At 34.0% G+C, this 121,896-nt stretch overlaps 6 protein-coding genes across 22 annotated transcripts; 5 read left to right on the forward strand and 1 right to left on the reverse strand.

Annotated features, from left to right (window-relative positions):
• Positions 1-7,805: 7,805 nt before the first annotated feature.
• On the forward strand, positions 7,806-11,125 carry LOC108327109 (MDIS1-interacting receptor like kinase 2). Its single transcript, XM_017560835.2, has 2 exons — positions 7,806-10,466; positions 10,556-11,125. Exons 1-2 carry the CDS (start codon positions 7,967-7,969, stop codon positions 10,903-10,905), a joined length of 2,850 nt encoding a protein of 949 aa, XP_017416324.1. The 5' UTR covers positions 7,806-7,966; the 3' UTR covers positions 10,906-11,125.
• A 15,633-nt stretch (positions 11,126-26,758) lies between these two features.
• Positions 26,759-41,867, forward strand: LOC108329209 (retrovirus-related Pol polyprotein from transposon TNT 1-94). 5 transcript variants are annotated; one of them, XM_052873564.1, is made up of 8 exons: positions 26,759-26,945; positions 27,073-27,197; positions 27,541-27,885; positions 28,464-28,658; positions 32,550-32,639; positions 33,879-33,937; positions 41,311-41,461; positions 41,578-41,867. In XM_052873564.1, exons 3-8 carry the CDS (start codon positions 27,571-27,573, stop codon positions 41,659-41,661), a joined length of 894 nt encoding a protein of 297 aa, XP_052729524.1. In that variant the 5' UTR covers positions 26,759-26,945; positions 27,073-27,197; positions 27,541-27,570; the 3' UTR covers positions 41,662-41,867. The 5 variants fall into 5 exon arrangements, with proteins under 5 accessions (XP_052729524.1, XP_017418805.1, XP_017418803.1 ...); XM_017563314.2 differs by lacking the exon at positions 27,073-27,197 and having other exon boundaries at positions 26,760-26,945; XM_017563316.2 differs by lacking the exons at positions 27,073-27,197; positions 32,550-32,639.
• A 22,093-nt stretch (positions 41,868-63,960) lies between these two features.
• Positions 63,961-70,901, forward strand: LOC108328261 (SUPPRESSOR OF GAMMA RESPONSE 1). 2 transcript variants are annotated; one of them, XM_017562095.2, is made up of 6 exons: positions 63,961-64,240; positions 66,858-66,990; positions 67,270-67,456; positions 69,376-69,872; positions 70,180-70,434; positions 70,520-70,901. In XM_017562095.2, exons 1-6 carry the CDS (start codon positions 64,233-64,235, stop codon positions 70,571-70,573), a joined length of 1,134 nt encoding a protein of 377 aa, XP_017417584.1. In that variant the 5' UTR covers positions 63,961-64,232; the 3' UTR covers positions 70,574-70,901. The 2 variants fall into 2 exon arrangements, with proteins under 2 accessions (XP_017417584.1, XP_017417583.1); XM_017562094.2 differs by having other exon boundaries at positions 63,963-64,240; positions 70,138-70,434.
• Positions 70,902-81,050: 10,149 nt separating this feature from the next.
• LOC108327065 (mitochondrial inner membrane protease ATP23) lies at positions 81,051-85,922 on the forward strand. Of its 4 annotated transcripts, none has more exons than XM_017560761.2 (5): positions 81,051-81,287; positions 81,433-81,557; positions 82,627-82,764; positions 82,853-82,939; positions 85,590-85,922. In XM_017560761.2, exons 1-5 carry the CDS (start codon positions 81,200-81,202, stop codon positions 85,719-85,721), a joined length of 570 nt encoding a protein of 189 aa, XP_017416250.1. In that variant the 5' UTR covers positions 81,051-81,199; the 3' UTR covers positions 85,722-85,922. The 4 variants fall into 4 exon arrangements, with proteins under 4 accessions (XP_017416250.1, XP_052729525.1, XP_052729526.1 ...); XM_052873565.1 differs by having other exon boundaries at positions 85,601-85,922; XM_052873566.1 differs by having other exon boundaries at positions 81,433-81,549; positions 82,721-82,764.
• An 8,105-nt stretch (positions 85,923-94,027) lies between these two features.
• On the reverse strand, positions 94,028-110,589 carry LOC108329109 (SAGA-associated factor 29 homolog B). Of its 8 annotated transcripts, none has more exons than XM_052872921.1 (10): positions 110,288-110,577; positions 106,204-106,297; positions 105,960-106,036; positions 105,451-105,498; positions 104,847-104,956; positions 99,161-99,261; positions 95,318-95,371; positions 94,983-95,136; positions 94,797-94,810; positions 94,028-94,316 (listed from the first exon to the last, which is right to left on the reverse strand). In XM_052872921.1, exons 1-10 carry the CDS (start codon positions 110,403-110,405, stop codon positions 94,214-94,216), a joined length of 873 nt encoding a protein of 290 aa, XP_052728881.1. In that variant the 5' UTR covers positions 110,406-110,577; the 3' UTR covers positions 94,028-94,213. The 8 variants fall into 8 exon arrangements, 7 of the variants coding, with proteins under 7 accessions (XP_052728881.1, XP_052728882.1, XP_052728883.1 ...); XM_052872922.1 differs by having other exon boundaries at positions 104,847-104,953; positions 110,288-110,576; XM_052872923.1 differs by having other exon boundaries at positions 99,161-99,246; positions 110,288-110,571.
• An 8,106-nt stretch (positions 110,590-118,695) lies between these two features.
• Positions 118,696-121,300, forward strand: LOC108328317 (cystinosin homolog). 2 transcript variants are annotated; one of them, XM_017562173.2, is made up of 8 exons: positions 118,696-118,856; positions 118,963-119,095; positions 119,666-119,755; positions 119,841-119,965; positions 120,167-120,209; positions 120,507-120,624; positions 120,879-120,928; positions 121,033-121,300. In XM_017562173.2, the coding sequence occupies exons 1-8, from the start codon at positions 118,738-118,740 to the stop codon at positions 121,162-121,164; spliced, it is 810 nt and encodes a 269-aa protein (XP_017417662.1). In that variant the 5' UTR covers positions 118,696-118,737; the 3' UTR covers positions 121,165-121,300. The 2 variants fall into 2 exon arrangements, with proteins under 2 accessions (XP_017417662.1, XP_017417663.1); XM_017562174.2 differs by lacking the exon at positions 120,879-120,928.
• Positions 121,301-121,896: the final 596 nt, after the last annotated feature.

The raw sequence follows: 121,896 nt of genomic DNA on the forward strand, positions 1-121,896 counted from the left end.
TGAATGGATTAATTTCTCTATTCGTGTAAGTTAGTATTTTACCCTTTCCTCTTGGTCCAATTTGTGTTATCCTTGCACGCAGTCTTTCTTTTGGTTGCATGTGTTGTTTAAGTGATCTGATCATGTTTGTTTTCTTCTTAGGTATAGATAAAATATCTTATCAGTCTGAAGAGGGTTTGGTATTCTTAAAGTAGGTTAAGTTGTCTCACATGTAAGGGAAGCTAGTCTTGATCTGTGTTGTATGATTTTTGTTAAATTTGATGAATTGCATGTTGTTGCTTTATTGAATTTGAGGATGAAATTGACTCTTCTTTATAAATATGGTTTGGTGTATTTGTTGATATGGTTTTGTATGGTTTGGATGATAGTAATATATTTTGAGTGTTGTGATTGTTTTTTGTTGTGAATAAGAGTGAAATCTAAGGAATTGAGCAATTTGGTATAAATTCTATTATATGTAAAATTGTTTTTAAACAAAGGGACTAAAAGGAGTACCAAATTAATCAATTGAGCAGGTCCCAATTACTCGATCACATCATGAAATTTTCTGGTTTGTTGATGCAACATTAAGTGGTAGTAGATTGAAGTTGAGCACTAGCTTTGTGCTACAAGTTTGGGGGCATTTTACCTCTAGGAAAATGAGCACCAGACTATACTACTGAGTGTCAGACTATGCCACTGAGCATCAACTTTTATGAATGCTTTAGTGTTGAGCAACAATAGGGTACTACTTAGTGTGTTATGTTTTCTCTTCAACTGGTTCTTAGTGTTTCGATGATGTACTTGTTAATAGATTTGAACATCGTATGTGTTTGGCGTAATTCCATATGTTTAGTGAGGAGATTCTATGACGACCTTTCTTTAGTGTATGTATTGATGTATGGATTCCGTAAAGGAGTATCATGAACTCTATTAGAAAGTGGATTTTAAAGCCTGACTCATCCCCACAAAACTGGCTTGTAAGGTGAGATTTGCACCTCACTTATATATTATAATTTAGTCTTATCTCTAGTCGATGTGGGACTTCCAACACACCCCCTTCACGCTGAGGTATAGACATCTCGTGCTTGATAGTAGAAATTGGGTGGTCCAATAGCGGTCCGACAACGAGTGGAATAGAAATGCCCAAGAAATAAGAAATACCGCTAGGATAGGCTCTAACCATGGCTCTAATACGATACCATATTAGAAAGTGGGTTTAAGCCTAACTCAACCCCACAAAACCGGCTTGTAAGGTGAGGTTTGCACCTTACTTATATATTATAATTTGGCCTTATCTCTAGTCGATGTGGGACTTCCAACACACCCCCTTCATGTCGAGGTATAGACATCTCGTGCTTGATAGTAGAAATTGGGTGGTCCAATAACGGCCCGATAGCGGGTGGAATAGAAGAATAGAATGCTCACTTAGAACTCGCTAGGATAGGCTCTAACCATGACTCTGATACCATATTAGAAAGTGGGTTTTAAGCCTAACTCATCCCCACAAAACCGGCTTGTAAGGTGAGGTTTGCACCTCACTTATAAACTATGAATTGGCCTTATCTCTAGTCGATGTGGGACTTCCAACACACCCACTTCACGCCGTGGTATAGACATCTCGTACGTGATAGTAGAAATTGGATGGTTCGATAACGGCCCGATAACGGGTGGAATAGAAGAATAGAATGCCCACTTAGAACTCGCTAGGATAGGCTCTAACCATGGCTCTGATACCATGTTAGAAAGTGAGTTTTAAGCCGAACTCATCCCCACAAAACCGGCTTGTAGGGCGAGGTTTTCACCCACTTATAAACTATGAATTAGTCTTATCTCTAGTCGATGTGGGACTTCCAACAAACTCTAATAGTCATTCATGCATATGTATAGTAGAATGTGTTATTTGGTGAAAGTCGTAAGAGGCCATAGTCAATAAGTTTGTTTGCCCAAGTTGCAAACGAAATTACCCTTGTGTATAAGGGTGATAACCCCTTTGGCTATGACTCTACGGAGCATAGAGACCACCACAAGTGTAGGTTTCTAATGAATTCCAATATTAAGGGCATATATTCGGATAATTGAGTTTAAAATCCTCTATTTCGTCTGCATATATATTCATTGTATTTATATTCATGTTTAGTTTGTATGTATAATATGATTTATTGGTTTCATGATAACTCTTCTGTAGATTAACTTACCCTTCGTCTGTATTTTTGTCCTTTTTTTTCTTTTTTTGCAATGATATTTTTATTAGTGCAAGTAAATAAAGAATCATGAGTTGATATACTTCAAAGGGACATGTGTTTCTGTTCTCTCGTTGTTAGATTATTTTTCCTTCATCCCTATAATCTTAAGAAAGATTCTAAATTTTTCCTATTGTACCATAGTTTCTTTTAAACGATATCTATATATCTCAATATTATTATCATTATTTATGTCTTACCATAACTATAATACCAATTCTCTATATCGTGGATTATCGATTTTGAATATTTTATTAATTTTATAAGAATAAAATGAGATGTTAGACTAATCAGAAAGAATAAATTTTAATATCTTATTTAATTAGAAATTAAACTAAATCAATAATGAACTAAATTGGATATGTTAAATGTAACGTGGTCTAAAACTGTTAACCGGTTACTATAACAACAAAATAATAGAATATATAATTTTTATCCTACCATTAAATATATGTATTTTCTAAGAATTCTATTTTAGTCATTATTAGTAATTATGATTAGTTTAACTACAAAAGTAAAAGTAAATGATTAATATAATTAAAGTAATATAAATTATTAAAAATTAAAATAATTAAATTTTTTATAGACAAATATTAGTTGATAATATTATGTTAATAGAAAAGTTGAAGGAGAGTCTATTCCTTCCTCGTAACTCCTTGACTTGGACATTATTTTATACACCAAAGTTATTGTGTCTATTTTTTAATAAAAAATTATAATTAATATACAAATTAAACATTAAATTGATCTTGAAGAAGATTTTATATATACTTATTATTGTTAATATTAAATTAATCTCTAATTCATAACATAGACTAACATATTAAAAGATATATAATATATTAAAAGATGTTAATTAGAGATATTAATACAATGTTTAAAATGATATTTATTTTAGTTAAAAGAAATTTATATGAAATAAAATTATTCTTAATAAAACACAATGTTAAAGTAAATTATTAATGACTTAGTTATATTATTTAAAATTTATAGATCTTAATTATATTAATTGATAAATCTTATTTTAATGCTCAACTAGGTATAATTAATTCTAACACTCAAAAACATTAAAAAAAATTTAAAGCTAACAAATATGTTTGACATACATTTAGAATAAATTAAGAACGTACTTAATTGTCATAATTTATATGGGAACCAAGATTATTTAATCTAACCACCAATTACATCATTAAGTTTGATTTTGATTCACCTGATGACAACCTCGTCTACACTGTCCAGTATCCCTTTTAAAATAGCTTACCTACCCTTTGTTTTTCCACTTCGAGATTATGGAAAATTGATAGAGCTATCGTTTTCATATCCCTCAAAATCAACTGCATGGCCCACTTCTGAGAAATTGCCATGGCTGTTGGTATTATTGACCATCCATGATAATGTTACTATAATTTGCACCAAAGATGATGCCAACTCAACTATCCTTTTCCCTAAAGCCCAGTCGTCTATGTTGACTTTGAATTTCGCATGTGCATGTCTTGTCTACTTGCTTGCAAGTGTTCATCTTACTGTGTTTTTTCTTCTTAAGATCCTACTAATTTAATTTCTTAAATTCAGTTTTATTTTTGCCTTAGATTTGATCAGAAAAAAAAGCGTTTATACATGTCTTTCTCAAATCATATTGAATATTACAGTAGTTTTAAAATAAATATTTGTTTTTTCAAATTTTAATAAATAGAAACCATATCTTTCAAATTATTAAAAAGCACCAATATTAATCTCTATACTTTTAATAAAACTATACGTAAATTTGTAATATTTCTGAAAGAGTAACCTTTACCTATCTTGTTTTATTTTATAAAATATATATTAGTTAAAATTTAAATAAAAATATGAAAAAGGATTTATTTACAAATATTCATTTTTAAAATTTAATTTTTAATTTATATATTTAATTAAATTTAATCTATGCTATTTTTAAAATAAAAGAAAGGAAGTAATGACACTTTATTAACTATATGAGTAATGTCATTATATTTAAAATATAAGGATGGCAAATATCATTCTATTAAAAATTAGAAAAACTAGAGCTGGTATGATATGTATTTATTTTAAAAATATTGAGTATAATAAGTATAGTTATTTAATTATATGTACTTTTATAATTTGGATGGAGTAATTTATAGAAAAATAATTCATTTATTTAGATAATTTTAAATTCTTCATAATATAATATATTGACTTGTTTGAATAGAGTAAAGTAATTAGAAATAAATTGAAAGTTAAGAAATTTTCAAAATTATTTTAAATGAATAGAATAAAAAATTTATAAAGACATTAAAAAATATAAGTTATTTGAAATTTTACTTTGTTTTCACTCTATTCGGAAAGGTTTGAGTCGAGTTGGCTCAATTAAGTTGTCCTGAGCTTAAGGCTCTACCAAATGTTGAGAAAAGTTAATAAAAGTTAATAAAAGTTAAAGGTAAAAGCAAGTTGATCTCAACTATAGATCAAGACTAGTTGGTTCATATATTGGATGAGCTAATCTTGGACAAAGATCGACATGAGTCGGTCGGACTTAGTGTTAAGTTGAGCTAATCTCAAGTTGTAGGTCAAGTCGATTTTTTCTAGGTCAAAAGGTCGAGACGAGACTCTCTGAAAATCAATACAAGTCCTTTTTAGCCTAGGATCGAGACGATTCATTTCAAACCCAAAGTCGAGTTAAATCATTTAAACCTAGAATTCAATCCAGTCGTTGATTAGATTGGGTCGACCTAAGTCAAACGCTAAAATAAATGCAAGAAGAGTTAATTTGAGTTGATTTGACTTAAATCTCGTTTAACAAAAGATGAAATTGTTTTTACAATTATAAAATAAAAATATCTTAAAGAACTTTGACAAAAAAAATAATATAAATGAATATTTATTACAAAAGATAACCACTATTAATATTTTTTAATACTTTGTAAAAGAAATTAAAATTCACTATATTTGAATTTATTTATCCAAACAATAAATCTGAAAATAAAATTAAAATAAAATCAATTAAAATTTAATGTATTTTGTGACATCCCAAAAATATAGCACATAACTATATACAGGTGTTCACATTTAATAATATGATAGAACAATTACTATAATACGAACATCAAACTTACAGTTATTATAAAATACCCATTAAATTTTTCGTTTAACTTTGCAAGAGCTTCCTATACTACTACCGAACGTTCAACATATAACCGAACGATTATATTTACAGAACAAAAGTGGTGAACGTTCGGTTCACCAAAACTATATATACTATACGACCGAATGGTCATCAACTATTCAGCAGGAGTCTCACCACCCAGTTCATGCTCCAGCGTAAGCTCTTTCCCTTCTGCTCACATCCAACAAGGATGATCATTGCAATAGAAAACCGAACGGTAACATGGATAAAACAGAAAACAAGGGTAAGCTACTATAATTCAATTAAGAATGTATTCACACATGTAATAAACTACAAGCCCTTACAGAACAAACGCTATAACATACAGGAGCCAATATAGATATCACACATAACTGAAATATAATAATACTATACAACCGACACTTGACTTGACCATCCAGATTGTATGAATACGTAGCTTGAGGCCGTTCGTGCACTCGGGTGGTGGAGTAACTGGAAAACCATCAGCTGCCACCCGAGGTTAGTCCGTTATAACTCACCCAAGAACCTATGGGCTAGAACCTCCCGCCATTCTCACACAATGACTTACCCATCTCTACTTGAGAACTGGTAATCATCAGAATATCAGGATGAACTCCGTGAATTTCACTATCTGTATTCATACTTTACCACCACAATAACCTTTCGCTGAGACATTCCTTCCCGGAATTCTCTTCCACATTACTTAAAAACATACACATATACTTGAATACCCATAATGTTTCTCATTCATAATGAATCTTTACTATAATAAACAACCAGCACCAATCCATAACATCAGCATAACAAGATCACACAACATTTCATATAAAAAGACCGAACGCTCACATAATACTACTCTTAAATACAACTTGACAAGAAAGATCAATACAACAGACAAAATAACTGATCGTTCATGTAATCGTGAGGACTTTGACATGAACCAAACCCATTTTTAAGAATACACACTCTAATTAAATCAAATTCTTAACTTAAGGCTGAACTATATTTAACTCTTCTCGCCACTAGAACGAACGATATTCCACTATCCGACAAAACCGAACGCTTAAAGCTTATACTGAACACTTATAACTACTGACACTTGGTGTAAGACCGAACGTTACTTCCTTATTTGACAAAGCCGAACGCCTAGAGCTTATATCGAACACTATGATTACTCCTACAACTATTCAATAAACCTAATACTTTTAAGGAAACCGAACGTTAAGATATTTTAGCTGAAATATAAATAAACTTATACACTATCATAAAGGAACATATCTTAAGCCTATTACTAGTACGAAGTTTACTAATAATAATATATGAACTATCACAAACCCAATTTACCTAATCCAATAAGACTGATTAAAACTGTATATAACCATCAACACTTGATATATTAATCACTTCCTATAAAACGAACGACTACAAACTGGTAAGGCCAAAATGCTAACTCTATTGATAGTTTATTCACTAACCATAACCGAACGGTTGAAACCGAACACCCAACTATTCTACGTAATTTTGCAGAATCCTTATCGACTTATACAGAACCACCAAAATCCAGAAATCATACAAGTCATACGCTCATATACAAATCATCAATCCATTCATTCCATACATACACAAAATCAACACATGCATAATTAAATTTAATAGCTTCCCTTACCTCTTAACAGACCCCTCGCTCACCAGATGGAATTTGCACCACGACCAGACACTCAACCTCCCAGATTTACTGCTTTTAGGAAAACAAACCACCCAAAAGACCAGAACCATGATCAGAACCTTAGAAGAAGAAGAAAATAAACACATGAACAGAAACTTGGTTTGCATGTGCCCCAAACTAACCTTTATTAAAATCAGAAAGACCTACCAGTTCAAACCACTAAACGTTTGGTTGAAAGCAGGATCCTTGCCACCAGCAACCTTACATACACTCTGATGGATGATCAAATGGAAGAAAACGTGAGATTCAATGGAGGAAAAGCTGATAATTTTAGAGAGAAGTTAGAGAGAAGGAAGAAAAACTAGTTCAGAAGATTTGGAGGAGAAGATCGCATGCAGAGAGTGGAACCAACTTTTGAAATTTTAGCTTATATACTTCCTCAGAAAAACCGATCGTCCACTCTTCTGTCGCCACCTGTCTTTCACTTTCTGAGGTTCGTTCTCCTCTTGCAGACACCTGTTTTCCATTACGATAGAAAATTTAATGGTTCTGATGACATATATTTAAATATCTTGAGAATTGAAAAATATCTATATAAAATTTTTAAGATGAAAAAGAAAACGAATAAACTAAAAAAGATTATATAGAACAATTTAAATATCTTTCAACTTGGGGATAAACATTGTATGGTTTAACAGATAAAGATAGGTGACATTTTAACAGTGAACATATGTCGTATAAAGAAGGGAATATGACGGTAACAGTATAACGTGGATAATACGCTGTAATAACAACGATTGTAGACCAATTCAGCGAAAGAAAAAGTACAATATTTCTTGACTTGGGTTTTTATATATGTCACGCTCATAAGTATTTGCAAAATCCCATCAACTGCATGCAAGTTATTTTCTCTTTGTAATTGAAAATTTCATCATGGTGTTCGTCTTTCCAACGCTTCTGTCCATGAAGCTCAAACCTTTATTGATGCTTCTTGTAATGTTGTTTTGTGCATTTTCACATTATGATGCTGCCAGTTCTTCTGATTCGGAAGCAAATGCTTTGTTGAAGTGGAAAGGCAGCCTTGACAGCCTCAGTCAAGCTTCTCTCTCTTCATGGAATGGCAGTAATCCTTGCAACTGGCTGGGAATAGAATGTGATAATTCCCATTCTGTTTCTCACATAAATCTTACACGTGTTGGATTGAAAGGTACACTTCAAACTTTTAACTTCTCATCACTTCCAAACATTCTCGGTCTGAATATGAGTTTCAACTCCTTGTCTGGAAGTATTCCTCAACAGATTGAAAAGTTGTCCAATCTCAGCACGCTTGATTTGTCTACCAATAAACTCTCCGGTAACATTCCCAAAACCATCTGTAATCTTTCTAAACTAAAGTATCTGAATCTTAGTGTCAATGGTCTCTCTGGTTCTATTCCTAATGAAGTGGGCCATCTTCAGTCTCTTCTCACATTCGATATATTTACCAACAACCTCTCTGGGCCAATCCCTCCTACCTTAGGAACTCTGCCCCTTTTAGAATCCATTCACCTTTTTGAAAATAAACTCTCTGGACCCATTCCTGCCAGTATTGGGAATCTGTCCAGGCTCACCATGTTATCTTTATCTTCAAATCAACTCACCGGATCCATCCCTCCCCATATCGGAAATTTATCAAACGCCAAGGTCATATGTTTTATTGGAAATGAACTTAGTGGCGAGATTCCAGTAGAAATTGAGAAGCTTACTGGTCTCGAATGTTTGCAACTTGCTGATAATAATTTTATAGGCCAAATACCTCAGAACATTTGCCTCGGCGGAAACATGAAATACTTCACAGCTGGTAATAACAATTTCACTGGCCCAATTCCACAGACTTTGAAGAAATGCTACAGCCTTAAAAGACTCAGGCTTCAGCAAAACCATCTTACTGGGGATATAACAAACTTTTTTGATGTCCTTCCAAACTTGAACTACATCGATCTCAGTGAAAATAATTTTCACGGTAGTCTTTCACCTACTTGGGGAAAATTTCGCAGCCTCACAAGCTTCATGATTTCCAGAAACAATTTGTCAGGTGTTATTCCACCAGAACTAGGTGGCGCAACCAAATTACAGGTGCTTGATCTATCCTCAAACCATCTTACAGGAAACATTCCAGAAGATTTATGCAACTTGACCCTCTTGTTTGATCTTTCAATCAACAACAATAATCTTTCTGGAAATGTTCCCTCGAAAATAGAATCACTGGAGGGACTTAAAATTTTGGAGCTCGGGTCAAATGATTTCACAGGCTTAATCCAGAAAAAAATTGGAAATTTGCGCAATTTATTGTACTTGAATCTGAGCCAGAATAAATTTGAGGGAAATATTCCTTCAGAGCTTGGCAATTTGAATTATCTCTCAAGTCTTGATCTCAGTGGAAATTTGTTGAGTGAAAGATTACCACCAACGCTTGGTGGAATAAAAGGCTTAGAAACATTGAATCTATCCCACAATAGTCTTTCAGGTGGTCTCTCTAGCTTACATGATATGATGAGTTTGACATCTTTTGACATATCATACAACCAGTTTGAGGGTCCACTTCCTGACATTCCAGTCTTCCAGAATGCCACCATTGAAGCTCTGAGAAATAATAGCGGCCTGTGTGGCAATGTCACAGGCTTGGAGCCTTGCCCGAAAGTAAGTGGGAAATCTCATAATAACACTAAAAGGAAAGTGCTAATAGCAGTTTTACCCGTTACGGTGGCCATTCTAATGCTTGCACTATTTCTTTTTGGTGTCTCCTATAATTTATGCCGAACTTCAAACGAAGAACAAGAGAAGGCTCTAAGTTCACGATCTGCCAGCATGTTTCCAGCATGGAGTTTCGGAGGCAAAATTATGTTTGAGAATATTATTGAAGCCACCGAATATTTTGATGACAAATATCTCATTGGAGTTGGAGGTCAAGGTCGTGTTTACAAAGCAATATTACCTACAGGTGAAGTTGTTGCTGTGAAGAAACTCCATTCAGTTTCAAACGGAGAAGTCCTCAATCAGAAAGCTTTCACAAGGGAGATCCAGGCTTTGACAGAAATCCGACATCGTAACATTGTAAAGTTTCATGGGTTTTGTTCGCATTCACAATATTCACTTTTGGTGTGCGAATTCCTAGAGAGGGGCGATGTGAAGAAGATTTTGAAAGATGATGAACAAGCAGCTGCATTTGATTGGAATAAAAGGGTGGATGCTGTTAAAGACGTGGCAAATGCTTTATGCTATATGCACCATGATTGCTTACCTCCAATTGTCCATCGTGATATATCAAGCAAAAATGTTCTTTTGGATTCAGAATATGTAGCTCATGTCTCAGACTTCGGAACAGCTAAGCTTCTTGATCATAGTTCAGCCAATTGGACATCATTTGCAGGAACCTTTGGATATGCTGCTCCAGGTTAGTTTCCTTTCTATATTGAGTATATATCATGATATTTTCAGCTTGTGTTTGTTGATGATTTACAAAATATTTTTAATTTTATACAGAACTTGCATACACAATGGAAGTAAACGAGAAATGTGACGTGTATAGTTTTGGGGTCTTGGCATTGGAAATATTATTTGGAAGGCACCCTGGTGATGTTACATCTTTAATGCAATCTTCTTTATCAACTGGTATGATCTCAACGCTTGATCATATGGCATTGATGGATAACTTGGATGAACGTCTACCTGTTCCAACAAATTCTACTTTGAAAGAGGTGGTATCAATTCTCAAGACAGCAATTTCTTGCCTGACTGAAAGTCCACGATCCCGACCAACCATGAAGCTCGTAACCAACGAGCTTGCATTGTCGAGGTCATCTTCAATGTCACACACAGAGCTGAAAGACTGAACATCCTACATATACATGCTTGAGTTGTACTTGTTCCCTTGATTTTGTATTGTATTTTCTTGTTTCTTATTTTATATAATCTCTTTAATGTTATGAAATATAGATCTTGTAATCGTGAAGTTAGCTTGTCTTTGTAATATAGTACTACACCATGAAAAGAATAAAACTTCTAACCTTTGTTTATTTATACTATGATATATAGATTAACAATACGTAACTATTTTATTGACTTATTTGAATTTATTTTTAAAAAAATATTTAAAACAGACCAATAATAATGAGTCTTCCCGTTGTAAAAAAAAACATTTTTTATTTATTTTCCTCTGCTACTTTTTACTTGGAAAGCAAACCTTTCTTTTAATGGCAGAAGGGTGCCATGTGCTAGTATTAAAAATGAATCTGATCTCTTTAAGCTGAGAAAATAACGCCATTTTTCATATTTTTCTACTAAAATAGCAGCCGAACACCAACTTATTAATTACTTAAATAAATAAGAAAATGACGTTTCATCCTCAAGTGGATACCTACACTTCCTTGATCCCCAGCCACTTATTACACTCTATTATTAAGTTTGGATTTTCGTTATAAGTTGGAGTTAAATTTATTTAAAGTTGAAAAATATTTTTTTATTGTAGTTTATAAGTTAATTGAAGTTTAAAGTGAATCTTCATTTTCACTAAGTTCATTTTTTCCCAAAACATTTTAGTATATTAATTTTCCCAAAACATTTTAGTATTTGAGTTGAAACTTAAACATACCAAAAATTATATAAGTTAACATTTATAAAATTTATCATAATATATACTACAAAAAAATATTGAAAATAAATATTTAGTGTATGACAAAAAAAATTGTACAAGATTTTCTTTTCTCACACAAAAGTAGGGAACCGTAATTTGCTTACTTTTCTTCTAATATATTAAAGTCTTCGATTTCTATTTTTTTTTCTTTTAAAAGTGGAATTGTGCATTGTAAGCACAGTTTCAATTGTTTTATTTTTAAATTGAAGTCGAGGTATTTCAAACAAAAATTTAATTGTTTTTTAAAAAGGTAAAACCATGTTTGTCATGCACAATTTTAAAATAATTGAAGTCGTAGTTGCCCGGCATGATATCAGTTCAAAAATAGAACAATTGATATCATACTTGTAATGCACAACTTCAATTGAAAAATAAATTGGAAATTGTGCTATCATGCATGTCTTTAATATTATAGTAAAAACTTTAATCACATTAAAATAATTTTTAATATGAACGATTGACTTCCATTAGTATGATTTCTTTAATATGGAGTCATGAACCCATATGATTTACCTATTTTTTATATGTTGTCTACAACTAGATGATGCTGAAAATAACTCAAGAAAGGTAGTTGGGGAATTGAATAAAGACAATTTCTTCCATTTTAAGTACTCTGAAATATATAGCAAAAAACAAATCAAGAATAAAGAAAAATATTTATATTGATTTTTCAAATTCATGGGTTATACGTTGAGTTATTTCTCAAGTAAACTACTACTTAAGAGGTTCTACTAACCAATCCAATTGATAATTGATTATAACAAATACATTTTGTTGACAAGTCGTGTTAAGGAAAAAAAAAGAACAAGTTTTCCCCTTAATATTTTGTTGGGTAATAGGTTGATGTGGGAGAGAGAAATTGACATCAGAGTCGATGGTTCAGGTCTGATGATCGGGTTCAAACAAGTACGTCTCTCCATGATAAGGTGAAGCCCTGACAGGTGGTCAGTGGAAGATAGTCAGATGAATCATAGGAGATGAAGAATAATAAATACTCAGTGACATGATCATGGGTTTGTAGTGTACTCGGATAAGAAAATACTTTTGTTGTAGGAGAGGTGGAGAACCATAGTCATTTGTTTGATGGGAAGATTGTTAGGATACAAACAAAGTCTCAATATAAAATAAAACAAGAGATGAATATGAATTTATATACACATAAGATAGATACATTCCTTAGTAAGATGCCTTTTTGAGTGGTATTAAAAACAAATCCGTAAGAGCATGATCCAAAACAAACAATATTTTATTAGTGTATGTGTGTTGAACCTCCCTATACAATTTGATCCTACAAAAATACAAAGAAATTTTATACCTATACAATTTATACAAGACTAAGAAGAAGAAAGAAAATCTTAATATTACACTCTTAAAGTGAAGTCTTCCTCAATGACACTTCATCTTCTTCTATGTTTAGCCAACTGCGTTATCAATGGATGGTCTCCATCAAAAAATATTTTATAAAGTCTATACATTCTCGATGATTGCAACCATGCGCTATTGATCATAGCTTTACCGTCTTCTTTCAGCTTGTTCCCAGAGGTGGTATACCAAATTCCTAATATCATTTTTGTGGTAAATTGATTAAGTTATCCCTTCAAGATTAAATCTTTTATATTGTTGGGCTCAATATAGACATGATGGTCATTGTAGCTTATTTTTTAAGCAAGATACTAACCCCATATTTTCTCTCCCAGGATTTGTTCTTATGGTTGATATTAAAACATATTGTCATTTAGATGGTGTGACTTGAGTGAGGTGGTTTAAATGGTCCATCGTCTCTTAGGCATCTTCGTCTAGTGTCTCGCTTTCACCTAATCCATTCATGAACATATGGATCTTGCTCTTTCTTCATTTCACTTAACAATCTACAAATCTACAAAGCCATTTTCATGATTTGATAGTCTCCTAACATTCTGAGAAACATCATCGAACTTGACATTTATGGTTTATAGTCTACATAAATAGATTTGATTTTATAATATTCTCTATGAACTTAACAAAGAAAAGATTTTAAAAGGTGAAGTAATTTGATTTTATTATGTCAGATATTTATTTTTCAAAACCTCGATTGTTAGCTAAGAGCAATAATAAATTATAGCAAGAGTACTAAAAATTATTTTCTATTACATTCTTTCTTCCCAAACTTCCTTTTAGAGTATATAAATCTTCGATTCAGTATGAACACCAAATGCTAAAGAATCAAAAGAGTGTGCTACTTTAGTCCAATAAAATCGAGTGAATATTTGAAATATAGTACCAAGTTGCATGGAATCTTCCAACACCCCTTCGAAATAGCCTTCTTTTTCCTGTCTTTTCCTACAATCACCCACTTCGAATGGTCATTGAAAATGGCCTCTAGACCATTATTTTCATTTTTTGAATCACAGTCCTCCACTGAATAATTGATATTTATCCCTTTGATACTCAGTTTCAAATAAAACTAAGTCTATGATAAGTGCTTGACCCACCGTAGAGCAATTTGTCTCCATTGTTGTTGACCTTTACAGCTCAATATATATGCACTCAATATCAAGTTCAGCAGCTAGTGCTTCCACCATGGAAAAACGTGCTATTCAAATATTTATCCCACTCTACTCCATTATCCTCTGGAGAACGGCGGCGTCTATATTTGACTTCGATGCTTTTCATGTCCAAAGGTCCATAAACTATAACTTAATATTTTGTATTCATAGGAATACATATATTTAATTATTGAACGAATATTTATTTTATCTTTTATAAAAAATATATTTTCGCTTTTAAATTTTAATGTACCGTTTATAGTTGCTACAAATACCAAGTTAATTTTTGGTTGAACTCTCATAAAAGTTTTCTTTCCAAAAGTTAAAATGCCACTTGTACCGTATTATTTCATTTCAAAATAAATAAATTTTAACTGAACTTAATTTTCTTTTTTTTTTAGAAATGTCATGTACTAACTACATCATAGCCATCTATCTGTCCTTCAAACAAACTATTGTTCTTGCAGAGCCCAAGTTGTACCCACAAACCCTTCAATTCCACAAAATTCTTCAATCTTCACTTTCCAAACTACTCATCTTCTTGGTACTCATCCTCCATAAGGTGGATGAGTATTGTATTTACAGAAGAACGTTAACCCTCAAGTCAAATTTAAATGTCAAATGCAAAACTTAGAAAAAAATAAAGTTGCGGAAAGATGTTTTGGACGTGGTCTATGTTTATTATAATAAGAAATTGCATGGTTATTAGCACAAATGGTTAGAACTCCTTGTTTGCATTGGTTGTCATATGCATTCAATTTTTTTGGTACATAAAATGTTTTTATTTATTTCAATACGCTATTTAATGGATCGCGATATTTTAACAACGCCAATTTGATAAAAATTTGACAACATCACGTGTCAAGTTTTAATTGGTCGAATTTGAATGTTTTTTTAATTTAAAATCTGATTTGGAATGGGTTGAAGTTTGGATTCCAAAACTGTCCTCTTCGTTTTCGAACTCTTTCTTCTCTCCTTATCACTGTCTTCTCTCTCCATTTTAGGGATTTGAATTTCATTTCAACTTCTCTCTTCATAGGAGTGTTCTCCCTCCTCTATTTTTAGGGTTTCGTTTTGTTTTGAACATCTCTCTCCTGCTTCCCTGTCACCATTGTTTTCCTTTGAATCTCTGTGGACATTGGGTTTGTTTCTTTGAGTTGTAGATTACGCTTGTCTCCTTCGGTGTGGATTTGTCTCGTTCGGTGTCTCTATGGACATTGAGTTTCTTTTTTTGAGTTAGAGATTACCCTTGTCTCGTTCGGTGTCGATTTGGTGGAAGTTGTTACCTTTTTTGTGCAATGGGTTCGTCCGGTGACAATGGTTCTTCGAACAAGGTATGAACTTTTTCGTGTCTCGGTATTCGTATTTTGGGGAGTGGATTTTGGTCTTGCATCTGTTCGTCATTTTTTTGGTGTGTCTTGCTTTTGGGTTGTCACTTACGTTGGTTATTTGTACCAACAAATATTAATTTTTTTTTGTAGCTGTTTGTTCGTCATCATTGAAAGATCAAGTTAAGGTGTTTCTGGGTTGAGAGGTGAGTTCCTGCACCATTGACACAGGACTGATGGTGTTGTAATCGATTACAGGGAGCTGGTAATCGCTTACCAGTAGAAAAATCTCTTTTTGTACCGAAAGTTGAAGAGTGCTACCCAGACGTGGCTTAAGCACTCCCCAGGAATATTTTGGATTCGTTATGACTGTCTTTTGAAGGTTTTATGGATGGATCATTAATGAAACACTTCAAGTTGGAATACTTCAATATTAAACAAATATAAACGAAATAATGAAGGGTATTGAGTAATGAAAAAGTATAACAATATTAAAAAGCACATACATTAATAAAAAAACGTAATGACATTTCACGAAACAACAAGTTTTGAAATGAAAAGATACATAACAATATACAATGAAATGTAATCTAAGAAGATGGTTGTCGATCAAATTGATTGCGGAAGTTAATAAGTTCTTCCTCTACGAGTTGTGCAAAAAATGTCATGAACTACCTTGGTTCAAACACCTATAGGAGATTTTTCCTCCACAATTGAATGGGCGGAAACTGTGTTTTGATACACTTGACACCATCAATGATGAGCAACATGTGTTTCATCCACAATTGAGTGGGCCAAACTATGTTTTGATGCACTTGATACCATCAATGATGAGCAAGGTGAGTCATCCATGCAAAAAAAAATAGAAAAGATCACTTATAGGGACATAAAAACGACTTTGGGGAGCAGTGTTCATCTACCTGGGGAGTACAGTTGAAGTTTGTGTACAAATTATCCTTTTTCCTCTGGTAATTGATTACAAGACCCCTGTAATTGATTACCAGAGGAAAAAAGGGTAATTTGTACAGAAACTTCAATTGTACTCCCCAGCTAGATAAACATTGCTCCCCATTCTCTATTTTAGTTGAATTTTTCCTTTTTTGAGATGCGTGAGTGAGTTCAATGTTATTCGGTGACCTCCCTACACCAATAATGAGGTTAGGTCATTGATTTCTTCAAAATAAAAATGTCCATTTAGGTGGTTTTCTCCAATTGAGGTGAGGTGCATAACCCATGCTGTCAACTTTGACCTTTGCTGACTATTTTAATCATAACTTTTTCTACAGACCTCCAAATGATGTGATTCTTTTTTTATTAGAAATTAGACTAAAAAATATTTCCAATGACTACTAATTTATAATTTTTGGACATTTGAGTAGGTGCAGTTAATTCCTTAAAGTTAACGTTTTATATATTTCTATCACCTCTGACCTTTGCTGGTTGTTTTGCTCATAACTTTCTCCACCGAACTCCATATGAGTTGATTCTTGTTTTTTTGGAAAGCTCTTTGAGTCTAGATTCCAACAAAACAAGAATCAAGTCATTTGGAGTTCGGTGGAGAAAGTTAAGAACAAAACAAGTAGCAAAGGTCAGAAAAACAGAGTTGGGGAGCAATGTTCATCTACTTGGGGAGTACAGTTGAAGTTTGTGTACAAATTACCCTTTTTCCTCTGGTAATCGATTACAAGACCCTTGTAATCGATTACCAGAGGAAAATGGGTAATTTGTACACAAACTTCAACTGTACTCCCCAACTAGATGAACACTGCTCCCCATTCTCTATTTTTGTTGAATTTTTCCTTTTTTGAGATGGGTGAGCGAGTTCAATGTTATTCGGTGAGCTTCCTGCACCAATAATGAGGTTAGGTCATTGATTTCTTCAAAATAAAAATGTTCATTTAGGTGGTTTTCTCCAATTGAGGTGAGGTGCATAACCCATGCTGTCAACTTTGACCTTTGCTGACTATTTTAATCATAACTTTTTCCACAGACCTCCAAATGATGTGATTCTTTTTTTATTAGAAATTAGACTCAAACATCTTTCCAATGACTACTAATTTATAATTTTTGGACACCTGAGTAGGTGCAGTTAATTCCTTAAAGTTAACGTTTTATATATTTTTACCACCTCTGACCTTTGCTGGTTGTTTTGCTCATAACTTTCTCCACCGAACTCCAAATGAGTTGATTCTTGTTTTGTTGGAATGTAGACTCAAAGATCTTTCAAATGATTACTAACTCATAATTTTTAGACCACTTTAGTAGATGCAGTTAATTTCCCAAAAACAACATTTTTCTAAGCTTCCCATCAATGATTAGCAACATGAGACATCCATGCAAAAACTGGAAGAAAACACCCATAAGGACATAAAAATAACCTTGGGGAGTAGTGTTCATCTAGTTGGGGAGTACAGTTGAAGTGTTTGTACAAATGACCCTTTTTCCTCTAGTAATTGATTACAGGGGTCTTGTAATCAATTACCAGAGGAAAAAGGTTCATTTGTACAGAAACTTCAAGTGTACTCCCGAGTTAGATAAACACTACTTCCCATAGTGGTTATTGCTCTTGTTTGTGACTTTTTGCATTTCTTGTGAATGGGTGACTGAGTTCCATGTGAATGGATGTGCTCCCTACACCAATGAATACATTAGGTCATTGAATATATGGCAAAAATGTGATGGATCTCATCTAGCTTATATGAAAGTGTGCGAATACAAAATACCTTCGTATTAAAAAAGAAAAACACGCTGCAGAGAAAGTCACCAGTGCACCCAACACCCAAAAGCACAACGACGACAGCGAAAAAACCTCTCCTTTCGAGAAAAGATGCCAACGGTGGCCCCATGCGAGACTTCCTCCCACGACTTCAATGACGCACAGAGACAAAGGACTTCCTGCAGAGAATAGGTGAACCCAAGCACCAACGAACAACAGTGAACAAAGATGACTTCGGTGGCGGAGCGAGAGTTTCGAATGGTGGACTGAGACTTTCGAATGGAGAACCCAAGCACCAATGAACAACGGCGAAGAAAGAGGACTTCGGTGGCGCCAGAGTTTTGAATGGATATCCTTGAGAGAGAGAGACAGAGTTTCGTAAGAGATTGAGAGAGAGAATCGATAGAGATGAAGGGCACAGTTTAGTAAGAGATTGAGAGAGAAACTTTCGTAAGAGATGAAGGCACGAACAATTTTCAACAATCTTCTTCTTCCAAAAGTGCCCTCGAAAACAAATATCAAGGTTTTTTAAAAATTCATTTAAAACAACAAATAACAGAACGACATGTGTCGTTGTCAAATTGTTGTTGCTCTTGGTAAATTTATGTTGGCATGTAATATTTTTCCTGAAGGTGAATTTTGATTGTTGAATGGTAGTAGTTTTGTTTTGGTGCAGGCTTTCATGCGCTATTGGTTCTTACTAATCGGTATGCCATTCATTGTTTTCTTGTCTTATGCAATGCTTCCAATAAAATAATGTTGCGAAGCTTTTGTACGATGCATTGATATTTTTGGTGCAGTTTTATGTGTCCTCGTAATTAAATTGTTGTTGCCAAGCTTTTGTTTACGATGCATTTACATTTTTTTTACGATGCAAAATTGTGTAGTTTGTTAAAACAAGACCGTCTAAAGATAAGATTGTCTAACACCTTTATGTTTTGAAGTTTAACAAACAATGATAAATAAGATGAGTATTTGACAAAGTATTCTCATTGTGAAAATAATATTGTTTCATGAAGGACATTTTATGAAAAAAGCGTGATGACATCTGAATAAACAAAGAAAAGTTTCAATAAACACGTTATGGCCAAACGATCCTTTTGACAGTAGACACATTATTACATAACGATTATTTATTATGAATGGGTCACTTCATTAAACAATATTTTAGTAAACGCATCAATATGCTATATGATATTTTTGCTAAATGCGCTCTTATTATATTTTACTAAAGAATGCAATACATGATGTTTTTTGTAAATGTGCTAAAGCTATAAACAATGCTTCAAACACTAGTAAAAAAAAGGGATTAAAAAGCGCAATATACGCTTCGGTTTAAGCGAAACCGAAGCGTATAAAAACGCGGTGACAGATCGTAATAATAGCTTAAGTATATGCTTCGATTGCCCCATGACCGGTGCCTAAAGCATGCTACTAACTTGGTTCTACGTAAAACTGAGGCATAAAACTCTGCCCAAACCTGCTCCACCTGACAGCTGATGGGTCTAATAAGAGCTACTAACTCGGTTGCCCAGCAACCAATGCCTAAAGGGCACTACTAACTCAGTTCTAGGCGAAACCGAGGCATACAACTCTTGCCACCTAGACCTGCCAATTGCTACTAACTTGGTTCTGACGAAAACCGAGGCATGATGTGCTCTTACTTGTGCTCAACATCTTCTTCTTTGTCCCTCGTGCTCTCATTTTTTCATTTCCACAGCCCAACATCTTCTTCTTCCCTCGTGCTCTCACTTCTTCTCTGTCCGTGCTCTCCCATTCTTCCTCTCTATTCTCTCCCATTCTTCCCCTCTCTTGCTGCTGTAGCCTCCGCCGTTGTACCTCCTCCGCTGTTGCCTCCGCCACTACTGCCTCCGCCATCGCCAAGCCGCTCCAGATCGGCGAGCCCTCCGTCGTTGTTGCCTCCGCCGCTCTAGATCCACCGCTCTAGATCGTCATCACCATCGCCAAGCCGCTCCAGATCGCCATCGCCAAGCCGCTCGGGATGGCCAAGGTGCTCCAGATCGGCAAGCCCTTCGTCGTTGTTGCCTCTGCCATTCTTCCCCTATGTATCTTCATCTTCATCCACCACTCCAGATCCACCGCGAGTCGTCGCTACCACCCCTTAATGGAATGTCATCGTCGCCCTAGACCGGTAATCTTCCTCCAGCCGTCGAAGTCCTATGTGATTGGAAACCCTAAGGGAGCTTCTGGTTCGTTGCAGAAGGTGTTCATCTGCAATAAAGATGAAGTTTAATGTTAGGTCTGTTTTGATCTGTTTTGACTCACAATCACAAGCACTTTGGGTTTCTGAAATTGGGTAATGTTAAGTCTGTTTTGATCTCGGATTGGGATTGAGACTGGGATTTTCCGGTTGCGTGAAAAATAATGACTTGCACCACTCCGTTTCTGGTTGCGTAGTGAAACATTTTCTGGTTGCGTACTGAAAAGCAGGTTGCATCTGAAAAAAAAAATAAGGATATTGCCTCGGTTATCTAAGAACTTAGGCATACTCCTGTCTAGTTTTATCTCAGTCCATGACCGAGGCATAAAGTCTGTCCTTTTTACCTCGCTTGCATATGCCTCGGTTGCAAAACCGATGCCAATAATAAAAAATAACCGGTGTCTTTTCTTCTTATTGTACTAGTGAAAAAAATGTGTTGAACAACACTTTCTTAAATGTGTTCTTATACTAAACAAAGATCCCTAAACGATGAGTTGTTAGTAAACACCTTTAAAAGGTTAAAAATACCTTATACTAAACAATGTTTTCATCCAACAATAAAATCTTTATGAACCAATACTTGATATTTTTTCAAAAGTGCTTAAACGATCTACATGCATAGAAAAATTAACAACCAAGTTGTTCTGAACATGCAATGCAAAACATTAAATTCACAATATTTCAAACAACAAAAGTAATAAGATAAAAAACATATCTGTCAGCATACATCTCTACTATACTTTATGCAGATGCCTTTTGCACGTATCCACCTACTCCATATGAACAAGTTAGAAGTGGATGTTAGAAACAAGAAAGACATTCATGGAATGATCTCTCCATCAAAAGTCATGTTGAAGATTTCGTATAAACTACTTTGGTTAAAGTACTGCAAAAACCATGCTTGCTTTAACACATTGACTTCAACCTATGGTTGCTACCTACAAAAAGGCTACGAAGATATGAGGATTGAAGGAAAGCATTGTCTAACGAATCTTTTCCCATGAAGCCTATAAATAAAAGATCCCTTAGAAAGAAGATCAAGAAGGATAACTACACAAATAACAAAAAGATCATCTAAAAGCAAAACTTATACTCGTGCAAGAACAAAAACTTTGAGATACACTCTCAAGCTTTATAGAGTCATAACCTTACATCTGTAAGAAGAGAGAGAAATCCTACAAGGTCTATTATATTGAGTTGTAAAGTAAACACATCCTCTTTGTGAGAGTTATCATCTATTACTTGTAAGCAATCTGATTGATTGTACATTCTAAAGAGAATTCAAACATTTGTTGGTTAACTTAGTTGAATTAAACGTCTGCTAGACAAATGTCTAGGGGAAACCAAGAGTGGGTAAAGTCAGACTAGTCAGCGTAAAAGGTGTTACCAAGATTGACTAGGGTTGCCAAGAGCGGTGTCTAATACTCAATTCTAGTAAGCGTAATAGGTGTTACCAGGATTGACTAGTATAACCAAGAGTAGTGTTAATACTCAGTTCTAGTCAACATAACATGTGTTATTAGGATTGACTAATGTAACCAAGCGTGGTGCTAATACTTAACGGTAATCTTGTTGAGGTTATAGGGGAACAATCTAAGAGGTCCTAGAGGAGAACTCGACATTGCTCAATTAAGTGAAGTAGTAAAAAATAATTGTGTGTTTAATGTTTTAGCTTTACAAAACACCTTATTTATAAATAGTACAGTTGTCTTCGAAGTTAACCATTGATAAATGATCTTGTCATCAAATGTTATTTTTCTTAAGAGTTATTTTTCTTAAACATTGTATTAGTTTTGCTAAACACTTGAAAAATACTCTATCTCTAAACATTGTGGTTTAAACAGTGTCTTATAAAAGCGTCTAACAACCTGGGTAGACCAACTAATCGTCACCAAGGGTGTTACACATCCATCTACGAAAAAATGTTTCCATAATGTAAGATCCGAGAAATAGAGGTCTCAGAAATAAGGCAGTCTTGTGATTTTGGTGTTTTTTGTTTGGTAATTAGTGTTATTGAGTGTACACCTTTGTTAGAACATAATTGTTATGTTATTTTTTGATTTTATTTATATTTTGGCCTAGGGGCAAAATGGTCTTTTACAATTTGTTAATTAGGTGTATAAATTAAAATAGGGGATATAGAAAGGAAAATCATGCTTATTAAATAATATGGAAATTTAATAAAAAATATTATATAAATCTTCTCGAAGATTTAGTTGTTGTTATTTTAAAAAGTTGTTATTTTAAAATGTAACTGAGAGAAAATAGGGGATGTAATCTTTGTTGCTTTAGAAATTAAAAGAGATATTATTATTATAAAAATTATTATTAGATATTTTAAAAGATATTTGGAAATATTGTTAATTAAAAGATATCTTGAGATATTATCATATATAATTAAATATTATTGTTAGATAATAATAATCATATAATGCATTATTTAGGGATTTATCATAATCAATTGGTAAAAATATTTAGATAGAATATATTATCTAAGGACTTATTAGAGTTAATTAAGTTAAAGATAAATGTATCTTATCTATATCTTTTATTTTAGTTGGTTTTTATTACTCATTATGGACTTTTATTATAAATAGAGTACCTTATGTATATTCCACACATAGTTGTAACTATATTACACATCTCTTATAGAAACTCTTACCATTAGGAAAATAGGACAAAATCCTAAAACCTAAAGGTGAGAGAAAAAGAAAGAGAGAGAGACATTCTTGGAGAGAAGAAAAGGATTCAGCTTCAGAAAACTTTAGTGCAAGGGGATATTTGTTGTGATCCTTAGGGTGTAGATAAAGCCCTAGTATTGGTCAAGGTATGGGGAAACCAACCTTTGTTTGTTGTATGCTATACATGCTTGATTTTCTTGCATGGAAATCCTTGTTTGTTGCATGTGTAAATTATTATGGTTATGATTATATGTTGTTATTGTTGGCTAAATGTATGTGTATGTCTGATGATAGGGTTTATGTTATGTTTGTGTTAGGTTTTTCCTATGAAAGTATGTATATTTTATTGGATTATCTCATGATAATATGTATTGATTCTAATGGAGGATAAATGCATGTTGTTTGGGGGTTTTACCATATAAAGATATGTTATAAAGAGTGGTATGATAATCATATGCAATATGTTGGGTTTGTTTGAGTTGTAATCTGCATAATGATGAGTTTTGGATGATTCGAGTGATGCAACATGTGTATTAGGGTCTGTTCATAAGGGTATATGAGGTTTGAATGCATGCATGATGTGTTAGGTATGTTCCCTCGTGGTTTAGGGTTGATGCATGTGTGTTTTAAACACTTAAACTCTATCTAGGATGTGTTTTGATTCGGTAGGAATCAATTATCATTCGTTATAATCGATTATGTACGCATTGATGTTGAGTTTGGTTTATGAATAATCAACTATCTATGATGATAATCGATTATCCTAATATGAAAATTTGATGTGCTAAAGCCACTAGAATAATTAATTATCACTAGTGATAATCGATTATCACAGTATATTTTTATGGAATTGTGAACTTCTTGGAAATAATTAATTATCACTTATGATAATCGATTATCCCAATATATTGTTGTTAAAAATGACAAATTTGATGAAGAATGAATGTATAAAAAGCTTGAGGAGTTGTAGAACGTAGTGACAATCAAATAATGAGATTAATGGTTAGGGCCAATTTTGACTTGTATTTGAGATTGGAGCATGGGTAAGTGTTGGGATGTATCTGAATGTGTGGTTGATGAGCATAAGAGTGAAAGATATGTCTACTTGTTGTATCTAGTAAATCATGATATTATTTATGGAAAAGGGATGGATGTTCTCTTTGGCAAATAGTTGTGGAAAAGAGAATGATGTTTGAGTATTGGACATTCCTTGTGTGAGGATGATGGTATTTTCCTTGTCCTTGTATAGTGGAAAGGCATGTTCCTAAGTTGGATTGCAGGACTAGTTGAGCATATATACAAGGGAGGCAACAAATGGTCTATAGGAGTGGTTACAAACAAGTGAGGTGGGGTACAGAAGTGAGACTGATTCTTTCCACTATGGTGTTTATGATATTGTGGTGCTCATGGTGTGGTTCATGATGGTGTTAGTCATGATGGAGCTACATGTGTTGATGATCGTAATAAAGATGATACTCTAGAGGATGCTATATTAATAGTGATGGTATCATGTGGTGTATTTAGCATAGGTGTTGATGAGCGGATAGACCAAGGGTCTATGTGTGATATGTTAGTGATGACATCAATGGTTAAAGATCAAAAATCCAGGATCAAGGATAGAGAGTCAAGGATCGAGGATCGAGTAATTCATTATGATTGAATTGTTTATGTTATAGGAGGATTAAGAATCATATTGTTATTACTACTATGTTTAGGTGTTTGTTTATGATTCATATAATCAGTGTGTTTATATCTTGTTATTATGACTGTTTTAATGGTAGTTTATCCTATACGTGTGTGTGTTTGTGAAAATGAATTATAGGCGATGATCGTATAATCTATTATATGTGAGCATATGCTATTGTAGATGTTCCAGAAGCATGATAAATGTGAGAGATGATGAGGGAAAGATTTGAGTTTCTTTAAAAGTTCTTTTGGTATAGACTTTTGAGACAATGTAATTCAAAGTTATCTATATTCCTTTGTTGTTTTCATTATTTTTGAATAATGTATTTGAATAAGGCTTTTGAAATTATTAAATTTGATTTGTTTTTGCAAGTTTAAATATTGAGGTTTTTGAAACATATGGTTTTGCGTTATAAGAAATTTTAAAGTATATGATTTTTGCAATAACCCATGACACCCTGAAATTTTGAGCGTTTCACATAATTCAACCCCTCCTCTGTTATAGTGTATTCCTATAATTTCATGGTTTCTTCCAATTAACTTTTGTTGTTGCCATGTGCTTGTATGTGGTGCATTTATATTAATTATTATGATGCTTTTGCCACAGGATTTTATGTATGAAATGTTATTTCCTTTGGTGATAAATGATTATTGTTATGTATCATTTGTTCTTATTCAAACAGCACACTATACATTTATTTGCTTTGCTTTTGTGTGTGTTTGTGTTATGCGAAAGGTTAGATAGGAATGCAAATGTTTTGTAGAAGCTTCAGAGATTTCATAGATCTACGAGAGAGGAAATAGAATTTCTGAGGAGATTTTTCAATGTGTATTTTAAAGAAATTATATTAAGTTTTAATAGAATTATGTTTTATTTCTAAAAAAAAATTTCAAGGCTTTATGTATACTTATACAACTTGTAAAATTTATTTAACCTTCTATTTTGTATGAAATCAATTTAATTAAGAAATTCTCTTCTGAATTTAATAATTAACTTAAAGTTTATTTGTAAGTGAAATCAATTGAAAAAATTTTAGTCCTTGAGACTTGTGACATCCAAATTAGGGATGTTATCTACAACCTCAAAGCTTCTCACGGTACACAACTCCCTCCCGGTTTCTTCACATCTCTCCTCCCAATGTTACACTCTCTCACGTTTCTATACTCTCTAATAATTCTATCCCATTTCTCCAATCCCTCTTTATGTATTTATTAACCAAGAAACAAACCCTAACCCCTAAATATACCTTCTATCTTTAGATCAATTATATATATATATATATATATATATATATATATATATATATATATATATATATATATATATCCACTTTTCTTGTCAGTTTCTGTTATAACCATATCTATCTTATGCCCAAACTCAAATTCCTTCTTTTTTTTTCTCCTTCTCTCTTTTAAAAACCCCATGCACTAATATTCACGATCCAACAATAGAAAAATACCTATTTAACCTCATGTGGGCTCCACTCTTACCAATCACAATAAAACAACAGAAATGTGGACCCATGCACATACACAAACAAACAAAAGACCAAAAATTATTGCCCTAGCAAGTTGAACCAGGGCCATGTAATCATAAACACATATCCTAACCACTAGACTAAAAACTTTTCTTTGAATAATATACACGTAAATACTTATATAAATCGTATAAACCACACACATTATTAAATTATAAATTAATTAATTTATCCACCAACAATTAATTTATTTCATTTTATTATTTTTCATTATTATATTTTATTATTTTTTTGAGTTAAAAAGAAAATTATATTCTGAATTTTGAAATGCACTTTTTATTTTACATTTCATATGGTATAATTCAAAAAACAAATTTTATATTTTGAAACTGAAATATATATTTCGGAATTGAAAATGAAAAGATGGTGAAATTGGAACTTTAAAGTACGGTTCAGGAAAACATTATGGAGGTGGAGGAAGAAAATCCCCCTAAAAGGGCCGCGGTGTTCTCTTAACCTAGGAATTGGGAGATGGGCACCCGCAGCGAAACAAAGATCAAGGGAGGAGAATAGCTTAAACTGGAAAACGAGAGAACACACGAAAGGTAGAAAGGAGTTTCTTTCTTTCTTTTTTTTTTATTTTTTTTTATTTTTTATTATTAATCATCCTTAGGGCATCGAAAAGCTTGATAGATAATTTTGCTTGAACATTAACTTTATCTTTACTGTAAGCATTCTGTCAAAGTCCATACACTACCGCACCAATGGTTGGAAAGAAAAGGGATTGGAAGAGATTCTACGGCTCTGGACAGTGGTCATGCATTACGACATTTGCAGAGAAGAAAAGTTGGAATTAGGTGCTTAGTCATGTATAAGAATGTTGCTGATGTTTTGATACAAGGGGTCTAAATTGAGATGATTTTTATTATTGGTCTTTCGTTTCAAGCACTTAGTATTCAATGGGTATAAGTATATTACGCCTGTTATGATAAAGCTTATTATACATGAATGGGAAAAGGAATAATAATTTGTCTTTTATTATGAATGAGCTCATGTGATGCAGTCCAGTTTAGTATTTTTATTCTCTAATACGTGTTTGGTTTTTTCCCCTCATTTGAGCTGTTGATGTTACAAGGCCCTGGCTAGTATCTGTTTATTTTTATATTTTTATTGATTTCAATTTTTTTGTTGTTCATGTAGTGGACAGTTGCTGTGCTTCACTTTCCTGCCATGTCAATTGATTCAAGTTTCACTGCATCTGAAAAATACGAAAGAGTAGGTCCTGATTACTTTGGGTATTACTCTTCTGAAATTGCAAATCTATTGTCGCAAGACGAGGATGCATTTCCTGTTTCTGACAAAATCTCCGAGTTACATAAAAGTAAATATGAAGAGGGAAGAAAAAAGAGTTTAGTCAATCAGGGTGATAATTCTAGTCCGCTATATACTAATGGTGTTGGAGCTGGGCTTTCAGACTTTAGAAAGGACAGATTAAAATCCCTTCTCAGACAGAGTGTCAATTCTCTTTCATCTGAAGTTGATGAGGTACATTAAGCATCTTGAACCTTCTTTTTATTTCTCGATCTTGGAGCTGTGATGACTCAGTGCTTTAACTACTTTTATAAGTAGAACTCACGGGTTTGACTTTTGTACATTTCAAACAATCTTGATGATATTATATTCCCATTAATCGTGTTTTTTTTTTCTTTATTTCCCATTCGATCATTTATTAAGAGGGGTCTTTTATTAAGATTTTTAATTTATGATCCTTCCTATGAGAATCACATGATATAGATCAATCGGCGATATAGCTCAATTTGTACCAACCTCAGCATGAAAGATTGGGATGCAATTTTTAAAGGACAATGACCATCCAGGCTACCTATTCTCCTTCCTTTGATTCCCTTCACCTCGAAATCCCAAATGACTACATGATATCGATGAAGGATTTAATTTGGGAAATTCTAACTGTGAATATTTGATTATTTCTATTCAATTTATTCTCATGGCTTCCATTTCAAAATTTATGCATGTGGTTTATCTACTTCAATTAGTACGTGATTTACTATGTTGAGGAAATCTAAGGTATTTAGACATGATCTGATTGTTTAAATGAAAAGCAGATGGTAGAGCCAGTTTTTGCGGCATATCATTTGCAATCCAGGATAAAATGTAAATCAGACTCCTTGAATTGTAGAGTGAATGCATATGATGATTTAGTGCAAGGTCCTAGTAAAAGGATAAAGGTGTCCTCATCTTCATCTTCAGACCTGTTACTTCCACAAACTTCTAATGTCAATCTCCAATGCAGTACCAAGGTATAATTTTTATCCAAGGTTTGATTTGATATGGCCTTTTGTTTTCTTTACCCTTTTAAAATCATAAAATCTTTGTTGGATAAATATTTGTGCTTACCATTATTGGGGACTCCTCTCCATTTCCTTTGTGCTTTTCCAATAAGCCTAAAGTTTTTTAATAATAAAAAAGATGTCATATTTATTGAGAACTGACCACTAAGCTTCACCATTTAACCTATTTAGCATGGTTATCTGTTAGGTTTCTTGGAGACAAGAAACCAAATTTCAAATTCAGTTTAAGAAATTATCACACAAATCTTACTACACAATGTATGATCACACTGTAATTAGAAAAAACATAATACAAAAAAATCCAACATTTTCCAAGGGAAGAAAATCCCTTCTACACAAAACAAGCTCTATTCTAAAATGAAAATACGCACTTCTATAGGAGGAACTCTTTCCTCTTTAAACCTCACCTTACAAGCCGGTTTTGTGAGGTTGAGTTAGACTTAAAGTCCACTACTTAACATTTTTCGATTATTGTTAAGTGTTTTGTAACTTCTAATTTGAACCTTTTTTCTAACATACACCTTAAAAGTCTTACCAATACCCTCTGAATTCTGAACAGCCTTGTCCTCAAGGTGAAAATCTAGAAATTGATTGCAAATGGTCCTTATCTTCTCATTCTTCAGGCTCCTCTTCCTCTTCCTCTTCATTCTCCCCCAAAATTAACACTCGAAGGTTCTTATCAGGACATTTATGACTAGGACTGTATGGTCCTCCACATATGCCCTCTTCTCTTTGCTTAATATATTCAGGGTAGGGTAAATTCTGCCATCCCCTTGTTCCATTTTCTCCTGGATGCGAACTACTCACCTTAGACTTTAAGGTTACTCCCCCTCCATCTCTTCGAGCCATGCTAATATGACTAGAACTCCTTGATTCGGTTTGAGTCCCTTTCAATGTTTCTACCTGAGTTACTTCTAGTTGTTGTCCTCTCACCAGACCTTTCATCACTAGAAACTCCTTCCACTTCTCCTTTTTGCAGCTAATTTTTCAAACACCGATGCTCTATCCCTTACTCCAAACCTTTTCATTAATGCTTTCATCAATCCCCCCATGAAGGATTTTTGGTTTTCTTCCTCCAAAATCTGAACCAATGACGGGCTCCACCTTGCATACTAATGAAGGCCAATTTAATTCGCTCCTTGGGTGCAACTTCCTTGACTTTAAAATTTTTTTTCAACTCTAGATATCCACCCAATTGGATTCCCTCCCTCAAACGAAGGAAGTTCCACTTTTTTCATCCACCCTGCTGGTATTCTCTTTGTCCTCCACCCATTCATCATCAATCTCTTCTCTTCTTCCCACTCTATCCCCGTTTACAAAAACCTTGACTTCCTTCAAACCCGTTTTCAATATTCTTAAGTCTGCGCATAACATCCTGTATCATATTATTGAGCCTTTGAAAGTTGCCTCTAGATGCCTCCCTCATTTCCTCAATTACCCTATCTACTGTGCTCACTCTACTCTCCATAACTCTCTTGGTGTTTTTGATCCAGCGGGTCGTTTAACACCCTAAATTTCAAGTGTCATGAAAATGTAGTAATTGACTTGTTTTCTTTTTTTAAAAACCATTAATATGCCAACTTAATTCTTGTAAAATTTTTGTAGTACACATTATAAAATAATACCGAAAAAATGTATGACATGAATTCAATTTCATAATTGGCATTACATTGCCTCAAAAGAATACAATCTTATTAACAAATGAATTAACCAAGATTCACATTTTCTGATCTTCCCCATCCTCTCGTCACTTCTACATAACATCCATAACATTTGCATTATCAAATTTTCCCATATAATAGAAAAACTAGAATTACACATTGATTGAGATCTTTTAGGAAAGATAGATTTAACATGTTTTCTTAGTTGACATGACTCACATTCTAAGGTCTGGAGACCACCAAGTTTAGGACATATCTTTTTTAATTTTGACAAATGAGGATGGTTAAACCGATCATGTAACATTTTAGGACTAAGAGCTGCAACACAGGATATCCGTGGACGAGATTCAAAATGTTATAAACCTTTGGCTTCATATCCTTCTCTAATATGTCTTCCCGAGCCACCCTTCTATAACAAAAGATTTTGAATAAAAAGTTATTGAACAATTTAACATTTTGGTTAACTGGCTTAAGGAAATTAAATGGAAAGGACAATTAGGGAAAAAATGGGCAGATTTCAAATTTAGAGAGGAAGACAGAGAGACTTGACTAACTCCCTTTGAACAAGTTTTTGAGCCATTTGCACAGGTAATGAAATGAGGTTTTTCTTGGTAGGAAAGGGTTGAGAACAAGGAGTTATTACCAGAGATGTGATCAGAAACACTCGAGTCAATTATCCATGAATTTTGACCTTCTATGGATTGAGAAATGTAGGCAACCATGATAGATGGTTCCACTGGTTCATGGGCTTCTTGAGATTTAGGCGTTGAGACACGAAGAAGGCGTGTGGTCAAGGTTTTCATGGAAAGGACCTCATGATTGGTCAGAAGTTGATCTCTGATACGATCAAAGTCGGGATGTAAAGCACATAGAACCATTGCCATATAACATTTGTCAAGCTTCTTCTTGATGTCCTCCGAAGATTCGACTTCCAAGAACATTCTCAGCTCTTCCACAACTGCTTGGGCTTCAATCATGAAGTAAACCATATCATGGTCTGCCATTTTGGGACATGCTAGCTTGTTTGTCATATCATAGAGACACTGAATATTGTTAGCATATGTTTTGAGCTTTCTTCCAAAAAGAGTGACATGTTTTGAAAGCTCTAAGAGATATCAAAAGTTGTGGTTCTATAGATTGCAACAACAAGGCACACAATTGGAAATCTGCTTGTTTCCATTGTTTAGTTTTTTAAGCAGGATTTTGGCTTCCATTTTGCTCAAGGTGGTCATAATGTTCTTGGCCTAGGAATCACATTTCCATGGCAACAAACCAAGATAGATAATTTTTTCCATTTAGCTTGTTGGAAATAATTGAGAGACATTTGGAGAATGAAAGAACACTTTTAGATGCCATTTATGATAAAAAGAGGTGATGGGCACAACAACAAGGAACCAGAAAACCCTAGGGGTTTTCTTCAACACAGAGAGGGGGTTCGACGAGTAGAGGGCATCACATGAACAACATGCGCCTGTTCGTGGCACACAAAGATGATGTGCGTGGCGACGAGTGGAGGAGAACTGGACTCTGGCACCGATGGGGTTGGTCATTGCTGAAGAGATGAACTAGATCCGGTGGTAGCTGAACGAAACTGCGACGGTGGACGGTGAACGGCGATGGATGGTGACGGACAATGACGAAACGACAAGAATAGTGGTTGACAGTGTTGAAGAGCTTCAAATAGTAGTAGATAGTGACTGGACAACCGTGAACAGTGGCAAACGACACCGAACAGACACAAAATAGTTAATGCTGGTGGATAAGGTGGAACAAAAACCATAGTAGGATCGACCCGCTATGATACCAACTTGAGATTAAAATAGATAAAATATATTTCTAGAGGGCTTAAGAGATTCCTCTCACTATCTTCTATTTATAATGAAAATACAAGAGTACATGGAATATTAAGGGATTGCACTAGACACCTAGGTACAAAACTAGGTATGATTAATAAATGATCTAGCATACTGCATGCTGCTTAGGCTTAATGATGATACATAGATGTAATTAATCTAACACGTATATGTAATAGCTTGGGATACATCATATATGATGAACAAAATAGAATTCTTGAAGACATTTCAAGGAACTAGGTCAAGCACAAAGCACACAACACCTAGCAATAAATTCTATTAGAGATCATTTATTCTAACACATCCATCTCTTTTTGAATTTTTAGATTAGTGATGATGTTCAATTCCTACTAAAGAATGATAGTGTGGAGGTTGCGGAGATGGTGAAGAAACATTCCAATGAACTCTCTAAAACAGTAATTTTTCTTGAACTTTTGTCATTCCAAAGTTGCTATCAAGTTGTGTTTGGTAATTTTCCATTCCTGGAAATCACATTTCTTACTAAAAATATGTTTGGGGAATCATATTTCGTAGGAAATATATATTTTGTTAATTATGTTTCTTGGGAAAGTGATAAATATGTTTGATATGTCTAAAATATTCTCAGGAATGAGACGTACTTATAAAAAAATTCCCTTTCCTGAAATCTTGGATTTCCACCCTTTCATGAGGAAGTTTTAGTAAAAAGCTTAATTTAAAAAAAATTAAATATGTTTTTAGTCCACGATTTTTGACACAAAATTGGAAATCCTTTCTATTTGAAACTTTGATACATTTTGGTCTCGTTTTAAAAATGAATAAATATAATTCTTTTAACTCAATTACGTTAAATTTATTTTATGTGTCTAACGTGTTTGGTAATTTTGCATTCCTGGAAATCACATTTCTTACTAAAAATATGTTTTGGGAATCATATTTCGTAGGAAGTATATATTTTGTTATTTATGTTTCTTGGGAAAGTGATAAATATGTTTGATATATGTAAAATATTCTCAGGAATGAGACGTACTTATAAAAAAATTCCCTTTCCTGAAATCTTGGATTTCCACCCTTTCACGAGGAAGTTTTAGTAAAAAGCTTAATTTAAACAGAATTAAATATGTTTTTAGTTCCTGGTCTTTGACACAAAATTGGAAATCCTTTCTATTTGAAACTTTAATACATTTTGGTCTCTCATTTTAAAAATGAATAGATATAATTCTTTTAGTTCAATTACGTTAAATTTTTTTGATGTGTCTAACGCGTTTTATGCTAGCGTTTGTTGTTTATACTGTTTGACATATTTTCTTCAATATCAATTGGGAAACGTGTTTGACATGTAAATTTTTTTTAACATAATTGGGTTAAAATGACTATATCCATTAATTTATAAAGTTTGGAGATCAAAATGTATCAAAGTTTTGAACAGGAACAAATTCTAATTTCGTGTCAAAGTTCACGGACTAAAAACATTTAACCCATTTAAAAAAAGTTCCAACTAATGCTGGATTCTTGTAAAAAAATTTTAAAATTGTCACACGAAAATAGGAATACTTTAACCTAACACCACCTTTATGTTTGTATGATTATGAAAATCAGAGTAACTATGATACTGAAGCATTTGTTGTACATTATATAATATGTTTATCTAATTTTTGTTTAATGTTTACTCTTAGCTAGGGTATATGGAAGAAAAACTTGAGTTCCTTCTGGATACTATAATGCTCAAGTGCAGGTACTTTTTGATTACTGTTATACGAATATTTAGAGGAATAATAACTACTTAGAAGAAAGTAGTGACTATTAGTATTTTGAAATTTGAATGTGTCTCTTAGAAGAAAGAACTTAAATAGCTGAATATATTGTTTTATTCCTTTATAATATCTGTTATCAGAAGATATTATTCTGTTTATTGTACTGATTGCTTTTTCTCAATATAAATAAAGTATTCGTACTGTCTCATAGACATAGTTTAACTCAATATTTATCTCTTCCTTGGAGTTTAACCTAGAATCTAGAGTCCTTTTTAAAATCATGTTGGCTCGATAGTCTCACTCTCTCCGGAGGTGTTCCTTTCCTTTTTTTTTTTGCAAACTTTTCTCCCAGGTTCGCTTTCACTGTTTCAGTGCTGTCTCTGGCATGTTTTCAGGTGACATTCCGGTGACCACCATTTTCTCTAATGAGCATAGGGTTGGAAATGTGCTGCGCCAATCCATTCAACCATCCAAATGCCATTATGAGCCACCCATCAACAACGACTCACCAACCTTTGCCTACATGTCACCCAGGTCATTTCATAGCTTCCTGGGCTGACATTCATACCTTTGTGTTAGAAGTGGACTTTAAGCCTAACTCAACCCCACAAAATCGGCTTGTAGGGGGAGGTTTACACCCACTTATAAACTATGAACTGGCTTTATCTCTAGTCGATGTGGGATTTCCAACACACTCCCTCATGTCGAGGTATAAGCGTGGGATTAATCATATTTAATGGGTGGTCCGATAGCAGCCCGTAGGAGGTGGAACAATATGCCTAGCAAACAACAAATTATCGCTAAGATAGGCTCTAACCATGACTCTGATACCATGTTAGAAGTGGACTTTAAGCCTAACTCAACCCTACAAAACCGGCTTGTAAGGTGAGGTTTGCACCTCACTTATATATTATAATTAGGCCTTATCTCTAGTCGATGTGGGACTTCCAACACACCCCCTTCACGCCGAGGTATAGACATCTTGTGCATGATAGTAGAAATTGGGTGGTCCGATAACGGCCTGATAGCGAGTGGAATAGAAATGTCCAAGAAACAAGAAATATCGCTAGGATAGACTCTAATCACGACTCTGATACCATATTAGAAGGTAGACTTTAAGTCTAACTCAATCCCACTGTTAGATGTTAAGATGCGTGTTTCTGTTATTTGGGCTTAGTCTATTATGTATTAAGGGCATTGGCCCATATCTTACAATATAAATAAACTACCCTATGTGTAGTCTAAACACATAAGGGATATTTTCTCCCAATCTTCTTTATTTCTCATATGGTATCTAGAGCACAGGAATAGTTCCAGTCAACTCCACGGTCTCCGGCACCCATCACTGCTGCTGTTGTCGCGTCACCGCCGCTGCCGTCGCCACCGCCGTCGCCGCTGCCGCCGTCGCCGGAGCTCCAGAATCGACCGGCGACCACACCATCCGAAGCGTCTCGGCCGGGCGACCACCGTCGCACGAAGATCGCCGCGATCAGCACCGCCGTGATCGCCTCCTCGCCCTCTTTCTGGATCTGTGGTCGTTGCGTCAATCGGAGCACTTTGAATTTTTAGGGTTTCTCCCTCTCCATGGCGTCTTCCTCGTCTACAAACACCTCTATTGGTGGCTCATCTTCTGATCCCTCAATATATACTAATTATGTGAATGTACACTTGTCCATTGACAAGTTAGATGGCACAAATTATGCAACCTGGGCGTCCGACATCAAACTTTGGTTGAAGAGTCAGGGGTACTTAGATCATCTTACTCAAAATGTGACTACTGCTCTCATAGATGACACTTCCCGCTGGATGAAAATTGATGCTCAGTTATGCATTGTTATAAAGTCCACCATTCACTCCTCACTGAAACAAATGTTTCGATCCTATGAGACATGTTCAGAAGTATGGGCACAAGAGAAGTTGTTATACACAAATGACACTCAGCGTCTTTATGGTGTTTGTCAGGACCTATTAACTGTTATTGGTCCGCGCAATCCTGGTCCCATGGCAGAATATTTGGGTAAAATTCATGCCTTTCTTCATGACTTTAATGATATATTACCTCCTGCTTCCACTCCTGCTGAAGAATTGGAACAACGATCAAAGTTCTTCATGTTGTTGGCATTATACGGACTCTCTGATGATGTTTCTCATGTCCGTGATCAGATTTTGGGTTCTCCTGTCATACCCAACTTTACTTCTACTTGTTCTGCTCTTTTGCGTATACCGAGCAAACCCGTCACTGAGACATCTCCTCGTACTGATGATTCCTCTGTTATGGCTGCTCAACGTGATGATCGAAGTCGGTCTCGCAAGCCAAGTAAAGGACGTCTAAAATGTGACCATTGTGGCAAGTTAGGCCACAAGATTGATAGATGTTATGCTCTCCATGGACGTCCTCCTCGACCTGTAGCAGTGGCAAATTCTGATCCACCTCCCCGATCACCGTCTTCAGACAATCCTACTTCATCTAATATCGTAGACAAACCTGCAATCTTTAACGAATTTCTCAGATGGTATGAGGATCATCAGCACTCTGGTTCCACTACATCTGCATCTGTTGCACGTACAGGTACACCTTTTGTTGGTCTAACTCTCTCCCTTGGACCTTGGGTCCTTGACTCAGGCGCCACCAATCATATCACTGGTAACAAGTCCTTGTTTTCTTCCTTGTCATGTCCGGCTAATTTACCCTCGGTAACAATGGCTGATGGGTCTAGAGTCTCATCTCATGGTATTGGTACTGTTAATATTTTTCCATCCATATCCATTGATCATGTACTTTATGTCCCTGGGTCTCCCTTCAACTTATTGTCCATTAGTCGTTTAACTCGTACTCTTAATTGTGTTATTTCCTTTACTAAAGATTCTGTTTGGTTGCAGGACCGGAGTTCGAAACACATGATTGGCACAGGATGTGAGTCTCATGGCCTTTATCATCTCCGCCCTTCTCCACATGTTGGCGTAGTCATGGAGTCACCATCCCTTCTTCATGCTCAGTTCGGTCATCCTAGTCTTGCCAAACTACAACAACTTGTCCCGAGGTTGTCCACATTATCAAGTTTGTCGTGTGAGTCTTGTCAGTTAGGGAAGCATACTCGTAGTTCCTTTCCTCGTAGTGTCTCACAACGGGCGTCGTCCCCCTTTTCATTGGTTCATTCTGACATTTGGGGACCTAGTCGTGTTAAGTCCATTTTAGGTTTTCAGTATTTTGTTACCTTTATTGATGACTATTCCAGATGTACTTGGTTGTTTTTAATGAAGAATCGTTCTGAGTTGTTTTCTATTTTTCAATCTTTTTTCAATGAAATAAAAACACAGTTTGGGGTGTCTATTCGAAATTTACGTAGTGATAATGGCCGTGAATACCTTTCTCAACAGTTTAAACAGTTTATGGCTTCTCATGGCATTCTTCACCAAACCTCATGTGCTTATACCCCTCAACAAAATGGGGTGGCTGAGCGTAAGAATAGACACCTTATTGAAACAACTCGTACACTTCTTATTCATGGTCAAGTACCCTCACGTTTTTGGGGTGATGCAGTTCTCACAGCATGTTATCTTATCAACCGCATGCCATCTTCCGTCCTAGATAACAAAATCCCTCATTCTATCTTATTTCCTCAAGACCCTCTGCATCCATTACCTCTTCGAGTTTTTGGGTCTACATGTTTTGTTCATGATTTTAGTCCTGGTCTTGATAAGTTATCTCCTAGGTCTCACAAATGTGTCTTCTTAGGATTTCCACGGTCACAAAAGAGCTATAAGTGTTTTTCCCCTTCCCTCAATCGTCATTTTATCTCTGCTGATGTCACTTTTGATGAGTCTTCTTTTTACTTTTCACATCTATCTTCTAGTTCTGTACCTCTCCCTGTTACTGTTGATATTCCTCTTATCTGTGATCCTCCTGGTGATGCTCCACCCATTTTGTCTTCTCCTTCTTTAGACTCTCATTCACCACAGGATCATCCTTCACCTCCACCCCTTCAGGTTTATAGTCGCTGTAATTGTCTCCCTCATGACTCACTTCCGGTGCCGCCTCATGTGTCTCCTCCGGCTCCAGCAACTGAGTCTGACTTGCCTATTGCCCTACGTAAAGGTATACGCTCTACCCGTAACCCTTCCCCCCATTATACTGTTCTTAATTACCACAGATTATCTCCATCTTTTTATACTTGTCTCTCATCCATTTCTTCTGTGTCAATTCCCAAATCTGTGGATGATGCCTTAACTCATCCTGGTTGGCGTCAAGCTATGATGGATGAATTAAGTGCTTTACAGGAAAGTGGAACTTGGGAGCTTGTCCAATTACCATCTGGAAAGTCTGTTGTTGGTTGCAGGTGGGTGTATGCTATCAAGGTTGGTCCTGATGGCACAATTGATCATTTGAAAGCTCGACTGGTTGCCAAAGGCTACACACAAATTTTTGGTTTGGATTATGGTGATACTTTTTCTCCAGTGGCAAAAATGACCTCTGTTCGCCTTTTCATTGCCATGGCCGCTCTTCGACAATGGCCTCTTTACCAACTTGATGTCAAAAATGCTTTTCTCAATGGTGATTTGCAGGAAGAAATTTATATGGAGCAACCGCCTGGCTTTGTTGCTCAGGGGGAGTCCTCTGGATTGGTATGTCGTCTTCGCAAATCCTTGTATGGCCTAAAACAGTCTCCTCGGGCCTGGTTTGGTAAATTCAGTTGTGTTGTTCAACAATTTGGTATGTCTCGCAGTGAAGCGGATCATTCAGTGTTCTATCGCCACTCGAGTGCTGGATGTATCTATTTAATAGTGTATGTCGATGATATTGTTCTCACAGGAAGCGACTATCTTGGCATCTCTCAGATGAAACAACACCTTTGTCATCATTTTCAAACCAAAGATCTTGGCAAACTCCGGTACTTTTTGGGTATTGAAGTAGCACAATCCAATGATGGTATTGTCATATCTCAGAGGAAGTATGCGTTAGACATCTTGGAGAAAACAGGGTTAATGAACTGTAAATCTTTTGAGACACCTATGGACCCTAACATCAAACTCCTACCAAATCAGGGGGAGCCTTTCTCAGATCCTGAACGGTACAGAAGACTAGTTGGTAAATTAAACTATCTTACTGTTACGCGTCCTGACATTTCCTTCGCAGTTAGTGTGGTGAGTCAATTTCTAAACTCCCCATGTGAAGACCATTGGGATGCAGTTGTTCGTATACTGAAGTATATTAAAAGATCACCTGGAAAAGGTTTGCTATATGGCCCTAACAACGATACAAAGATTGTTTGCTATTCAGATGCTGATTGGGCTGGTTCCCCTTCTGATAGGAGGTCTACTTCTGGATATTGTGTCTCTATTGGTAGCAACTTGATATCTTGGAAAAGTAAGAAGCAAAGTGTTGTGGCAAGGTCGAGTGCAGAAGCAGAATATAGAGCTATGGCATCAGCTACTTGCGAGCTTGTGTGGCTTAAACAATTGCTTAGTGAATTGAAATTTGGAGATGTCACTCACATGATACTTATATGTGATAATCAAGCTGCTCTCCATGTTAGCTCTAATCCTGTCTTCCATGAGAGAACCAAACACATTGAAGTTGATTGTCATTTCATTCGAGAAAAAATCATATCCGGAGATATCAAGACTGAGTTTGTTAACTCAAGCAACCAGTTGGCAGACATATTCACTAAGTCCTTACGAGGACCTAGAATTGATTATCTTTGTAACAAGCTTGGAACATATGATTTATATGCTCCAGCTTGAGGGGGAGTGTTAGATGTTAAGATGTGTGTTTCTGTTATTTGGGCTTAGTCTATTATGTATTAAGGGCATTGGCCCATATCTTACAATATAAATAAACTACCCTATGTGTAGTCTAAACACATAAGGGATATTTTCTCCCAATCTTCTTTATTTCTCATAACTTATATATTATAATTAGGCCTTATCTCTAGTCGATGTGGGACTTCCAACACACCCCCTTCACGCCGAGGTATAGACATCTTGTGCATGATAGTAGAAATTGGGTGGTCCGATAACGGCCTGATAGCGAGTGGAATAGAAATGTCCAAGAAACAAGAAATATCGCTAGGATAGACTCTAACCACGACTCTGATACCATATTAGAAGGTAGACTTTAAGTCTAACTCAATCCCACAAAACTGACTTGTAGGATTAGGTTTGCACCCGTTTATAAACTATGAATTGGTCTTATCTCTAGTCGATGTGGGACTTTCAACACTTTGTTGTATCAAAAAGAGGGTTATTTATATTGAGAAATAAGATATCTCAAGACCTTATTATTATTATTTTTTTTAATCTTAAGTAATAGCCATATCATCACTAACGTTTACCATCTTAGTGTAACCTTTAGGGGTTCTTATTTACCAATAATTGATATCAGGAAAAACAAAAGATATTTTTGAATAGGTTGAAAAGAACAATGGATAGGAGATAAATCTCTCCCGAGGGTTTCCCTTTCCCAAACTATTTCTCCTTTGACAAAGAATCAAGTCTCAATTTACGACGACAACCAATATCCTTACATCCTTCCATTGATTTAACTCTTCACACCCTAGCCAACTAATTAGTATCCAAACTATATAACTAACTCCCTGTTTCACAGAAACTTCATATCAAGTGGCTCATTGTTGTGGGGCTAAAGAGAGTTTTTCCCTCTTTTGATATTTTTTGTCCAAAGAATATTCTCCAAATTGGTATGGGCTTCCTCTTCATCTAATGCTCTATATTAGACTCTTCTTTATCTTTTAGAATTCTCTCCCCCTGAAATGGAACTGACAAAGATTCACTTGGTTTCGTGAAAAGTGACACCCGTAGAGACCAATGTTAGACTTTGAAAATTATAAAACTTGTACCTCTTATACACATTTGTACGCTAAGATCGAACTTACATGGTGAGGACTATAAGAATGAGCAATGCTATATACACAAATCTTCATGACATGGTGAACTTGACATGGGCAGGGTTTCCACCACGTATATACATGATTTTGCCCATGTCAGTTGTTGATATCTCTGACATTTCCCATGCTAATGAATCTATAGAAACAGGGTTTACGACAGATTGAGTCACTCTGATGTAATTGCGAATACTTTGTGATATTCACAATTCTGTAGTTGAATTACTAGATGAAAAATGCTCCCAAAAAAAATACAAAATTTATATTTCTGGTCATTTGTTTTTCATTTTTGTTGTACTCAATCTTTTTGTTTTCGTTCATTACAAAATCAGACATGATTTGGGGATTCAAGTGACCTCCAAAACCTTCTGCCTACTCTGTTAATCCTTTTCTCCTTTGATGTTTAGTTTGAACCAGACATTCTTACACAACTATATTTTCACTCCTATATACAGGTCCATGACCCTTGCTGAGAAACAACAGCTACAGTGTTTAATTCAGAAGCTACCAGCAAGAAATCTTGTTCGTGTAGTGGAGTTACTTCGTCGAAATACGCCAGCAGAAAAACAAAGTTGTGATGAAGTAATTGTTGATCTCGAAACAGAGGTAGTACTCTAATTGGGTGTGTATATGTAAAATTTATTATCTTATCTGCATACTATGTTTCATGAATACAGACTTGATCAGCATTATAAGATGTTCACCCTGTTGATTTGCTGCAGGATAATGCTTCACTCTGGAGACTGTATTACTATGTCGAAGCTGTTGACAAAGCCAAAAGTCTTTCTTGTAGCATAGTGGACTAGTTTTGTAAATGCTTTTGAAAGCCTTAGCCTTATTGATAGTTCCTCATAACTCATTCTGATCTCGTATTTCCAGAGTATACAGATTTTTAAACTCTCTTTCGGCTATATATAGGATTTAGTGCCTTTTACCCTGACCTGACATGTCTAAGCATCGTCCGAGATTGTTATAGCAAAAGGTGGACTGTTTCTTCCTGCACCCAAATAAACCAAAATGCTAAATTACTCATTACAATTATAATTAAAATAATAGAAAGGTAAAAATTATCTCTACACCATTTTTTTAATGTATTTCGGACAGTACCGTCAAAAAGATATTTATGTTGAATTGTATAATCTAGAATATATTAAAAAAGCATTGTATAATCTAGAATATATTAAAAAAAGTTAATGTATACATTGAAGAAGTATTTTCTAGATTTAAAAATATTTTTTAGATAGTTTGGAATACTTTTTGTATGGTATGTGACCGAAGAATTTATTACTCTATCAGTTAAATATAAACTTGATATTGTATACAAATATCCTATGGTGAGTATATGTTCAATGTCGAATACTTTGTGAAGGATAAATTACCTACATGAGAACATTGATGGTCGAATAAAACCGAAGATTAAATGTCATATGAAGATAAGTGTGTTCTTTACTAAAGTCAAGTGTCACCTACTAATACCTATCTTTGTTTTTCAAAGACATTGAAGTAACTTAGTTAAAAATGGTTGTATATTATCATAAGTAAGATGACTACCTCCGTATGAGCTCATGAATACCTTTATAAATATTATTTTAATCGAGTTTTGACTTCACTTTTATAATAATCATACTTTGACTAGAATCTTTGACCCAATGTCTTAACTTAAGTATTGAAATTTTTTTTGCAAGCACCTTATCAATAATGAAGATTTTACTCAACGTTTGGTATCTTTAGAAGAAAAGCTTAATTGTCAAATGTTACTTTAACGGTTGGAAATCAAAAAACACTTTGTTATTCTGAGCAACCATTAAATGACATTAAATACCCAACATTAAAAAACAACAAAAATGATAAGGAAAGACATATCTACTGCATGCACAATCTACTCTATTCTTTGTAGATGGGCTACTTTACACACATCTACGAGCTTTAGATCAAAATATCAAAAGTGAACGTTAGAGACAAAAGAGATATTCACAAAATGTTCTTCACTTGAAGCGATGTCTAAAATAACGTACAACCTACTTCAAGCAAAGTACTGAAAATTCATGCTTGTTTTGACAAGTTGACTTTAATCAACGAATGTTGTACACAAAGAAAGAGAAAACACAAGAATTAAAGCCATGAGCTTAGTCTAACAGACATTTATCCAAAAATCCTTTAAATAGAAGATCTTTCAAATGAAAAATCAAGAGGATAGCATAAAACAAAATATTAATCCTAAGAATCAAAAGAAAAACGCATAAAGAGCTCAAGAAAAAGAAGATATTTGAGCAAGAAAAAGAGAAGAAAAGAGAAAATAAGAAAAGAAATACTCTCGAGCTTCATTGTAAAATTGCTTACTGATTGTAAGAAAGAGGGAAAGAGAAAAGAGAGAAACACCTACGAGTGTTTAGACTGCATTGTATTGTAATCACATCTTCTCTACAAGAGTAATTATCTGAACCATTTGTAAACTGTTAGATATATTATCTTTTATCTTTTAGTTGGTTTGTTATTATTTCTCATTTGTATTTTGGGCTTAGCCCATATTTCTTCTATTATAAATAGAGAACCCTATGTGTGTATTTTACACAAGGGAGATTAATCCAAATATAGTTTTTCACTATATTCAACATGGTATCAGAGCAAGTTCTCTGATTCTCTTTTGGTGATCTCTGCTGTCTGCCGGCGGCCGGCCGCCATGGCCGCCGGCAGCCCCTAAAATCTCAGTAGGCAGTCCATTTTTCTTCTTAAATCTCTGCCACAGTCAGCACCAGTCCAGACCCAGTGTGCCATTGCTGTCGCCGCCACTTTCCGCTGCCGTCACTGCTAACTCCGGTCACCGTCGCCGCCGCTGCCGCCGTCGGCCACTGTCACACAAGGGAGATTAATCCAAATATAGTTTTTCACTATATTCAACATAAACAATCTTTGATTTCAATTCTGAAGGAATCAAAACACTTGGTGAACTTAGTTGAGTTAAGGAAATCTAGGAAAGGTTGCTTAGTACCAGGAGTGGTGTGAATACTCCTCCATGTCTAGGGTAATAGGTGCTTATTTACTGACTGTAGAAACTTAGAGCGGTGCGAATACTCAGTTGTAATCTGGTTGAAGATTATAGTGGAACCCTCTGTGGAGGAACTGGACATAACTTAGTTGGAGTGAACCAGTATAAAAATATCTATGCAATTATTTCTTCTCTTTCCTAAATGCTTCTCTTACAAAACCTACAATTGTGTTTTTATTTCTAAACACAAGAACCTTCCAAGCTAAACGATTATTCTTTGACAAAAGAAGTTATTACAAACTCTGAAGTGCACATTTTGAATAGCAGAACAAAAGCAATTTTCCTTTATAATTATTTATTAGGTCAAGCATCTAAGCGTTTAAAAGAAAATCTCAAAGCTCAACAACGTGACATATCAGAAGGGTTGCGAAAAGATTTTTGTCAATTAACACTATTCAACACCCCCCTCCCTTCTAGTGTTTTTCAGGTAGTTCAGATTAAACTTCACATGGATGGCTTCCTCAACTTTTAAGGTTCTAGAGTTGTAGGCTCTAAACGCTCTTGATGTTTCTGAATAGTCAAGCATGATTCCTTCATCACTTTTGGAGTCAAACTTCCTAAGATTGTCCTTAGTGTTCAAAATGAAGAATTGACATCCAAAGGGATGGAAGTAGGAGATGTTGGGCATTTTGTCTTTCCATAGTTCATAAGGCATTTTGTTAATGATTAGCCTAATGTAAATTATACTATGAAGATAGCATGCAGTATTGACTACTTCTGCCCAAAAATGCTTAAGAGAGTTAAAAGCCTTTAACATTGTTTTGTCCATCTCTTGTAAAGACCCGTTTTTCCTCTCAACGACTCCATTTTGTTGTGGAGTCCTTGAAGTTGAAAAGTTGTGCTTAATGCCAGAGTTTTCATAAATTTTTTTAAAAAGCTTATTTTCAAATTCTCCTCCATGGTCACTTTGGATAAACATGATTTTAAAATTCTTTTCAATTTCTATCTTTTTACAGAGTTTGCAGAAGGCATCAAATGTCTCGTCCTTGTGAGTTAGAAATAGGACCTAAGTCCACCTAGACAAAATGGTCTACTACTACTAGTCCATAGCATTTACTACTCATAGACGTTGTTCTTGTTGGTCCAAATAAATCTATATGAAGCAGCTTTAGAGGTTGTTTCGTAGAAACAATATTTTTACTTTTAAAAGACTCTGACCTATTTGCCTTTCATGCAACAACTATAGAAGATTGTATCATTGAATGATACTTCAGGCAATCCTCTAATGAGATCATGATGTTGTAACTTTGAGATTAATCTCATACTTGCATATCCATAGTTATTGTGTCATGATATTGCCTCATCTTTCATAGATACCAAACATGAAACACTTTAAGATTACAATTCATCTAAGTTTATTTTATACAAGTTACATTTCCTATTAGCTGTAAATACTACTAAACTACTATCATATAATACTTTACATTTTCCTTTTTCAAATACAACATTTTATTCATTGTCACATAATTGATTTATGCTCAATAGATTATGTTTAAGGCCATCTACTGACAAAACATTATCATCGGAAGGGGAGAGGGTTGTACCTATCTTTTCAATTCTAATGATCTTTCCCTTTTGGTTTCCTCAAAAGGTGATTAATCCTCCTTTCTTACTCCTTAGGCTTAGGAAGATACACTTTTCTCCCGTCATGTGTCGTGAGCATCCATTGTCCAGGTACCATGATAGGGTTTTTCTTTCGGTCATTAAGCATATATGTAAGAGGAATTATTTGACTCTTAGGTACTCATTGGGTCATTGTTATTTAGTTGTGTACATATTTTTCTTTCCTAAAAATGATGTATCACTAGTTGAACTAATGAACCTAGTATTCTTGGTTTTAGTATTGAATTTACTAAACCCTAGGCCACATTTATATGAGGGATGCCTACTGTCCTTTAGTAGGAGATATAACCTATTATTCACTTTAAGTGTTTTATTCAAAACTTTGGTGATAGTATCATTTTCATGCCTAAGGAATTCTACGTGTCTAACACTTTCAGCTATGGTTATATCTTCTACAAGTCTTTTATTTTGCAAAAGAGTTTTCTCCTTCTTTTGTTTAGAGGCGGTTAACCCTTTCTAAGATTACTAACATTTTGTTGTAGCAACTTCACATTATCCTTGGATGAATTAACTTCCTCTTTTAAAGCATTGTTTTTTACAAAAAGTTCTCTACTTTGTTTACATAAAAGCCTATGCATGCTAGATAGTTTAGATGAATTTGAAAGTAGTTCATAGTATGTGTGAATAACTGAGTGTATGTATGAGAAATCTACCTTGTCATCAGAGTCGTCTAATGTACTCTCAGTGTTTCCTACCACAAGCCATACTTTTGTGTCTTCATCCTCATCAGATGTGTTCAGGTCCTCCCAAGTTCTCATAACAACTGAACTCACTGACTTAGACCCTTAACCACACCATATTTACATTATTAACATATTAAGAGTGCTAAGATAGACTTTGAAAAACTACCAATACTCGAACCATTCAATTAACGTGAACTAAAGGAACCTGAATCTACCAAGACAAAACTTCCTTGTAATCTAACACACCAAACACGAAACCAACCCCCTTTAAAATAACCCAAACCAAGATCAATGGCAAAAGGAGTCAAAAAGCAGGCCAACATAAAAGGACAATTTCTAATACACAGAAAGACATATTGGAGTCTATCAGAAAAGAGGCATGGTACTAAGTTGTTCACCCCTGCACTCATAGTTCAAGACAAAACCAAAGTCTAAACTCGTAATTCATATTATCACAAACATTACAGGTTCATTTTTCATCCAAAACAGCAAACCACAATCAACAAATATCATATTCTTAACCAAGATCACACCAGGCATGGGAAAATGAACAAACAATTGCCATATGTCCAATATATCCATTCAGAATCAAAAAAATATTCACTTACAAATTTTACATAAAAGAAAACAGTTTGGCATGCTCTCATTCAATAGAAAAATAAAGACCAGATCAACTTCCCCGTACCTTGGCCAATTCTAATAGCTTTGATATGCACAAATTTACACAACACAACCTAACCCTCTTTCAACTCGTATTCTTGCTGCGAATTAGAAATTCCTTTCACGCTTTTAAACTTTCCCAGCCTTTCTCTCTCAGAGTGCTCTCTCTAAATTTCTCTTGTCTGCTCTCTTTTTCTAAAACATGTCTCCTTTCTCTCTGCTGCCACGGTTTTAGGAACAAAGCAACCTTTTAGTCATTCAAACATTGTTCGATTCACCTCTAAACACATACCCAAACAATTATAACTACACAACAACCATCTTTAATTTAGTAAAACTTTAAACAGTTTAGAATGCAACCCAATTGGAGTGATAAATAGTAGAGCCTAGAATTCCAGCAACACTTTACCATTTGAAACCAACATCAGAGTTCATGATAGCAATTATTCACACCACGTAGTCATACCACATCAGCTACTTATAACTCTAACATGATGTATCATTCAAACCATATTAAATTAAATAATAATCACTTTCCAAACACTGCATAAATAGATACACATATCTTCTATATTACCCATTGCATCATTATAATTAAGACTAACTTTATATGTATTCATTACTAACTTTACCCTGCACAACCCAACAACAGAGTAGACTATTTTCTCACACCACACAGGGTATAAAAGAGCACAATAACAAATAATGTACATTGTCAAACAAGCTAGATACCACATAATACACTAGTCAGGTTTTATGTATACATCTTGGTCTATTTCAACCTGTCTTAGTTATTAACCATCTAAAAATACAATCCATCAAGTCTACTTAATTATGTTAATCTAACATAATTACCTAGTTATGAGCTATTATCATTCATACTGATGCATCATCAAAAGCATGTTATCATAGCACTCTCAACAGGTTTAATATATGTACACTCAAACAAAGCAGAAATAATAGACTTGCACAACTTTGTAAAATAACATTCAGTTGTTCAACCCAATGCAATAACACCAATGTAGTCAACCTAAACACGAACATCAAACAAATATAGGCCTTTTTATGGTTGAACCCAATGAATCACATGCCCATTATACCCAAGTTGGATCGGTAATGTTAGCTACCCATACTTGGAATGTGCCTTCACCCTACCATAACTAATTCTAACTAATTTCACAACTAATACATAAGATAAAAATGTAACTTATTTTATTAATAATAGATATTCCACCAACTAACTTATGCATAGAGTGATATTAAATTCTCGAGTCTTACACTCCTTCGCGGTTACACTCAAGTATTAAATCCTCAATCACTCCCTTTCTCACGTCGCAACCCTCACCCTTATTTTATTCCTCTAAGGTTTGAAGAAAACAAATAAAAAAAACATAAGAAAGGAGCGAGAGTGAGATAGGAGCGAAGGGTTTTTCGGTCAGCTGGCAAAAAGAAATAAAACTCTATTTTGGTCTCACCTAGGTTCAAACTCATGTCTCATGTATCACCCCCACACAACAATAGCCATCAAAATAACTCATGTGTTTTGATTATATGATCATTTAATAAATATATAATTCATTCTTTATCACACATAACATATCAAACAAACACACATTACTTGCACCACTTAAGGTTTGCACACGCGACCTTTAACCCTTCACAACAAGCTCTTACCATATTAACCACATAACCTTAATGAAAATAAACATTATTTCATTAACTGAGATATTTCTATAGTTGACTTATAGATAAAAGTTATATTAATTTATCGGGTCTTACAAGCATCGTTGAAGGACCTAGACGCTTCAATCAGACATTGCTTCGTTAAACACTTATTTTATCTTTCCCGTGCTTATCTACATATAAAAAAATGCTTCATCTAGTTCTGACATTTTATTGGCACGCTTGTTTTCGTTAAATTTAACATGAATTGCTTCTTCTACCTTAGAAATTCTAGAGTTATACATCCGAAAGGCAATAGGTCGGGTCGAGCATGGATAGTGCCTACTCGCAAAGTAAAAATCCAACCTGCAACCCGTCCCCTACTTGTGCGAGTACCCGCTTAGAAAATTCTCGCGAGTATTTTAAAAGCCACGAATACCCGCAAAAAAAAATTATACATTTTTAAAATAAAATTACAAAAAATATATATAATATAATATAAATTAAAATTTAATATTAATTAAATTTAACCTAATAAAATATTATTTTATTTTAATTAAATTTAATTAATATATATATAAATTAATTTTTTTATTATTTTTTGCAGGTAACGGGTACCTATGGGTCGGGTAGTATAGTACCCGTACCTAACCTTTTTAGAAGCAGATATTAAAATGCCCACTACTCGTTACTTACGAATAGTAAATATTCGCGTGTAGTAACTATCCGCTACGGATTTTACCCGCTAATATATGTAACCGCATATTTTTTTGACATCCCTAGTTATACACTCTATATTTGAGGTTTCTTAGTAGCCAAACATAATACCCTAATCACTTTTTGAGTCAAATTTACCTAAATCATCTTTAGTATTTAGGATGAAACGTTAACATCCAAAAGGATGAAAGTAAGATATTTTGGACTTTTTGTTGTTCCATAATTCATATGGAGTTTTGCTAACGATTGACCTTAAATAAACTCTATTTTGAAAATAACATGTTATATTAACTACTTCAGCTCAAAAGTGTTTTGGAGTGTTAAAATTATTTAACATTTTTGTGGTAATTTCTTGCATAGATCTATTCTTTCTTTCAATGACCCCATTTTGTTGTGGTGTCCTTGCACTTTAAAATTTCTTATTTATGCCAGAGTTTTCACAAAAATTTTGAAATTGTTCATTTTCAAATTCTCATCCTTGATCACTTTTGATTGATACAATCTTATAGTCCTTCTCATTTTCTATCTTTTTAGAAAGCCTATAAAATGCTTCAGAAGCGTCATCCTTATGGGTCAAGAACTTTACCCAGCTTCTGTAAGATCCTTGAAAATATTTGTAAGTTAAAATGTAAGATCCATAAAAAAAAATATTTATAATTGTAAATTTTAACATTTTATTAGTAATAATAATTTTAATGGATAGAAAAATGTAAATTTTTGGATATAAAGTTATAGTAATTCTAGAGGGAGAGCTTCAAATTTTTGATAACTTATTTAGGATTTTTTTTAAGAAAAGTGAATAGTAAATAGTAAATAGTAAATAGTGAATAGTGAATAGTTAAAAAAAAATATATTAAAATAAATTGTGGAAGAGAACACTCCACGTAGAATTAATCATTCAGAGATAAGAATGATGAATAAAAAATAATTTTTGAATAGTAAAAATGAATAGTAAAAGTGAATAGTAAAAATGAATAGTAAAAAATGAATAGTAAAATTTTTTGGCTATAAATAGCCAAGGGGGGGAGGCTGAAAGTTTGCACAAAAATTCTAGAGAAATTGTGAGAGAAGAGAGTTGGAAGAAATTATAGTTAAAGAGGGGAAATTCTGGAAGTTTCCGGAGAACGGTTTGAGAAGAGGAAACAAAGTCTGGAATAGAGGTAAGGGAAGCTAACTTTGAGTATTTCTTTTTGTATTATCTTGAGTCTTGAATATGCTATAATTTTTCTTTTGTCTGATTTTAAATCTTGAATATGGAGTATTTTGTTTCTGTATGATTTTGAATTTTAAATAAGAGTATGTTTTGTATTAATATCCAAGTGTGATAGTTGTAAAATATGATGTTGATTATGTTATGCCAATTGTATGTTATTAGTGGTTTATTTTTGTATTTTGGAAGGATTAGAAATTGTCTAACCGGCTCTGCCAGATTCAATTTCTTATTTCCCCAAACATTTTATTGTTTTCCTTATTTATTTTTATTGTTTTTTGGAAGGATTAGAAATTGTCTAACCGGCTCTGCCAGATTCAATTTCTTGATTCCCCAAACTTTTTATTTCCTTCCGTATTTATTTTATTACATTTTTGGAAGGATTAGAAGTTGTCTAACCGGCTCTGCCAGATTCAACTTCTTGTTTCCCCAAACTATTTATTTCTTTGCTTATTTATTTTATTGCATTTTTGGAAGGATTAGAAGTTGTCTAACCGGCTCTGCCAGATTCAACTTCTTATTTCCCCAGACATGTATTGTTCTTGTTATTTAATTATATTGTATTGATGGATGGATTAGAAGTTGTCTAACCGGCTCTGCCAGATTCAACTTCTTGTTTCCCCATGAATTTTTATATTAAGATTATTTTTATGATTGTCAAATATTGTATTCTTCTATGACCATTTATAGTAATGTTTTATTATTGTTAATTGTTTATAATTATCTTGTATGAATTCTATTATGGATGTTTATTGTGATGAATTTATTGAATGAGTTTGTTGGTTGAAATTAATCTTGTTGGAAGGTTTGGAATAAGGGTTCTGTAATAGCTTGTATATAGGTATTAAATATATAAACAGTGTTTGAGGTTGTTGTGAGAGGAAGTAAAATTAGGCATTTTAAGATTTAGAGCATAAGAAAACAAGGCAGATAAATTAAATAAATAAATTGTTAATTATTGAAGGCCTCCCTTTGTTGGTAGGATAGAGGAACCTTAAAAACCTGAGTTGGCACATCCCTGATCATAGAGCAGCCCTGGCCTGGTCCAGTCAGTTGTGACTAGTCATATGTGCTGGCGTCGAAGGTGAGTTTGATGCGTTCAGACATCTGGGTCCTCTCCGGTGACCAATTGGGGTAAAGAAAAATCTCTACTAGGATGAAAATAAAATAAAACAAGTTGATTGTAGATGCATAATATTATCATGGTAAAAATTTCATATATATTTTATTTATCATTACATTGAGCCCAGACTTTAATATGTAGTTCCTAAGATATGTTGATATATTTTGGTTGATCCATGATCTTTGTTTGGTGAAAATATGTTGAGTTATACTCGGTATGGTCAAAATGAGTTTATAATATGAAGTATGATATCTGGCAATATGTTTAATTTATTGACACCAAAATAGGTTATTGTCAAATTATGATTAGAGAATGAACATGATTGAGTTATGCGGAGAAGAAGTTATGAATTGTTGATTTGATGAAATGTTGGAGTGGATAAGAGGATATGAAATGTTGATTTGATGAAATGTTGGAGTAGATATAAGAAATCATTGCTTATGAAATGATGTTTCCTACGGGAAGTAGTATGTTCGGTTTATACCATGGGAGCTTGATATGAGCAAAGTAACACCTGAGGTTTATGAAAGCAGGCAACAAGTGGTCTGACCATAAGGCTTTGACATAAATATGTGGTTCATAAGTTTTATAGAAGCAGGCAGAGAGAGGTCTGACCATAAGGCTTCAGAGAGTAATACATAATATACAGGTGAGGCTTAAGGAAGCAGGCAGAGAGCGGTCTGACCATAAGGCTTCGTGAGTAAGCATGGTAAAATTGTAAGGTTTATGAAATTGAGGAAGTTGATTTTGATAATGATGAATTAATGACATCGGGGTAATGATATTTTAGTAATTGTAGAAATACATGTTTGAACTATTCTTATTACAAGTTTAATGATTGATATGATATGGTTGGCTTACCCTTATTTGTTTGTTCTATGATCATATAACTCATGTTATATGTGATTAGATAATGTTGCAGATGCGGTTGAAAAAGCTTAGAGATGAGAGAGATGCGGGGAAAAACTTTCAGGGATTTTTGTAAAAAGAATAAATTTGTATTGGGAAGATTATGTTGTGTAAAACTTATAAGTTGAAATTTCAATGATGAAGACTATATTGTTTAAAGTTTGATTGTTTATATGAGATATCAAATTAATTTAGTCTCTACTATCAGTAATACCCTTTAAAATATTTGGGTGTTACATTATGGTATCAGAGCAATGGTTTTCGAAAGTATTTTGGGACTATGGGGAGTGAAATTATTATTCTTAGTAAAACTATTAATTGTTATGATGAAAATGACTATTGGAGGAAATTGATTATCATATGCTAAATTGTATTGTTATCTTTTTGAAGAAATCATTTAAACTCGACAAAGATGCAGCAACAACAAGTTGATCAAGTACCTCAAAATCATTCTAGCTTGAATGACTTCTTAAGGCATGATCCAACTAAATTTAATGGGGAGGCTACTCCTGATGAGGCTGACTCTTGGCTAAGGCAGAATGAGAAGATTTTTCGGGTAATAACTTGCTCAGAAGAACAAAAATTAACTTATGCATCATTTCTTTTGGTGGGTGAAGCTGAATATTGGTGGGAAAGTATGCAACAGTTGATGACAGTTCGTGGTGAGGCTGTGAATTGGGAGAACTTTAAGATAAGGTTCTTGGAAAAATATTTTCCAAACAGTGCAAAATTTGCAAGGGAGGCGGAGTTTCTGACCTTACAACAAAGGAGGTTATCAGTACAAGAGTACGTAGTAAAATTTAATTATCTCTCGAGGTTTTATACTCAGAATATCACAGAAGAATGGAGATGTCGAAAATTCGAGGGAGGACTAAGGCATGAACTGAAGAAGGTACTTATGCCATTGGAAATACAAGAGTTTCCAGCATTGGTAGAGAAAGCCAGAATGATAGAATTGTTGGAGTTTGATCCAAGTAGAGTTTCCAGACTTGCAAAGGGAGAATCTTCAATGAAATTCAACAAAAAACCTTATGAAAAACCACAATTATCATATCGGGGAACGGTGAAGTGTTTTGAGTGTGGAGGGGCACATTTCAGACGTGACTGCCCTAAACTTATTGGGGAAAAAGTTGAAGGGAAGAGATGTTTCATCTGCAATGATCCAGGACACTTTGCTAATGTTTGTCCAAAGAAAAAGAAGGTGGGAGAACCACAACAACAAGATTCTGCTGAAGTAAAGCCCCGGGCAACAGGAAGAGTATTCGCAATGTCTGCAGAAGAGGCTACTAAGCCAGGTACATTAATCTTACACTCCTGTATGTTGTTAGGAGAATGCGTATATGTTTTGTTTGACTCTGGAGCCACACACTCCTTTATATCCCTAGCATGTTTAGAAAGACTCGGATTACCGATGCTTGATCTAGGGTGTGAATTAGTAGTTTCTACACCAGCATCGGGACCAGTTACGACCAGTTCAGTCTGTGTCGGATGCCCGATCCAAATTGCAGGACGCAAGTTCAAAGTGAACTTGATCTGCTTACCCCTTCAAAATCTAGACATTATTTTGGGAATGGATTGGTTGACTGCCAATCACGTTCTTATTGACTGTGGGAAACAAAAGATAGAGTTTCTAAATTTGAACGATTTAGAACTAAGCTCAACTCGAGTCGCTGCGAAGGATATCAAAGATGGAGCTACCTGCTATGTGGTGTTAGCTCAGGAGAAAAGAGAGAATACTGAAGAACAAATCATCGAAATACCTGTGGTAGAAGAATATGTTGATGTTTTTCCAGAAGAAGTGCCAGGTTTACCACCTAGTCGAGAGATCGATTTCACAATAGATCTAGTGCCCGGAGCTGGCCCGGTTTCTATGGCTCCATACAGAATGGCTCCTGCCGAACTAGCAGAGTTGAAAAAGCAAATCGAAGATCTGTTGGAGAAGAAGTTTATCCGTCCAAGTGTGTCTCCATGGGGAGCTCCTGTATTGCTGGTGAAGAAGAAGGATGGAAGTTCAAGGTTGTGCGTGGATTATCGACAGTTGAACAAGGTTACAATAAAGAACAAATATCCTTTGCCAAGAATCGATGATCTATTAGATCAGTTGAGAGGAGCAGAGGTGTTTTCAAAAATTGATCTCAGATCTGGGTACCATCAGATTCTTGTCAAGACGGAAGATGTACAAAAGACGGCTTTCAGATCTCGCTATGGACACTTTGAGTACGTGGTAATGCCGTTTGGTGTGACGAATGCCCCAGCGATTTTTATGGACTACATGAACAGAATATTTCGGTCATGTTTAGATAAGTTCGTGGTAGTATTTATAGACGATATTCTTATCTATTCAGAGAATAAGGAAAAACATGCAGAACACTTGAGGGTGGCGTTGGAAATTTTAAGAAAACATCAACTGTATGGGAAACTGTCAAAGTGTGAGTTCTGGATAGAGAAAGTACAATCTTTGGGTCATGTGATTTCTGCTCAAGGAATCTCAGTGGATCCAGCAAAAGTGGAAGCTGTGCTAAAGTGGGAGCGGCCGAAAACTGTAACTGAAGTACGAAGTTTTGTAGGATTAGCCGGTTATTACCGACGTTTTGTCGAAGGGTTTTCCAAGATTGTAGGTCCTCTAACTCAGTTAACTCGTAAAGATCAACCATTTCTGTGGACTGACAAGTGCGAAGCCAGTTTTGAAAATATGAAGCAACGACTAACGTCAGCACCAGTATTAATCATTCCAGACTCTAGCAAATCTTTTGAGGTGTACTGCGATGCGTCATATCAAGGATTGGGGTGCGTTCTAATGCAAGGAAGGAGACCTGTAGCTTATGCATCTAGGCAGCTAAAAGCGCATGAGAAGAACTACCCAACGCATGACATCGAACTTGCAGCAGTAGTATTTGCATTAAAGACATGGAGACACTACCTCTATGGGGCAAGTTTCCAAGTTTTTAGTGACCATAAGAGTCTAAAGTATTTGTTCGATCAAAAGGAATTGAACATGCGACAAAGAAGATGGATGGAATATATGAAGGACTATGACTTCGAGCTTTTATATCACCCAGGAAAAGCCAATGTGGTGGCAGATGCATTGAGTAGGAGACAAGCTCAGATAACAACGATGATGGTGAAGGAATTAGAACTGTTAGAAAAGTTACGTGATATGAACTTGGGGTTGCAGTTAAACCCAGATCACATATGGTGTAGTCATTTAGTAATCACTAGTGACTTCTTAGAACAAGTGAAGGTTGAGCAGTCGATGGATCAAGAGTTGCAGCAAAAGATCATGTTGTTGGACACCGATCAAGCTAAGGAGTTCGTTCTAAGTAAAGATGGCATACTTCGATTTAAAAACAGAGTGTGTATCCCTGCAAAGAGTGAATTAAAACATTTAATTTTAGACGAAGGCCATAAAAGTCGTCTTAGCATACATCCAGGTATGACTAAGATGTATAAGGACCTGAAAGAGTCATTTTGGTGGAATGGAATGAAGAGGGATGTGGCCGAGTTTGTAGCAGCCTGCTTGGTGTGTCAAAAGGCAAAAGTGGAGCATCAAAAACCGGGTGGGATGTTACGACAGTTAGACATTCCTCAATGGAAGTGGGACAGTATCTCGATGGACTTTGTAACACATTTACCAAAATCATCAAAAGGTCACGATTCTATCTGGGTTATCGTTGATAGACTAACCAAGAGCGCTCACTTTTTACCTATTAATCAACATATGTCACTAGAAAAGCTGACGGAGTTATACATCGGGGAAGTAGTGAGGTTGCATGGCATACCTACAAGCATTGTGTCAGACAGAGATCCAAGGTTTACTTCAAGGTTTTGACAGACGCTACAGAAGGCTCTGGGAACACAGTTGAAGATGAGTTCGGCTTATCACCCTCAGACTGATGGTCAAACAGAAAGGACTATTCAATCTTTGGAGGATTTGCTGAGAACTTGTGTATTAGATCATCTTGGAAGTTGGAATGAGATACTACCATTAGTAGAATTTACTTACAACAACAGTTATCATTCCAGTATTGGTATGCCACCATATGAAGCTTTATATGGAAGAAGATGTAGAACACCGTTGTGTTGGTTTCAAGATGGGGAAGCACTAACAGTGGGACCCGAGCTATTACAACAAACCACAGAAAAAATAAAATTAGTCCAAGATCGGATGAAAGCAACTCAAAGTAGACAAAAGTCATATGCCGACAAAAGAAGAAGACCGTTAGAATTTGAAGAAGGAGATCATGTATTCTTACGAGTAACGCCAACTACAGGAGTCGGGAGAGCTATCAAGATGAGGAAACTGACACCAAAATTTCTCGGACCGTATCAAATTCTCAAAAAGATTGGACCAGTGGCTTATGAGATAGCACTACCACCTCGATTGACAAATTTGCATAATGTTTTTCATGTATCCCAACTGAGGAAGTATATTCCAGATCCAAAGCATGTGTTAGAAGTTGATGAAATTCAGGTCAAGGAAAATTTAACAATGGAAGTTGGCCCAGTGCGTATACTAGATGTTCAAATGAAAAAGTTAAGAGGGAAGTATATTCGCACAGTAAAGGTACTTTGGAATGAAGACACACAGGAAATGACTTGGGAATTGGAAGAATTTATGATAAAGGAATATCCATATCTCTTTTGTAAGTAATTTTTTTTAGTCTTTGTTTAAATAAATAATTTTCGAGGGCGAAAATAATTGTTGTTGGGGAGATTGTAAGATCCTTGAAAATATTTGTAAGTTAAAATGTAAGATCCATAAAAAAAAATATTTATAATTGTAAATTTTAACATTTTATTAGTAATAATAATTTTAATGGATAGAAAAATGTAAATTTTTGGATATAAAGTTATAGTAATTCTAGAGGGAGAGCTTCAAATTTTTGATAACTTATTTAGGATTTTTTTTTAAGAAAAGTGAATAGTGAATAGTAAATAGTAAATAGTAAATAGTGAATAGTGAATAGTTAAAAAAAAAATATATTAAAATAAATTGTGGAAGAGAACACTCCACGTAGAATTAATCATTCAGAGATAAGAATGATGAATAAAAAATAATTTTTGAATAGTAAAAATGAATAGTAAAAGTGAATAGTAAAAATGAATAGTAAAAATTGAATAGTAAAATTTTTTGGCTATAAATAGCCAAGGGGGGAGGCTGAAAGTTTGCACAAAAATTCTAGAGAAATTGTGAGAGAAGAGAGTTGGAGGAAATTATAGTTAAAGAGGGGAAATTCTGGAAGTTTCCGGAGAACGGTTTGAGAAGAGGAAACTAAGTCTGGAATAGAGGTAAGGGAAGCTAACTTTGAGTATTTCTTTTTGTATTATCTTGAGTCTTGAATATGCTATAATTTTTCTTTTGTCTGATTTTAAATCTTGAATATGAAGTATTTTGTTTCTGTATGATTTTGAATTTTAAATAAGAGTATGTTTTGTATTAATATTCAAGTGTGATAGTTGTAAAATATGATGTTGATTATGTTATGCCAATTGTATGTTATTAGTGGTTTATTTTTGTATTTTGGAAGGATTAGAAATTGTCTAACCGGCTCTACCAGATTCAATTTCTTATTTCCCCAAACATTTTATTGTTTTCCTTATTTATTTTTATTGTTTTTTGGAAGGATTAGAAATTGTCTAACCGGCTCTGCCAGATTCAATTTCTTGATTCCCCAAACTTTTTATTTCCTTCCGTATTTATTTTATTACATTTTTGGAAGGATTAGAAGTTGTCTAACCGGCTCTGCCAGATTCAACTTCTTGTTTCCCCAAACTATTTATTTCTTTGCTTATTTATTTTATTGCATTTTTGGAAGGATTAGAAGTTGTCTAACCGGCTCTGCCAGATTCAACTTCTTATTTCCCAGACATGTATTGTTCTTGTTATTTAATTATATTGTATTGATGGATGGATTAGAAGTTGTCTAACCGGCTCTACCAGATTCAACTTCTTGTTTCCCCATGAATTTTTATATTAAGATTATTTTTATGATTGTCAAATATTGTATTCTTCTATGACCATTTATAGTAATGTTTTATTATTGTTAATTGTTTATAATTATCTTGTATGAATTCTATTATGGATGTTTATTGTGATGAATTTATTGAATGAGTTTGTTGGCTGAAATTAATCTTGTTGGAAGGTTTGGAATAAGGGTTCTGTAATAGCTTGTATATGGGTATTAAATATATAAACAGTGTTTGAGGTTGTTGTGAGAGGAAGTAAAATTAGGCATTTTAAGATTTAGAGCATAAGAAAACAAGGCAGATAAATTAAATAAATAAATTGTTAATTATTGAAGGCCTCCCTTTGTTGGTAGGATAGAGGAACCTTAAAAACCTGAGTTGGCACATCCCTGATCATAGAGCAGCCCTGGCCTGGTCCAGTCAGTTGTGACTAGTCATATGTGCTGGCGTCGAAGGTGAGTTTGATGCGTTCAGACATCTGGGTCCTCTCCGGTGACCAATTGGGGTAAAGAAAAATCTCTACTAGGATGAAAATAAAATAAAACAAGTTGATTGTAGATGCATAATATTATCATGGTAAAAATTTCATATATATTTTATTTATCATTACATTGAGCCCAGACTTTAATATGTAGTTCCTAAGATATGTTGATATATTTTGGTTGATCCATGATCTTTGTTTGGTGAAAATATGTTGAGTTATACTCGGTATGGTCAAAATGAGTTTATAATATGAAGTATGATATCTGGCAATATGTTTAATTTATTGACACCAAAATAGGTTATTGTCAAATTATGATTAGAGAATGAACATGATTGAGTTATGCGGAGAAGAAGTTATGAATTGTTGATTTGATGAAATGTTGGAGTGGATAAGAGGATATGAAATGTTGATTTGATGAAATGTTGGAGTAGATATAAGAAATCATTGCTTATGAAATGATGTTTCCTACGGGAAGTAGTATGTTCGGTTTATACCATGGGAGCTTGATATGAGCAAAGTAACACCTGAGGTTTATGAAAGCAGGCAACAAGTGGTCTGACCATAAGGCTTTGACATAAATATGTGGTTCATAAGTTTTATAGAAGCAGGCAGAGAGAGGTCTGACCATAAGGCTTCAGAGAGTAATACATAGTATACAGGTGAGGCTTAAGGAAGCAGGCAGAGAGCGGTCTGACCATAAGGCTTCGTGAGTAAGCATGGTAAAATTGTAAGGTTTATGAAATTGAGGAAGTTGATTTTGATAATGATGAATTAATGACATCGGGGTAATGATATTTTAGTAATTGTAGAAATACATGTTTGAACTATTCTTATTACAAGTTTAATGATTGATATGATATGGTTGGCTTACCCTTATTTGTTTGTTCTATGATCATATAACTCATGTTATATGTGATTAGATAATGTTGCAGATGCGGTTGAAAAAGCTTAGAGATGAGAGAGATGCGGGGAAAAACTTTCAGGGATTTTTGTAAAAAGAATAAATTTGTATTGGGAAGATTATGTTGTGTAAAACTTATAAGTTGAAATTTCAATGATGAAGACTATATTGTTTAAAGTTTGATTGTTTATATGAGATATCAAATTAATTTAGTCTCTACTATCAGTAATACCCTTTAAAATATTTGGGTGTTACAGCTTCAACTAGTAAAGTCATCAACGACTATTAGTCCGTAATGTTCACCTCTAACAGACATAGTTTTAGTACGACTAAATAAATATATATGTAGCAACTTAAGATGTCTTTCGGTGGAAATAATAATTTTACTCTTAAAATACTCTTTGACCTGTTTGTCTTTTACATAAGTATTACAAAAGACGATGTCTTTGAATGACACTTTAGACAACCCTCTCACGAGGTCATGACGTTGCAGCTTTGAGATTAATCCCATGTTTGCATGTCCATATTTATTGTGCCATGATATTACTTAGTCTTTTATAGATAATAGGCATGAAATGCTTTGATTTTGTAGTTCATTTAGATTTATTTTATACAAGTTACTTTGTCTATGAGTAGTAAGTATCGTTACACATTCATCGTCTAATAATTTACATTAACCTTTTTCAAAAATAACATTATATTTGTTGTCACACAATTGACTTATGCTAAGAAAATTATATTGGAGGCCATCAAATAATGAAACATTTTCAATAGTTGGGGAAATGTTTATACCTATATTTCCAATGTCTATTATTCGGCCTTTTTGGTTTCCACTGAACGTAATTGTTCCTCCCTTCTTGTTCCTCAAGCTTTGGAACATAGATCTTTCTCTCGTCATGTAACGTGAACACCCACTGTCCAAAAACCATGACAAGGGTTTCTTTTCTACTGTCAAGCAGATCTGCAATAGAAATTATTTTGCATTTAGGTACCCATAAAGCATTGGTTCCTTTTTTGTTAGACTTGATTATCTTATTCTTTTCATAAGGAGATTTATCATCAATATATTTAGCTTTAGCAAAATTGATAGTTTTATATTTACGAAAATTGGTTTTACCTGAAAAGCCTAATCATGTTTTGTCAAACGGATGTTTATTGTCCTTGATCAGGAGCTTTAAACACTAGTTTCCTTCAAAAGTTTTGTTTAACACTTTATGTAAAGTATCATTTTCCTTTAGAAGTACTTCGACATGCTTAACGTCCTCAACAATTGTTGAATTCTTGGCAAATCTCTCATTCTTTAGAATGAGATTTTCAACTTCACGTTTTGCCTAAACAAGCTTCCTATTTAGGTCATTATTATTGTTCTTTAATAGTTTGACCTCATCTTCAAACGACATCAATCTATTTTTCAAGGAATAATTTTCTTTTAAAACTTTCTATTTTATTTTCTTATATTTTTAAAAGCCTCAAAGAGTTTAGAAGAATTGGAAAGCAATTCATTATATTCTTGAAGTCTACCTCCTCATTAGAGTCGTCTGATGAGTATTTAGCAACATTTTCCATTAGACAAAGGTTGGCTTCCTCTTTAAGCTCTTCTTTTGAGTTTAATGTGTCTAAATCTTTCCGTGTACTCATGTAAACTTTCTTCTTGTCCTTCTTTTTTAATATTACTTTTTTCTTGGACTTCTCAAGATCTAGACATTCTGACTTGAAATGTCCTAACTTCTTGCACTCGTAGTAGACTATTGGTCATTCCTTTCTTTTGTCCTTTGGATCACTCCTCGAGGTTGATCTAGTATGTCTCCCTCTAAAAGAAGTTTTTCTCTTGTTTTTCCTAATAGAGTGGATTCTCCTTGAGATGAACAATAACTCATTTTCCTCTTCTTCATTGTTAGAGTCTTCTTCCTCGTCAGCCTCTTCTGTGGGATCCTTAGCCTTAAAGGATTTTGTTGGTGTCCTTCTAGTAGGCTTCTAAGCTTTGAGAGGAATGCTATTTTCTTTTCTCAGCATATCATCTTATTGAAGCTCTTACTAATGGACTTTAAGGATTCTAACAAGTTCTTTTAAGCTTATCCCATCAAGATTTTTTGAGGTTCTTAGAGTTGTAACTTGTGGTCACCATTGCTTAGGAAGGCTATGAAGAATTTAATCAATATTATCAAAGTTTTCATAAAATCTCACCTAGTGATCTTAACTCATTTAAAATCGTTTGAAATCTATTGAACTTTGCCTATATGCTTTTATTGTGTAGCATCGAGAAGTGCTCATATTGTCTAGTTAGCAGATTGAACTTATTTCTTTTCACTTCATTTGATCCCTCATCAGTGATGACCAAGGTATCTTATATCTCCTTTTCTCCTTTGAAGGCATGAACTTTCCTATAACCCTCTTTAGAAAGAGCACACATTATAGTGTTTCTAGCTTTGGAGTTTAAAAGGTACAATTGTTTTTGGTCATTAGACCATTTGCTTCTTTCCACAACATCCCATATATCAATGTGGAAGGACTCGAAAAATGCAATCATTATGTGTTTCCAATAATCAAATTTTTCTCTCTTAAATAAAAGAGGGTGGTTGACAACGTACCCTTCATTTTCAATCATGCAAGAAGGATCTTTTCCTCGCGATCTTTTAAGAACTAACCCCTGAGGTTAGCTATGATACCAACTGAAATAAAAGAAAACACTAGAAAGGGGGGTTTGAATAATGTTTTAAAGATTTTTTTCAAATAGTGATTAAGTTACTTAGTAGTGGTTAGACATATGCACAATAGTTTAAACACTTGGTTAAATAAAGCGTTTGAATGGAAAATGTTGTTTGAAAACAAATGCGATAGATTACACTTTTAGTTTTATACTGATTCACTCAATCTAAGTTACACTCAGTTCTCTTTCAATAATCTATTAAGAGGTTTCACTAATACGAGTTTAACCACTCCTGGTTTACAACACTAACCAACTGGTTAGACAAGTTTAACCACTCCTAGTATTAACACTAGACAAATTGTTTATAACATTTAATTCTACTGAGTTAAAGTATACAAGCGTTTTAATTCACTTTTGAATCTAAACACAACAAGTGTTTTTGAGTTCTTACAAGGCAGAAGATTTCTCTTGTAGAAAAGATATATAAATAATACAATGAGCTTTTGAAAACTTGTAAAAGATATTTTCACAAATGAGTTTCAAATAAAATAACTTAGAGAAAGATAATGAGCATATAATATTCTTGATAGCAAAAGCTCTTCTTTCTTCTCTTCAACATTTCTCTTTATATAGAAATCTTTAAAAAAGATTCATTACTCATAACTTTGACTTTCTTCTAGGTATGTAGTACTTATGATAGAGTCAGAAGCAATGTTGCTTCCTTGTAGAGCAACTATGTTATGTACGGATGAGACAGACAAAAGACATATATGAAACGTTCTTTGAATATCTTCGTGTCTCTAAACTTTCTTCCAATTCAGAGTAAGCTTTTGAATAAAGTTGATAATTTGCAAAAAGAAAGATAATACAACACAATAAATAAAAAGTACTTGAATATACATGCATTCATATCATTATGCTGACTTAGGCATTTAATGCGTTAGACGATTTAAGTATTTAAGTGTGATTCCTAGTATAATGATTTGTGCAAGTTTGTTTTGAGTAACTTGTACAGTCATTTGGTTATGTAGCATCTAAAGAAACTTGTGTTCAAACGCTTTATCTTTTTGTCAGACGTTATAACGATTAGAAGTTCTCTTAGGAGCTCTATAACGTTTAACGTGTTTTATATATACATTAGATGTTCTTGTGATATCGCACATTCTCATATCATTTAGTCATTTTTAAAAGTAGCTTTTAAAGCTTTTAACAGGTTTAGATGTTATGTTAAACTTGGAAAACAATGTTTGCTTCGAAAACATTATTTCATTTTAATTGTTTTATAAATAATTTTGTATTTTAAGATAATATAGTATAATTATTTAGTTGAGTTTGGTTAATTTTTTCCACCTTTATATCCGACTAAAAAATGACGACGATTAATTAAAAAAAAATTAGAGGATACTTAATAGCTTTACCATCTTTAGCTTTAGCTTGATGAGCAAGATTCATACGTTCATAGTAGCGCTTACTCGGTTTTCGAAGCTACACCTTATACTTCACACCGTTGGGCAACACTGGGGCCCGCCCCTCCAAACCACAGGCTCGTTAAGAAAACACCCTTGACGAGACATAGGTTCGGACACCCAGCCTCTTCCATACCAATTCCAACATACGCCTTAGTGGAATTTCCCGCTCACTTACGCAGTTGCTTTCGCCTTGCCGACTGAGAACAGCAAAAAAATTGTTCAAGTCGAATACGCCGAAGGTGCCTATTGGATGTGGTTTTTTTCTTCTTCGATACAATGGCTAGGTGAGTTCAGAATAAGTGATTCTTAACACTGCCAGCAAATATTTCGTTTTTGAAGTTGGAGGGATACGTTTTGTTTCAAAAAGCTGTTTCCTTTCTTTTTTTTTCTTGAGTTTTGAGGAAAAGGGATTTTGTGCAGTACAGGGTATGCCAAAGTTTATTTTATTATTATTATTATTATTTTGTGTGTCTTCTGGGGTTGATGATGGCCAACGATGAATATGGATGCCTTTTTTCCATGTTTTGAAATTATTGTTTGAGGGTATTGTGATATTCCCATTTTTGTTGAGGGTTTGTGGCTTCTGTGTGACAATGGGGCGGTGTCTTGCATTCTTGCAATGTGCGAACGGGAAAAGTTAGGAAGTGCTGCACAGTGAATTTGATGTTCTTTTGGGAGTTTGAAATACACCCATTAATAGTAGTGAATGTTTCAATGAAGCAGTCTGGAGGATCAGACTTGCTGGAGGCTTCATAGTTACTTATGTCAGTGAAACTATAGGGGTAGACTGTAAGAAAAGTTGTGACGAATATGGACAATGAGTGAAATTGGTTTGCATCACAGGATATTTATCATCCTTGAAAGAAACTACATTTTGAGCTTTGAAGTTGTTTTTATTGTTTTTGGGCATCCGATCCTCAAATAAGCCTCTTGTTAAAACAGTTTTTTCTAGAGGGAATATGAAGAGTGAAATCTACATTAAGTTCAATTGAATGTTATGTCTGTCATGCATCAGGGAGCAGGATTTCTTTCCGATTGGGTGATAAGGTATAAACAATCCTTGGTTGCGGATTGGGTGGGAAAAAATATTTCTTCTGCTTATGATTTTATTTAATGTCGTTGTACTACATAACACTACTCATCTGCACCTTGCCCTTGCATGCCTATTTTCTTGCATGATTTTATTTGTTTACCCATGGTTGGTATTCAGAATATGAAATTGACATTCTTAAATAACAGGGTGTTTTGTCTTTGAATGATGGAAAGAATCGGGTTCACTTTTGATAATATAAATAACCTTGAAATTCAAGTTTCATCCACCTTTGCACGAATTATGTGAGTCCTTTCAGTTATGAAATGTTGATTTCGTAATAGTTTACCTCTTCATACCTGCTACGCTTCCTCAACACATAACCTTTTGTTTGCAAATCGAAACTTTTTATGTGAAAAAACTTATTTACTTCCGTGTATTTTCTTAGTGTTTTTGTGTCAATTAGACACTACAATTTATAGGTCTGTATAGTGGTCAGGCTTACCACATTTAAAGCACTCAACTTTGAGTTGCCTTATCGACCTCCTCTCCATTTTCCTCGTCCACCACGACCATGAGTGTTCCAAGCTTCTTCTTTCATGACAAGCTTTTCTTGAAGTGCTTGATCAAATGGCTTCCACTTCTTTTTCCTACTCCATTGCTTATGTACTTCAAGCGACCTGACAAACTCTTCAACCGAGAGCATTGACAAGTCCTTGGACTCCTCAATGATGTAAACAATATTCTTAAAGTCATCTGTCAATGACCTCAGAATCTTCTCCACAACTCAGTTAGTAGGCAACATCTCTCCGTTTTTACCGAGTTAGTTCACCTTGGCTTCAACCTGAGTTATATACATGGCTAATACTTTAGCCTCCTTCTCTTTTGAGCCAAACCTGCTTCACACCATCATTTTCCTTATATGCCTTCTCCAGAATGTCCCACACTTCTTTTGAAGATTTAACATTGTTATCTTCTCTAAGCCGGACTTATTGACAACTTGGTACACGCCTTCTCCATAATGTCCCACACTTCTTTTGAAGATTTAACATTTGTTATCTTCTCTAAGCTGGACTTATCGACAACTTGGTACATGCCTTCTCCATAATGTCCCACCCTTCTTTTGAAGATTTAACATTTGTTATCTTCTCTAAGTCGGACTTATCGACAACTTGGTACAGGAAGTACAGAGCAGCCTTGTCCTTCACATGCGCTCCTTTCAACGTGTTTATCTAGGCATTCGAGCAATATGTGGTGTTGACTGGTTCTTTGCAACCATCTTCAACCACCACCCAATTTTCTTGGGAGCCAAGGAGAACCTTCATCTTTGGACTCCAATTATCATAGTTGACTGCCTTTGTCAACTTGGGCAAAGACATATTGTTTGCAAGGTTGGCCATCGCACTCAAACTCTACCCTAGCTCTCTAACTCTTTTCTACTCAGGCATTCAAGCTAATTGGCTCTTGATATCAATTTGTTAGCAAATCGGAACTCTTTATGTGAAAATTCTTATTCACTTCCTTTTATTTTCTTATTTATTGTGTCACCTAGACACTACAATTTATAGGCCTTACATTTTGCTTCTTTACCAAGCCACAATATCTCCAAAATATAACCCAAATCATAACCTATTAAACTACTGATACTTTCTCTCCTAAAACATCCAAATATTACTACTCATAAAATCTCTACTAAATATTTCCTTATTGAAGTTTACCCGAACACCTTTTAGGGCTTACTGATTGATTTTTGTTTTCTAACAGCCATTTTTTAACTGTATCCAGTTAATGTATTAAAATTTCTTCATCTATTGTTGTTTGTTGGTTATGGAGTGATGACACAAAATACTTTTGTTAATTTTTTTCTGCAGGAGTTGGCTTATTGACTTTGGAGGATTTGCAAAGAAAGTGAAGAACACTACTCTATCTTCAGCTGATCAAATCAAGGATTGTGGGGCATATCGAGAATGTCCTAACTGTCATTATCGTATTGATAACAGTGATGTATGTGTGTTGGAATTCAGAATTATATTCATAGCTTACTCAAATTCAAACATGCACTATAAATAGATTATTAGAAGCAACCTTTGCTCTTCATGTTACTGCTGAGTTCAGTATGTTGATACTCTACATTATGTTTTTGTTTCATGGTACACAAATGTGAAATGTGCTTGTGAAAAAGTTTGCATACTTTACTTCTGTACCTGGATTAATTATTGAAAAAGTTTAGCACGAGTTTGAATGATAGCAGATGTTTTATTACGAATATTTCTCTGCATACAGGTTTCTAGTGAGTGGCCTGGCTTTCCTCTTGGTGTAAAGTTTGATCCTTCTGATGTAGAACTCTTGGAACATTTAGCAGGAAAATGTGGTGTTGGAAACACACAGCCAGATATGTTTATCAAGGAGTTCATCTCAACTCTGGAAGGAGACCAAGGTATTTGCTACACTCATCCAGAAAATCTTCCAGGTAATAATTCTCTGACCCTTCTCCTTTCAATTCAAATATATAAACTTTGCACTCTTTCCGTCATACTTGATTGATAAATGAACTTGTAAAATAAAGTCATCTGCCATACCAGAAAAATACGTGGAGGGAAGACTGATAAAATACTTTCTTACATTTGTAAGTGACAAGGGATGCCCCTTGTGTAATGGAGTATAGATAATATGATTGAATGACCCGTTAATGTTATTAGAATTATTTCTGCACCCTAGAATTCAATTCAATTTTTTAAAAATTTATTTTTGAAAAGGTTAAATAAAGCATAATATAATCCATAATGTTGAAAGTTTAAGTTTATCAAATCTCAATTTACCCCTTTAGATATTATCCTAATCAAGATTCAAACCATGCTAATTGATAGATATGTTTAATACTTTAGTGATAGGGTTGAAGGGAGGCAACATTCTTTGATTGCCAAAATATTAGTTGCTGCTAATTATGATTATCTTTAGGTTTAATATCACTTTTGGTTCTTATTTTCGTTGACTTCGTTTAATGTAGGACTTATTTTTTTTGAGTGTTAAATGTGGTTTAATTTTCTTAATTTATGTTTAATTTAGTCTTTTTTTTTATGATGTCGTCTAAATCGTCTAAATTTATGTTTAATTTTTATTTTTTTTAATTTTAAAAATGTTGGACACATGTCAAGTCAACAATGTGATACGTGACCATGTTAGTGTCATGTGTTAAGTTAGTGTGTCAGGTGTCAAGTTAGTATTAATGTCATGTGTTAATGTCACGTGTTAGTGTCTTATATTCAATTCAGTTTTCATTTTGTTAATTTTGTTAAATTCAGTTTCAATTTTAAATTTCAGAAGAATTTTTTTTCCTTATTTTTAAAATTAAAAGGAAAATTGTTTATTACTTTTAAAATTAGAAGGAATTTTTTTCATTACTTTTAAAATTAGAAGGGAATTTTTTCATTATTTTTAAATTAGAATAAAAATTCTTCATTATTTTTAAAATTAGAAGGAAAATTTTCATTATTTTAAAAATTAGAATGAAAATTCTTCATTATTTTTGAAATTAGAAGAAAAAATCTTTATTATTTTCAAAATTTAAGCAAAAATTCTTCATTATTTTTAAAATTAGAAGGAAAATACTTGATTATTTTTAAATTTGGAGATTTCTTCATTATTTTTTAAAATTATAAAGAAAATTCTAATTTATTTTTAAAATTAGAAAGAAATTTTTTATTATTTTTAAAATTATTTTTCATTATTTTTAACCAACTCTAACTCTAGTTTTTACATGTAGAAAATATCAAACATATCAAACATAATACGGTTAGAGTTAGTTTTTACATGTAGAAAATATCAAACATAATACAGTTAGTGTTGATTTAAAAATGATGAAAGAAATATTTAATAAAAATGTGAATTTTAATAAAAAATAAATTTGATCTCAATTTAAAGATGAACAAATTTGGAATGGAATTGAATAAAATTAACAAAAATTGAAATTAAATTAACCAAAATTTTATAAGACACTAACACGTGACATTGATACCGACATGTGACACTGATACTAACTTGACACGTGATATTGACATTGTCACATGACACAAGGTTGACTAGACACATGTTGAACTTTTTTTAAATTTAGAAAAAAATTAATAAAGCTTAAAAAGATAATAAAAAAACCCACTAAGTGAGATATGACATGAACGGTTTATCTTCAGTTAATTGTTCAAATGGTTTCATGAAAAAAGATCAAATTGAATATAAATTACAAATTAAAACCACATTAAAGACTCGAAAAAAATGAATTTCACATCAAACAAAGTCGACAGGATCAAATATAATATTAAACCTTATCTTTATTATAATTTAATGCCTAAAGGTTTGGGCTATTGTCAAATTTGGTCTCTTTCGTTTCTTCAGGTGCTAAAAAAGATGGTAGTTATTTCCATATCTTTCACAAGACAATCAATGCTTATGCAACTAGTCAAAGAAAGCGTAGAAAGATTCATCATCCACAGGGTTTGAGTGAAGAACATTGGCATTGGCACAAGACAGGTAGGACGAAAGCTATAATGCAAAATGGAATGTGCAAAGGCTTTAAGAAAATCATGGTTCTTCATGTAAGATCTAAGAGTGGGTCCAAACCCTTCAAATCCAACTGGGTAATGCATCAGTATCATCTAGGGACGGAAAAAAATGAAAAGGAAGGTGAGTATGTGGTTTCTAAATTTTTTTATCAACAGCAAAAGCAAACTGAGAAAAATGAGGACAATCCAATGGTTGAAGATCTTGACAATATAGTGTCAAGAACAAGTCCCAGGACTCCAAAACCAAATCCTCCCCATCCACCTCGTGCAGGAAACTCTGTTGATTGTGATGATTGTATCGATGAAACTGTACCTCTGCCTTTTGTCCAGGTGAGTAACTATATTTGATGCATATTAGTTAAATATGATTATTAGTTTCACTATATGGTTAATTATCTTTTAGAAAGATCAAACGGAAAATAGCAATCAACCATAATATTACCAGTGAGATAGCCAGCATAAATCAGTGTCTTGATTTTCTCTGTAGTGTGTTCTAATTCTAGTAGTAATGAGTACATAACTTACGCAACATTTTTACTATTTTTTTACCATCTACCTTTGGCTTACTAAAATTTACTTTTTTTTTACGAACTAGACAATTCTTGGAGAATCACATGCCCCTATATCTGATGTTCAGGACCTAGACAATTCTGCATGCTTACCTGGCGAATTACAAGCTGAGAAACACACTGAATATGATGGCTTGGACGACATATTATTGTGCAAGGAAATCTTAGATTCTTCTGATCTGTTAAATGATTATGGATTGGACTCCAGCAATCTCTGTGACTTAGAATTCTATGATAATCAAATAGCTAGAAATGATAACGAATCTTGTGGAATATCTGTCCTGGATACGCTGGAATTAGACACTCCGGACTTTGATCATTCTGTAAGCATCTTATTCCCCTTGTTGACTCCACTTTTTATTTAGAGTTATGCAACTTTATAACATACTCTCGTTTTCATTGTGTCAGAATTTGAACTTCTGTTCTCAGTACAGTATCCTTGAGTGGATGGGCAGATTATGAAGTTCTTTTTGATACTAAATCCAGAAGTTGTTTCTTTCATCTCTTTCGGATGCCTTAATATAGGGCATCAAGCTTAGGTTTTCGTCATGTGAAGAAGCTTTTGTCCTTGTGAGCTGAAACGGTACTGCCTTTGGTTACCGAACTCAACCTTTTTGTCAAATCATGTAGTTGAGCTCAATCTAAGCTAGAGCTGGACTTGTGGCCTTCACGTGGGGGTTATTTGTGATCTTGTTTTGAGGCATATTTGTTTCGTCTATGGCCTATTTTATACTATTGCTTTGACTCTTTATGTTAGCCATGGAAGCGATGAATACATCTTTTTCGGCTAGATCCGAAATGTTGTATTCGACTCTGAATATATTTAGTAGATGTGGTGATGATAGCGGTTCTATTGGAATATTGTGAACATATAATCAATACCTACATTAATTTCCTGTATATGAACAAATATGCTCTGTAGTAAAGATAGAACTGCTTAAACTTATTTATGGACACATGGTGATGTGCGCATGATGGTAGTAAACTAGAAGACTTGTGCTAGAAAATACTAACTCTTGCAAATAAGTTAGTCGTTTTCTTAATTAACAGGGAGAAATATATTTAAAATACAGTCTGAGTGCAAGGGAAGTGATTTATTTGAATTAGTAAAGTTTTTCGTAAATAAATGATTGTTTTTATTGAATTTTAATTTATTTTTGCTGAAATTTGAGATGCTATTTAATGTTTTCAAATTTCCAAGAGAAGCAAATAATGGAATGTAAGCAAGAATAATAAAGTGAGAGGCTTAAGGGATAACAAAAACAGATTTATCCTAGTTTACTATTAGTAAAAAAATTATGTCTAATTCAATCATTTTGCATTGCATCTCCATTGATTTTCCCAAAAACAACTTGTTTGGTGCTAATATATGTTTCTCCTGACTGAGGCACATGAGGTCAATTACATGAGTGACTTTATCACTATCAAACATTAATGACCTATAATTGGTACATCACGACGAATATAGATATCATGCTAGACCATACTGCTCTTTAAATTCTTTAGGTTCTTAGGTACTAATTGCTCATGGTGAATGCCCATTCTGCATATTAAATATGGCTTTTGACTTGCTTCGGTGTTGATTGCTGATAAACTTCATTATATGCACCGAAAATTGATCCGTCAGAGTTGTTTTGTGCATTAAATACCCTCATTCTTATTCATTGTTGAAATGGTGCAATGGTGATATACATACATATATATATATATATACATATATATATATATATATACATACATATATATATATATATATATATATATATATATACATACATATATATATACATACATATATATACATATATATATATATGCATGTCTTTAAATTGGAAGTTTATGAAATGCAGGAAAATATTAGAAATGAAAGTTTGAATAATGTTTGGATTATGATATATTAACAACTTTTTTACAAGACATGTGTCGTCATTTTATTGGTTTGCTTGAATTTAATTTTAAAAAAGTAATTGAAACGGACCAATCACAAGTTACAATCTATGCGTTGTCAAAAAAAGTTGTTAAATTTTTTTTTCATAATGTTTTTTTTTTTGCAAATAATGATTAAGTTACTCGGTAATGGTTAGACAATCTACACAATAGTTTAAATACTTAGTTAAAAAGAGTGTTTGAATGGAAAACAAATGTTATAAATCATACTTTAGTTTTATATTAGTTCACTTAACCTGAGTTACATCAAATTCTTCCTTAACAACCTGTTAAGAAGTTTCACTAATCTTATACAAAAATTAGAACGAGTACAAATCATTCTTGGAATACAAGTTTATCAATCACTTATAGTTTCAACCCTAGTCAGTTTGACTAGAACAAGTTTAACGACTCTTGGTATCCACACTAGAGAATCTGTGTATAACATTTAACTCCACTGATTTAAACAATATAAATGTTTGAATTCACTTTTGAATATAACACAACATGTGCTTTTAATTTCTTATAAGACAAAAGAAAACTCTCTTGAAAAGGATATATGAATAATACAATGAACTTCTAAAAATTTGTAAAAGATCTTTCCATGGATAGTTTTAAAGAAATTAGCATAGAGAAAGATAGTGAGCATGTGGATCTTGATGGCTAAAATTCTTTTTCTTCTCTTTAGCACTTCCCTTTAAATAGGCATCTCCGAAAAAGATATGTTACTCATAGTTGTGAATTTCTTTTAAGTATGTAGACTTCATGATAGAGTCAGAAGTTATGTTGCTTTCTTACATAGCAATTGTGTTATGTACAAATGAGACAAGCAAAATGCATGTATAAAACATTCTTTGGATATCATTATGTCTCTATGCTCTCCTGATTCTGAGAAGGCTTTTGAATAAAGTTGATAATCTGCATAGAAAAAGACAACACAATATACAAAAAGTACTTGAATATACATGCATTTAAATCATTAGACAACCTAGCCATTTCATGTGTTAGATGACTTATGCGCTTAGGCATGATGCTTGGTATAATCCTTTGATGTTAGTCTGTTTTGAGTAACTTTTAAAAGATGTTTAGTTTTAGCAAAACTTGTATTTAAACACTTTGTCTTTTTGTTTAAACGTTATGATGATTAGACGCTCTGGTAGGAGGTCTACTGCGTTTAACGTTTTTTATGTATACCTTAGATGTCTTGTGATATTAGACGTTCTCATATCATTTAGTCATTTTTAAAGGTAATGTTTAACACATTTGATAGTTATCATAGATGATTTAACATTATTTCGTTTAGAAGTTATGTTAAACTTTAAAACAAGGTTTGCTTAAACGATCTTACCATCTCAAGGCAAGGAAATGTCGTAGGTAAAGAGATTGGTGAAGATTTGAGAATTGAAGAAATGAGTAAGGAAATTGAAATAGAAAAAGAGAGAGAAAGGGAGAAAGAGTGTGAGACTTACTGTGAAAAACTTATAGCAAAAAAATAAGAAGAGTGCTGCAAATCTTGAAGAATTGAGAGAAAAACAAAATGTAGAAAAAGATGAAGAGAGTGTACCTAGTCGAAAAGAAAAACTAGGGAGTGAAAAAGAAAGAGAGAAAAAGAGAGAAAAAAGAAAAAGGGAGAAAAGAATAAGAAGAAACCTGTTTGAAGATGATTGTCCTCTTGTCACTCACCTACCATATTCTCACAAACCAATAAGGAAGGACAAAGAAAGAGAATTTACAAAGTTTTTGGATATGATCAAGAAACAATAAATCAATACACCATTTACTGAAGTCATGGAGTAGGGAGGTTTCACACCACATACACATAAAAATCCACACTGGTAAGATATTGTCCGCTTTGGACCTAGCCCTCACGGATTTGCTTTTGGTATCACTCCAAAAGGCCTCTTAACAATGGAGGTATCTTATGTGTATATAAACTCATGTCCATCTCTTATTTTATCCGATGTGAGACTTTGTTTGTACCCAACATCCTCTCCTCAAACAAAGGACTACCTCCACCTCCCCTACAGCGGAAGTCTTTTCTTATCCTCGAGTACACCATGGTCATCACTTCTCATTCACAATCCATGGTCAAACACTGAGCATCTCTTGCTCTCCACCTCTCATGATTCACTTTCAGGCTATCTGCCACTGGCCACCTACTAGGGCTTCACCTGATCATGGAGGGACGTACTCGACTGAGCCCGGTCACAAGACCTGAACCATGGGCTCTGATACCATTTGTAGGGAGGTTCAACACACACATACATATACATATAGATCTATCTCTTATTTTATTCGATGTGGGACTTTGTTTGTACCCAACATTGGATAAAATAAGACTATTGGGAAAAACGTGACCCACACAAATAATAATACTCTTCATTCTCTGAGGTTACTTTTCATTGAAACTTGACAACCTTTAAATAGGTGCAAATAGGGCCTTGGGCCAAGTACAAATAATAAAAACTAACAATAGAATATCAACTAACTTAAAATAAAATCTACCTAATCTATCTCTATCTTATATCAATAAAATAAAATAACACTCTCCTAAATAAATGGAAAATCAAAACTACCTATATCTATTTTATCTTTATCAAAAATCTAATCAAATATTACTAAACCCAAGACTAATAAAATAAGATTTTAATGAATCCCTAAAATTTAAGTTTATCCCAACAAACTCCCCCATAAACTTAAATTCTTCCTTCCTTCATTCGACTTTTCATGTGCATCATCCCACTCCGGGTTTGCATCTTCTCTCAAAGATTTTTAGCTCTAGTTCATACAACCGGTTCTTCTTTGCTTTTACCTTGGTTGTTAGATGACCATGTTTATCCTTTAAATACAATACCTGGTCCTTCATAAAAACTGAATTACCTTTTTCAATTATCTTACTCATGCTTAAAATATTGCTCTTGAGCTTCGGAACATAGTAAACATCCCTAATCTCTCCAACTCGTCCATTCTTCTGCATATGTTGGATTGTTCCACGCCCTATCACGGCCACCTTGGAGTCATCTCTGAAAGACATAAATTTGGCCTCCACCTTGGTGAGTTTATGAAAAAAGTTCTCGTTTCCACAGATATGATTGCTTACCCAGTATCTAGATACCATACCGAGTTGGTAGAAATCTCATAGCCTTCATCTCTCCTTCATCTTCTTCTTCCCTATTTTTATCTGGTTCATGAACGCTATATGCTTTCTCTTCCTTTTCAAGAGTCGCCTTCTTCAGCTCCTTAAGCTCAACCCTCTGTTCATCTAGAAGCCTCCCTATCCGTTGAATCTCTTCATCTTTTTGTTTGAGTTCTTTCTCCTGGTTTTCCTTCTCCACAATTGTTGCATCATTTACCAATATCACTTCATCCATTATTGGGATTGGGCCCTCCATGTCCACTGCATCCGAGCTCTTTACCAGCAATAGTTCTTCTGCATCTTCAGTAATGAAATTAGTCTCCCCCTTTATCTCGGTCTTGCAATACTTTGCAATATGACCAAACTTGCCACAGTTGTAACACTTTGTTGACCTACACTCATTTGCATAGTGACCATACTTGCCACACTTAAAACACTCCACTCTTGACCGATCTCCTCGGCCTTTCCCTTGTCCTCGATCACACCAATTCTGCTGACCGGTTTGCTCTTCATCATTCTCAAAATTACCTCGGCCACGTCCACCTCGTCCTCGGCCTCCTCGTCCTCTGCCTCTAAGACCTCGGCTCTAAGTAATCCGAGTTTTATTCGAGTCAAATTGTACCTATAATGCTTGGTCGTCGGGTTCAACCTGATTATCCCAACTCCTTCTCCTTTGTTCGTGGGCTTCTAATGACCCAGCAAGTTCATCCACTGTGAGAACCGACAAGTCCTTCGATTCTTCGATGACACACACGATACTTTCGAAATCTTTTGTAAGAGATCTCAAAATTTTTCCCACAACCCGGCTAGATGACATTTGTTCTCCATTCTTACCGAGTTGGTTGGCCACCTTCTCCACCCGAGTTATGTACTCGGTTATATGATCTTTGGGCTTCATCTTCAACTGTTCAAACTCTTCTCTAAGAGCTTGTATTCGGACTTGTCTAACGCGGTTGTGACCTTTATACGCAACCTCCAATATCTCCCAGACTTCTTTTGTTGATTTGGCATTCGCTATATTTTCGAATCCCGACTCATCTACTGTATTGTAGATAAAATACATTGTTGACCCATCTCTTGCATGAGTTTTCTTCAACGCTGTCATTTGTGCCACCGTCTGATGTTCATCCTCATCAGGTTCAATATACCCATCTTCCACCATATCCCAAATGTCTTGGGATCTCAATAACGCCTTCACCTATAGGCACCAATTATCATAATTGGTTTTTCTCGTCAATTGTGGCATACTCATACCATTAACAACCTTTGTCATATCTCTCAAAAAATCAAGCACTCACTTTTTCTCTCACGATGTTTGACTATTTCCTCTCTCTTTTTCTCTCTCTCAGTACTCAGAGCATAAAGCTTTGATACCATTGTTGGAAAAAATGTGACCCACACAAATAATAATACTCTTCAGTTATCTGGGATTACTTTTCATTGAAACTTGACAACCTTTAAATAGGTGCAAATAGGACCTTGAGCCAAGTACAAATAATAAAAACTAACAATAGAATATCAACTAACTTAAAATAAAATCTACCTAATCTATCTTTATCTTATATCAATAAAATAAAATAATACTCTCCTAAATAAATGGAAAATCAAAACTATCTATATCTATTTTATCTTTATCAAAATCAAATCAAATATTACTAAACCCAAGACTAATAAAATAAGATTTTAATGAATTTCTAAAATTTAAGTTTATCCCATCAATGCTTAGCTATGCAAAGTTCATGAAAGACTTATTAACCAAAAAGAGACAAATCTTACAAGATAAAATTTTGGAACTAAAGACTGGATGTAGTGTAATTATTCAGAATTATTTTCGTAGAATCCTGTTGATCCAGGTAGCTTCACATTACTTGTAACTGTAAGATAACTGACAAGTGGAAAAGCTTTATTAGACCTTGGAGCAAGTATCAACCTTATGCCATTGTCAATGATAAAAAAGGATTGGTGATGTGGAGATTCTACTTTTACAAAGATGACACTCTAATTAGCTAATAGATCAATTAAACATTCTTGTGGAATTGGAGAAGACTTGCTGGGATAGACTTTGTGATAATGGACGTTAAGAAAGATATAGAAGTATCATTGATTCTTGGTAGACCATCCATGAAAACTACTAAAGTCATAATAGACATGGGCAATGACAATCTAAAGGTTCAAATACAAGACAAAAAATAAAACATTGATGTATTTAAGACTTAAAATATCTAGTTGAAAGAAAAGATTGTTTTAGAATAGATGTATTGAATAAGATCTGCATGGATAAGCTGTTTATCGAGCAGATCCTCTACAAAAAACTAATATTATGTATTTTCAAAATTTACAATATAATGTGCATAAATGAACTTTTTCTCCGTAATAAAATATAATTAAACACATATCTAATTTAATCCATAAATATTTTATATATATATATTCTATAAAATAATATAATAAATATATTACAATTTTTGTAAGAGCCTGAAAATGAAATGTTATTGGGCCCTACAGCCTGACCCAAGAAGCTAAGGGCACTAGGACCTCAGAAGAGGCCTCATTTTCCAGCTCTGAGTTCTTTTTCCAGTTTCCCTTTTCTCTCTCTAAACTCATCTCCATTTTTCTCCTTCTTGCTCTGCCTTTTCTCTACCCTTACACTCATTTGAACTGTTGAAATTTCAAATAGGTGGTGTTCTTTCGCTCACGGAGTTGAGAGCTTCCCTTCTATCCGATTAGATTTTCATTTGGACGGGTAAGTCAGTTTCTCCACTTTTCTTGAACTTAGGGCATGCAACATTACTGGTTGCATGATGCTCCTTTTGATTCTATGTCTATTCTAGCTCTAAGAGTTGTTTCCATCACCATTTAGGTGGTTATAGGACACTGTTTGGGTTTTCGCTGTGAAGACACAGTTAAGGCACTCTAGTTAACTACACTGCTCAACTTCAAGGTAAGGGGAGCTAATTATTTTTTTGTATGAATTTATTTTATAAAAATATATGCATATGAATGTTGAACTGGTGTGCTCTTGTGAAATTGTTTTATGACTTTTATTGTATTGGGTGTTATAACTGAAATTGTGAAATTGTGCATGTTGTGATGTGATGAATTTAATCTGTTTTGAATGAGTTTGTTGGTTGAAATTGATCTTGTTGGAAGGTCTGGAGTAAGGGTTCTCTAATAGCATGTATATGAGTATTAAATAGATGTATAGGTAATGTTTGAGGTTGTTGTGAGAGGAAGTGAAAATATTAAAATTAGGCATTTCAGATTTAGAGCATAAGAGAACATGGTAGATAATTTAAATAAATTAATTGTTAATTGTTGAGAGCCTTTCTTTGTTGATAGGATAGAGGAACCTTAAAAACCTGAGTTGGCACATCCCTGATCATAGAACAGCCCTGGCCTGGTCCAGTCAGTTGTGACTAGTCATATGTGCTGGCGTCGAAGGTGAGTTTGATGCGTTCAGACATCTGGGTCCTCTTCGGTGACCAATTGGAATAAAGAAAGATCTCTACTAGGATGAAAATAAAATAAAACAAGTTGATTGTAGATGCATAAAGTTATCATGTGTTAATTTCTAGTCAATTATAATTTTAGGAAATCAGTTACTGTGTGTTTAGAATTTAAAGTAAGGATTATGTATATATAAATATATATATATATATATATATATATGATACATAAGTGAAGGTTATAAATATATATTTTTATATTATATTAAACTAATATATATTTATAACCTTCACTTAATATAATATAAAAATATATATTTATAACCTTCACTTATGTATCATATATATATATATATATATATATATATATATATATATATATATATATAAATAATAAAGTAAGGATAGTTGTTTTTTATATTGAAACGTGAGTGTTAATCAATAATTATATTACTTGTAGGTATGTATAAATTGATGCATTTTATGAGCTGTTATGGGTTAGTTTGAGCTGTTTGGTTCTTGGTATTGATTAACTTAGATTTAATTGTTGAGATTGTGTATATGTTGATTGTGGCAGAAAGTATATGATTACAAAGTGATGAAAGTATGATCCAAGTTATAAATCAAGTTCCATGTGTGTAGGATCTTTTGGTGAGATCCTTAGTGTTTTAGAATGAAAGTAGGAGCTCAGTCTTGGGGGTCATTCTGAAACTCCAATGGCTAATCATACTCAAGTAGAGGGATTAATCCATGTGGTGAGGAGTAGCAGGAGGTCTTAGTCTTGGGGGCTTCTAGTATGCCTCAAGGCCCGGAACATGCTAACCTCGTGAGTGTGGCAGGGTGGGGAACCCAAGTTTCATAAGTCACCACGAGTGCAGGACCCGCCATAGCTCGACTATTCTAAAGTTCGGACGAGTCAAGTCTAGAAGATAACATGCTAGGATGTATGCCTTAAACTGCTTTGATTTAAGTTAACTCTTGTATGTTATGTGCTTGATATGATGCGTGCTTTTATATAATTAGCTCACCCTTGCTTGTTTGTGTGCTTGTTGTATGTGTTTTCTTTTGCAATGATCATCCACTTGGATGTGAGCAGAGGAAGGTGAGGTTTCTTTGGAGGCAACATTGGAGAGAAATGAAGATGATGCTGCAGCTTAGACTCACTAGGAATTCTTAGTTCTCTTATGTCATTTTGAAGAACCTTGTTATGTTTTAAGTTTCAAATTCTGGACATATTTTGGAATACTCTAGTGCTTGAAGTTTTAATTTCTTAGTAAATTCTTGAAGGCTGTAATCCTATAATACTTTAAGTACATCTCTTAACAATTTTCTAATATTATAAATTGGTGATGTCTTTGTATATATATCTGCTATATATTTGGGATGTCACAATTTTCTCATAATAATTACAAAATATATAGAATAAGATCATTTAAATTTACTTTTTGATGGATATATTAAAAAATACAAAAGTTCTAATATATTTTTGTTTTGTCATCATAATCAATAAAGACTGTTTCAATTTTTTTACATGTGGTTAACTTTGATTATTAAAAACAAATAAAAAATAAAAAATATTTATTTTGGATCAAAATAGAAATGTTATTATTCTTAACTATTAAATTTATTTTCAAAGATAAATTATATATTATGGAAAATATTGAAACTAATACATGATATTTGTTTTACATAAATAATTTATTTGGTTTAATCATTTCCAAACTTAATTTAATTTGTTATAAAATTTTTTAATTATAATTTAAATTAATATAAGTAAGCATTTCAATAATATTTTATTCGTAATAAGTATTATTATTTTAATTCAAAAGTTAGATATAAAATGAATTAATTTTATAAATTATAAAAGTTATTTATATTATTAAATATTAAACTTTGCTATAAAAGAAAACATGTGCATTGCATTTATAACTGTTAATGAAGAAAATAAGATCATTATACCTTTTACAAATATTTCATTAATTATAATAAATAAAATTTATTTACCATTTCTTATTGGCAATAAATAAAATAAATAAATAAATAAACGCCAAAAAAGTTTTAAGGAGGAGTTTTGTTGTAAGAAGAACCGGTAAGTAGGGGTGAAAATTTTATTCGCAAACACGAATATTTGTGGATAAAATATGCGAATAACGGATAGTGGGTATTTTAATATTCATATATAAATAGGTGGGGTACGAGTAGTATACTACTCGCCCCACAGGTATCCCTTACTCGCAAAAAATTAAAAAGTTTAATAATTTATATATCTTTTAATTAAAAATAAAATAATATAATATTTTATTAGATTACATTTAATTAAAATTAAAATTTAATTTATATTATATTATATATATTTTTAATTTTATTTAAGTTTTATTTTAAGAATATATTAAATATATCCAGCGAGTTTTAAAGTACTGCGAATATTTTTCAAGCAGTTAAGCGGATACAAATTTATCTAACGGATCTGGTTGCTGATAGTCACTGCCGTGCCCGGCCCGTTGCCATCCTAGGCATCACTTTCTCAGCAGGAGCCACCCACAAAACTGCGTCTTAAAGAAATCAAAGGCAGAACAGGGAATGGAGGAAAACAATCTCTCCTCCTTTCCCAGAAACCCTGGCGCAACTTTGGAGCAGTGCCAAAGCATGATTCATAAGAGTCTCCTTTGTATGTATTCATCAAATGTCAACACTCTCTGTTCTTAAACTCCAATTGCTCACTCTCTTTACAAAACCACTTAAAAAAGAAGAAAACTTCTAATTTATATTATGTTGCGGATTCATTTGATTTGATTATTTCAGACATTTCTCAGCTCCGCAGGTGAGGTTCTTGATGGAACAGTTGGAGAAAGCCGGGTGTCTCGTAGGGGATAATTTCATCAAAGCTGTTAAATGCAACGAGACCGGAATAGCCGGTGGTTACACTAAGGGTAAAGGGGTACTTGTCTCTTTCTCTCTTGGGAGTTTGGCTTCTACATGTTATATTATACATGCAATTTAAATTGTGTTTATTCAATGAATGATGCATCACACGCTCTTTTGAATATACTCTTCACTGTTGGCCAGAAATTTATTGGATGTTACAACTTTTTACAGGGTCAAAGTTCTCTCATTTTATTTAGGTGATTTTTCTGGTGTAGTAGCTTAAAAAACCAAGTTACACAATTAAACTAAGTTGCTATAAGATATAATGCTTGAATAATTATACAATGGCATAATCAAGGTTTTCTTTTGTTGATAACCTTAATTAGGGTTTTCTTTATTAACATGAACAATGATTTTTAGTTTATTATGAGCAATTATTTTGTTTAACATCAACAAATATTATTTTAAGTTGATATTCTTTTTTGTTGTTCTCAACAACATTGATTAGAAAGTGTGTGAGGTTATTTCTCAACCAACATTAATCAAATTTTTTCTTGACCAATATTAACACAACAATTTCTGGATTGATGTCAACTAGGATGTTTTTTTCAATGCCAATTAGACTTTTTTTTCGAGTAATATAAGTTAGAGTTATTTCTTGGTGGATGATTTTTAGGTTTTTCACAACCAATGTCGGTGGGGTTATTCTTCAGTGCATGTCAACAAATTTTTTCTGTTGAGGTCTTTATTGGTTATTTTTTCTCAATGTTTGAATGGTTGAAGTAGTAATTTTCATATTTGATATTTTTGGAGTTGGTGGTATTTCAAATACTCTATTCAATTAAGATTGAATATATTTGAATTTCCTTATTCAACAAAAAAGGATCTACAAAGTTAAACAATTTGAAATGAAAGGAAGTCCAAATTCAATGTATTTGAATTTCTTTAAATTTTAAAATTCCCTATCCAAACAGAGAATTATGTTAATTATCACACAATTCAACAATTTTTAGCTATATGACAATCCATGATCAGATGACAATTAAAAAATATAAAATCGATAATATTATGCTTGATTGTGATATTATGAGCATTGCAATGGGATACCATCCTTTTATTACACTGGTGTGACTTTGTCTCAGATAGTTGTGTGCTGCAACGAGATGGAATCTCAAGATGATGTTGACCAGGTGTTAAAGCATGAACTTATTCATGTATTTGATGACTGTCGTGCAGCAAACTTGGATTGGACAAAATGTGCTCACCATGCTTGTAGCGAGGTTCCTATCTAACAATGTGCCCCTTATCCATCTAATGATTTTGATGGAGTACCTGCAATTAATTTTTCTCAATGATTATGTGAAACAGATCAGAGCTGGTCATCTAAGTGGTGATTGCCATTTCAAACGGGAACTTCTTAGATTAACTTCCTTGAAAATTCGAGGGCATGAACAAGTGCGTTGATTCTTTCCTTTCTCAGTATATACGAAACAATACTTTTATTTTCAGTGATACATGTAGGATCTTATATTTGATTTTTTTTTCTCCTTTCCCTTTTACTATCTAAAGATTGATAGTGTAAAGGATAAATTATTCATAAAAAGACTTGGTCTCAGTTTTTCAATTATTATTTGAGTCATCCATTAGTACTTTTGAACATCAACCACGAAGCAACTTCTTTATCCTCATCTTTGACAAAAGAAAAAAAAAATTCTTTTTAGGATAAGGATTCCACTGTAACAAAATGAAGAACAAAGAAAAAATGAAGCAATGCTAGAATGGCACGCCCATTAGAAAGACCACGTGACTTGAGTGCGAAATGCCTTAGTTTTATTCTAAATCAAATGTTGATTCAATGAAATCTCCTTTAAGATTTATATATATATGAGCTAATTCCAATTGAATAGATGGATTGCACATTGCGAAAAGGCTTCGGTTTTTTACCACCACCAAAGTGCCTAATAAATTAATGAATTCAACAAGGAAACATCAGCAGATCAATGCTTAGTTTGAGCTTGCACCATGCATATCACACATAAAGGGAAATAAGTTTGCTTGGCCTTCAAACCTGCAAACTGTCATCAATATGATAGGTACCAGAAATAAGAAAGCACAGTACAACTGAATAATCACTTTATTAGTAAAGAAAACAGGACTGTATCATAATGATATCAGTGCCTGAATCAGGAAAGAAAATACAGAGCAGTAAGACAAGTGGAAAGTATCTCTAGTGTGGGTTCTCCAAGTACTTGGAAACTTATTAAATAATGGGAGATGCTTAGTAAAGTGAAATAAGTTTGCTTGGCCTTCAAACCTGCAGAGTGTCATCAATATGATAGGTACCAGAAATAAGAAAGCACAGTACAACTGAATAATCACTTTATTAGTAAAGAAAACAGGACTGTATCATAATGATATCGGTGCCTGAATCAGGAAAGAAAATACAGAGCAGTAAGACAAGTGGAAAGTATCTCTAGTGTGGGTTCTCCAAGTACTTGGATACTTATTAAATAATGGGAGATGCTTAGTAAAGTATTTATGTATTTGTTTCTCCCATTTAATAGCTTTCTTTTTAGGGTGGCTTCCCCAAGTGCTTGGATATTTTGTTAAAGGTTTTTGGACCAAAGGGAAGCTGTGTCTATTCATAATTAACTATTTTATGGAGAGAGAAGTTGTTATGGGAGAGAGAATGTTACTGGAGAGGAATCGAAATTCTGTGTGATATAGTGGAATGGGGGATTGATTGGAGTTTAATGATATTCTGCCTTAGGGGAGGTTTCCTCTCATTCATCTTTTTATTTTCCTTCTTTTCCTTTTTGATCTGGTGGGAATTATCTTGACCCCAATGATTTGAGTTCATCTTATGTTTTTAAGAGTGCAAGGTGTTCGAGTTAATGTTGCTTAAGAAAGCTACAAGCAAGATTTCCACTGGATTAAGTTAAGAAAGAGGTTATCTATATGTGAAGGTACACTTTCAAGAGCTCAAGGAAGAAGTAGATGATTCAATTGAAACAAGAAATTAAGTCAATAAATGAACAATAAAGGGAGGAAGCAATAAAGACTTGATAATAAAAGAACATGAATTAAAGAAGTGAAAAGAATAGAAGGGGATAGGGACTGGGAAGGAGGCACGCCACTTGGAGGATGGACCAACCCAAAAGGAGTGGTAGTTGCCTCTACTTAAACCAAGGTTCAAGATAAGACTAAGAGCTAGAATACTCTAAGTTGGGTGCCAATTTTTGCAAAAACCATATCTCATTCTCTTCCAAGGCTCGTATATCATTAGATATCTTGGCAGCGGGATGTTGACAAGTTTACGTTACAGAAAATGGTACCATTTTAGTGTTATATAGATATTATAGTGATTTAGGTGCTGAACAACTAATAGAGAAGAAAAACTTTGAATAGTATGATATTATCGATGATGATGTGTTACAGTTAACCCTTATTTATTATACTAGTAATAGATTCCTAATCCTATGAAATATATTGAGATAATTTTTCACATACTCTAAACATTTACTAGGATAAATAGAAGCATGGTTTCTCTTATCTTGGTGATTTTGGTTTATGTGCAAAAGTTGAGTGAATGATTGGTGGAACTTGTTCTTACACCTGCTTTATATATGAGGATTAGGTGGACATTAATTCATATCATAAATGCTGACTATTAATATTATAACTTGGTATATGATAGTTCGTTTTTTGAAAGACCAAAGCAACCATTGGTCTGTAAATTATGATAGACTGTTTTTGTAGCTCAAATTAGAAACATAGCATAAATTGCTACACATTGGACTTTTTGCTAATAATTTTACCGCATTCATCAGAAAAATGAATAAAAACAGAATAAACCAACTCTAGGCTATTGCTCTCATTGATTAGATATATCATATATTTTATACTTACTCGTGATTGACTTTTGAACTGAAAAATGAAATGTTTCAAGGGTAGTAGTTGAAGTCTTTTTTAGTTTATTCTCCTATTGCTTTGCTAGTAACACTATATGCGTGGTCTGCAATTGAATTTTCTCCTTGCTTTTCAAGAGTTTAGACACTGTTTCTGTTACTTGATGAGTGCTGAACCAATGCAATGTAACTTGAAGGAATGCATCAGAAGAAGAGTTATGAAATCATTGTCTGCAAATCCTTATTGCTCTGGTGTGGCAAAGGCTGCTGTGGAATCTGTATGGGATGTTTGCTATAATGATACAGAGCCTTATGACCGAACTCTGTAAAAACTGCATGATTATAACTGGTATTTACTATACCTGCGTTGGGTACCATTTTGGGCTTGGAACTTTTAAGGTGATGATGGCAAATTCAAATATAAGAATGAAGTTTAGCCAGCCAATTCAATGAGAGTTGCACTGGTTCATATTTAAAAACTTAATTGTAGTCTATATGCACTGTCATTTATAGATAAATGATTTCTGTAATAATGTTAGAAGTCAACCTATTAACAAGTTAATCGAGTGTACAAGTCCCGTAGAAACTGAGTATTGAGATGAAAATACGTGCTCAGATATTGAGCTACGAATATATGAAAAAAAATTCAAGCTTGTTCACAAGGGAAATGTTAACATGTTACCACATTGATAGTTACAAAATTACCACTGATGTATTTATTTTAAAATTTTATAATAAAAGCTGTGAAAATGGAAGTAAAAAATAACATAGCATCTTTCTAAATATTGAACATAAATAAAAATTTAATAAAAAACTCAAGTAGTTTTAGAAAAAATTAATTCATATCCCACTTATACGTTGGGCCTTTTATTTTTATTTATGAACAATTTTGAAAGATTGCTGCACCTCCAAATATTTCAACTTGGATCCAATGGAGGGTGATAAAATGATTTATTGTTCCTATCTTTTTCACTTGGTCTTTTTCCAACATTGACTTGCATCCATTCTACCCCTTCCTCTTTTAGTTTTTGTTTCAGAAATTGCCTTAGGCATACATTGTCTTGCCCTCTTGATTGAAGAGATTGATTTTTGTAACTATTTTTTTTATTAGTGTATGTTTATTGAAAAATAGATTTAGAATTGCTTGTATTCTTTTTTATTTTCTGCAATGCACAATCTGGTATATAGTTTGGAATTTACAAATTTGAATTACAAATTTTGTATACTTTAATTTTATATTTTAGAATATACTTTATAGAATATTTGAGGTTTAAATCATCGGATGGTCCTCGTATTTGTTGGAGAATCTCAAGTGAGTCATTGTTTTTTCAACGGTCTTAATTGGGTCCATATACTTGTAAAACTGAACCAATTAAGTCTTGTCTGTTAAGTTTTCACAGACGACGTTAAATTGAGATGATGTGTTTATGTTCATGTGCATTGTTTGATTATGTGAAATTTTTATTTAAATTAAAGGATTATGACATGGCAAAATTGAAAAGGGAATTAAGGATTTGGAAACCACCCGCGTTCTTCATCCATTTGGATCATCCATTTGGAGATGACTCTGTACTCGTTCATCTTCCATTTGGTTTTTCTTCCCATAGGGGCTTTTCCTTTGTAGAACACCATGGATTTCTTCAACCCAATGGCTCTGTTAAAAAAAATTGTGTGATATTTAGGTTGCAAGGTAAGGTGGCTATTATCACCGGCGGGAATAAGAGCGAAAGTAGTGAGGATATTCGTGGAAAACGGAGCATTTGTGGTCATAGCATACATAAAGGACCAACTGGGTCATAGTTTGGCAACTTCGTTTGGCTCATACAAAGTGAGTTATCAGCACTGTGACGTGAGAGACGAGAATGAAGTTGCAGAAACAGTGGAATTCACAGTAGAGAAATATAACAGCTTAGACATCATGTTCAACAATGCTAGCATCACATGATTTTATTCATTCATACTAGATTTGGATCTCAACGAATTTGACAACATCATGGCCATTAACGTTCGTGGGGTAGCCGCAACCATCAATCATCAACCCCAATAAAAAAAACATATTGAATAACTAGATTCAGTGACTCACAAATACACCAAAATATATATCCCCATGTGAATGAATAGTTTAATTTCAAATATTCTCTGAATAATCAGAAGCATTTTTCGGAAAGGGTTAGAGAGATTGAAAACCGGAAGACAAAGGGAATTTCGATAGCAAAAAATCAAACTTCCCTTATTGAAGATAATTGAAAAGATCTCAACTTTACATGTTCATCTCACAGACTCTCCAACAAGAAGAACTTGGGAATACATAACATGTTAGGAATTTTCCACATTAGAAAAAAAAATGCGAGAACATTTCCCTTGATAGATTAAAAATTGAAGTACATTTTTTTTTGCTTTTCTGCAAGAAAGCCTCCACAGGCTTGGGTGAATGCCAAAAATCACATAGTCCAAGCAATGGACACAAAGTTGGTCACCCCTCTAGACTTTTGCAAAGAACGTCCAAAAGAACACGATTAGTTTCCAAATCCCTAATTCCCTTTTCAATTTTGCCATGTCATAATCCTTTAAATTAAATAAAAATTCCACATAATCAAACAATGCACATCAGCATAAACACGTCATCACAGTTTAACGTCGTCTGTGAAAACTTAATGGACAAGGCTTAATTGGCTCAATTTTACAAGTATATGGACCCAATTGAGACCGTTAAAAAAACAAGGACCCACTTGAGATTCTCCAACAAATACGATGACCATCCAACGGTTTAAACCAATATTTGATTTGTAACTCTATGGATGCGTACAAATTGTAGAGTAAATTGTGCATGCAATATATATGTCTTTCTTATCACTTTTGTTGTTTTTGAACGTTGAACATTTAATGTCATTTAATGTTTGCTCAGAACAATTTTTTGATTTCCTACCGTTAGGTAGCTTTTTACAGTTAAACTTTTTTTTAAAGATACCAAGCATTGTATAAATACTTCATCGTTGAACGAAGTATTGTTTAAGCTCATGGTATCGTTTAGTCAAGTAAAAACTTCTTTTGGTTTTGTATCTTTTTAGGTAGATAATGTTTAGTTTATTAAAGCTTTCTTTTCATATTTTAATAATTAAAGTCTTTTAATGTGTTTTGTTAGAGACATCGTCTTGACTGTTTTGGTTTTCGAAAGTTATGCTAAATGTCTCTTTTAAGTATGATAAGCATCAAGCATTTCACTTCAACTCTTATAAACACTTTAGGCACAATAGCATTTAGCTATGCATCTTAGTGTTTGAGCCTAGATGTTTTTCTATTACCTAAAATCCTAAATGTTTTCCTAAGCTTTTTTATGTTGTGGATTCTAGTTCTAAGTCTTTGTGTATGTTTTCTATGTTTGGGGATTCTGGTTCTAGGTCTTGTGTTTTCACCCTAAGTTGTTTTCAAATTATTATCTCGCTTTAATGTTATTTGATTAAACTTCAAAACATGAGAGCGTTTAGGCACATAGACAATTTTGTCTTAACAATGTATTTTAAGTTAATGAATATTTTATAAACTACCTCTGACATCATGAACAGGGTGTTACAATTTCAAGCTTAGGTCTTCAAACAAGTAAACTGGTCTCCACATATTGCAAAATGAATTTATAAAATTCAGGGAAAGCCTAGCGATTGCCACTCTCACATCACTAGTGCAGCGAAGGGAAACGACAACTGTTATTTTTGACAATGTGTTTCGATTTTCGAACCGAGACATATACCGGTGAGGTAAAAAGTTGGGGAATTTTGGCCTTAATTCAAACCAAGGTAATAACATGGGCTTATGGCAGCGGTTCAAGCTAGAACAAATGTTAAAGTCTTTTGTTTTTTTTAAAAAAAAAATCACGTGCAGTCTAAACTGCCAACCCAAGCCAAAAATACATCATTGGGCTACTGGCCCAAAAGGTTCACTCCAAGTCTGCCAAAACGGAGTTGTCAACGCCAACCACCTTGACACCCATGGCCACCACCATCAACGCCTTCCTCGCCACCACTCGCGCAACTAAAGAACAACCCAAAATCAAATAACGAATGGGAAACCCCAAATTAAGAGACCAAACCCATATCTCAGCCATCGATCTTAACCAAAATTACAAGATTAAAACACCATACATAACAGGAAAGACCCTAAATTCAATTTGAATGAAACCTTACATCTCAAATCACAAAAGAAATTAGATCATCAGTTCATCATAACAAAAACCCCCAAAATTGAAGAACAACCTAAACCCTAAATCGCAGAATCAGCACCACCAAAATCACAGTGCCGTTTTTTACGTTGTCATCACCGGATACTCAGTCCTTCACCCTCGTCGTCGCCGGAGGTCACTTGCGACACGTCGCCATCGTCTTCTCTCACCACCGCGACGCCGTTGGCACCTAGGCTCGGTCAGAACCGAACATGCGTTTGCTTCGAAGGAGGAAAGCTTATGCGATTCCACCACCACGAGAACGCCCACTAAGACACTGGAAAAGAAAACCCTCCCTACGACGCTTGAACCAACACGAAAGAAAAGGAGGGAAAATGGGAAGAAGAGAGTGGCGCTACCTTCTCTTGCATCGCGAGCCAGAAAAAGAAAGAGAAAAGGATAAGGTCTACCAGCGCAACGAAAGGACCCTGAAAGTCCACCACGAACCGCCATCAAAGGCGAGAACACGCTTGAGTCACACTTGCGTAGTGCCGCCATTCTCGTCGTCGTGAAGAAAAAGAGGAAGAAGTTGGTTTCTCGCACTAACGGGAATAGAGAAGAGAATGGGGAAGAGTTTTCTGATTAGGGTTCTTAGTCTGAACCCATTTAGAAAAAAATTCGAAATAAAAAATAACCTATGAAAGGATATGGCCTCGGTTCCCTGCCTAATTGAGGCCTATTCTATTAAAAAAAATTCAAATTTGATTTGAAATGACAATTTTGAAATTTTTTTCAACTTTTTCGCCTCGGTTCCCCCTTAGAATCGAGGCCAAATCTATGACGGTCTGACTGCATCCTATATGACAACAGACTACAGATGTGGAATGTCAGAGTCTTGTAGGGATTTTTGGCCTCAGTTCTACAGACAACCAAGGCCATATACCATATATGGCATCGGTTCTAAAACAACCAAGGCCTATATTGTCAAGAAAATTTCAAAAATGCCACCGTTTTATGTTTCGGTTTCTGGTGAACTGAGGCATAACAGGCGTGGTAATATCTCTTTTTTTTACTAATGCATCCACAATCATTGGATCATCTTAGATCCAATGAACCTATCTAGGTGATATTATAATATTGCAAAGTTTTGGAACGTTTTACAACATTCATATTCTTTTATTAATTGGCAAATGATAATATTTTTATTAGGTAGCAACGTTAATCATTTATGATTTTTTAATTTCTTTTATTTAATTGATTTTTTTCTAGCTCTATAAATAGAGAGTTCTTCCCTTGTTCCAAAACAAAAGAAAAATCAATCTTCTTTTATTCTCCTTTCTTCTTAGTTTCATCTTCTTTTCTTTTTCTAAAAATATTCTGGCTTATTTTTATACTCTTTTTAGAGATTCTTGCTAGTTATAAGATCCTGAGAAATTTTGAGAAATTCTTATTATATTCTGGGAGCTTGCACAATACATCATGGTTAAGTCATTAAGGACAATGAATCTACATGTTTCAAGAAATATTGTTTGGTACGCTTTTATCTATCACACTTCCTAATAAAGTAATCGTCAAATCATCATAACCCTAATTTCAACAACACCCAAGGTCAGATATTCTAGTCTCTTCGTCTCTTTGGTCCTTGAGACTAGAGGACTACTATACCATAGAGCCCAATAAATCAAGAAAGGAAATTTCTCTTGCAAAAAGAGGCTTTTGGCCAAAACACCTCAAGCTTGGGGCCTAACGTGTAATCTGACAATGTGTATCATGACATCATGAAGGCGAGGTAACCTTGACATACCAACCATTAAGGGGTAGTGTGACCTCGACGCCCCAATGTAAATAATGTTGCTTTATTAGAAACAGTATATGGCATTAAAAGAGGATAAAAGGCAACTAATCATCGATTAGGCAATCCTAAACCAGGACAAAATCCCATGTAAATATTATAAATAGGCATTATTCACTATGTATGAGATCTGATCCAATTTGTTGAATTTATTTCTTCTTATTATTGTTGACTTGAGCATTAGACCGACTTTGGAGGCTCCCCTATTGAAGACCAACGAGATCAAATGAAGAAAGAACACTCAAAAAGATTAACTGAAGGAATATCGACTATGAAGAACAGGATGCAAAAAGAAGTCGACAAATATACATGTGTATTTGACGAGTGCATCTGGGTCTTGTAAGACCATTACTTGTACATAAAAATCATCTTATATAATACTTTTATAACTGTTTGGTAACATTTTTATTCATAAATAAAATTCATACATTCAATTATTAACTTTCAATTTATTCATTATTTAAAAACTATTTAATCATAAAATATTATATCATAAATTATTTTATTTCAATATCATTGTTTAATCAATAAAATATATAATTTAAAGGGTTAAATATGTTTCTGGTTTTTAATTTTTGGATGCAAAATTGGAGTTAGTCAATGTTTTAAACTTTAATAGATTTTGGTTCTCAAACTTTTAAAAATAAATTAATATAATCTTCTAATGTTAATTTTTGTATTAAACGACTTTCAAACTAATATTTGAACATGTTTAAAACAGTATAAATAACTCAAACACTAACCTAAAACTCTGCTTACACATCCAAAAAAATTTAACATAAGTTGAAAAAAATATACTTATTCATTTTTAATTTAAAAGACCAAAACAATATTTAACCCTTATTTAAATGTCAAAGTATCCATAAACATAATAAAATTTTCAAACTACATAGCTTAGTTTACAACAAAATTAATATTTTAATTATTTAATAAATAATTATACTGTAATTGATAAACGAACATACTTCTTTTCTTTTTATCACTGTTTCTTTAAAAGTTTATAGCATTTCTGACAAATATTCATTGATATTTTTTATTACTTAAAACCAATTTGATGTTTGTTTAAAACAAAATATATATATATATATATATATATATATGGGTTTGCTAACGCACGTACGCCTGTTTTTCAGTTGGTACATTTTAGCAATGTGTACCGAATTTTAGTAGACAAAAATACCCTTATATATAATGGATTCTAAGTTTTAAGGCTAAGGGTATTTTAATAATTTTCATTCTCAAAACTTAAAAAAAAAAAACCCAAACCCTTACTCACCTCTCTCTTTCCTCTCAATCCTTTCTCTTTCATCTCTCTCATTCCAATCTTTTCTCTGTCATCCCTATTGTAGTTCCAATTAAAAAAATCAGAAACATTTGCCATTAAACAATTTGTCTTTGTAAAGAGTTGAGTCATTGACATATTCACTTCAGGCAAAGGTTCACTCAAGATCTCTTCAATTTTACCATCTTCACTAACCTCTCTAATTTCATCACGTGCATATGTTGAATCATAATCTCTAAAAAAATCCTCCAAGCCAATTACCAATTCTTTTGGATGTCATTATGCTTGTGAAAATTAGATAAAATTATATACAACAAAAATTATAAAATGAAAACTCATTATAAAGTCATTTTTTGTAAGAAATTGTTTAACAATGAGTCTTTCTGATTTTTTCCAAGCCAATTACCAATTCCTTTGATGTCATTATGGTTGTGAAAATTAGATAAGACAAAAATTATAAAATAAAAACTCATTATAAAATCATTTTTTGTAAGAAATTGTTTAACAACGAGTATTTCTGATTTTTTTCCAGGTCAATTACCAATTCCTTTATGCTTGTGAAAATTGGATAAAATTAGATAAGACAAATTATAAGATGAAAACTTATTATAAAATCATTTTTTTGTAAGATTGTTTAACGGCAAGTGTTTTTGATTTTTTCAATTGGGACTACAGTAAAGATGACAGAGAAAAGATTGGAGTGAGAAAGATGAAAAAGAAAGAGTTTGAGAGAAATTTTTGATTTTTTTCAATTGGGACTACACGATGACAAATAAAAGATTGGAGTGAGAAAGATGAAAAAGAAAGGGTTGAGAGCAGATGTGAGTAAGGGTTTGGGATTTTTTTTTTTTAGTTTTGAGAATGAAAATTATTAAAATACCCTTAACCTTAAAACCCGGTACACATTGTTAAAACGTACAAACTGAAAGACAGGCATACGCGCGTTAGCAAACCCTATATATATATATATATATATATATATATATATATATATATATATATATATATATATATATATATATATATATATATATATATATATATATATATATATATATATATATATATATATATATCGTATTAAAACACTTTTTATTATTTAGTTTACTTTCATTATTTATTGTTTCAAATCCTTCTTATGTTCGTTATCTATACAAGTAAAAAATATAGAAAAACTACAAGATATCGGTTTCCGAAAACAAATTATTTGTTTTTTTTCCTGATTAGCTTATTTGCAATTTTTTTTCTCTTTAAAATAGGTTTAATTGGAAAAAAAAAAAAGTTCACATAAGATGACTCTCTTTCTCCTATTAATAATAGTTTCTGATGACTGATAAAGATAGAGAAGTGTAACAAAGTTGTCACAAACTATTTATCATTTATACGCAGTGGTAAACTGCGCTGTCATTCTTACATGCTTGAAACTAAGTTGGGATGTCAATCTTGAAAAAAACATAACGCAGCATAGTACACAACTGGCACATATGCAATAATGTCGTTTCTACTTTATACACACCTATAAATAGTTTAAAGCTCATTGGCGATGTCCTTCTGGAAGAAGAACCACTTTATGGAAGGGCACAGTCCTTTGAGGTAAAGATCCATCTTCTTCGTCATCATCAAATTCCAACACATAGCTGTTCCAATCACCGCAAAAGTAATCAAACAGGGCATAAACTATTACTCGATTAGGGAGAAAAGCAACACAAAATATAAAGAATAGAAATATTAAGAAAATATAATAGAAAAGGTGTGTTATTTGCATAATTAAAATAAGGAAAAAAATTTAGAAATTTCTTTTTGCTTATCTGGACGAATGAGCATACAAAAATTAAGATATATAACAACCTTTTATACCGACTAAAATTTAAAATTTCCTATATTATTAAAAATTTATTCTTAACATAAAATTATTTTATCTTAGAAAAAACATTTATTTAAATTTTAAGAAAATAAAAATAAAAAATATGAATTTCCCATCTCTTTATGTTCATTAAACCAAACAAAAGGGTAGAAAGTAAAAAGAAATAGTGATGTGACTTGATTTTCTATGGTTAAAATAGATAATATTTATAACAAAGCAAACATTCCGTGAAGCCTTAATGAAGTATACTTACTCCTCGGTTTTCCTCTGCACAGTTACGAAATGTTGAAGAATAACCCAGAACATGGGAAATAAATTGGTCAGTATGAAATCTGAGTCACAAAAGTTAAACTAACCACAGGGATTAACAGGCTACAAAATAATGAAAGGAAATCAGGAAATAATCTCACTATACTGAAGAAAATGAGAGAATTATTACTCTGCGAGGGCCTTGAACAACTGTTGCTTTATAAAGTGCAGTAGTTCCTGGATAGACCGCCAAAACATGTTTTCCAGGTGGGAAATCTTGAGCACTAGAAGGATCATTACTCTTGGGAAAAGCAATGATATTTCCCATGGGAAGCTTGTACTGTCTGAATGCAGAAAGAGAAACAAATGAACTAAACATGCCATTCAAATGAAGTAACAATTTAATACACGTGGAAACAACGAAACTCCCAAGTATGTTTAAGATGGCACTTCCAGCAAAGCAAGCACATGACATAACTTCAGGCAATTAATAAACATGACAAATGTCATAATATGGTTCGTTACCTTTGGCCACTGCTTTCTTCGTCATCACCTGGTTCCTCATCTAGTACTTCAAATCTGTAAAACAAATCAAGAACATCAAATAAAATAATGAAAAGGGGAATTAAACAATACTTATGTCAAGATGAAAACTATTCCTTCAGTTACTGATTACAAATCATACACAAGAAACACTACTTTTAACAATTTTTTTCCTTTGTGAAAAAATAACCGTATTACAACAGTCGCAACAGGTTTATTTTAAGTCCTAAAGCAACTAAGCTTGTCCTTAAGTACTAGGAAATGAGTTTAAGTCAAACTCATTCTCATAAAGCCAACTTATAAGGTAAAATTTTCCACTATTTATAAATTGTAAATTGGCCTTATTAAAGTGGGATCTCCAATACGCCACCCTTATGCCAAGGCATGGGCATCTCATCCCTGAAACTAGATATTTGTAAGTAGTCTCACAATAGCCCGATAGCATGTAACACGATAAGTCCAACAAATCTCAAGATCAGTAGATAAGGGGAACATGGGGCATAGGTCAAGTTGGCCAATGAGAAGTTATTCACGGGAAGGAGGCAATCACATGGCCATTATAGGTAGAGGAAAAGGGGAAACTGTGGAAGTCATGAATTCTTCCAGTAAAGCTGAGAAATAGTTCAAATGAGCTTCGATACTTATTGGGTTCATTGTCCTGGGAAGGAGAACAAAGTAGTTGATGCTTTGTCCAGGAAGGTGGTCTGCAATACCATATCTATTGTGCAGACGAGAGTGGGAGGATTGGGAATTGGAGGTTCAAAAGGATGACAATGCATTAAAGCAAGATTTGGTTGTGGATCCTAAGGCTCATGCTAACTATGAATTAAAACAGGAAAGATTATAGGTTTAATTAGTATTTTGGTCCCTATATTGAAGGTAAATATTCAATTGATTCCCAATATTTTGTTTTTGACTCAATTGAATCCCAATTTTGTTTAAATCACACAATGTTGGCCTTGTAGTTAAATTGACGTCAACACCGTTTGGTGGGTGTCATGTGTTAGTATTCTAAATTTTTATTTTTTTTATCTTTATTTTTATTTATTTATTTATTTACTTTTCTTCTTCCCCACACCACCAAAATAGGCAAGCCACTACCAACTCCACCGGTCTTGAGAGCAGAAACTACTTCATGCACCTGCATGCACATCCTCTTCGTCATGCATGTCAGGCAAGTGTTGTCCACATGCAGTCTTCCAGCACGAAGGGACACCACCCAGCCATAGTTGGGTTTGATGTCCACTGCACATCCCATTCCAGCACCTATTTGTCCTTTCCTTGCAGTTTGGTTGTTTGACTCTTCTTTTTCTCTTTGTAGAGTTCCCCATTTTACCCATCATTTCTGGTTGAAAAAAGATTAATAGGAAAATTTATTTGTCTTGAAAATATCAATTTGTTGTTGAAGAGGAAAGACGAGGAGCAAGAAGATGGAAGGGTGGTGTAGGGGAGGAAGAGGAGCAAGGAGATGGAGAGGTGGTGTAGGGGAGGAGATGAAAGGAGATGGAGAGGTGGTGTGGGGGAGGAAGAGGAAGGAGATGAAGGATGAAAAAGAAAACCCATAAAAAATAAAAAGAAAACAAAAGAAATTAAAAAAATAAATAAATAAAAACTAAAAATTTAGGATACTGACATGTGGCACCCACCAAACAGCATTAACACTAATTTAATAGAAGGACCAATCTTGTGCAATTTTAAAGAAAATTGAACCAAAATTGAGATTCAATTGAGACAAAAATAATATTGACAAGCAATTGAGTATTTGCATTCAATATAGGGACCAAAATACCAATCAAACCAAGATTATATTAGCAAACTTTTTTGCCATGGCACCAATCGAGAATTCCTACAATTATCTCTAGTCGATGTGGGACTTCCAACACACCCCCCTCACGCCGAGGTATATACATCTCGAGCATGGGATTAGACATTTTTAATGGGTGGTCCGATAGCGGCTGGAACAATATGCCCAGCAAACAACAAATATCGCTAGGATAGGCTCTAACCATGGCTCTGATACCATGTTAGAAGTGGACTTTAAGCCTAACTCAACCCCACAAAACCAGCTTGTAGGGTGAGGTTTGCACCTACTTATAAACTATGAATTGGCCTTATCTCTAGTCGATGTGGGACTTCCAACAGTCTGGTCCAATATTTCCATGGATTTTATTGGTGGGTTACTTAAGGTTAAAGCCAGTGACACAAATTTTGTTGTGGTAGATCGTCTTACTAAATACATTCATTTATTTGCTTTGTCACACCCATATATAGCAACTATGGTGGCACAATTATTTGTGAGAGAAATTGTTAAACCTCATGGTTTTCCTTTGTCCATAGGTTTTGAAGGGGACCAAGTTTTTCTCAGTCAGTTTTGGAAAGAAGTGCTTAAACAAGCAGGGACTAAACTAAAGTATAGCACAACCTATCACCCTTAATTTGATGGTCAAACAAAAGTAGTTTACCATTGCATTGAGACATAATTGCGTTGCCTGACAGTTCTCAACCTAAACAATGGCCCAACTGGTTATGATGGGGCATGCCTCTTCTACAATGGCTCCTTTTAAAGCTCTTTATGACCAAGACCCTCCTACTCTCCTTACCAAGCAGGCAATTGGTTTTTCTGAAAATTCAGCCATATTGCTCTAAATCACTACCCAGTAAGCTTAAGGAGAAACTACATCGTCAATTTTATGGCCCTTATCAAATTGTAGAACGCATCAGTCAGGTTGCTTAAAAGTTGGAACTTCCTCTGCTGAATCTTATTCCACTGGTGTTTCATTTGTCTTTGCTTTTAAGCCAGCAGTACAGTCTCCAAATTCATATCAACCATAACCAAGAAATTGTTGGACATACAAATTAATTTGTGTGGTAGTTAGATGTTCTTAAATGGTACCAGCTTCCAGATATAAAAAATAGTTGGGAATTGGTTGCTTCATGTTTAGATATATTGTGTTTTATGTTAATTAAGGAAACATAGTCCCTATCTTTATTATGTTATTTTTACATATTCATTTATATTTGGGCTTAACCCACTTCTCATTATTATAAATAAAGTACCCTATGTGCATTTTCTACACGAGGGAGATTAATCTTATACCTAGTTTTACTATATTCAATACTTTCATTTACTGAGAATTTCCAGATTTTTACCTTGAGGACAAGGTGACTTCTTCATGTGCAGGGTAGATAACAGAATTGTAATTCTTTCAGCCTCTGTTCTATTCCTAAAGCAGTAGGAACTGGATCCGAGTATAGCAAAAATGATTGACACAGTGTGTTTTTCATTTTGTTATGAATACTTCTATTAAATAGACTACGATATTACATTAGAAAGTGGGTTTAAACTTAACCTATTTTCATAAAATCAGTTTATAAGTTGAGATCTGTTTGTACCTATACATTGTAAATTAAACTTATTTTTATTTAATGTGAGATTTCCAACACTACATAGCAAAAGCTAAATATACACCGTTAGAACTCAACTCAATTTAATACCCTGCATTTAGTTAATGTCTTGGCATCAATGTGGTAAAATGGTATAAGTATGTCTTCAAAAATTAATATGGATAGTTGCACTAAATACTCCTATATTCAGCACTTATTACACCCTAAATCCTCTCTTTAGGAAAATTACTGCCTTCACATTCTGTTACTACACCTATATGCTTGGTGTATAAAAAATTACACATAGAGTCTACACAAACCTTAGTGAAGTCATAAAAAACAATGTTAGTATCATAAGCAAAACCATAGAGGAGGTGACTAACTACCCCAAATTTATATGCAACTGACAGAACAAAATTGCAAAATTAATATTATACTTACTCCTTTGATTCCTTGTCAAAATGAATCACTTTTACAACAAACCATTCATCCTTATCAGCATTTCGTGGTGTGACCCTAGCTGCCACCTGACAAGAAATTAACTAAAAGGAATAGAACTCTAGATGCTTTAGAAAATTGTTTCCAAAAAACATTCTTCATCATAAACAAGTTGAGTCTATGAAAATGTTACTACAAGTTATGCATAACCTTGTAAGAGATTCAGATAATAGATTTCACTAAAAAATTAATAACAGAATCACAACTGTGAACAGCTCAATAAACTAACTATAACTGAATTTCTAACAGTTGTAATGATAGAACCTTGAGAGTTTATGTAAGGAGAAAGGAAATAGAAAACAAGGCATAGTTGTTAGGAGGGTTAGGAGGGGGGCAGTTATGCAGTTGGCTGTTATGTGTTTTGTGTGAGGGTGGGTATATTAGGGGGAAAGTGTCTTAGGAGGACACGTCTGTTTTGTATCTTTGTTTTGACAGGAGTATTACATCCTGTGTGAGGGGAGGATTGCTCCCTTCGATGCTTACGGACATCATTCTTTTGTTACAAGAATAATAATACAGTTTGTTCCTTGTGAGATTGAGTGTTGTGTATGTTTTTGTGTGCTAATCCGAGGGTTTCCTAGAAACCTATTAATTGCTTCAACCTCCCGGGTCACAAAAAAAGGAGGAACATGGAGGGGAGAATCAGTACGCTGGAGAGGCTGGTCAGGAACAAGGAAGAGCCATAGATGATCTCAGGGAATAGACCAGGGAAAATCATCAAGAACTTAAATATTTGATACTTATGCTGAAATCAAAGAACCAGGATAGTGGTTCTGAGGACAGTCAAGGTTCGGTTAATGGGGAAAGAAGGGGAAGGAACGAAGAACCTGAGGAGGATCTAGAGGAAGAAAAGGGGGAAATACAAAAGGGCTGGATGAAAACTGTAGAATTACCTACCTTTGAAGGAGTAGATCTGGTGGGGTGGATACCAAGAGCTGAAAAGTTCTTTGAGGTGCAGAATGTTTCAGCCAGGGAAAAGATGAGACTGGCCTTCATTAGCATGGAAGGGAGCCAATCATTGGTTCAGATTTTGGAAAAAAAAAAACAAGAACCCTTCTTGGAAGGAACTAGCAAAAGCCTTGATTAAGAGGTTTGGAGGAAGAAACAGATGCTCTTTTTTTGAAAAGCTGGCTACTGTAAGGTAAAAGGGGCCAGTGGAAGAATATATCCAAGAATTTGAAATGTTAGTATCTCAAACTACAAGTTGACTGAGGAACAATTATTGGGGTACTTCTTTGGGGGTTTGCAAAATGATATTAGGAGCCAAATCAAGCCCCATAATCCTAGGGATTTGTTAAGGGCTATGGAGATAGCCAAGGATATGGAGGAAGTCACTCAAGATCCAAGATTGGGAGGAGGAGTGCCAATAGAAACAGTCAGTCTTCCAAAAGGTATAAGAGGGAATTGGTGCCATTTCTAGAACTGAAATGTTCAAAGGGGCCAGAAGTTGTCAAGGTACCTCTAGCAACGTAAGCACCACAAGGAAATATGAGACTAGCACCACGATGGGCTCCAAGATTTGAGGGAACACTACAAGAGAAAATAGGAACAAGGGGATAAGGAATGTGCCTTACCCAGAATATATCCAGAAAAGAGAGGAAAGGAGATGTTTCCACAGTAGGGGTCCCTACAGCCCAGGCCATAGGTGTCCAGAAAAAAAAAAATGAGGATATTGATCATGGCTGAAGATGAGAAGGAAGGTGAAGGAGAAGAGAAGGAAGAAATGGAGCAGAGGCAGATGGAGCTCACGGTTTTTTCAGCAGGAGGCTTGACACAATCCAATACTATGAAATTACAAGGATAGGTGAAAGAGAAGTAAGTGTTGGTGTTAATTGAAAGTGGTGTCAGCCACAATTTTATTTCGACTTAACTAGTGGCTGAATTAGGCCTGGTAGTAGAGGAAACTCCTCCCTACAAAGTTTGCTTGAGTGATGGATATAAGAAGACAACTAGAGGATGTTGTCACGACATCCCATTATTATTTGAAGGTTTGGAGGTGAAGGAGAGATTTTACTTGTTTGAGCTGGGTGGTGTGGATCTAATTCGGAGTAACATGGCTGGTCTCACTAGGGGAAGTTAAGATCTACAGAAAAAACTTCACTACGAGTTTTTGTCAAGGCAAAAGGGAGGTGCTGATTAGAGGAGACCCCACACACACCAAGAAAGTGGTGACACCTGAGGCGCTATTGAAAGAAACAGAGATTGAGGTTGTCACGTTGTTTGGAGTTTGGGACAGACCTTGGTGAGAAAGGGAGAAAGGGGAGGAACAGTTGACCTCCAGCCAGGCCCTAGAACTTGAGGAGGTCTTAGGGAAATATGAAGAGATCTTCAAAGAACCCATAGAATTGCCACCCAAGAGATATCTAGATCATAAGATCCCAATTAAGGCAGGAGTGGACCTGATTAATGTGAGGCCTTATGTTAGGAATAAAATAGGAGAGAAGGGTCGAACGGTAACGTTGAAGTAAGGGGGCCGAACAGTGTGAGAAGTAGAGACTGAACGTTAAGGCAATGGGGGAGTATAGACCGAACGACATCAAGAAGGAAGGAGGGAAGTAGAGGCCGGACGGTAAGGCAATGGGGGAGTATAGACCGAACGACATCAAGAAGGGAGGAAGGAAGTAGAGGTCGGACGTTAAGGCAATGGGAGAGTATAGACCGAACGACATCAAGAAGGGAGGAGGGAAGTAGAAGCCGAACGGTAAGGCAATGGGGAGAGTATAGACCGAACGGGATCAAGAAGGGGGGATGGGAAGTAGAGGCCAAACGGTAAGGCAATGGGGGAGTATAGACCAAACGACATCAAGAAGGGAGGATGGGATCAAAGACCGAACGGTATATATACGCTAGTACCGAATGGTATTTAGTAGAAGTAGTTTGGGTTAGCAGAAGAGTAGGGCGCGGGAAGGCAACACTAAAAATAGTCTTCTTGTAACCTAATTCAAGAGAGGATTATCTTTTGGGTAAAGACTGGGCATATTTGCCAGTGGAGGAAGATAGGCTTCCTTGGGGAGATTACACTTGTAATTTTCTATACCTTATAGAATCAATAATACATACATACATACTTTCATTTCTATTGTTCGAGTGTTTGAGTGAGAAGAGAGTATAGAATTTAGGTTAATCGCATAAAGTAACCTAACACCTTATCAGTACCCTCATCTCTTGAAATTTGAAATACAGGTGGTTGAAATGTTGGGAATGGGATAATTAGGCCCAGCAACAACCCCTACTCTAGCCCAATGATCTTGGTAAAGAAAAGGGATGGTCGTTGGAGGTTCTGCGTTGACTCTAGGGCCTTAAACAAGGCAACAATTCCAGACAAATTTCCAATACCCGCTATAGAGGAGCTATTGGATGAACTGCAAGGGGCAAGCTTCTTTTCAAAAGTGGATCTAAGGGCTAGGTACCATCAAATACAATTGAAAGAAGACATCCAAAAAACGGCCTTCCATACACACAAAGGGCATTATGAACTCCTGGTCATGCCCTTTGGCCTTCCAAATGCCCTAGCTTAATGTGTGATGAACATGGTCTTGAAGCTTTATTTAAGGAATTGTGTTTTGGTCTTCTTTGATGACATACTAATATACAGTAAGTCATAGGGACATAGTAAAACTGCATGGTATACCCTCCTTTATAGTCAATGAAAGAGATCCAACCTTTCTTAGCTTGTTTTGAAAGGAGTTCTTTAGGCTCTAGGGTACTAAATTAGTTATGAGCACTACCTACCATCTAGAAACATATTGCCAAACAAAGGCTCTTAACAAGACCTTAGAAACCTACTTAAGATGCTTCAGTTCAAAATAGCCTAAACGTTGGAGTTATGTTCTTGGGCAAAATACTGGTATAACACTAGCTTTCAAGATTCGGCAATGCACTCCTTTTGAAGTGGTGTATGGGAGAGCTCCTTCATCCTGTTAGGTACAAAAAAAGTCCCAATTCAGATAAAACAAGAGATGGACATGGGTTTATTTACACATAAGATACCTCCATTGGTAAGAGGCCTTTTGGAGTGGTACCAAAAGCAAATCTGTGAGGGCTTAGCTCAAAGCGGACAATATCTTACCAGTGTGGGGATCTATGTGTGTATGTTGAACCTCCCTACAAATGGTATCAAAGTCGATGGTTCAGGTCTGGTGACCGGACTCAAACGAGTACGTCCCTCCATGGTAAGGTGAAGCCTTGGCAGGTGGCCGGTGGCCGATGGCAAATAGCCAGATGTATCATGAGAGGTGGAGAGCAAGAGATGCTCAGTGTGTGACCATGGATCATGAAAGAGAGCAAAGAGAAGTGTTGATCATGGTGTACTCGAGGATAAGAAAAGACTTCCACTGTAGGGGAGGTGGAGAACCATAGTCCTTTGTTTGAGGGGAGGATTGTTAGGTACAAACAAAGTCCCACATCAGATAAAACAAGAGATGGACATGGGTTTATATACATATAAGATACCTCCATTAGTAAGAGGCCTTTTGGAGTGGTACCAAAAGCAAATCCGTGAGGGCTTAGCCTAAAGCGGACAATATCTTACCAGTGTGGAGATATATGTGTGTATGTTGAACCTCCCTAAACGTCCCTCACCTGTTTTGTGCTAGGAGAAACAACGGTGGAAGCAGTGGCACAAGAGCTACAAAATAGGGACGAGGCCCTCAAGCAACTAAGGGATCATTTAGAGAGGGTACAAGATCAAATGGCTAAATTTTCCAACAAGAAATGAAGGCCATCACTGACAAGGAGGGAGATTAGGTATATTTCAAGATCAGACCCTATAGGCAAGCATCCATGCCTACCAAATTGCACCCCAAGTTGTCAGCCAGGTATTATGGTCTTTTCCAAGTGACCAAGCAGGTAGGACGTATCCACCCAGTCTTTCATGTGTCTCAACTTAAATTGGCGATGGGCACCCAACAAGTGGAAAGGGGACTACCGGAGGATTTACATGGGGGAGGGCAAGTTTGTTGTACCCTCAAAGTATTGGAAAGGAGAACAAATCAGTTGCAAGGAGAACCAACACAACAGGTGCTCATTGAGTGGCAGGAAGGAGGGCCAGAAGCTGCTACATGGGAGGATGAGGTGACCATAAGGGAACAATTTCTTTCACCTTGAGGACAAGCTTGTTCAGAGGCCGGTACGTAATAATAGGACCTTGAGAGTTTATGTAAGGAGAAAGGAAATAAAAAACAGGGCATAGTTGTTAGGAGGGTTAGGAGGGCTGTTAGGCGGTTGGCTGTTATGTGTTTCGTGTGAGGGTTTGGCTATATTAGGGGGAAAGAGTGTCTTAGGAGGACACATCTGTTTTGTATCTTTGTTTTGATAGGAGCATTACATCTTGTGTGAGGGGAGGATTGCTCCTTTGGATGCTTACGGACTTCATTCTTTGTTACAAGAACAATAATACAGTTTGTTCCCTTGTGAGATTGAGTGTTGTGTGTGTTTTGTGTGATAACCCGAGGGTGTCCTGGGTTTCTTGCTGCCAAGAAATCTATCATGTAAGCTTTAAACAGACAAACTTATCAAATGCAATGTACTGCTCATACATGTAGTATAACTAACATGGATAAAAACATTGTCAATAAATGTTAATGGAGTATTTGATTTGTATTCATCAAACTTCAGCATAAATGCATACCTGTTCTCCTTTAAGACTGGCACAAGCTTCAAGATGATTTCGCATAGTAGGATTTAGTCTTGAAATATCTGACTCAGTCTTTACTCGTTTCCTTTTCTGCTCATTACCTTCTGTAACACGGATATACTTAGGAGCTAGACTAGGTAAACAAAAACTAGCATCTCAAGGAAATCACAATAATAACAAAGTTTAAGGAAATTATTTGCTTCAACCACAATACTCCACAAACGCTTCCACATATTTGTTCGTATTTTGATTCATAAGTTTGCATAGCCTTGTTTATCAACTGAATGTTGTACAAAATCATTACCATATTGTTGGGGAGCAATGCATCACCATGTATTAGCTGGGGATAACAAAAGCATGCTAAAGCACTCTTGCTAACGAGCTGTAAGTTTGGCTAATCTGTACCTCCGAATCATGATTTTCATAGATATACCCAGCACTTTTTCCATTCTACTTCCACCATATCGGCAGAAAAGGATCGAATGTAAAAATATAAATGAATTGATTAATACACAATTTTCAGTTTTACTTTAAGTTACACGTTAGCATGCCCTCCCTCCCCCATTTTCTTCATGTAGCAGGACTATACAGGACTGACCCACATTGCAGCAGAGATGAGTATCCAAAGAGTAGACTTTACCTTTTCCTGGAAAAAAAAAAGGAGGGAAAGAAAAGATCTTAAAACAACCAAAAATTTACATCAAATGAATTGAAATTTGGCATGTAGTTGTCACAAAATTGTGAGACATTCTTTTCCTCCCCCTTTTCTTATTTTATTTACTTCCTACACTCCTTCCCCTGAAAAAGCATATCTCTAATGCTTTCGACCCTAGCTTGGGTTGTATAATTTTGGTTAATCATACCTAGTCTTTGTGGTTAATACATAACACAAATGAAAAGAAAATATTAAAAGAGCAACATACTAAAAGGTTCTACGTTGACAGTATTTATTGTCAACAAATTCTAAATGTCCAAGCCTACGTACAGAGGTTATAATATTTCAAGTGAAAGATGAATATAATTATCTTATGGATGAATTCTAAATGTATAACAAATATGATAATGTTTCAAATGAAAGAAAATATTTGTCAAAAATGTGAGGCAAACCTATTCTTCTTCGTGTTTGCCCCTGTGGACCCGTAGGGAGTATTCCATCAATTTGGCTTAACATTAAGCTGGAAATACTGCATCGAAAATCAATACAAGAATCACACGCAATAGAATGCCAAGCCTGGACAGTATATCAAGCGACTCTCATATCAAAATGCATAGCTTAAAGATTTTCAGCATAAATGAAAATAAAATGTAATTCATATAAAATGTTTCTGAGCTACGGACAGATTAAACATACTTTGCTTCACTTTCCGAAAGATCTTTTGCTTGAGTGTACAACACTTTAAGCCTTGCCAATGAGGTATCCCCAGGCTTCTCAACCACTTCAGGAGCTGTATCGAAGTGACAATAAAATATCAACAAAAAAAACAGATATCATAGCAGAATACAAGAATAAACATCAAATTATGATTCTCAGAAATGGAAACAAGTTGAGCCACTCCAGTCAAGCAAGTACAAAAAGAGTCTTTGGCTAGTCAAATTAGAGTCATTCTAAGTAATTGTTCCCAGTGACTGATTGACTTAAATCTTAAAATTTCAAGTTTCACATTCAAAAGCAAGGAAACTAAAGCAAAGAAATTAAATTGTTTAGTGTGTCATTCCTTAAAATCACTGAACTCAGAATGCTTCATCAAGAAAAAACCGATAAGTTGGTTGTTAGAAAAAGATAAATGAATGTATTTGTATCATGTCTCACACACGTTCGCTCACTCATGTGCCATTGTCATTGAAATGTGCATAATGATCTAGACCTCCTACCTTGTTCTAAAATTCAATTTGTTTTGGGGAGACAAAATTAAATTGTAGAATTGGGAAGGATTTTATACCACATGAACCAAGACATGAATTTTACCCAGTGAAATAAGTGTTTTGTTGCTGTTAATATATACTTTTCTTCAATAATCAACATTTATTTAACATGCCTATTTCTCATGTATTAAATGTTTGCATTTGTTGGCAAAGTGCCTCGTCTTTAAAGGATCATTAATCAAATACCCAAATTATAATGGAAATATTGATTTTAGATTACTTCTCAAACCCAAAGGATTGTTTGTTTTTGTCAAAACAGTGTTGCTCATTATGTGTTTTAGGAATTTTTTATTTTATTCTTGCTTAACTTTTAATCTTTATTATAGTTGTATCTTGCTATTAAAACTAGGATTATAAATTTATAAACAATCCCATAACTACAAGGGGATTAGTTCCCTTAGAATTAGCTTATAAAATAAACAGCAGACTTTTGGAAGTCCCACATCGACTAGAGATAAAACTAATTTATAATATATAAGTGGGTGCAAACCTCACCTTATAAGCCAGTTTTGTGGGATTGAGTTAGGCTTAAAGTTCACTTCTTAACATGGTATCAGAGCTAAGTTAGAGCTTATTCTAGCGAGATTTGTGTGGAATCCATTGATCTCATTATTGAAATATAGAAGAAATATATTATTTCTTCCTAAATTATGAAACGGTTTCAGAACTCCTTATCTTTAGGAGTATCTGACTTTGTCTATCAATCTTAAAATCCTGAACTGCTATAGAATTGCAGAATTTCAAGCACACAGGTACATTGCAGAATTAGTGGCACTGAACATATAACCCCACTACCCATATATTTCTCCATGTGTTCTCCATGTCCTAAAAATAAGAAAATTTCAACAGAAGATGGAAGTCTTATAACAGCAGCAGGACAAGAGATCCAAATAAGCCCATCCATAACCTTTAAAAATATCATTCATGTCCCTAAATAGTCCACTAATCTGATTTTTGTACAAATACACAAAAGATCTTTCATGTAATATTGCTTTTTCCATAGCAATTATTGTATTTTACAGGACAAGAAATCAAGAGGATGATTGGACATGCTAGACAATGCAATGACCTTTACTACACAGAGGACCCTAATCAACCTATCAATAGCCACTCCCTCGTATCTTAATCCATCATGACTAATTAAGAGAAATCTCAACTATAATATACTATTGTCAGCTGGGACATCCTTCATTTCAAGTGATAAAATTTATTTTCCCTTGGCTGTTTAAGAATTTAATGGTGGAAGGTCTCCACTATGAGGTGTGTGAGTTTGAAAAACCCAAGTGCACAAATTTTTCCATTAGCAATATCTTGTTCATACTAATGTATGGAGTCCTGCTAATATTGGTAGTATCTTAGGTGATAAATAGTTTATAACCTTTATAGATGATTGTATTCGAGTGACTTGGGTTTTCCTATCGAAACACAAGGTTAGTTCTACCTTTATTCAGTTTGTCACAATGATTAAGAATAAATCTAGAGTCAATATTAAGAGAATTAGGTCTGATAATGCTAAAGACTACTTTAATCTTGGTTTCAACTCTATTTTTCCATAAATAGGAGATAATCCATGAATCTTCATGTGTTAACATGCCTCAACAAAATGAAATTGTTGAAAGGAAAAATGGGCACTTATTAGAACAAACTAGAGCTCTACATTTTCAATATCATACTCTTTAGGAGAAGCCCTTTTTACTGTCACTAATTTCATCAATAGATTGCCCTCAAAGTATAGAGGAGGATATTGTAGGAGACAAAGAAATGTATCAAAGACTTGTTGACAGACTTCTATAAACGCATGTAACTTCTATAAACTTGACTTTTAGAGTTAACTTGTAAACTTTCAAGGTTACTTAATAGAAAAAATATTATTAAAAAACTTATTTCATAGCATATAGGCTTCACAAAATACTCTTACACGTCAAGAATTCAATAATTCAACTTTACAATAAAACAAAATAGCAAAATAACAACAAAGTGTACACATAAATTAGTGCTGAAAAAGATCAGACAACTAAACAACCAAATTATATGTAAATTCATAAAAGAAAAAAAAAATATTAAAGAGAAAACATATTAAAAAGGAGTTAATTTCATCAAATCCTTTGAGTCAAGGTAAAGCCCTATCATACATATTGGGGTCAATGATGACAAAAGTTAAAGTTGATTTCAAATACATAGCCTCACTTTTTTACTTCAGCATTTATGCCTGGCCTAACCAAAATAAGAATTTGACAGAGAGCTTGACAATTAAAAATCACAAAATTGTAGGAGTTAAGTTGAGATTGACAACCATAGTTGCAACGTTTCATAAAATAAGCCAAGAAATAGGCAGGCACAATAAGAGAAAACATTATAGAACTTCTAATTTATTGCTGAACTCTAACTTGGCCAAAGCTATCCACTTTTCACAGGCTTAAGAGCATGACATTCCATTTCAAGTTTGGATATTAGTAATCAGCAACAAGAACCAAGTCTTGCCCCATTGCCACAACTTGATGTCTGTTAGAGGTTATATTGATGATCAATCAATGTTATCTTAGAGTAAAGTATATTTTAAACGTTTCTCTTAATATTTTCTCTACTTGACTCAAACCACAGTTGGCATGGCCATTAAGTTGCTGAAGAGCTCCCATCCAAACTCAGATGAAAATCCAGGTCATGAAACTGAAACCTGGATTCTGCTTAGCCATCTGAGATCCAGCCCAAACTGAAGTCTGTATACAACCACGAGAAGATCAAGACGTCGATGCCCAACACCACTCAACCCTCCAATCCTCATACCGTTATGGATATCCAAGGATCCTACCAAGGGCGTTCATTATTCTCACTAATATACCCGTACATTGTGACGACAGTCGAAACTAACTTACGCATGGAAGTGCCTTTAAAACACATTAAAAGCAGTGTCCCACTTGAAATTCACATTGTGATAACAAACATTTCCTTATGTATTTTTCTGTCCTTTTAAAGGGGGCTGACGTCCATTTTTTCACACTAGCACTTCTACTGATGTCCATAACATTTGCCACAACCATATTACACCACTACGTAAGCATGTTTATCACCATTTTCTATAATAAACTTTCCTGTCCAATATTTTATCTTAATACCAATCAACATAAGCAAATCAAATTTTTTTATGTATGCAATACAAACAATCACGTTAGTATCTATGTTCGTGAAATTCAAAATCTAAAAACAATTTCAACAAAAAATCGCAATCCAAAAAACAACATAAAACAAGGGCATTTTGAGGTTAATAAAAGTTGTAACTCCACAAAAGAAACAGCCAACACACTCAAAACAGTTCTTTTTTATAATTTTATATTTTAATTTCAATTTATCCAAAACTAAAATGGATAAAAAAAAATAAAACAGAAGAAAGAAACACCTGATTTAACAACAAACATAAACATTAAGAACCTCAGGTCAAAAAAAAGGAAGAAAATGCAATATTGAAAAAACAAAAATCAGGTAAAAATAAAAGTATTGAATAAGAGATAACTGACTAGTCTGAAGCTTCTTGTGGAGCTTGTTGATTTCTGAGAGAATCTCCTCCTGTTCTTTCCTTACCCGATCGAGCTCCTTCGAGCTCTCCAATAGCGAGACAACGTCCGGAGATGACATCGTTTTGATCTTGAAACAACAACTGCTGCACAAAACCAGATTCTTCCAAAGTTGCTATCCAATTAAATCCAAAATCGAGAGTTGGAATTTCTAATAATATATTTTTCTCAGAAAAATTTAAAGAGTGGAATGTTTTGCTTTCGGCTTGCGTTCGGTTATATATTTTTATTTGATTTTATTTTTGAAAAAAAAAAAAAAAACTTGAGCTTATTGTTACTCTAAAATAATTGGAAATTTTTGGCACCCAAATAATCTTCTCCCAAAAGATAAGCTGATCTTATTCATGAAATACCTTAACCATCCCACTGCCTAACATGTATATTATAATTAAATTTCGACAGTGATTAATTATTATTTCTTATTTTGTACTCTATTTATTATATTATTATATTTTTAAATAAATATTATTATAATAAAAATATAAACTCATAAATCATATTAATTGTATAATATAATTAATATTTTTTAAGAAATACTTAAATTACTTTAAAATTTCACTGTCTATCTAAATGTCCATACTTAAAATTTGGATAACAAGACTGTATATAATTGAAGGAAAAAGTAATACTAATAATGAGTAATTATATAATAGTCACTTTAATTATTTTCATAATTTACTTTTACTTTTACTTTTTAATTTTAAAATATGAGCAAAGATAAAATATAAATATAAATTATGTAAATCAAAATGAAAATTTTTAATATATATATATATATATATATATATATATAATTATTATTTTATGGATGAAAAAAAAATCTTTTTATATAATTTATAAATATTATTTTTTCATTGCACATACTTGAACTAATTTATATATCTAAAAATAATAATAAACTCCCTATTATGAAATGTGTGGGAGATAACATTGATTTTTAAGAGGTATGTATATTATATTAATATAATGTGTTAATATATCTTTCCTAAGCTTAAAAGGTTTATAAACATTTAATTACAACACTAACATTGATTTTTAAGAGGTCTGTATATTATATTAATATTCACTCATTTTTACGAATTTGAGCGTCTGAGAGTTGTTACAGGTTCACATATTCTTTCCTCAACAAACTCGTTGAAACTTATTATAGGTTCAACTATGTATGAGAGGTTTGATGTAGGTATAGGAGAGGGAAGTTGAAGTGTCTATAGGGTTTGGGGGTGGGTACGAAGGTGTGAGAGCTAAGGGTAAGAATGATTTTAGGAGGATCAGTTGTTGTGGTTATAATGGTTTATTGGTCGTCTTAGTTGTTAGTTGAGGGGGTGAAGGTTCTCTAGGCGGTGAAGGTGGTAATGTTTGAGTTGTGGTTTGAGAGGTGAAGATAGTGGAGTTTAGGTTGAAGGTGTAGACGATCTAGGTGAGATGGGTTTAGTTGAGGGTATATGTGGAGATGAGGAGAGTTGGGCTTGAGTGGGAGGAGTGGACAGTGTTTGGGAAGGTTAGTTGGGAGGTGGCAAAGAAATGTCAGACGTTGGGAGAGGTACAAATGATGTGTCTTTAGATGTGTCGAGATGAACGTCTAAGGACTAATTTAGGTCTTTTTGGAGAGAGTTCTGCAATGGTTACTCCTTAAATGTTGAGGGGCATTTCGCGACACATTTTCTAAAGCAGTAAAAACATGTCCATCATTAAAGTATGATTTCTCTTTAGGACATTTCTTAGGTGAAGAAGGCTTATTCACTTTCTTGGCCTTCTTCTCTTTTGATGCAGTAGGTCGAGGTCTTTTGGAAGATGTTCCACCCTTGGATGCTTGAGCCTTTGTTGATGTAGGGTTGAAAGGTTGACCAGACGTTGCTTCCTCAGACGATGAAGGGGATGCTTCAGCAATATCAGTTGCTTCATTTTCCTTTTCTAGCAGCCTCTACCTTTTGTAAAACCTTAGGGCTTGGCAACCCTTTATATCCATCTTCAAGAGATTCAGAGTCTTATCAAACCCTATAACTCTGACGGATTCTTTCTTTTCTACGTCCATGTGAGGATGATTTAGATGATTATTCCTTGTGTTTGCAAACCTCACAGTCTCCAAAGAAGGGATCTTTTCTACCTTCTTTACTTCTAACTGCATTTGTCTAATGTTGGTTATGTTGAATACTTAGCCACGAGAGGTGCCACTCATTACAATATGGTTCCTTATGAGAACATGAACATTTTCAAACATCATATGCTCAAGAACCTTCCGATCAACAATCAATCTGACCAATGAAGTCTAATAGTAGTTGTACACCTTCTTGCTCAAGTCTTGATGGACTGGACGACGTGGATAAGAATCGTGTGTGGCAGGTTGAAAGGCATCTCAGTTATCAAATGATATATGACAAATCTACCCATCTCAGTCACATGATCTCTAGAACTGCTCTTATGTAGGAACATCTTCGAGCATACATGTTAGAGGACTTTTGCATAAGGGCTCAAGTTTAACAAAAAAGCATTAAACGAAATATCCCTCTGAATGAAATATTGTTTTAAAGAAATAGTGTTTAAAAGAAATATAGTTTAGAAGATCCTTTCTAGACAAAACAAGCTCATAACAACGTTTTCTAGACTATATTGTCTGATAGACAAAGCTTTATAAACAGTGTCTAATGAAAGGAAGCATCTTTTTAAAGAATCATCTAATAGATGATATGTGTTACAAGCCGCATTTTAACAAATAACGTCTTACTAACATAAGTGTTTATCTTTATGCTAACACTGAAGCTTAAAATATGTTTTACTCAAATAGTGTTAATTCAAGCAAGCGTCTTATAAAATGTATCGTCTAACAAGAGTTCGTTAAATGTTGCATATCTCAAACAGGTTTTCAACATAAGCATCTAATGTTTACACCGTCTGATATTCATATGTTGAATGCTTTATTAAACGATGCATTTATTAATAAGCTGAAAAATGATAAAATGTATTGAACATGTAATACAGCCTAACGCTTATCAATGTTCAAAATATTTAATGTATGTACGATAAAGTGCTTAGATGCTTGCATACATTATTCTTGATATTTTTTGCAGATCACAAAAGTACAAAGACTTTATTAGAATCAATGCACCAAAGATAAAGACGTTCAAAGATATGAAGAATATTAATGTTTCCCTTGAAGACTTATACTCTAACACATCGTACAAGCTATGTTTTGATAAAAGCTATGGTAAATCATTCTACCTTTGCAAAGTAGATTGAGCCTGACTTCTTAAAGGCCACCAGTTTTACATGAAGTCAACCTTATCTAACCGTCATTTCTTAAGAAAATCTATAAATAGACAAAAGCTTGAAGAGAAGACAAGAAGCATAACATTGAGAACTTTTGAACCCTCATACAAGCTTGCTATTACTCTACTCTTTTATCGTCTAATGCAAAAATTTCTAAGAGAAAGAACGCTAGCAAAATCTTAGATTTTGTTGTACTGTTTTTAAGCTCTTTTTGAGAGTTACCATCTGTATTTGCTCTTAACACTGACTGTATTGTACATTCTGAAGAGAACTAAAACACTTGGTATTTATCTTAGTTGAGTTAAATAGTCTAAATAGTTGTCTAGGATTGATACCAGAAGTGGTTAGAATACTTGTGATGGAAACTCATTTAGGGAATTTCATTCAAAGGGGTACCAACTAAAGCTAAGGCTAAGAAAGGGAAGTGAAGAAGGACTTTTAAAGGCTCTTTCTTGATTTTCTTTCCCTAAGTCTTAGAAGGATTCTCTAAAATACTTATATTGTTGTTTTGTAGGGTCTAAAAAGGCTTGGAGATCATGATTGAACCACCCAAGAAGCATGAGAAGCCAAGGGAAGCAAAGGAGCAAAAGTTAGGAAGAAATAGGTGGAATTTCGGATTGGGAGTTTACCTTCCGGATTATACTTGTGAAGAAAAATGGCTTCCACATTGGAATTTCTCCCAGCCAAATCCACTGCACGCCCAGCCACTACTAGATGCATTTTACACATGTTTAATTTTGACCTTGATCAAGGCATGGCTTGCGTGAGCTGATTAGTTGGAGCTTCTTACACAAACTAATTTAAATTTGGGAGGGAATTTGGGTCAGAAACATGGCTCATCTTTACCTATAAATAAGAGAGTCATGACTATGTAATTTCTCACTTTTGAGCTTAATGAAATGTTATAGGATTGATTCCATCTTTTTTTGCTCTTTAGTCACCTGAGAATTTCTAATTCTCTCACTCTCCTCTAGCTTCCTTCCTTAGTAGGAAGGTCTTCTGAGCTTGGAGGCATCATAAACACACCACACCTTCATCCAAACTTTCATCAAATACCTTCTGTGCATCCAATTCACTGCACCAAATCTCATTCTGTTGTGCATCTGTTTTGGAGCTTCTTCTTGCGTGCTTAATGCTAGGAGAGGGTTCCATCAACTTGTATACCAAGAGTAGTTAAACTCAGACTATTAGTATTGACTAGGTGAACCAGGAGTGGTGCTAATACTCGACGTAAACCTGGAGAGGTGAAACTTGTGTAATTTTCTTGAAGATTAGTGGAACCCTTTCAAAGTTCTTAAGGGAGAGCTGGATGTAGTTTAGGTTGAAGGAACCAGTATAAAATTTGTGCTTTATTGCTTCGCTTCTTAAAAACATTTTCCTTTATATGCCCTTCATAAAAACCATCATCTAAACATCTTATTTTAAATCATCTATCTTTTGATAATCCATTAGACGCTGCTTTATGAAAAGTTTGAAAACATTATTCACCTCCTCTAGTGTATTCCTATGATTTCACATATTATGTTCCATTTGGTGTCTTGGTTTTAGTTTCTTTTGATTAAAATTCTCTTCTTCTCTAGAGTACTGGAAGTGAACCTTCACATCTAGATAACCTTGGTTATCTTAATGTCCAATGAGAATCTTTCTTGAGCTTGCTTAATCACTTACACACCATATAATATTAAACCATAATCTTTATCATTCATTGTGAGTCTTGAACTCATCATCCTCCTCTTTTTGGAGAAAATTCAACCACAAATTCTTAAATCCTACATAAAAAGGAGAAAGATCACCCACATTAAAAGTGTCATGTTATAACTAGGGGGTAAATCTAACTTATAAGCATTATTGTTTATTTTCCTAACTACTTGGAAAGGGTCATCCCCTCTAGGGTGGATTTTGGAATTCCTTTGAGTAGGGAACCTTTTTTTCTCAAGTGAAGTCATACCCAATCACCCTCTTTAAAGGTAACCTCTTTCCTACCTTTATTGGAAAACCTTTGGCATTACCATACCTTCCTTTCTATGTTACCCTTGACTTGAGCATGTAAGTCTTAGATCATCTTAGCATGCTCTTCTCCATCTTGGCAAGTCCATGCCTCACAAGTGGGAAAGGGAAAGAGATCTAGAGGTGTGAAGGGATTGAGCCCATAGGCAACCTCAAAGGGAGAGTGTGAAGTAATGGAGTACATCATTCTACTGTATGCAAACTCTATATGAGGAAGAAGATCTTCCCACTTCCTAGGATTATGCATTATCATGCACCTAAACATTTAACCCAAAGTCTTATTAACCACCTCGGTTTGGCCTTCGGTTTAGGGGGTGACAAGTGGTAGAAAATAGAAGTTTAGTGCTAAGCTTGCCCCCACAATGTCCTCCAAAAGTGGCTTAAGAATTATGATCACTTACTATGGTTCTAGGGATGCCATGAAGTCTTACTACTTCCTTAAAGAAGAAATTTGCAATTAATCTTGCATCATCCACTTTTTAGCATGGGATAAAATAAGTTATCTTCGAAAACCTATATATCACCACAAAGATAGAATCCCTATCTTTCTTTGTCTTTGGGAGCCCTAGTATAAAATCCTAAGGTCTCTAGTACACTCCTTAAATAATGCACATGCTCTTCCTTAGACAAGCTATATATGAGAATGTCATCAAAGTAAACTATTACAAACTTGCCTAAGAATTATGTAAACACATGATGAACGAGTCTCATGAAGGTACTAGGTGTATTAATCAAACCATAAGGCATGATTAACCACTCATATAGTCTAAACTTAGTCTCAAAGGTATTCCTAATTTACATAAGAGTAAATAAATCTAATGTAAATTTATGTCAGAGTTATTGACAATATAACATAAATTTACGTTGGAGAAATAACCAAATATCAATTTACTTCTTATACAATGTTTGACCTTTAGAAGCCATAAAAAGTCTAAAATAACAAACATAAAAAATCTTCTTTATGTTAGTCTCAACCAGAAAACATTAGGTTCTATAACAAAAAGAATGATGGACAAATGTGTCCACCCAATTTGCCAAAAGATATACATGCATCTTGGTTGAAGGTTGACCTATTTTTTTTTTTTTGTTGAAAACAAAATTGCCAAAGACATTTTATTTATTAAAACTATATACACTACATGGAAATTTGGTACAAGTAATCGTTCAGACAATGCCAATCCAGCCTAAACATGTGAAAAGATACTTATGATAGTTGAGGAGTCCCCACTCCAAAAATGACCCAACATTTAAGAGTCTTGAAGCATCTAAAATAACACTATTTAAACCTTTTTGCTTAGTTTGACTCAAGGTTAAGGGATTATATATATATATATATATATATATATATATATATATATATATATATATATATACCATTATAAATGGATTATATAGACTCTAATCATGAATTATGACCCACACCCTCAACATTCGATTTGATAAAGATTCAATGCTCATACATTTGTCTTTTAACATAAAATCTTCTTTACGAAAATTAAGTTGTCCCATAGCCAAATTGTTAATCACCTAGAGGCCATGTGTATTAGTTTAGTCTTCTAAAGGGAATAAAACTTATCCAAGTTGGTTATATAGTTTGCTAGTTACTAACACAAAGATCTAATAAAAACTACAAAGAATCTTAAGCAAATTATCTTTAATAAGTTATTCATTACTCTTTTTTTAGTGTACCATTAAGATCTCAAAATGAATCCTATTCATTAAAGTGAGACGAATGCAACCCTTTTACCTTAAATGGCTTAAGGTTAAGGGACTGCATATTGTTATTGTAATAGTTAGAGTTTTATTTGATAATCAGTTAAGAATAGAGTTTAGTGTTTAGTGTCTACTTTATGACTTAACTAATCATGTATAGAACGATCTGATATTTGAATATACTATTTACTTATAAAACCTAAAAGGTAGGACGACTTTGAACACAACGTTCCAAACTTGGAATCAAATGATGTATTAAACCTTCAATTTTCTAGTATTCTCATGTACACAAGATTCCCTAACAATCACTTATATTAAAAAATTATGAGACTTTTATTAATAAATAAATAATGTGACACAAGAAAAAGATAAGCAAATATTGGTACCCTACCCTAAGCTTTGTTCTAGTTTTAGTTTACCAAAATCTAAACCAGAACAAAAGTACGTAATGCGATTCTTCACGCATTACAATGTGTATTCTTCACGTAACTTTCTATTACGTACACATTTAGATCTCTATAATAATATATGAATAATAATGTATCATGAAATACCTTTATTTTATAGAATTTTATGTTATTATTTAACTTCAATTATATTTTAAAATTATAATATTTTACACTTCAAAATTATTATTTTGTTACAGCAATACAAAATAATAAAAATAAATCACATATTTATTTAATTGTAAATACAAATGTTCTATAATATAATTGCGCTCTTTTATTCTTCTTTCAAGCAGAAAGTACAATCTATATCATTTGACTATCTTTATTTAAATAATATAATATTAAAATCAATATAAATAATATAAAATGATCCATTCATTCTTATTTATTCATTTTTATTTGTTATCTGTTATTTTGATATTTATACAATTATAATTTCTTTTAACATTTAAAATTTGAAATTTAAAAAAAAAATATTTTGATATTAAATATTTGATATTATCACTTTTTTTATTATGATTTTTATATTTTCATAAAAATTATTTAATTAAGATTAGAATAGTAAGAATGCAATTACCAAAACCCGAAACGTATAAACTCCTTTCTGTTCCGTTCCCTGTCCATCTCTTACTAATTTAAGGACGTTTCGAAGACTTTTATCCTTTGGGAAGTGTGTGCATGAAAGTATATTATTTTTGCCAGCACGTTAGAGTCCGCTCATATATAAAAGGCCACCGAACAATGCCCCAAGAATGTATGAACACGTACGTAGTGGAGTACGCTATCACAACCGTTTGGAAAGACCACATTTATAACACTTTCAATTCAAAACATAAACTGTAATAATATATATATATATATATATATATATATATATATATATATATATATATATATATAAAGTATATTTCTATACGCGAGATTTGTGGTTTGTTCTTTGAACAAGTGAAGGAAAGAATCATGGCTGCTTGGAATTCAGTTCCGCTGCATGTCTCCTATGAAGTTATGGGTTGGTTTGCTTTTGCTTCCTGGTCCATCAGTTTCTATCCGCAAGTCATCTTGAACTTTCGCAGAAAAAGGTACCATTTACTACCAGTTTTTGTGTAATTTTTTTTCTTTTCAGTTCCTTATCTTATGACTTTTTGCTTCTATTTTATTGTGTTTTGTATTGCTTTTGTTGTATAGTGTGGTGGGCTTGAACTTTGATTTCGTGTTGCTGAATTTCACGAAACACTCTTCGTATCTCATATACAATGCATCTCTGTACATCAGCTCTACTGTTCAGAAACAGTACAGAAACAAATATGGTCAGAAAGAGGTTTGTTCATATCCATTTTTTTTTATTGAAGTTAAATTGATTAATCTCAGTTTGTGCTAAAGTGAAAGGGGAAAGTTATGTTTGTCACTTTACACAGTTTCGTATCGAGATATTTTGATAATCTGATGTGCTTGCGTTCCAACTTCAAATTCTTGCACTGCATTGTTAGGTTATCGACCCTTATATTGTCCACGGTGGTTCTTGTGGTTAGCACAGTCTTTTCCTTGTATAAGTGTTTGGGCTTTGTCGTTTAATGTTAGGAGAAGCTACACATGAGCCAACAAACCCACTAATCCATGAAAATGCCTATTAAAGAAAAAATTGTGCAGACTCATGATTATAGAGTGTGGAGTACTTTAAATATGATGACAAACAAATTTAAGGTTGGAACAATTTGTAAATTATTTTATAATTAATATCTTCGTTCTTGGTATATCGTGTGTATTCATTCTGTCATGCCTCAGGCAAATGCAACTTATGGAAGGCTAGAAGTTTTTTCTTTCTTTGTTTAATGTCTGCATAAATTCATTATTAGCTGAAGGTGATTCAGCATTCTTTGATATATTTCAGATGATACCTGTGGCAGCAAATGATGTTGCTTTTTCAGTCCATGCTGTTTTGCTGACAGCAATTTCCTTGTTCCAGATTGCTGTATATGATGTTAGTACTATGCTCCCTCTAATTGAGCTTATTGTTCTTGTTATGAATTTATGATTATCCTAAAAGAGGTTAAGTTTTCATGTAGCGGGGAAGTCAGAAAGTCTCTAAAATCGCATATGGAGTTCTCCTTGTTACATGGACCTCTGCAGCAGTCTGTTTCTTTGTAGCATTGCACAATCATAACTGGCTCTGGCTAATCTCAATCTTCTCGTATGTTTTCTGTTTTAGTTTGTTACATGACAATTGGCATTAATTTGACTTCCTATTGTGGATTATTAAGAAATTTGCATTGGAGAATCATAATAAGACCAAGTTTTTTACCATGCCATTGTTACATATAACATGCATCATGATTGATGAATGTGTTAACAAATTTCTTTCTGACTTTTCTTGAAACTGATTCACTTGCAGTGACATTCAAGTTTGTATGACGGTTATAAAATACATTCCCCAGGTCAGGACCTATTCGAGTTTTTATGATTTCCTTTTAATTATAGTTTCTCGTGTTTATATTATCTCAATTTGATTGCTGAGATAATTTAGCTCTAGGAACTAGGGACCAGTTAGATTATGATAGTCTTGTCTTCAATGAAGCATATTTTGGAATGCAAACATAAACAATCTGAAGAAGGGCTTTTTACTAAATTGGCGAGAACTGCTGCATATTTCTTTGGTCATAAAGTGAACTTATTGTTTGTTGAAACATGCTAACCATTTTATCTCAAGTAGTAAGTTGTGATATTGAATATAGGCAGTGATGAACTTTATGAGAAAAAGTACAGAAGGCTGGAGCATTGTTAACATTCTACTCGACTTTTCTGGCTCCGTAGCTAACTATGCGCAAATGTCTATGCAATCAATCGATCAACGTAAGTCATCTTCTTTACCAAAGGATTTTGTTCCATTTATAGTTTAAAAAAGGCTAGTAGCATACTCTTTTAAACACTCTACTATTGATTGCAAAACATTTAAAATCATATCATTTTGGCTGTTGAACTTTTTATTAACAAGTCTCAATCATGATTTTGCAATGTTTAATAAGTTCTAAAAATCAATATTATAAAAGAGTATGTAGCTATTATCTTCTTTACGGTTTAAATTGATATCCAACTTTGATTTCCAGATTCTTGGGTGAACTTCTATGGAAATATAGGGAAACTGCTGCTATCTCTGGTGTTTATTTTTTTTTTCTGCAAGAGATTTTACTTGTTAGATAGTTATTCTGATCCAATAGAATTTTTAACTAATATTGCTATTCATAAAATGAACCATTGCAGGTGTCTGTATTCTTTGACATCCTTTTCATGTGCCAACATTATCTGTTATATCCTGTGAAGAAACGAAAATTAGAGGCATCTCCTGAACGTGATAGTGCCAAGTCTTCAGATAAACCATTTGAGAATGTCTAACATGGAACTTGTGTCATGATTTCTCTTGTAATGAACTCAATCCTAATTGATCCTTTTGCATTGAAAATTCAATAACCGTAAATGCTATTAGTGTATAAAGATAAAAGCATCAAACAAAAAGTTGTTAGTGTCCTTATCATTTTCTTCTTTAATTTCCAACCAACTATTCACCCTCTATAAGTATTGGATTGTGTGGCGATGTGAGCTGATATTGTTTTGTAAAATTTAGCATGGTTTGTTTGACCACAATGGCTGACTCGGGTAATTGAGATCCTAAACAAATTTTCTTTAGTAGCTTGCTCCACTATCCCAAAACAACTTTAACTGTATTGATCTTGCTAAATATTAAAATCTAGTATGTGCTCTTATTTTAGTATTCAGAGTGTGTACTTTAGGTAGAAAAAAGGGTTACATTTACCTTGTGTTTGGACGTGACATTTCAACAATTTCAAGAAACTGAAGTACATTGAATTATTTTCATTTTATAATTACTTTGTTTGGATGAATAAATTAAAATATCTTATATTTCAATTTTTTTATTTGATAAAAAAATTTAGTTTCTCTTACATAATTCTATTTTAAAAATATTTAAACAACTCCACTTTATCTTTAATACGATACGAGGTGATTTAACTTGACCTTTGATATAAGATTAAGAGATTATGATTAACTCGATACTTGTTGATCCATCTTAAGTATTCAAGAGAGTGACCTAGAACATGATACAGTAAG

Source organism: Vigna angularis, chromosome 2 (genome assembly GCF_016808095.1).
Source record: "Vigna angularis cultivar LongXiaoDou No.4 chromosome 2, ASM1680809v1, whole genome shotgun sequence".
Taxonomy (NCBI): Eukaryota; Viridiplantae; Streptophyta; class Magnoliopsida; order Fabales; family Fabaceae; genus Vigna; species Vigna angularis.

Bases quoted from the DNA above. Each gene is read 5' to 3' on its own strand.
- LOC108327109 (XM_017560835.2), top strand. From the start codon at position 7,967: ATGGTGTTCGTCTTTCCAACGCTTCTGTCCATGAAGCTCAAACCTTTA. The intron at 10,467-10,555 runs GTTAGTTTCCTT...AATTTTATACAG, and splicing joins CTTTGGATATGCTGCTCCAG to AACTTGCATACACAATGGAA.
- LOC108329209 (XM_052873561.1), top strand. From the start codon at position 36,657: ATGGCTGATGGGTCTAGAGTCTCATCTCATGGTATTGGTACTGTTAAT.
- LOC108328261 (XM_017562094.2), top strand. The intron at 66,991-67,269 runs GTATGTGTGTTG...CTCTGCATACAG, and splicing joins ATCGTATTGATAACAGTGAT to GTTTCTAGTGAGTGGCCTGG. The intron at 69,873-70,137 runs GTGAGTAACTAT...TTTACGAACTAG, and splicing joins TACCTCTGCCTTTTGTCCAG to ACAATTCTTGGAGAATCACA.
- LOC108327065 (XM_017560761.2), top strand. From the start codon at position 81,200: ATGGAGGAAAACAATCTCTCCTCCTTTCCCAGAAACCCTGGCGCAACT. The intron at 81,288-81,432 runs GTATGTATTCAT...GACATTTCTCAG, and splicing joins GATTCATAAGAGTCTCCTTT to CTCCGCAGGTGAGGTTCTTG. The intron at 81,558-82,626 runs GTACTTGTCTCT...ACTTTGTCTCAG, and splicing joins GTTACACTAAGGGTAAAGGG to ATAGTTGTGTGCTGCAACGA.
- LOC108329109 (XM_052872921.1), bottom strand. From the start codon at position 110,405: ATGTCATCTCCGGACGTTGTCTCGCTATTGGAGAGCTCGAAGGAGCTC. The intron at 95,372-99,160 runs GTAAGTATAATA...TTTGTTTTACAG, and splicing joins TTTGACAAGGAATCAAAGGA to ATTTGAAGTACTAGATGAGG. The intron at 95,137-95,317 runs GTAACGAACCAT...TTCTGCATTCAG, and splicing joins GAAGAAAGCAGTGGCCAAAG to ACAGTACAAGCTTCCCATGG.
- LOC108328317 (XM_017562173.2), top strand. From the start codon at position 118,738: ATGGCTGCTTGGAATTCAGTTCCGCTGCATGTCTCCTATGAAGTTATG. The intron at 119,756-119,840 runs GTTAGTACTATG...GTTTTCATGTAG, and splicing joins TCCAGATTGCTGTATATGAT to CGGGGAAGTCAGAAAGTCTC. The intron at 120,929-121,032 runs GTGTTTATTTTT...GAACCATTGCAG, and splicing joins GGAAACTGCTGCTATCTCTG to GTGTCTGTATTCTTTGACAT.